A 139,393-nucleotide genomic window follows, 5' to 3' on the forward strand; every position below is an offset into this window, starting at 1 on the left:
ATGTCTCGAGCCTTTTCCAAAAGTCACTACCGTGCTTCAAAAACTTAAATTAAATATGATGCCATCATGAGCATGTCCCATAATGTAACCCAACTTGGGTGTTTCAGTTTTTTCTGTTTGATAGTGTAATAACCTTATGAGGAAAATTCAACAGGAATCCTTGAACAAATCTCTATTTTTTTCCTAAGGATACATTCTTGGAAGTGGAATTATTGGATCGAAATGTTTTTTTTTTTTTTCTTTTTTACGCTGTTGATCTCTATTGCTAAATTTCTTCCGGAAAGGTAGCAGAAGGAGGATTTGTATGCCCACCTGCAGGTGTGGGAGCATGCCTCTACCTGGCCTCCCGTCCCATGAGTTTCTACAGGAGGTAGTGTTTGCATCACTTATAATTTACTACTTTGTAGTGCTGGGTTTCTTTACAATAGCACTGAATGGCTCCTGTAACATGTAGTAGAAAAAGCTTTATTAGTTGGAAAATGCTTATCTGTTAACCATTTTGTAGCTTTTTATCACTGTCTTCCTTTTATTACAGTTATTTGTGCACATTTCCCTCCCCTTATAGGTTTTTTTTTTTTTTTTTTTTTTTTTTTTTTTTTGAGCTGGAGTCTCACTCTGTCACCCAGGCTGGAGTGCAGTGGCGCAATGTCAGCTCACTGGAACCTCTGCCTTCCAGATTCAAGTGAGCCTCCTGCTTCAGCCTTCCAAGTAGCTGGGATTACAGACGTGCACCACCATGCCTGGCTAATTTTTTTGTATTTTTAGTAGAGACGGGGTTTCACCATGTTGGCCAGGCTGGTTTCGAACTCCTGACCTCAGCGATCTTCCCGCCTTGGCCTCCCAAAGTGCTGGGATTATAGGCGTAAGCCATTGCGCCAGCCCCCTTGAAGGTTTTAAGTAGTAAATCAGTATTCCACCTCAAGAACCATCTAAGCAAATGAACGAAGGAGTCCATCTGCAGCAGACATGATGACTGCTGAATTAATGAATTTATTTCTGTAGGCCTGTGATCAGTGCTGGGAGAGGGGATGAAGACCTTTGCATCACCCACCCAGTCCATAGAGGTTACTCACCTAAAAAGAAGCTGAAGCTGATAATTTTTTTGGTGGTTTGTCTCATGCCAAATTTCTTTAACCCCAAGCTTTCATGACTATCATGGGAGGACAGAACTAGCAGAACAAACCAGCGCATTTCTTCCCCAGCACTGGGTAGAGAGAGCAGAAGGCATTAGAGGTACACTTGTAACGAATTCCTTGCCTCAGTCTGTAAGACCCAGCATGGTCCTGCCTCTGCGTCTCCAATCTTTTCTGGAACCACTGTCCTGCTTGCTCTGGGCTCTGCTCCACCACTTTCCTCTTTCCTGTTAGTTATTTGAAAACATTGTGTTTCCTCCCATTTCAAGAGCCTTTGACCATGTTGTTCCCTCTGCCTGGAGGGCTTAACCTCTCATCCTTCAGGGATGTCAGCTTCAGGCCTCCTCAGGGAGGCCTTCTAAACTGGGTTCTACTCCTCTCTCCTTACCACCTATATATATATATATAATTTTTTTTTTTTTTTTTTTTTTTTTTTTGAGACCAGGTCTTAGTCTGGAGTGCAGTGACACAATCACAGCTCAGTAGCCTCAACTTCCTGGGCTCAAGCCATCTTCCTACCTCAGCCTCCCAAGTAGCTGGGACTAAAGGCATGCACTCCCATGTCCAGCTAATTTTCATATTTTTGGTAGAGGCAAGGTTTCATCATGTTGCCCAGGCTGGTCTTGAACTCCTGAGCTCAAGTGATCTGCCTGCCTTATTGCAGGGATTACAGGCATAAGCCGCCATGCCCAGCTGGTGAACATATATTTATTTGCATATTGATTTAAAAGCTGCTGTTAGCCAGGCACAGAGGTGGGTCACAAGGTCAGGAGTTCGACACCAGCCTGGCCAACATGGTGAAACCCCGTCTCTACTAAAAATACAAAAATTAGCTGGGTGTGGTGGTGCATGCCTGTAATACCAGCTACTCAAGAGGCTGAGGCAGGAGAATCACTTGAACCTGGGAGGTGGAGGTTGCAGTGAGCCGAGATCATGCCACTACACTCCAGCCTGGGCAAAAAAAAAAAAAAAAGCTGCCTTCCCCAGGTGACAGCTCCATGAGGGCAGGGACCTTGTATCCCCAGCACCTAGAGCCATGCCTGGCTCACGTAAGTGAATGAATGATTTGTTGAATGAGCTATAGCTGAGGGCACTCTGCTGATCCAATGTAACCTGGAGGTTGGGCTCAGAATTCCCTGGGACAGAAGCACTTAGCTAGGGAACTGGACAAGACTACAGGGCCCATCTTCCCTCATATGGTCCTAGACAAGAAGAAACCATGATACAGAAAGAAGGCAAGAGGGGAGATAATAACGTGATTCTGAACTCCCTGTTTCTTATTTGTCTTAGTATTCCCTCCAGTTCCTAACACACTTCTTGTGTTCAATAAATGTTGGTTGGTTGAATGAACAGGCAAAAGTGAGTGAGGCTTTTCTAAGATGCTCTTACCTAATTATCTCCTTGGATCCTCATAACAACCCGAGAGGAAATTGCATCCCTGCTTCATAGAGGTGAGCCCTGAGAAAGAAGGCAAATTCGGTTCTGAGAAGAGTTAGTAAACACCTTTCGCATCTTGCCAGAGGCTACAGAATGTTTTCACTTCTTATCATGGCCCTCTGACATTCTAACTAATCACAGTTCATAGCTCTTGAAATAGCCATTATCTGTAAGTCTTGTGAGGCTCTGCTCTGAATAGAATGTCACTTCAGCCAGGAAACTGCAGAGATGGGAGTAGCGTGGCCCAGTCGGCCTGGCCTTCTTTGGCCAGTGGCTCTCGTCTTTGCCTTTACCTAGAAACCAGAACCTCTTTGACTGAGTGTTCTATGCTGGGGTCTCTTCTCACACCTGGCTCAGTCCTAGGAAGAACACACAAGCCAGGGTCAGAAGCCCTAGATCTTAGCTCTGGCTCTGGCCCTCACAGGCTGTGTGATTTTAGACAAATCATTTCATCTCTGTGTCTATTTTTCTGCTTCTATAAAAACCTGTGCCATTTCACAGGGTTGATGTCAAGACTTAATTGGATTTGGTTTTTAAAAGAATGAAAATAAAAAACCAAAAATAACTGCCAAAGAATGATTACAGACTAAAACCATTTCTTGGATCATTTGCCCTCCCATCATACCTTGAGTCAGTGATTGTTTCGTTTACTACCACCCAGAGCCATTTGGTCTCTCATGGAGAAAACCAAGAAGCATCCCTTGTTTACCCACAAACAACTAAAGTTTTAGTCATATAGCTGGAATACACACACATAAAGACAGCAGACATTGGCATATTTATACCCAAAATACCACGCTCTGGAACATATGCAGTGGGAGAGAGAGAGATCATAATTTGTCACATTCAACCACCAGGTTTGCAAATTATACAGTTTTTGAGCTGGAAGGGACCTCAGAGATTTAACTTGAGTCCAACACCTTCAATTTATAATTGAAGAAAGTGCAGCCCAGATAGACGGATTGACCTGCTTAAGGTTATCCAGGCCGGGCGCGGTGGCTCAAGCCTGTAATCCCAGCACTTTGGGAGGCCGAGACGGGCGGATCACGAGGTCAGGAGATCGAGACCATCCTGGCTAACACGGTGAAACCCCGTCTCTACTAAAAAATACAAAAAACTAGCCGGGCGAGGTGGCGGGCGCCTGTAGTCCCAGCTACTCGGGAGGCTGAGGCAGGAGAATGGTCTAAACCCGGGAGGCAGAGCTTGCAGTGAGCTGAGATCCGGCCACTGCACCCCAGCCTGGGCGACAGAGCAAGACTCTGTCTCAAAAAAAAAAAAAAAAAAAAAAAGGTTATCCAGTGAGATCTGACCTGAGTTTTCTGACTCCAAGTTCAGAATCTACACGGTGACTGTTCCTTCCTACTTTAAAATCCAAGTCTATAGACAGACCACAGCTGTGGGGGATATTCACATCCTCTCATGGGTGATGTCAGGTAATGTTCCTCTTTCCCCTCTCCCAGCAGAAGGCATGTATACTACATGTGACCAAAACCACCACCACCCGCCCAATCGTGTTTGCCTCTGCTTCCCAGGCCAAACACCTCAGGATGGGAGGTGGAAGGCTTTCAGCTAGAAAGGAGACTGCTTCATGTCCCTGTCCTCTCTGACCTGCAACCCCAAACTCTGCAGACCCAACACTAGGCTAACAGCACCTGTCTCACCTGTAAACTGGAGATAATAGTGTCTGTGTCTTTGGGTTGTTATGAGGATTAAATGTGAATAAAGCACAAGGCACATGCTTTATTATTATGACTATTATTATTATACTAGCTATTTCTATCCTATCTCCTGATTTTATAAGGTTGCATTTCATTTTGTCTCTGGCAAGAAAGGAAAAATCAGGGTCCCTCCCCTCCCCTAAGATTTGCAAATTGTTATCTGTGTCTTTCCATCCTTCTTCTGAGCCTCTTAGAACCCCATTTTCTTGTTCTCCTACCCAGTGCCACCTTGTTGCCCTCTGGCTATCCAAAACACTGCTCCCAGTCCTCCCAAGCAGCCAGAACTCCAAAATTACCACTCTCATTTCCTCTGTTTCAATACTTCTAATAAAAACTACTGCTTTCATAGAATGATCTCATCCCTCAGGGTAGATAGAAAGCAATCTTATTACAACACTGTAATTTAGATGATAGTGAAAAGACAGTTAATACCTCACCCTCTTAATTGTCATTAATGCAAAAGGAATAACAGATAGAATTTCAGGCAGAATGATTAAATGGAGTGAAAAACATCAGGTTATGTTTTGGGAAGAGACTTTGGACCTTAAATCACTTCTTTCTGTTTAACCCACCATGGGTGTAGACTGACTCTCTAAAGAAGAGAGGAGCACAAGCAGAAGCTTAAGGACCAAACTGCAGAGAAAATCCACAGTCAGAATTAGCCAGGCATGGTGGTACACACCTGTAATCCCAGTTACTCGGGAGGCTGAGCAGGAGAACCACTTGAACCAGGGAGACTGAGGTTGCAGTGAGCCGAGATTGTGCCACTGCACTCCAGCCTGGGCGACAGAGCGAGACTCCGTCTCAAAAAAAAAAAAAAAAAAAAAATTAAAAAAAGAAAAAGAAAAACCGCACTCTAAAATCTGAATTCATCATTTTCCCCCTGGACTGTTTTTTGTTTGTTTGTTTGTTTCTCCATTTCTGTTAATGTTATGACTATTTTTAAGACTGGAGACTCATTCTTTTCCCCAAATTTAGGTTAAAAAAGCTTGATAATTTTTTTTTTTTCAAAATCTCTGTTTCATTTGTCTCTTCTCAGCTCCCACAGCCTTGATGCACCCCAGTTAAAGGATTTCCATATCACACTGGCTGGTGTCCTAGCCTCCTAACTTTTCTCCCCATTGCTGGCTTCATCCTGGATACTGCTCCCAGATCACTGTTCCTTTTTTTTTTTTGAGACGGAGTCTAGCTCTGTCGCCCAGGCTGGAGTGCAGTGGCCAGATCTCAGCTCACTGCAAGCTCCGCCTCCCGGGTTTACGCCATTCTCCTGGCTCAGCCTCCCGAGTAGCTGGGACTACAGGCGCCTGCCACCTCGCCCGGCTAGTTTTTTGTATTTTTTAGTAGAGACAGGGTTTCACCGTGTTAACCAGGATGGTCTCGATCTGCTGACCTTGTGATCCGCCCGTCTCGGCCTCCCAAAGTGCTAGGATTACAGGCTTGAGCCACCGCGCCCGGCCTTTTTTTTTTTTTTTTTTTTTTTTGAGACAGAGTCTTGCTTTGTCGCCCAGGCTGGAGTGCAGTGGCGTGATCTGGGCTCACTGCAAGCTTCGCCTCCCGGGTTCACGCCATTCTCCTGCCTCAGCCTCCCGAGTAGCTGGGACTACAGGCGCCCGCCACCTCGCCCGGATAGTTTTTTGTATTCTTTTTAGTAGAGACGGGGTTTCACTGTGTTAGCCAGGATGGTCTTGATCTCCTGACCTCGTGATCCGCCTGTCTCGGCTTGAGCCACCGTGCCCGGCCTAGGATCACTGTTCTTTTTTTTTTTTTTTTTTTTGAGACGGAGTCTTGCTCTGTAGCCCGGGCTGGAGTGCAGTGGCCGGATCTCAGCTCACTGCAAGCTCCGCCTCCCGGGTTCACGCCATTCTCCTGCCTCAGCCTCCCGAGTAGCTGGGACTACAGGCGCCCGCCACCTCGCCCGGCTAGTTTTTTGTATTTTTAGTAGAGACGGGGTTTCACCGTGTTAGCCAGGATGGTCTCGATCTCCTGACCTCGTGATCCGCCCGTCTCTGCCTCCCAAAGTGCTGGGATTACAGGCTTGAGCCACCGCGCCCGGCCTGGATCACTGTTCTTAAAGCATGCTTCCATCTTACTACTTTGCTCACAGCATCACACAAGATGCAAAACCACTTTTGAAATCTGGCAGTGAACTCTGACCTTATGCCAATTTACCCCTTCAAACTCATTGTCTACTGTTGTCCTAAGGTGAACCTTTCACAGCAATCAAATGGGTCTCCTCACTAAATATTTCTGTTTTTCTTCACCTCTGTACCATTGCTCTCACACCATTTCTCCCCATAAACTATTCTTTTCCTTAATCAATTCACTTACTCAACAAATATCAACCAAGCACTGATATATGCCTAGTACCTTGGATACAACAATAAGTGGTCAAACTCTTTTTCTTCCCTCATAGATTAGAGCCTAATATGGGAGACAGAGTTCATTAAGACCTTCAACAAATATTTACTGGGTGCTATTATGTACCAGACCCTGTTCTGGGGATACAGCAGCATGCAAAACAGACAGAATTTCTGCCATCATGGGGCTTACATTCTGGCGAGAGGGGCAGACAATAAACAAAATGAGTTCTATCCTGGCTAATACGGTGAAACCCCGTCTCTACTAAAAAATACAAAAAAACTAGCCGGGCGAGGTGGCGGGCGCCTGTAGTCCCAGCTACTCGGGAGGCTGAGGCAGGAGAATGGCGTAAACCCGGGAGGCGGAGCTTGCAGTGAGATCCAGCCACTGCACTCCAGCCTGAGTGACAGAGCGAGACTCCGTCTCAAAAAAAAAAAAAAAAAAAAAACCCAAAATGAGTAAAATATGCAGTGTGTTAGATGGTAATGATGGCTATGGAGAAAAATAAAGCAAGGAATAGAAATAGAATGTTGGGGGAGAGGTTTCAGTGTTGTTGTTGTTGTTGTTGTTTTTCGAGATGGAGTCTTGTTCTGTTGCCCAGGCTGGAGTGCAGTGGCAAGATCTCGGCTCACTGCAACCTCCGCCTCCCAGGTTTGAGTGATTCTCCTGCCTCAGCCTCTAGAGTAGCTGGGATTACAGGCACGTGTCACCACGCCCGGCTTATTTTTGTATTTTTAGTACAGACAGGGTTTCCCCATATTGGCCAGGCTGGTCTCAAACTCCTGACCTCAGGTGATCCACCCACCTCGGCCTCCCAAAGTGCTGGGATTACAGGTGTGAGCCACTGCATCCAGCCAGGTTGCAGTTTTTAAAAGAACAAACAGAGAGGGCCTGGCCAGATCATATCTGAGTCAAGACCTGAAGCATGTGAGGAGGAGGTCATGAGTACATCTGGCAGAGTACGTTACAGCTGGTGAGATAAGCAAATGTGAAGGCCCTGGGGTGGGAGCATACCTGGTGTGTTGTAGGACTCACAAGAAGGCCAGGATGGCTGGGGAGTGAGGTGGGAGAAGTGTGAAATGAGATCACTGGAGCTAAATTCTGTAGGACCCCTTACAGGCCATTAGAAGGACTCTGGCTGGTACTCTGAGTATGATGGCGAGTGACAAATCTGACCTATGTTTACCTAGCTGCTTGGTTGAGAACAGACTAGAGGGCAGTAAGGATGGAAACGTGGAGACCATGGAGGAGGCTACTGCAGTATCAAGAAGACAGATGATGGTGGTTTGGAAAAGGCGGGATCAGGATTTGCTGACAGCTTGGATGTAGAGTGAAAATAGAGTTGTCGAGGATGACCCTAGGATGTCTGGCCTGAGCAGATGGGAGGATGGAGTTACCATATTCTGACATGGGAAGACTGCAGAAACAGAAGGTTCAGGATGAGGTGACAATCAGGGGCTCAGTTTTGGACTTATGGAGCTTGATAGGCCTGCCTACCAGACAAGAAGGAAGAGATGTCAAGCTGACATGTGGATATATGAGTTTGGAGTCCAAGTGAGAGATCTGAGAGTCACCACCGCACAGATGCCATTTATTATTTATTTACGAGATGGAGTTTCACTCTGTCATCCAGGCTGTAGTGCAGCGGCACGATCTCATCTCACTGCAACCTCCGCCTCCCGGATTCAAGTGATTCTTCTGCCTCAGCCTCCCAAGTAGCTGGGACTATAGTTGCATGCCACCACACCCAGCTAATTTTTGTATTTTTTAGTAGAGATGGGGTTTCACCATGTTGGCCAGGATAGTCTCGAACTTCTGACCTCAAGTGATCTGCCTGCCTCAGCCTCCCAAAATGCTGGAATTACAGGTGTGAGCCACCACGCCAGGCTATTTTTAATCATTTTTTTTTTTTTTTGAGACGGAGTCTGGCTCTGTTGCCCAGGCTGGAGTGCAGTGGCGTGATCTCGGCTCACTGCAAGCTCCGCCTCCCGGGTTCACGCCATTCTCCTGCCTCAGCCTCCCGAGTAGCTGGGACTACAGGCGCCCACAACCGCGCCCGGCTAATTTTTTGTATTTTTAGTAGAGACGGGGTTTCACCGTGGTCTCGATCTCCTGACCTTGTGATCCGCCCGCCTCGGCCTCCCAAAGTGCTGGGATCACAGGCGTGAGCCACCGCGCCCGGCCAATCATTTTTAATAGAAAAATTCAAACCCATACAAAAATAGAGAGAATGATACAGTGACTCTCTATGTACCCAACATCTAGCTTCAACAATCATTACTTTCTGCTGTTATTGGATAGTATTTAAAGACCGGAAACTGGATGATAACTCCATGGGAGTGAGTGTGGAAAGAAGAGAAGACAGTGACCAAGGCCTAGTCTAATTCAGCAAGAAAATATTGAGAAGGTGGGGAGGAACCAGCAAAGGGGACTGAAAATAAACAGCCAGTGAAGTAGGAGGAAAACCAGATTATGGTAGCCTGGAAGCCAAATGATGAAACAAATAATTCCCAGGTAACAATTTACTTACAGTATGATCAGTGCTGAAAGAAAAAAATAGTGTGTTGATGCAGCACAGTGGCTCACACCTGTAGTACCAGCACTTTGGGAGGCTGAGGCAGGAGGATCACTTGAGTCCAGGAGGTCGAGGCTGTGGTGCGCCTTGTTTGTACCACTGCACTCCAGCCTGAGCAACAGAGTGAGACCCTGTTTCCAAAAAGAAAAAAAAAAAAAAAAAAGACAGAAAAAGTATTGTGTGATGAGAGTGTATGACATGAGAATTAACCTAGTGTGGGGGCCAGGGAAGGCCTCCCCGAGGCAGTGACATTTAAGCTACCGCCCTCCCTCATTCTCCCTGTGACCAGCTAAAATCCTCCCTCCTCCATCCTGCTTCCACTCAGCTAGCTCCTCCTTTCTGGAATGGCTTAATTGAGGACTGTGTGCCAGCCATGAGTGGGGTTTTGGAACACAGATGAGAAAGACACAATTCCTGCCTTCAGGGAGCTTGCCCTGTAGCAGGCAGACAGACAAGCAAAGGACTTCATCACCATGAGGTGAGTGCTGGGATCAGATAAGCACAGTGTGAGCCTTGAGAGAAGCAGGGAGGGACACATACCCTGTCTGGGAAAAGAAAGGAAAGGCTTCCTGGAGGTGACATATGAGTGGAGAATGGAGTAGAAGTTGGACCTCCAGTTGCCTCCTCTGTCCATGCTCTTCAGCTTGGCTTGGACTTGTCAGGTGTTCACTCTTGTCCACATGCTTACATTTTAAATTTTGCCTGAAATCTCTAGCCCAGCTTAAATCCTGACCTCAGTGCAGAGAATCGCACTTGAGGCCTGGCATTCGCGAGGGCCCTTTGCAAAGATTTTCACAGGGCCATTTGATAGCTCTTTGAGGAACAGGTGCAAGCACCCTGTTTCGCTGCCAAGCTTTCCTTACATAAATTTTCAAGTGAAGGTTGGTATTCCCACCGCCGGCGCCCTCGGCTTCTGGAGGCGGCACGTTTGGCCACGCGCTGCGAGGCGCCCCTGCCTTCCTCGCCTGCTGGCTCCCGGTGGGGGCGGGCAGGGCACGTGAGGGCGTCTGCGCCCCCTCCCGGCACTCGAGGCTGCTGGCCGCGCCGGCTGCCCGGGAAGGGAAATCCCGGAGGAAGCCATTGTTGTTATGTCCCCTGTTGTCGTCATCGGCTGAGCCGTGCCAAGAATCCCGTTCCCCGCATAGGGCCCCACAGTTTTTCCCCATTCTCGAGCTCACCCGCCCAGGTATCTACGGGCCAGGCTGCCGCATCCGAGCCACGGAGTGCACGGTGGCCCCTGCGCATCCCAGCTCCAGGGTTCTCAGAATTGGGGAGAGCCCTAGGATGGGTGCGGCGCTTAGAAAACCGACGGCGCCGGGCCCGACGTACCCAGAGCCCTGGCATAGCTAGGCAGGGACTTGGGTTCCACCTTGACGCTGATAAGTAGCCCGACAAGGTGACCTTGTCCGGTGGTTTCCCCCTCTGGCCGCCTCAATTTGCCTCCCTGTGACCCGAGGAGAAATAGAGGCCCCTCAAGTTCCGCGCCTTAAGGGGAGGTTGGAGGGAGAAAGACCCCCTCTCTCCCTTGCCCCCTCACCCAGCGTGGGCTTTGGACTGGGGAGGCCGGGGGCGGGTGCCGAGGAAAGGCTGGCGCAGCCGGGGGCGGGGATGGCGCGGAGGGCGCGCAGCCCCTGTGGCTCTCCCGTGCGGCTCCGCAGCCGCCGCACAGGACAGTCCCTTCGCACGCGCCGCCCGCACACCTTGGCACGAGCCAAGCCACACTCTCCCCCGCCGGAACAGCCAGCCCGCCGCCCAGCTTGCCTAATCCATTTAAGCCTCACCTCCTCCGCGAAGCTCTCCCGGGTTAACCCCCTCACTTCCAACCACTGTATCTGGCACGTGCTCCCGTTTTTTTGTTTTGTTTTGTTTTGTTTTTTGAAAGTGCACTCGCGGTCTCGTTGGAATAACACTGTCGAGGGTAGGTGTCTGTCCCCAGAAGCCTAAGTTCAGGACGCCCAGTGTGTTCTGAAGGATGCGGCTGATGAGTTTCTTGCCTGGGCTTACTAACCATTCCCACCCTCCATGCTTCCCCATCCCTGCTCGCTCTCTCCCCTCCTCCTACGGACCCTCCTCTTCACAGACTGTCATAGCTTCCAGTGCACAATCCTCTTCCCACCCCCTCCCATTCTACAGTGGCGGCAGGTGCGAGGGGAGAGAACATTGAGCATTTGAAGCTTCGACTTGAGGCTCGGCCACCGACTTTGCTGTAAGTCGCTCCCGCCCCTGGGTTTTAGTTTCCCCCAAATGAGGCAGAATGCGGTAATGTCCGGAAGGGCGCTGCAGGTGTGGAGGATGGGAATCACTGGCTGACACGCTGCCCCTCAGCCCCCTCTCCATAAACAGTGGCCGTGACACCAAAAAGGCGGCTCGACTCCACTGGCCGCCCCCGCCGGTAAGAGGACTGTGCGCGCTCTCCAGTTGCCAGTGCGGCGTCCAGAGCCGGGGAGGGAAAGAGGTTGGGGGTCCAGGCCGGGCCCTTCATTCACAGCCTTCGTGACCTTGGACTCTTCTTCCTCTGGGTCTCAGTTTACTCAGTTGAAAAGCAGGGATAACAATGGGTTGAAGGAGAGCAGGAAGCTTGTCACCCAATGTTTCTGTATAAAAATAAATGATCATTCGCGGTACAGTGATTGGCAGCAGATTTGGCTAGTGAATTCCGACCCCAGATTCTCCGTAGAGGGGTTTCTGGAGTCCCTGGAATCTCCGTGTGTCACCGCTCATCTCACGTTCTTTCTGGTTCTCTGGAGATAGGTAATGGGTCCGCCCCTGTTTCTGCCTCCGCTTGGTGGGCGACACCCCCCGTGCAGGCATGCACAGAGTGATGGTCGTTGGGCGAAGGTTGGTCGTGAGGTCCCTGGGCTTGAGGAGCGAGGCTTGGAACCGGTGGGCGGGACTTTGTGCAGAGGAGGGGCTAGCTCGCCTGGGGGACGGGGCTGCGGAGATGAGGAGTTCTCCAGAACTCGGGTGGCGGGGCGCTCCCGCCGCCTTCACCGGGCTCTGGCGCGGGGAAATGGGGCTTTGGCAGTGGGGCGGGGCTTAAGGGTGGGGAGAGGCTGGGGAGCCTGGAGGCGGGGCTTGGGGAGCTCGCCCCACGCGGGGCGGGGCTCCAGCGGCAGCGGGATCTGCAGTTCGGACTCCGCGCGCCACAGTCGCTGCAGTTCGCTCCACTCTAGTGGCCCCGCCGCCCTGCGGGGATCCTGGGGGTCGGCGGGCTGCTTGGACTTGGCGCGGGGCCGGCCCGGCCTATCCCTCCCTCGGTGGGGCCTCGACGGTCGGGGCACCGGGAACATGGAGCCCTCTCCCGCCGCCGGGGGCTCGGAGACCACTCGCCTGGTGAGCCACCTGGACCGTGGTGGCGCCGGCGGCAGCCTGCGTTTGAAGAGGTAGGACAGACCTGAGCTGGCCCTCGGCCTGGGGGCGCCACCCTACTACCCTCCGTCCATTTCGTTGTCTCTCTCGGCGCGGGCCCCGGCGGCCGTCCCGGCGCCCCGCGGGTCCCTGGTCTCCGCTGCACCCCGCTTAGTCCCCTCTGGCCGCACGGAGCGCCCGGCCCTACACAGCCGACTACGCCTCCTCCCGGCTGCCTGATTTCCTTGGGTGAAGCGGCCTCCCACTCCCCTCCTGCCGGCGTCCCAAGTCGCCGGACCCATCCGCCGCCCCCGCCGCGCCTGCCTTCCCTGGGAGCGGCTGCCGCTCCGTCGGGCCGGAGCCCTTGCCAGGTGCCTCGAGGTCCTCATTGCCTCGGGCCCAGGGCGGGAGCCCCTAGCTGCCCAGACTTCAGAGCTCCCTCTGGAGGCCCAGGGGCTTTCCTCCGCGCGCCCCCTCCAGCCGCGGCCAGCTGTGGACGCCAGGGCCCGATGATGGGCCGGGCTCCATGCAGGTCCTGCGGGCCCCTGGGGGGCGGGAGGCCGCCGGGAAGCGAGGGGGCGGCGAGGAAGGAGCAGGTGCGGTCTGGGCAGCGGGGGTATTCCCGGCTCCGCACAGACGGGGCCGGGGGCGGCGAGGTGTGAAATGAGGCGCGCAGAGCGGCCAGGACAGCGGGCCGGGGGCGGTAGGAGAACCGCCAACGCGCCCCGCCGGCCCCCGCGCCCGCCGCCGCCATCCGCCTGCCCCTCTGAGCGGCCGCCGGGCCTTCCTGCTCACCCCCGCGGGCCATCTTGTCGGTCGGCTGACCGTCCGTTTGTCTCGGGAATTTGGCAGGGTCTCTGGCTTTTTCTCTACCCCATCTCTCTCAATCTTTCTGCTTCTCTCCTAGTCCCTCTCCCTTTGTCTCTGACGTGGTGCTTCTGTGTGCTTCTCGTTCTTTCCTTGGGTGGGGGCCTTCAAGCCGGGTTGGGGGCGGGGGCGAGCAGAAGGGAGCTGGACCCCTTCCTGCAGGGGCCTGCAGAGACGCAGTGAGGGCTCTGCCGTAGGCCTGGCATCTCTTCAGGTGTCCTTTTGACTTTGGTTCAGCCCCTGCTACGTCACCCCTCTTCCCCACTCAATATTGGTTGTTTGTTGGGGGTTTCGGAGGGCCAGGGAGAGGAAACAGCCTTTCCTCATCTCTAAACAGCATGTAGCCACCCCACATGCACACACCCCCACACACCAACAGCCAGGCTTCCTTAGTGCCCAATTTATGCAGAACAAAAGGGAGCTGCCTGTTGATGGGTGGCCACCTTGATGACTGGCTGTGCTGTGCTTTACAAGGCCAGGGAATGAATGTTGCCCACTGCCCCCAGAGCCACCCAGCCTCTGCTCTTCAGACTCGCATCTCCAGCTCCAGTCCATCTTCACTCTCATATGGCCATTAGTCACCCAATCCTGCAGCATTTTCTGAAAGGCGTTTCCTAACCTACCTGACCCTCCAGGGAAGCTCTGGCCTGGTCTATTCTAGACTCCTCCATCTCCTCTCCTCTCTTCTCTTCCTCCCATTAACAAGGTCATCTCAGTGCTTAGGACATATTTGTTCAAGCAGTCAGTGTATCTTCCTTTATATTCCTTTGAGCCCATCACTTTCCTCCTCAGCCCTCCCCTGACACTTCACACTTAGACTCCATGCCACAAACCTTGTCTTTGTCATTCTACATGTCTGGAATACCCTTCTCCACCTAGGTCTCATCTCCTTAAACATGCCTTTCTCTGTGAAGTTCTCCGAGCCCCCTGTGAGGGGGTGCTGCCTTCCCTGCACCCCAAACTGCTTTGTTTGTAACCCTCCTAACATCAGCCTGTCCTTGTGTAGTAAGCCATTTGTTACAATCTGTCTCTCCCACCAGACCAGGCTTCATTATGTGTGCTCTGCCTGGTGCACCTCATTGAACGAATGAGGAATGGTTTCACAGCCTCCTTCACTACCCCATCTCCTCTGGAAACACACCCAGAATCATACACGCCCAGATTCTAAGTCTTGGATGGGGCTTTGGAAATTCAAGAAATTAATCTACCAGTATTTCAGTTTTCTGTACAAGCACCAGATGTTCCCCCTACCTCCCTCAAAACTCAGTTCACCCACTTGGCAGAATTGTCTTCAGCCAGAAGGCCCCAGACATCCCGCTCCACTTTGCTGCTATGATCACGTTTCTATCTGGAGCCCTCGTTTTTACTCATGGGTATTCTTGTCACACCTCCATGAGTATTTCTAGTACTGTATTTTCTATTTAGGTCCTGAATTCTGTGGAAGATTCTGTCCTTGCTGGGTTCAGGTTGGGTAGTGGCAAGGGTGAGAATTGAACCAGAATGGACTTAGCACTCAGCCTGAGCTCACTCAGCCTCTGGCAGCCCTAGGTGAGGTCCCAAGCCCCATTCATTTGTCAAGGGAGGCTTATGGTACCATGCAGTTAAGGTAGGCGCTGCTGGGTGCTTATAGTCAGACTGAAGTCCAATTAACATGCTGCTCTCACTGCCATCCTCAGCCATAGCAGACTGCACCCCTTCTTCCCCATGACAACACCAGCTCTGGAATCTAGCCATCAGTTCTCTGTGCCAGGAATCAGACTTTTTGGCCCCAACGTCTCGCTCGTCTCTTTTTTTTTTTTTTTTTGAGACGGAGTCTCGCTCTGCCGCCCAGGCTGGAGTGCAGTGGCCGGATCTCAGCTCACTGCAAGCTCCGCCTCCCGGGTTCCCGCCATTCTCCTGCCTCAGCCTCCCGAGTAGCTGGGACTACAGGCGCCCGCCACCGCGCCCGGCTAGTTTTTTGTATTTTTTAGTAGAGACGGGGTTTCACCGGGTTAGCCAGGATGGTCTCGATCTCCTGACCTCGTGATCCGCCCGTCTCGGCCTCCCAAAGTGCTGGGATTACAGGCTTGAGCCACTGCGCCCGGCCTTCTTTTTTTTTTTTTTGAGACGGAGTCTCCCTCTGTTGCCCAGGCTGGAGTGCAGTGGTGCCATCTTGGCTCACTGTAAGCTCCGCCTCCCGGGTTCACGCCATTCTCCTGCCTCAGCCTCCGGAGTAGCTGGGACTACAGGCGCCCACCACCACGCCTGGCTAATTTTTTTTGTATTTTTAGTAGAGACAGGTTTCACCGTGTTAGCCAGGATGGTCTCAATCTCCTGACCTCGTGATCCGCCCATCTCGGCCTCCCAAAGTGCTGGGATTACAGGCTTGAGCCAGGGCGCCTGACTGTCCCCGCTCGTCTCTTAAAGGGCCACACTTCAGCTGCACGTCTAGAGAGGGCGGGGGCAGGATCCGGGAGTGGAGGCTCTGGGAGGTGGGCCTGGAAAGGAGGCACACAAAGGCCAGGAACACATGGTGAGTCCCATTCTATACTTCATTCCACCTTCCCTTCATACTGCCTTGGTGTACGTGGCATAGCATTCATCTGCCTTTATCAAAATCCTTTCCATTCTTCAAGGCCCTTCTCATGTTACCTCTTTCATCTGTTTCCCTGATTTCCTCATTATAATTAGTCTGGCCCTCCATCCTTAGAACCCTGATAGCACTCTAAGCGCCCTAATGACAGTGGCCACCTTCGCTCTATATCATTGTGTAGGTACATACTTGCTCTGTTCACCAAAAGCTCTCAGAGATCAGCAGGAATCCTGCTCATTTTGGGGTGCCTAGCATAAGAAATTGATTTGGTTGGGGTCTAGTCTCAGCTCTAGCAACTAGCTGGGTTGGCCTCCATGTGTCCCCCAACTCTGTGAGCCTCATGCTTCTTATTTAATAAAATGTAGGCCGGGCACGGTGGCTCAAGCCTGTAATCCCAGCACTTTGGGAGGCCGAGACGGGCGGATCACGAGGTCAGGAGATTGAGACCATCCTGGCTAACCCGGTGAAACCCCGTCTCTACTAAAAAATACAAAAAAACTAGCCAGGCGAGGTGGCGGGCGCCTGTAGTCCCAGCTACTCGGGAGGCTGAGGCAGGAGAATGGCGTAAACCCGGGAGGCGGAGCTTGCAGTGAGCTGAGATCTGGCCACTGCACTCCAGCCTGGGCGACAGAGCGAGACTCCGTCTCAATAAAAATAAATAAATAAATAAATAAATAAATAAATAAATAAAAATAAATAAAATGTTAGACTAGAGCTGGGTGCGGTGGCTCACGCCCATAATCCCAGAAACTCAGTAAACTGAGGTGGGAGGATCACTTGAGGCCAGGAGCTCAAGTGTGTGGTGAGTTCTGATCACACCACTGTACTCCAGCCTGGGCAACAGAGCAAGACCCCATCTCTCTCTCTCTCTCTCTTTTTTTTTTTTTTTTTTTGAGACAGAGTCTCACTCTGTCACCAGGCTGGAATGCAGTGATGCGATCTTGGCTCACCGCAACCTCCAGCTCCCAGGTTCAAGCGATTCTCCTGCCTCAGCCTCCCGAGTAGCTGGGATTACAGGCACGTGCCACCACTCCCAGCTAATTTTTGTATTTTTAGTAGAGGTGGTGTTTCACCATGTTGGCCAGGATGGTCTCAATCTCCTGACCTCGTGATCTGCCTGCCTTGGCCTCCCAAAGTGCTGGGATTACAGGTGTGAGCTACCACTCCTGGCCAACCCCATCTGTTAAAAAAGTTAGACTAGACCATCTGTAAGGTGCTTTCCAGCTGTGAAATTCTGTGACTCTGTGTATGGAAGGAAAAGGGAGGCTGGGGTCTGACCTGTTCATTTAGCCCCCATCTCTCATGTGGCCCTCTGCTGACACAGCTCCCGGATACGACCAGGCCTGGGGAAGGAGCGAGAGATGGTCTGATGAGGCCAGCATGGGGGACTGAGGACGTGGAGTGAGCAGGCCAGCCTGTGGGCCAGGCCCAGGTTGAACCATGTCGCTTGCCTCAGTCTCTTCACAGAGCCATCAGAGCCCCTTCCTGAGGAGCCCAAACCTGTGGAGATGCCCTTCCACCACTGCCACAGGGACCCCCTGCCGCCGCCGGGTCTCACCCCAGAGAGGCTGCATGCACGGAAGCAGCTGTATGCTGCCTGTGCCGTGTGCTTTGTCTTCATGGCTGGGGAGGTGGTCGGTAAGTTGGGGAGCAGCCCTTCAACCCCATCCTCCCAACACCTGCGCAAGCCACTCCACCCAGAGTCCCAGGGATGTTCCTGGGTGCAGATGCAAAGATGGGGATGGCTGGGATAGGGGAGCTGGGTGCCCGGGACTCAGGAAGTGGGAGAGGTGAGGGACAGAGCACCAAAGGGAATTCCAGTCGAGGTCTGGGGCCAATGGGTCAGGGCTGGCTTCTTTTAAAAACCTTATTTTCTTGTTATTAAAATAAAATATATCATTGTAGAAAAAGTTAGAAAATACAGATGAATGAAAAGAAGACCATAACAGTAGTTAATTATACCTGTAGTCCCATCACCTGAGAAAACCCCAATTCACATTTTTGGTGTATATCCCCCAATTTATTTTCCATGCCTATACACACTACATGATATTTTCTAAATGGAAGCAGACTCCATCATTTCACCCTGGCAGGCGGGTATCTGGCACACAGCCTGGCCATCATGACCGACGCAGCCCACTTGCTGGCAGATGTGGGCAGCATGATGGGCAGCCTCTTCTCCCTCTGGCTTTCCACCCGTCCAGCCACCCGCACCATGACCTTTGGCTGGCACCGTTCAGGTAAGGCCCTTGCATGGCCCAGTGACTCTCCAGTCTTGCCAGAGGGCACCTCTCAGGGTCCCAAGCAGGTCTCTGACAGCTTGTCTCCCCCCTACCCTGCAGAGACTCTGGGGGCTTTGGCCTCTGTGGTCTCCCTCTGGATGGTCACTGGCATCCTCCTGTACCTGGCCTTCGTCCGCCTGCTGCACAGCGACTACCACATCGAGGGGGGTGCCATGCTGCTGACCGCCAGCATCGCAGTCTGTGCCAACCTGTTGTACGTCCCAGTATGGAGCAGGCACCTTGTGGGGCCCAGGGCGAGGGGTCTTCCTCCAGGATGGGAGAGCTAGCTTTCTCTTCCCCACCAGAGACACAGACATGCGCACACAGCTTTCCATGGGCTGCCCTGGGTGTGCCTGAGAAGGGTCTGGGATAGAGACCTAAAATTCAGTCAGCAGATCTCTGTTAAGGGCCTGCCATGGGCCAGCCACTCTGATGAGGGCTTTCATCAACATGATTGCATTTGAACCTCGTGGCCACCCCATGAGGTAGGTAGTATTACCCCTAGTTTACCATTAATGCAGTCAGTCCTGACAGGTAACTTGCCCCAGTCATATATCTATTTAGGTAACAGAGCCAGCATCCGAATCCACGTGTGTGGCACCAAGTCTGGTATTCTTTCCCCCAGGCTGCATTGTTTGTCTCTCTTGCAAAACGCTGTTTTTTTCCAGGGGCTGGGAAAGGGCTCCTGGGGAGGTGAGAGAATGGGGCGTGGAGATGGGGCATAGGAGGCCAGGAGCAGGCCCCTGGGCTGAGCTGCTTTGCTTCCCCCTCAGAATGGCCTTTGTGCTGCACCAGGCTGGACCCCCCCACAGCCACGGGTCTAGGGGAGCAGAGTATGCACCGCTGGAGGAGGGGCCTGAAGAGCCCCTGCCCCTGGGGAACACCAGCGTCCGGGCAGCATTTGTGCACGTGTTGGGGGACCTCCTGCAGAGCTTTGGGGTACTGGCTGCCTCCATCCTCATCTACTTCAAGGTACCATTGTTGGAGACCTGCCCCAGCCTTCCTCCCCACAACTCCACATCCCAGCCCCCTCCTTCCCAGGTCCCAAAGCTTCCTTCCCCTCCCTCCAGCTCCTCCCTCCCACCTCCCAGGACTCTCCCAGACATGAGTCATGTTCCCTGTCCTCTCTGCAGGGTTTTGAGGGGCCTCTCAGGTCCTGTTTGTTCAAGACACCCCTAGATCTTCCCCTGGAAGCTTGCTGGTTGTTGGGCTTAGGGGTCTCTTTCTCTGCAGCCTCAGTACAAGGCAGCCGACCCCATCAGCACCTTCCTCTTCTCCATCTGTGCCCTTGGATCCACGGCTCCCACCCTCCGAGATGTTCTTCGAATCCTCATGGAAGGTGAGTCGGGCACCACTGCTCCCCACCCCTGCGGCTGTCTCTGACTTTACTCTCGCACTGGGCCACCACTTTTTGCTTTGAAGAGAGTACGGGAAGAAGGCTTGGCTCATGGGGTCTGCTGCTGGAACAAGGATTTGGGCATAGGGTGAATTGTAGGGGTAAAAGGAGAGTGGATACAGGATAGGGGAGGTGGAGTCCCGTGGTGGGGGTGCTGCTTCTGGGCAGGAGTGGCCCTGGCAGTAAGGCATGACTGGTGCTGGTTGCAGGTACCCCCCGCAATGTGGGGTTCGAACCTGTGCGGGATACGCTGTTGTCGGTGCCAGGAGTCCGGGCTACCCATGAGCTGCACCTGTGGGCCCTTACGCTCACTTACCACGTTGCCTCTGCACACCTGGCCATCGGTGAGTCTCACTGGCCCCAGCTAGTCACTACCTAGAACATACCCCACCCCAAACATGGGACAATAGCTTGAGTTACTAGGATTGTTTCAGTCTTTCTTGATCTGTCTGTGTTTGTCTGTGTCTCTCACATACACACACACACACGCACACGCGCTCGTGCATGTTGGACACAAGGAGTCTCCATCCACTGGATGCAGTGTTCTGGGGGAGGTTTCACCCTCTTTGAAGTAGCACAGGGAACCAACAACCCTTTAAAAGATCATTAGTGGCCAGGTGCGGTGGCTCATGCCTGTAATCCCAGCACTTTGGGAGGCCAAGGCAGGTGGATCACAAGGTCAGGAGATCGAGACCATCTGGGTTTTAGAGTGAAACCCCATCTCTACTGAAAAATACAAAAAATTAACCCAGCGTGGTGGCGGATGCGTGTAGTCCCAGCTACTCAGGAGGCTGAGGCAGGAGAATCGCTTGAACCTGGGAGGTGGAGCTTGCAGTGAGCCGAGATGGTGCGACTGCACTCCAGCCTGGGCGACAGAGCAAGACTCTGTCTCAAAAAAAAAAAGAGAGGCCGGGCGCGGTGGCTCAAGCCTGTAATCCCAGCACTTTGGGAGGCCGAGGCGGGCGGATCACAAGGTCAGGAGATCGAGACCACAGTGAAACCCCGTCTCTACTAAAAATACAAAAAATTAGCTGGGCTCGGTGGTGGGCGCCTGTAGTCCCAGCTACTCAGGAGGCTGAGGCAGGAGAATGGCGTGAACCCAGGAGGCGGAGCTTGCAGTGAGCCGAGATCACGCCACTGCACTCCAGCCTGGGCAGCAGCGTGAGACTCCGTCTCAAAAAAAAAAAAAAAGAGAGAGTCCTGATGCTCTTTATTAAAAAAATAAAAATAAAAAAAAAGATCATTAGTACCTACAGGTCTAGTGATGGGGCACAGTTAGGTAAATTACGGCACCTCCACCCTGAGGTATCATGTAACTGTTAAAAATGATGCATATGAAGACTGTACAGCAACTAGGAAAAATGTTTATGGTATAATGCTGAGAAAAAAAGCTGAATATAAAATTGCATCTACATTATGATTCAACTATTAAAAATATATATGGTGAGTCATGAGCTGACAAAGGATTTTTGAGTTTCTTCCAGATGCAAGAAGCAATCAGAGTCATGCAATTTGGATGCCAAAAATATTATAATTTGTAGGATATTTGATGGAAACTCTAGAGGGACAATGAGACAGATATTTAACATCTGGATTGTCCTGGGAAATCGGGTGATATGGCTGTTGAAACGTTGAGCTGTTTGTTGACACTCAGTGACAGGAGAGAATAGGAGACTGGGAAGAGTTTAGTGTGTTAGCACGGTTGATTAGGGTGAGTCTCTCCAACATTTGATTTGACACTTTTATGCTGTTCATACAACACAGAAAGAAAAGCAGGCTCCCATTCACGCCTGGCTTTAATGCTGTGCAGCCCCTTTCCCTGTCCTTATCTCAGTCCCTGCCTGTTCCTGACTCCCCTGGGATTGATGCCGCCTCTTATCACTCTCCCACAGACTCCACTGCTGACCCTGAAGCTGTCCTGGCTGAAGCCTCATCCCGGCTCTACTCCCGGTTTGGATTCTCCAGCTGCACCCTGCAGGTCGAGCAGTACCAGCCGGAGATGGCCCAGTGCCTGCGCTGCCAGGAGCCCCCACAAGCCTGAGCCATGGCCCTGCCCTCACCCCACTGCCAGGCCGAGGCTCAGCCCCGGACTCTCAGCATCTGCTGCCCTGATCACAGAGACGGGACCGAGCCAAGTCCATACCCCTTCCTCTCTCCCTCCTTCCACCTGCCAGTTTCCCCAGCCTCAGCCCCAGCCCCAGCCCCAGTGGGCAAGACCAAAGTGTGGCGGAGAGTGGGTTGGGAGTCAGGGGGATAGATGTGACTAGTTCAGGGGCAGGGACTCCCGGGCCTCAGTGTGGCAGGGTGTGTCGAAGGCCTGTGGTGCCCTTTCCACATGGTCTGGAGAGCCACGAACATCCTTTCCCTGCCGTCCATTTGTCTGTGTGGCAGGCCGGCCGGCTGGCTGGCTGGGGGCATCTGCCTGTCTATGTGCTGTTCGTGTGCCTATGCCTGGGGGAGGTCAGTAGGGGCCCCCTCCCCACATGGCCCTCGCTCTGTCTATGCAGGGGCCCCAAGCCCGCACTTTGTCCGTGTGTCTTAGCCCTGTGGTTTTGTCTGTGTGTGTGTGTGTGTGTGTGTGTGTGTGTGTGTCTGTTCTTGGTGCTGTGGCCTGTGTGTCTCTGTGCCTATGTGGCTGTGCTATGGTCTCTGTGAGTCTGCTCCATCCTTGTGTCTGTTTGGGGGTCTGTCTCTCCATCCCTCTGTTGGTGCTGTGCCCTTGGCTATCCCTGAAAGAGGGAGGACTCCGCTGCAGCTCCACCAATAAACTCGTGTCTCACTGCATCTTTCAGCCTGTGTGCTGACTCCTCAGGAGGGGGAAATCAAATAGGTCACTTGAGAACAACCAAATCCCTCCTGTCCCTTCCCAGCCTCTGGAGTGACCTCCCACAGACCTCCTGTACTTTCCCAGCCCCTCCACCCTCAGATGTAAGGTAAAAGCCACCAGCCTCTTTACTCCCCTTCCCCTGGCTCACAGCATGCCTGGGTCCTTGGCTCAGGGAGAATCCCATGTGTCCTAGGCTTGGTTGCAGGAGAAGGCTGGAAGGTAAGGAGCCAAGGAATCCCTGGGAGTCACTCGTTCTCAGAGGTCCCTGCATGCCAGTGGGCCTCAGGCTGGCTGGAGGGAGGCTGGGTCCCTTTGAGGGAGAATAGCATTGATGTGGGCTTGGTTCTCAGGCCGTCTAAGGAGTCCAGCAGTAGGGACCCCTCAACCCTGATAGCAGCCAACCCTGAGTCCAGGTTTAGGCTATGAACACCAAGGACCTCTTTTACACCTATTCTCCCTTTGTCTTAAGAACTGCATATTTTGACACATTAAGTCTTAAAATCAGGCTCATTAAGGGATTGTTGATTTTCTCTTTTAAAAAAAGCAAACTCAAGCTGGACATAGTGGCCTATGCCTGTAATCCCAGCCCTTTGGAGGCTGAGGTGGGAGGATTGTTTGAGCCCAGGAGTTCAAGACTGGGCAACCTAGGGAAACCCCTGTCTCTACAGATAATTTTAAAATTAGCTGGGTGTGGTGGTGCACACCTGTAGTCCCAGCTATTCAGGAGGCTGAGGCAGGATGATTGCCTGAGCCCAGGAGGTCAAGGCGGCAGTCAGCCATGATCATGCCACTGCACTTCAACCTGGGCAACAGAGCAAGACCTTGTTTCAAAAAAAATCAAACTCACTGGGTTCAGTGGCTCTCGTCTGTCATGCCAGCACTTTGAGAGGCTGAGGCAGGAGGATCACTTGAGGCCAGGAGTTCAAGACCAGCCTGGTCAACATAGTGAGACCCTGTCTCTACAAAAAAATTAAAAATATAAATAAATTAGCTATGTGTGGTGGTGCATGTATGTGGTCCCAGCTATTCAGGAGGCTGAGGTGGGAGGATCACTTGAGCCCAAGAGGTTGAGGCTGCAATGAACTATGATCATGCCACTGCACTCTAGCCTGAGCGACAGAGTGAGAATCTAAAAAAAAAAAAAAAAAAAATCAGCTAGGCAAGATGGCTCACGCCTGTAATCCCAGCACTTTGGGAGGCTAAGGCAGGCAGATCACTTGACCCCAGGAGTTCAAGATCAGCCTGGGCAACATGGTGAAACTCTGTCTGTACAAGAAATACAAAAATTAGCTGTGCATGGTAGTGTGTACCTGTAGTCCCAGTTACTTGGGAGGCTAACTGGGGAGAATCACTTGAGCTCAGGTCATTGAGGCTGCAGTGAGCCATGATTGTGCCACTGCACTCCAGTCTGGGCAACAGAGTGAGACTGTGTCTCAAACATGATGAAACCCTATCTCTACTAAAAAATACAAAAATTTGGTTGGGTGCAGTGGCTCAGTGCTGTAATCCCAGCACTTTGGGAGGCCGAGGTGGGTGGATCACCTGAGGTCAGGAGTTCAAGACCAGCATGACCGACATGGAGAAACCCTGTCTCTACTAAAAATAAATTAGCCAGGCGTGGTGGTGCGTGCCTATAATCCCAGCTACTCAGGAGGCTGAGGCAGGAGAATTGCTTGAACCCGGGGGAGGCAGAGGTTGCGGTGAGCTAAGATCATGTCATTGTAGTCCAGTTTGGGCAACAAGACTGAAATTCTGTCTCAAAAAAAAAAAAAAAAAAAAGCTGGGTGTGGTGGCGTGTGCCAGTAAACCCAGCTACTCAGGAGGTTGAGGCAGGAAGAATCACTTGAACCCGGGAGGCAGAGGTTGCAGTGAGCTGAGATCGTGCCACTGCACTCCAGCCTGGGCAACAGAGGGAGACTGTCTCAAAAAAAAAAAAAAAAATTAGACTCTGTGCTTTGATTTTAGATCTGGTGCTTTAGGCCTTCCCACCATGTTGATAAAATCCCAGCCCAAAGCAAGGACATTGAGCATTTTCAATAGCCCATGCATATTTCTGTGAGCCTTCCTCATAATGGAAATACATTTATTATCAGATTATTTTTATTATAAAAGCAATATATACTTGTTTTAAGGGTACAACAAAGGAAAAGTATATAAAGTAGAAAGTGAATGTTTCTCCTGTAATCTTACTTCCTGAAAAAACTGCTAATCCCAGTATGGGGTCAGTATTTCTACATAATAACAAAAAATGGCGTCATCTTATAGGTGAGATCATATAACCTGTGTTTATGACAACCATGCAGCCTGGACTCATCTTTCCATGTCAAGACCATAGATTTCATTCCTTTTTAAAGGTGAGGCTTTTGGACTCATCAGAGCTAGCCCCCTGCCTGATGTCCAGCCAGGGGCCTTAGCCCAGGCTGGGTGAGATGCCACTGCCCACGTCAGGGTGTGGGAGGCTGGCGAGGCAAAAGGCTGGCAGTCCATCACACCCGGCGGCAAGGCCGCCCCAGCTGCTCGCCATGCTTTGCTGGTTCCTGATACTTTCTCATTTTACGTCTCATTGATTATAGGCCCCAAGTGACAGGATGGGGGTGGGGAAGAGTGAGGAAATCGAGGAGAGGAAAGGAGGGTGGGGAAGAGGAGGACTCAATTTTCACCCTATGAAATGCTTTAAGCCACAGCCTGTCCTATCTGTGCCATGCCTTCACCAGGCATCCAGTCCATCTTCTGTCCATAGAAGAAGGAGACTCAGGGAGGGAAAAATACTTCCCCTGGGTCAGCCAGCACACGCCCAAGCTCTCACTCCCACTCTAGGCCCCTCTGAAGCTCTTGCCTAGTTGAGTTTCTCAGCAAACCTTTCCCCAGCTCCTCCAGCAGCCTGCTGCCACTGGCACTCCTGTCCTGGGGCTCTGGGGTCAGGCCGTCTGGTTCTGTTCTGCCTTCTACTATGATTCTAGTCACAGTTCACTTCTCTGCATCTCAGCTTTCTCAATTATAAAATAGGGATTACATGATATCATGGGCGTGAGCATGCCTGGTATATAGAAGGTGTGTACAAGAGTTAGCTTTTGGGTTGAACCCAGGATGTAGGGGAGAGATTTCAGGGTAACAGAGTGGCCCAGCACCCTAACAGCAGGGAAAGGAAGCAGCAGTCATTGAGCTTACTTCACCTGCGGCGCGAACAGTATCCTGTGCACCTGACAGATGGAGAAGCAGGCTCACCTGCCCTTGGTCGTGCCCCTGGTGACCGTCAGGGCTGAGATTCCCACGGTTCTGGGTTCTGGCCCCTGGAAGTCCCCAGCCCTTTCTCCATGCCACCCTGCCTTTCAACCCACCTTCAGGCATTGGGAGGATGAGGAGACAGGTCTCTGGAGCATTCTCCCACCTTCACACTGGGCCGCCATCCCTGGGAGCCCAGGAAATCCTTATCTACAGAGCTGCCTGCACTCCCCCATTATCCTCCAATCCCCCTCCTCCTCCACTTGCTTATCCAGAAGTCCCTTTCCCCTGGGTGCCCTTCCTTGATGATAGATGGAGGAGGGAACGTCGAGGGGAAGGGACTGGGCCTGGGAGGGGTGAGGGGAAGGCAGGGGAGAGCAACGCAGGTGGGGGAGGGGGGAGGGCCCATCCCTCAGCCAGCCCCAGCTCTTTACATGGCTGATTAACTCGGGGAGGGGAGGGCTTTCAGGTCAGAGAGGAAGGAACCAGAGAAGAGGGACAGCTAGGGAAGGGGTGAAATGGAGAGCGGAGGGAAAGAGGCAGGCTGGATTTCCCTGCTGCGAGCTGCAGGGCTGTTCAAAGGAGAGACTGGAGACCAAGGGGCCAGAATGCAGGTTGCGAACCTTAGAAGCCTCGTGCTGCAGTGACTGGGCGGGGTAGCATGGGCACATGGGCAGGTCCTGCCCTTCTCCCCAGGCTGCCCACCTGGAGTGGCCCAGGGTGAGTCCTGCACCACGTCTGAGAGGTGAAGGCCAAGGTCCAGGACCCAGGGGGCAGGGTCAAGAGGAAGCCCGGGTGATAAGCACCACCCTCTATCGGCCCTCCCGCCCGGTCAGGGCCCCAGTGCAGCCAGCTTGAAGGAGGCATTTGGCCCTCCCGCTGCCTAGAACCCCGCTGACTGGGGAGCAGCGCCCCCCACAGGGGCCTGCACCACGGTAGCGGCAGAGGCAGCCGGAAGTCTCTGCAGTGAGTCTCAGGACTGGGGTCAGGATGGGAAGACCCTTTTCCCCTCCGCCAGGCAGAGCCCCTCACTGTGGAGAACTGTATTCAGGGTGTTCCTTTTACAGTTGGAGTACTCTTCTCAACTCTCCAACCTCCCTTCCCCCAACTCTGGCAGTTCCCAGGGCCACCTCGTCAGTACCTGGTAAGTACCTTCCAAGGGGTGCTTGGAGGGGCAGTTCCCAGGCCCCAACAGGGCAAAGCCTGAGGCCCCAGATGCAGCTGTGTGTGGGCTTTTTCTTTTTTCTTTTTTGAGATGGGGTCTTGCTATGCTGCTCAGGCTAGCCTCAAACTCCTGGGTTCAAACAATCCTCCTGCCTCAGCTTCCTAAGCAGCTGGGACTCCACGTGTACACCACCACACCCCCAGATGCAGCTGTGATCACCAGCAACCCCATACACAAAGCAGGCCCTGTTTCCTTAACTGGCAAGAGAAAGAACGTGGGGAGGGTGGATAGGCAGGAAGGCCCAGGTTGCCAGAGCCGGTGCCTCCCTCCTTCAGCCCTGGCCCTAGCCTCTCTCTGCTCTTGCCATTCCCCATGCAGTACCCCAGACACCCTCACCTGCTCTCTGGCTACAGCATCCTGGGGACAGGAAGAAGTCCGGGCCTGGTGAAGCTCACTCAGAGGACATGACCCAAACAACCTTAACCTCCAATTCCATTCTCTTGTTTGCTTTGGCTCAACAATGATGGCTATAAATTTAATTTAAAGGACTGTAGCCAAAAACCTGGGGAGAAATAGAAGGGAACTGAACCCAGAATATTAAAAAGATAAGAAAGCTTACCAAAATAAGCAGGGTTCAGACCCTAAAACAACAGACTTGCTTTTTCCTGACCATGGAGTCTGCCCAAGCATGGCCACCCTGCTTCCCTCCATCCTGCTGGACCAGGACGTGGTCACACAGGACTGCTGGGAGGCACAGTAACACGGGGAGTGGCTACTGACTGCACACTCCTTAAAGGAAGGCATGCTCCCCCAGCATCTAACTCACAGCCAGACACCAAGTACATGCTCAGTGTGACTGCTGGTGATGGAAGGAATGGGTGGAAGGATGGTGAAGAGATAAACATCAGGCCAATGCAAAGTCCATAACATACCCTCTAATCCCCAGCTCCTACCAATGGGCCAACAAGCAGGTTTCATACATGCTGATTCCCGAGGTATAAATCTGTGTCTGATGGGAGCATGTGATGGTAGCAATCCAGGTGCTCTCAAGCAGGCAATCATTTCTATTTCTTGGGTTCTCCAGGGAGTACAAGCCCTTCCACACCCCTGCCCTGGACATGGCTTCCCCCAGCCCCACCACAAATTCAGTGTTTAGCTTTCCCTCAAGTCTTGCTTGTGACTCTATTAATCTCCTGCAGATTCATCACAGCTTCCCCGACCTTCTCTAGAGCCTTTGAGCGCCCAATCTCAATACCCATTTTTTTCCTTGCCACTTGGTAAATGACCTCAGCTTCTAAACCAGTGCCTCAGTAACCTCGTGAAACCTGCTTACCACCACAAAGCATCAGCCTAACAACTATTGTGACAACGTCCTTGCCTCAAATTTCCTTCTCTTTGGCCTGCTACAGGATTTGAATCTGCCAATACGTGTCCTGTCCCTCACACACTTGGAATTCTGGGCCTCTTGAGGGCTTTCTTCTTTTTTTTTTTTTTTTTCTTTTTTTTCTGAGACGGAGTCTCGCTCTGTCTCCCAGGCTGGAGTGCAGTGGCGCGATCTCGGCTCACTGCAAGCTCCGCCTCCCGGGTTCACGCCATTCTCCTGCCTCAGCCTCCGGAGTAGCTGGGACTACAGGCGCCCACCACTGCGCCCGGCTAATTTTTTGTATTTTTAGTAGAGACGGGGTTTCACCGTGTTGACCAGGATGGTCTCGATCTCCTGACCTCGTGATCCTCCCACCGCGGCCTCCCAAAGTGCTGGGATTACAGGCGTGAGCCACAGCGCCTGGCCCTCTTGAGGGCTTTCTTCTGAGTTCTCTTGCTGCCCTTGCTGAAATTGAGGCTTGCCCCCATTCTACAAATATGCGTATTTTAAAAGCTTCAATTACCTTTATGTTGATGCTTCAGTCAACACGTTTATTGAGCACCTACTATGTGCTCAACCTTGTTCTGGGTGTTTGGGATACATCAGTGAATAAAGTCCCTGCTCTCATGGCACTTGTGTTGTCACATATAAATGCCACCTGTCTCTGTTGTGCTTGCTCCAACTCCCCAGCTCCATTACCTCCATAACATCTCCATATAGATGGCCCATGGCAGCTAGGTATCACACCCAAAGGGAATCAACCCTCCCCTCCCCCAAACTGGCTATCTGGTCTACCTTCATCAGTCTTCATTCTTCCAGTCTTGAGGTCCCACACTGTGCGGTCATTCTTCACTCTCCTCTCTCCTCAGTCGTATAACATCTATTCCTGTCTCTGAATCCAGACCCTTGTCATCCATGCTGTGTTTACTGCAACAACTTCCTAATTGGCTTCCAGATGGTGGAATGGCTCCTTTCCCTCTTCTAGGCACTGCTGCCAGATGAGTCTTCCGTAAGCACTCATCCCATCCTGACCCTCATTTTCTGCTCCTCACCTCCACCGGTCAATGCCCCCTTATTGTCTCTGGGGATATTATTGCAGAACTACAGACACTTTGCAGTTTTACACTGGGAATTGCCAACTACCCTTTTAAAGCCTATAGGTGGGCTGGGCATGGTGGCTCATGGCTGTAATCCCAGCACTTTAGGAGGCTGATGCGGGAGGATCACTTGAGCCCAGGAATAGACCAGCCTGGGCAACATGGCGAATCCCCATCTCTACAAAACAAAACAAAGAACAAAAATTAGCCAGGCATGGTGGCATGTGCCTATAGTCCCAGCTTTTCTGGAGGCTAAGTGGGGAGGATTGCTTGAGTCCAGGAGTTTGAGACCAGCCTGGGCGACATGGCAAAACCCCATCCCTACCAAAAAAACCACAAAAAATTAGCCGGGCATGGTGGTATGGCCATTGTGGTCCCAGCTACTTGGGAGGCTTAAGTGGGAGGATCACTTGAGCCCACGAGGTCAAGGCTGCAGTGAGCTGAGATCGCGCCACTGCACTCTAGCCTAGGTGACAGAATGAGACCCTATCTCAAAAAAAAATTTTAAATATAAAAACTAAAAGCCTACAGGCATACTGACTTGCCCATGGTTTCAGGTAGGTAGTTGTAAGGTGAGGACTAGAGTGCAGCTGACAAAGCTCCAGGTGGACTACCTATGTTGAGGGGGTTGTCTCCTTCACTAGGGTGGACAGTGAAGAGGTGGGAGAAAATGGCTGTAATAGCAACCCAACGTTAGCCAGACTTCTTTCAAGGCGGGGGATAGAGTCAAAGGATTCATGCAAGTGTCAAAGGGATGTATCTGTAAAGCGCTTAGAACAGTGCTTGGCATATAAATGTTTCTTATAAAAGAAATAGATCAAACCTCTTAAGTACCTCAGGAAGGAAAGTAACTTTTTATGCTTTGTGACAATTACATGGCACATATGAAGTTGTTTCTCAGTGAATGTGGAACAGGCTCAGTCAAAGGTATTGTATTAAAGGGCTAATTTTGGCTGGGTGCGGTGGCTCACGCCTGTAATCCTAGCACTTTGGAAGACCGAGGCGGGTGGATCACTTGAGGTCAGGAGTTCAACACCAGCCTGGTCAACATGGCAAAACCTCTACTAAAAATATAAAAAGTTAGCTGGGTGTGGTAGCACGTGCCTGTAGTCCCACTTACTTGGGAAGCTGAGGCAGGAGAATCACTTGAACCTGGGAGGCGGAGGTTGTAGTGAGCCAAGATCGCACAACTGCACTCCAGCCTGGGCGACAAAGTGAGATGCCATCTCAAAAAGATAAAAAATTTTTTAAAAGGCACTAATTTTGGTTTTTGCTGGTTAAGTTTTTTCATTTTATTTCCCAATATAATAAGATCTACTTTCTGGTCATTTGGGAAAAAAGTTTATTCAACTCAGAGCTGTGTTATGATTCGGAGAGCCAAAGAAAGGCTCAGGACAGGAACACCTCCCACCACTTAGCAACTGAGTAAAATGCGTTCGCTACTTGGCAGCAAACACCGCTTCTACTTGAGGGTGAGGCTATCCAAGTTCTGTGGGAATCTGTGTGTGAGTCCCAAGTACCCATGAGTACAATTGGGAAACTAATCTCTGACTTGTTCTAAGAGTTTAAGCAAGGAAGTGGAGTCTCTAGAAAGAAGAGGAAGGGTTCTGGAAATGACACTATTTTCCAACCAACAAAGTCCTCCAGGTACCTGAGGGAGACCTCGTCAGGCAGGAATCTGGGTTTGCAAAGACTGGAAAGGGTTAACATTAGCAGGACCGGAGGCCTCCACACTCTAGGACTTGGCATTATACTTGGTATCCTCCTTCAAATAGTACCTATGGTTGTAAATTAACATTTCTATTGGAATTGACATCCAAACCCCCTGGTCTGGTCTGTCAGACTCTCAACCCTCACAATTCTGAGTAGGAATCTTCTGCTGCGTTCAGTGTCTCCTCACTGTACCACAGACAATTTCCATTCCTCTCGAACCGTACTGTAAAGGAGATTCTTCGTCCTTCCTCACGACACAGCTCACACCCCACGGCACAGGCTTTTCCGACTCCATTATCTGTGCTGACCTCTTCTGAAAATTAGTTCCCTCCAGGACACCTTAGGTTTGTTCTCTGGCTGCTTAGATTTGTGGCTTGTCTTTCCCACTGGTTTTTCGACGCCCTTAAAGCCAGAGATGACCTTTCCCTTTTTATTTATTTATTTATTTTTTTAAATTTTTATTTATTTATTATTATTATTTTTTTTTTGAGACGGAGTCTTGCTCTGTCACCCAGGCTGGAGTGCAGTGGCCGGATCTCAGCTCACTGCAAGCTCCGCCTCCCGGGTTCACGCCATTCTCCTGCCTCAGCCTCCCGAGTAGCTGGGACTACAGGCGCTCGCCACCGCGCCCCGCTAGTTTTTTGTATTTTTAGTAGAGACGGGGTTTCACCGTGTTAGCCAGGATGGTCTCGATCTCCTGACCTCGTGATCCGCCCGCCTCGGCCTCCCAAAGTGCTGGGATTACAGGCTTGAGCCACCGCGCCCGGCCAGACCTTTCCCTTTTTAACAGAAAGGTGAGTTGTTAAGTCAAGAAGTCCTTTGTATGTGTCTCAAGGTGAGTGGCCCAGCAAGCTACCACTTTTTTTTTTTTTTTTGAGATACAGTGTCACTCTTATTGCTCAGGCTGGAGTGTAATGGTACCATCTCGGCTCACTGCAACCTCTACCTCCTGGGTTCCAGCGATTCTCCTGCCTCAGCCTCCCAAGTAGCTGTGATTACAGGCGCACGCCACCAAACACAGCTAATTTTTGTATTTTTAGTAGACAGGGTTTCACCATGTTGGCCAGGCTGGTCTCAAACTCCTGACCTCAGGTGATCCACCTGCCTCAGCCTCCCAAAATGCTGGGATTACAGGCGTGAGCCACTGTGCCTGGCCCCCACTTCTCTGAGCCAGCGTCCACAGCTGTGAAATGGGTGGAAGGCTGGTGTGAGAAGTGAGAATACGCATCAAGTTCCTCTTCACACTAAGTTCTCAAAAAACGAGGTCCTTCTCCTTTTCTCATCTCTAGAATACGCTGATACTCTCTGGATGAAGTAGGTGCTTCTGAATGGTGTCAGAGCAGTTTGCATTATCATGTGCCAGTGTGCAGCAGTTTAATCTGTAGAAGCCACTGGAAGCCTCATGACCTGAGGCTGAAAACTGAGGGTTAGAATTGCCTTGTTCGTCCTCATACTCCCACTGCACATGGTGCTTTGTACCCACAGCGTGCTAAGTTTTGTTGGAACAAGAAACGAGATTTTTCCAATACTACTCAAGTTCACCGGATGGCACAGCCGCTCCTCAGAAGCCCTCAACCACAGACACATAAGCTACTCCCCTTAGGCCCCTGCCCTGGGGTCTCCAAGCCAAACTGTTCCTCAGCCCTCCATGGCATCTGCCCCTCTGTCCAATGTCAGGCAGAGGCTCCCAGGGTTGGGAAGTAGGAGGGGCTCCTAATAGTGACAGTGGCTGGGGAACTCTAGGGTGGTTTTGAGAATGCAATGGCAGCCTTAGCCACTGGAGGAGGACTAACCACTAAGAATGGGGAAGAGTCAAGGCCCGGCTTCAGACAGGCCGCAGTGCTCAGCCTTCCTTTCACCCTGATGAGTGTTCTCCCAGTGTCAGAAAGAGGGCAGAACTCTGTCAAGTCTTTGAGTCAACAGAATTGAGGAAGAAGGACTGGGACACCAGCCAGAGCCTCCAGGTAAGCTCTGGCATTAGCACGACACAGGACTCAGCACAGAGTAACATGCTCCCGCTGAGTCCCAAAGAGCCACGAGTGTGAAAATGCCGAGTGTGGGCACACAGCCCTAGCCAGAGCCCTGCCTGGTGAGGCTGCTCTTATCATTTGGGAATCTGCTCAATTTTTCTTTTTTTTTTTTTTTTTGAGACGGAGTCTCACTCTGTCACCCGGGTTGGAGTACAGTGGCCAGATCTCAGCTCACTGCAAGCTCCGCTTCCCGGGTTCACACCATTCTCCTGCCTCAGCCTCCCGAGTAGCTGGGACTACAGGTGCCCGCCACCTCGCCCAGCTAGTTTTTTGTATTTTTTTAGTAGAGACGGGGTTTCACTGTGTTAGCCAGGATGGTCTCGATCTCCTGACCTCGTGATCCGCCCATCTCGGCCTCCCAAAGTGCTGGGATTACAGGCTTGAGCCACTGCGCCCGGCCAATTTTTCTAAAAGAAAGCTCCGTTCTACTACACTCAGCATCAAGGGGCAGCTCAGCTGTTTATTAACTCAGTAGAAAAATGACTGTACAGGTTTAAGGTGCAGGAATGAAGATAGGGCAGACTGGGCCCCAGCATCTGAGGCTCCACCCCCATGCCAGAGAGCTCCAATCCAGAGCCTGAAGTGTGGTCAGCACATGTGAGCTATCTGGATGTCCAAGAATATCTAAGTGTGCTGCCCCCGTAGGGGGCACTGGAATTCCTTGCCCAGCAGCTGGGCCTAAAGAGAAGAGGCTGAGGAAGCCAGGCCCTAGAAACGGCCCAGCACGGTGGCTAACAGAGCCATGCGGATGTACATGCCATTCTCAGCCTGGCGGAAGTAGGCTGCGCGGGGGTCCGAGTCCACTTCCACGCTGCAAAAAAAAAAAAAGGAAGTTATCGTGCAGGCCATGGATGGCTTGTCCAGGACTAAGTCTCCTCCCCTCCACCAGACCCGAGGCAGTCTCCAACTCTGATGCTGCACCACCTTATCTCGTTGACACGGGGCATCGGGTGCATCACCACCATCTTCTTCTTGGCCCGGGTCATGATGTGGGGAGTGAGGATGAACTGGCCAAAGCACTGCAAGGCAGATGGGGTCCCCGTTAGTGCCTTGGGGTAGGAGTGGCTACAGAGGACACAAGTCTGGACTCCACTGTGGCCCTCTCCACACCCACATGCAGCTATGGCAACTAACGGACATGAGGTTTAATAGCTCTGACCCAGCCCTCAGCCCAGCCTTTCTGTCCTCATATCTGATGCCCTATGGCAGCAGCCCTGGCTTCTTCCTCAAGCCCAGCACTCACAGCTTCATACTCCTGGGTAGAGCCAAATCGTTCCTTCTGGATTCGAGTCATGTAAAGCACATCAGTGTCAGGCAGTGCCTCCTCAATGCTCTCGAATTCCTCCTGGAGGGTGAGGAGAGCCATGGTAGATGCAGCACTGGGCTCCGACTGCCCAACCCACGTCTCCATGGCCTCCAGGCTGGGCTGTGAGGGTCTCACCTGCTTGGTGCCACGGGAGGCCACAAAGGCCCGCACAGTGGGTGGCATGCGCAGGCTGGGAGGTGCCACGTAGCGCAGGCTGACACGATACTGGGTGAGCAGGCAGGCCAGGGAATGTACTGTGCGTCCGTGCTTCAGGTCACCCACCATTGTGATCTAGGGGAGGAACCCAGTCACCACAGGGATCCCAGACTGGGTTCCCCCCCGCCCCCCGCTACATCATTTCCAAGCTTTTAAAAGTCCCTGGAGCAGAATGAAGGCCTCCTTGATGCAGCTGTCCTGGACCAGGGTAACCACTTCCTGCCTCCCTCTCTAGATCGTCCCCTGGCAGGGCCCCAACCCCTGCCACCACCCTCACCGTCATGCCATTGACAGTTCCCAGCTCCTCACGGATGGTGAAGATGTCCAGCAGGGCCTGGGTGGGGTGCTCTCCGACCCCATCCCCAGCATTGATCACTGGCCTCCGGCAGTGCTTGGCGGCCAGCTGGAAAAAAGGGGAAAATCCTGTCTTTTGCAGCTCAGAGGCCCCCCAACTGTCAGTCCCACTCTTCCGGGGTCCCCTCACTCATCTGGCCCAACCTGAGACTTGCAGTCACAGAAAATGTGGGTAGAAGGGTTCTCAAGTCCCTGGGTCCAGCCTTCTTAACCCCATCTCAGTACCCAGGCTGGCCTCACCTCCACTGCTCCAGGCTGGGGGTGCCGGAGCACGACGACATCAGCATAGCAGCTCATGGTCTGCACGGAGTCAGCCAGGGATTCGCCCTTCTGGACAGACGATGTGGCTTCCGAGAAGCTGAGCACAGCACCTCCCAGCCGGGCCATGGCTGCTGCAAAGGAGCTGCTGGTCCGTGTGCTCACTTCATAGAACATGGAGGCCATGACCTTCCCCTGGGGAGAGAGCAAGGTGGAAGGTGCACATATGTGTGTCCACCCTGGGGGAACCACAGGTGGGCACCACCACCCCAAGTGATATTTGAGGGACGCTGTGAGGACCCTTCTGCACCTAAACCTTCCCTGTGACCTGTCAGAGCCTTGACGTTTCCAACACTGGTGTCACTCTGAGCTAAAGGCTCTGCCTCCAGAAAACCACATCATTAAGTGTTTGAATGAGCCGGGGAAGGAGGACATACCCTAGCTCTCTCCTGTGATTGCAGCAGCCCAGACCAGAAGACCCTACTAGTGGGGTGATGGTCTCATGCTCAGGGCCTCCCAAGCCAGCTAAATCCTGCTTTGGGGAGGGAAAACGTCGGGGGAAGATCTACAGCAGCAGAGGGATGGACTAACATAAGGGAACAGGATGGCAGGGATAAGACCCACTCTGACCACTGTGCAGCCCTGCCCTGATGCTGCCCAAGGGCAGGCAATGGCTTGGACCCTAGCCCCGGCCCTGATCCTGACCTTCAGGATGTCGAGGCTCCGCTCCTTCTGCACCATCATACGCAGTGTGTGTGCCACATTGAACAGGTGAGACATCTAAGAAAGAGCCCAAGTTAGCTAGAAAGGTCCTAGCCCCAGTTTTCCAAATCCTCAAAGCTCTGGGTGGTCCCATCCTCCCTGCCCCAGGCACCTGATCCTTGGTGAACTGCTGGACGGACAGGATATGTTGGCCCACTAATGAGTGCAGCAGGGGTGAGGTCTGGGGGTGCAGCAGGCCAGGGGTCCCCAGGTTCTGGGGAGATGCCTGTCTAGGTACTGGTGGTGGAGGGTAGCAGGTGCCATCAGGGGTTCCCATCAGCTCTGCAGTGAGGGATGGGGCAGAAGAGGCTGGTCAGAGGGTTCCTCCTACCAAGGCTGGATCAGAGGTCCCCGAGGTGAGTGTGTGTCAGGGTGGAGTCTCACCTGGCTCAGCCACCTTCCGAGAGGACTTCTCCTTCGGCTCCTCAGCTGCAAACAGGACAAGGGGACAGATATATATTTATATATATTTATGGCTGAGGTTTGGAAAGAAATCCCATATTCCCAGGAACTCTGAATCACAGTGTATGTGTTAAACCAATTCACAACACGGTAATATAGCAGGTTAGGGGAGGGCAGGGGACTGCAGCAGCTCTGGGGACAGACAGGTGGCTTCCATGGGGCTGTGTTGTATGGGAGCAGTGGTGCCCTCCCGGGGCTCTCCCAGTTGGCAAAGGCATCCTAGGCAAGAGGAACGGCCAGACTCACACCAACCAACAACCTGGATTTACCCCACGCTCTGCTGCCCCGTGGGATCCCAGCTCCTGGGCGGAGGAACACAGCTGCCCACAACAAAAAAGGGCATGTGAGAAGTTGTGAGATGCCTACTCACACTGGGAGACTTGTTTAGGCAAAGGACAGCACAGCAGATCAGACAAGGATAAAGGGATGGAGAGGAGGACGTGTAAGTAGAGAAAGGTGAGGCGCTGGGAAGAAGTGGATCCTGTCCCTACACAGCCTCTGAGTCACCGGAAGTCCACTCTTACCTGGCAAACCTGGGTCGGAGGCTCGATGGATTCGGGGCGGCAGATGGAAGCGGCCATCAGGAAGCCCTGGGATGCCACGGCGGGGCCTTTCAGGTGTCTGGAGGGATAACAATGGCCCAGAGTTTTTTTTTTCTTTTTCTTTTGAGATGGAGTCTCGCTCTGTCGCTCAGGCTGGAGTGCAGTGGCGTGACCTTCTGGGTTCAAACAATTCTCCTACCTCAGCCTCCCAAGTAGCTGGGATTACAGACGTGCACCACCACGCCTGGCTAAATTTTGTATTTTTAGTAGAGATGGGATTTCACCATGTTGGCTAGGCTGGTCTTAAACTCCTGACCTCAGGTGATCCGCTGCCTTGGCCTCCCAAAGTGCTGAGATTAGAGGCATGAGCCACTGCATCTGGCCAGGCCCAGCGTTTTTAAAAAGTAATTGGCCCAGCCGGGTTAAGAGATCGGACCATCCTGGCTAAAACGGTGAAACCCCATCTCTACTAAAAATACAAAAAATTAGCCGGGTGTGGTGGCACACACCTATAGTCCCAGCTACTCAGGAGGCTGAGGCAGGAGAATCACCTGAACCCAAGAGGCGGAGGTTGCAGCAAGCTGAGATCGTGCCACTGCACTCCAGCCTGGGAGACAGAGCAAGACTCTGTCTCAAAAAGAAAAAAAAAAAAAGTAATTGACCCAACCCCACTTCAAATTCAGTCCCTCAAGAAAACCCCAACTGTTCCTGAACCACCAACAAAAATGTTCAAGTTGTTTATCCTGCCCTGGGACTAACACCTCCCAGCCCCCTAGCCCAGAAGTGTGGATACCGTGGTCATCTCACTGGTGGTAGGGGCTGAGGGTGGGAGCTGAGGAACAGCCCCCTGTGGCCACTTCCGTACATCCTGTCCATAGCCCGGGGGCACCAGAACCTGCAGGCAGAAGGCAGGGCACTCAGGAGGGAGCAGAGAGAACTCAGGTCCTAAAGGGGTAGATGTCAGCAAGGACAAAAAGCGCCTTGAGGGAGCTGTGCCCCCAACCCCTGGTCCAGGGCAGTGGTGCACATAGTGGGACAGTGTAGATGTGCTGGGTAGGGAAGAGATGAATGTGCTGTGGAAGAGGGCACTACTGAGATCAGGCAGGGGCTACTTGCATACCTGCCCGTCGATATAGGCAACCTCCCCTCGTAGGACCACACGGCGGATGGTGCCCTTCACCTTCTGCCCTTCGAAAGGTGTCCAGTGGGCCTTGGAGAAGGGCATGTGGCTGGGGATTGTCCACTCATGCTCCAGATCCACCTGCCCAGAGGACATGGGTTATGCTAGGGAAAGGCTCCCCAGAGAACAGATCCTAGGGCTGGAGAGCTCCCCTCCTGCTCTGGGCCTCATCCCCACACCTCCACATAGGTGTCCTCCTGTGGCGGCAGGTGAAAGATGCGCCGAGGATTGTGGTGCAATCGCTGCAGTAGGTCGTCCAGGCTGAGCCGGCCCTCGCTTACAGCTGTCAGCAGTAGTGGCAGCATGGTCTCTAACCCTGGGAACCCAGGTGGGGGCCTGGACCCACACTTCTCCTCCAAGGTATGGGGAGCTGGGAGAAAGAAAGCCATTACCCTCAGGACCAATCACCTCCACGTCTGGGAAGTCACCCACACCCCAGGACTGCACTTCAACAACCTCCTTACACTCACTACCACTCCCGATGCTCATTTTTTCTGGGAACTGGAAATGAGGGCAATAGGACTGCTGCCATCTTCTGGAACCCCCACTTTTACCCATGTATTCTTTGCAGTTTTACTCACTGGCTCATTGATTATTTCAACAAGTATTTATCAGGCACCTATCACAGACCAGGCACCCTAGAGGCTAGGGTCTCATACAGATCAAGACCCTGTCCTTGTAGAGTCCTGAGGCCTGGCCTGGTTCCCATTTTCTTGCTAGGGCTGTTCCACAAGCCCCACTGGGCAGAGGAGGTACATGCTGGATTCTCTCACCATGGTCTGAGGCAAAGCAGTCAATGACAGCCATGTTCTCCCACAGGGCTTCCACATCCTGGCGGGAGCCAAGCTCAGGCCGGACCTCCCCCTTCCCAGGCCCCAGGCGCTCCAGGTCATCATGGCTTAGGAACAGGTGGTGGGGAGCCACCTCGCAGGTCACCGGCAAGCCCCGTGCCTTTGCAGCTTTAATTAGCAGGATCTGAGGAACAATGGGAAGATTCAGAAGAGGCACCATCCATATGCCCTGCCCTACACAAAGTCCCATTGGCCAACATCCCTGCTTAAAAAATGATGATGTAGACCTGCAAGGGCGCTGGCTCGAGACCCTCCTCCCACTGGCTCGAGACTCTCCTCCAGCTGTCTCCTGCCCCCAAGGACTACCCTGACCTTTGGTGTTACTAGGAAAGCAACAGAGACAGCAGGAACTCTGGTATACTCTTACCTCCTCCTTCCGTGCCACGTGACATATGTGCACTGAGCGCTGAGTGAGCTGAGCCACCATGAGGACAGCAGCCAGAGTTTGCTGCTCTGCGTGAGCCACAATGGGGAGGTGAGAGGGCCATGTCTCGAAATGCTGGGAGCAGAAAGAACTGATGAGGAAGTGTGCAGAACTTTTTACTGTGCTCATCAGAGCCCAGAACCTCCAGGAGATACCCTGAATCCTCACTGCTAGGGGCCCACAAGCCAGGAGACACTGGGTGGTGGCCTCCTGCCACATGCACACTCCCTACCTCCATCCACTGGACCACGCTGTCCAGCCGCAGCTCAGAGAAGGTCTCATTGAGGTAAAGCTTCAGCCCAGCGGCAGACCCGGCCACGGTGCCCAACATTCCTGCATTTTCAGACGAGGCCCCAAGGAATAAGGCAAAGTCGCAGCGGGCACTAGCCTCTGCCAGCTGGAGAGGATACACAGAGGTAAGGCTCACTGGCACCCATGCCCACACAGGCTAGTCTGGCACCAGTGGCCTGGGCCCATGGGGAGGGGCAGAATGAAAAGGGCTCAGGGAAGCAAGGGTGGCTGGTGGGGGCATGTGGGTCTCCAATACCAGGAAGAGAGGTGCAGTGGCTCACCTTCTGGGCCAGGGCCAGAGCAGGGGCGTCAATGATGGGGGGCCGGGTATTAGGCATAGCACACACCATGGTGATACCCCCAGCCAGGGCAGCAGCTGTGCCTGAGGCAAAGTCCTCCTTATGTGTCCCACCTGGTTCCCTCAGGTGCACATGGACATCAATCAATCCTAGGATAAAATGGAAGCAGCAAGATTACAGGAAGATTCAGAAATAGGAAGGATAAGCTGGACACGGTGGCTCACGCCTATAATCCTAGCACTTTGGGAAGCCGTGGCAGGTGGATCACCTGAGGTCAGGAGTTCGAGACCAACCTGACCAACATGGTGAAACCCCGTCTCTACCAAAAATACAAAAATTAGCCTGGCATGGTAGCACACGCCTGTAATCTACTTGGGAGGCTGAGGCAGGAGAATCGCTTGAACCTGGGGGGCAGAAGTTGCAGTGAGCTGATATCGCACACCACTCCCTCTCAAACAAACAAACAAACAAACAAACAAACAAAAAGGGATCCTCAGACAGGCCACTGTGGATCAAGGAATGAAAGACAGAAAGATTTTGGGGTCTTCACAGTCTGTGCAGTCCAGGACAGAGTGTGGACCCCCTAGCCATCCTTCACCACACTGAGGGCCTCTATGCCAGCGGCTGCCAGTGTCCAAAAGCCAAGTTCTCCCCAAAGACTTACCCGGCAGTCGCACAAGCTTTTGGGAGGTCATACAGTCAACATGCACCTTCAAAGGAGGGGCTGGCCCGATCTGGCCTAGGGCCTGCAAGTGGAAAGCAGTCAGCTTTGATTTAAGGGAAGGGTGATTCTGGGAGTTGTAGGGAGAGACGTAGGTTTTCCCATAAACCAGGCTCTGTACTCTCTATACCCACCGTCTCTCCCTCTGTAGCCACGAAGCTTTATTACTAGCATGACTGTTCCATACTCACTCCTCCGTCAACACCGGCAGTCTCTCCCTCCCAGCACGTGGGTCTAAGTTACCTCCACGAAGAGTTTGGTGCACTTGATATCGATGATTAGGGGCACAGAGAAGTCAGCGGCCAAGCGCCGGGTGCGGTAGCCCTTGGTGACAAAGGAAGACAGACGCCGGCCCCCAGCTCCACGCATGGACAGGTTAATCACCAGCTCAAAGTTTTTCTCAGCTAGCTGCTCCAGGATGCTCCGCTGTGGTGGGCACTCACCATCCACAGCCTCCTCAAAGTGCCAGTCCACAGCTGTTACCTGCCAACCAGGAGTCAAGGTCAAGGCCAAGCTGAGCCTGGCAGGGGTCAGGAAAGCTAACCTTCAGGGAGAGGAGCTGGCCGAGGAGCCCATGATGAGGAGACTGAGGATCCATAGGGTGGGGACCGAGGGCTGCCACTATTTGATATTGGCAAAGTATATTTCTTAACGGGAAAGATATCTACACTAAGTAAATAGGTTACCAAGGACTAGGTGCAATATGAGCTCACACATATGTACACAGAAAATTCTGGAAGGAAAAATATCAGAATAGTGGTAGAGAGACTATAAGAGACTTTTCTCTTTGCTTCCTGTGTATTCTGCTTTCTACATGGAATATAGCTTATTAGTATAATGGTAATAATAAAAGCAGGGGAATAGGAGATAATCCTTTTTTTTTTTTTTTTTTTTTTTTTGAGACAGCATCTCACTGTTTCCCAGGCTGGAGTGCAATGGTGCATTCACTGCACACTCACAGCTCACTGCAGCCTCTACCTCCTGGGCTCAAGAAAGTCTCCTGCCTTAACCTCCTGAGTATCTGGGACTACAGGCATATGCCACCATGCTCAGCCCAGATAATTCTTTGGTGCAGTATTTTCACCCCCTTGGGGAAGGGCAACAGTGGGGTACGTTGCCAGAGTTCCTGTACCTTGACTCCATGCTCAGTGTAGAAGTCAGCTGTGCCGAGACTGGCATAGAGGCTGTAGCCCAGGCTCTCCAGTAGTCGCACAGTTGGGAGTAGCTCACTTTTGTTCTGAAACCAAACAGAAGGATGAAATTGTTTTCTTCCTGTCTTCCATTTCAAAGTCAGCCCTGGCTCGGGGAGCCACGGCCCTCAGGAAGTCCACATGGATTCTGGTACCTTATAGCTGCCAATGGTCAGCAGGATATTCTTCTTGGGGATCTTAAAGCCAGTGCTTAGCATGGCCTTGAGGTATGCCTCGCAGCGGCTCTCCCCAAAGCCGGCTACCTCGCCAGTACTGGTCATTTCCACACCCAACACCACGTCAGCACCCGCCAAGCGGGAGAAGGAGAACTGAGGCACCTAAAGGAGCAGGAGGGAAGAGAGAGGGCCAAGGTGTGAGGGGACCTCCTCCCTCACCAGCAGAGACGGACACGGTCCCCTGTTCTTGAGCTCATCTGAATGGCAGGGTCAGCTTGCCCTCTCTGTGTGCCCTACTGCTTTCCAAACATACTTGGGGTTGTCCCTCAGGTTCTGCTTAGGATGTGCCCTTGCAAATAAAAAACCTTACAAGCTCTGCAAATAAAAAACCTTAACCATCCTTCAAAACTCAATTCAAATAGCACCCCTTCTCTCAAGTCTTCCCAGATCACCCGTTTTGGAAGCAGCACCTCCTGTCTCTGAACTCCTGCAGCATTCTGTTTATAGGTCGAATATGTAGTTTTATCACAGCCTGTTCTATACCAAAGTTTTTTTGGGGATGCAACTTCTCTTCCCTCCTATTACCATAAAGTAAGCTCCTAAGGGACAATGACCACCTCATTACCCCCATGATCCGGCAACGCCTTGCAGTCGGTGCCTGGTTTACATGCTGATTGACAGCTCTGTGTGGTGAGTGACCTCTCTCCCGCTATTCTTCTGCTAACCCCAAGGGTTTCAATATTCCTTACCTTTACTCCCACGACTCCAGAACCAGTCATTAGCCCCACAGGTTCCACTTCTTCCCCCATGATGACCCGCGTGGCCAACGCTACTAGGTCCACGCCCAGTGTCTTGGAAACGAAGGGGAATGAGCGAGAGACCCGTACGTTGCATTCAATAACTTTCAGCTGGTCATCCTGGGGCAGAGAAGACTGGTCAGGCCTTCTGCAGGATGGCCTTGCTGACACTATCTATAGGCCTAGACTCTTCCTCTCAGTCACCAGTCTCTGGGGGAATCAGACTGAGCAGGGTTCAGGGTGACTAACTGTCATAAGCCCCAACACCATTAGCTCCAGCTATAGCCCCTTCCCTCAAGCTTCCCTGCCTACTTAGATGAAGGTAGGAGACAGTACAGGGTTTCATGGCACTGTGGCCCTTTAATTCTTTCCTTTAGCCTTATTACCTTGGCAATGAGCTGCAGATTGAAGGGTCCTGTGACCTGTAGCTCCTGGCCCACAGCATGCACAATGGCTTTGATCCGCTCCAGGGTTTTGGCAGTGATATCTTGTGGGGGGGTCACCAGCGTGGCATCACCTGAATGCACACCTGCATTCTCCACATGCTCAGAGATGGCGATGGCTGCCACCACACCATCAGAGGCCACAGCATCCACGTCAATCTCCTGGTGGGGGGACACAGACAGTGTGATGTACGGCCACTTTCTTCTCCCACTTACTCTAGGATTGTCTCTTCCTTTACCAAGCCCCACAGAGCCCACTGTTCCCAGCCCTGGTGCCTATGATTCTGCTGGACCAGAGAAGGAAGTCTCCTCCAGGGCTGGCAGCATGCCCTGAGAGACTTCGCTGTCTGCAGCCTCCCACCTTAGCCTCCTGGATGAACTTGGAGATGACCACAGGATGCTCTTTGGAGACGGCTGCTGCGCTGCTCAGAAAGCGCTCCAGGTCCCCATCCGTGTAGGCCACATTCATAGCAGCACCACTCAGCACATAGGAGGGGCGCACCACACAGGGGTACCCCACGGTCTGGCAGAACTGGCGAGCAGACTACAGGAGGCAGGGAGCTTAGCTGGGTTGTTCACACTCACCCCCAAGAATCATCCAGCCTCCAGGTATCCCACCAGGTCCCAGCCCACCTCGAGGTCACTGAGCTCCCTCCACTGAGGCTGGCTGATACCAATGGTGTCAAGGAGCCGGGAAAACTTGAAACGGTTCTCAGCTGAGTCGATGGCTTCAGGGGAGGTACCCAGCACCCGGCACTGCTGCCGATGCAACGCCATGGCCATGTTGTTGGGCAGCTGTCCACCCATGGATAGGATCACACCTTCAGGGTTCTCGAGCTCATAGATGTCCATCACCACCTACAGTGCAGGGGAAGAAACAAGCGGTGGCAGCAAAAGAGGGCAGGAATCTGAGCCTTCCTGCTCACTGCTTCCCTCAGCCCCCACCAAGTTTAAAAGAATCTTAGGTCAGCCAGCTGTTCGACTCGACCCTGGCCACCCAAGCTACCAGGAAGCCCCCATTCCCCCTCACCTCAAAAGAGATCTCATCAAAGTAGAGTCGATCACACATGTCATAGTCGGTGCTGACTGTCTCTGGGTTATAGTTCACCATGATGGTCTTATACCCCATCTGCAAGAGGGAGGGGAAGGGTACTTAGCAGTCAGGAAAATCATGGAGAAACTAAGCCAAAGCCCCTACTTCAGAGAGTGCCAGCACAGCTTCCTCTGAAAGAGCTGTACAGGACCCCTGCCTTGGGAGGGAAGGAGGTACAAAGTGTTGGGGAAGAGATTCATGCACCATGTGGGGCATGAGAGATGGCCTAAAAGGACCCCCGCCCCAAAGCTCTATGACCAAAGTAAGTGATGGCAATTAATAGGAAATGCCAGGATCAGTGCCAAGCAATTGCTAGAGATAAACAAAACAGCAAAGAAACTGGAATGAAAATGAACTCTCTGACCTTTCGGAGCTGCTGGATGCAGCCTACAGCACACCAGTCAAATTCAACACTGGAGCCAATACGGTAGACGCCAGAGCCAAGGACTAAGACATGAGGTGTTCGAAAGGTGAGGTCGTGGGTGGTGCCCCAGTATGTTAGGTACAGGTAATTTGTCTGGGCTGGCCATTCAGCTGCAACTGTGTCAATCTGTTTCACTGCCGGACAGATCCCCAGTTCCTGACGCAGCTTGCGAACAGCCAGCTCTGTGCTAAAATAGAAGAAGGGTCTGAAACACAGGCCCAGGGAGTAGGGTACAGACTGATAGACGGTTGAGACCCCAGGGCAGGGATGAGAGAAAATGTCCTTGGAACCAAGGTCAGAAGCCTCTAAAGCTCCCCACACTCTCCTTCCTCCTTCCCAAGGGTCCCTCACTGATACAAAGGTTCTGCCCCACATTTCTCAGCCGGAAGCTCTCATTGCCACCTCTGACCTCAGAACTGCAAGGGCAATCTGCTTGTCTGAGAAGCCAAGACACTTGGCCTGTTGCAGCAGGTCTGGGGGCAAAGGCTGTCCACGGTGTTGTTCTAGCAGCTGGGCATGTGTGATGATACGCTTCATTCGGTGCAGGAACCAGCGGTCGATGCGTGTGAGCTCATACAGGCGGTCCACCGAATAACCAGACCACAGAGCAGCTGCCACCACAAAAATCCGCTTATCTGTTGGAGTCTCCAACTCCTGATAGAAACGGGGTAGACAGAGGGAAGCTACCGCCAGCCCATCTAAAAGCCTGAGCATGCGTAGCTGCCATTGTCTCAGGAAGGGGAAACTGTACACCAGAGCATAGGCTGTATAATTGCAAAAACCTGGATACCAATCCTGGGTCTACCTCTCACTGGCTATGTGGCTTTGAGTAATTTCTAGAACCTAAGTCTCAGTTTCCTCATCTGTAAAAACAAATCTAATAATACATCCTTGCGTGATAATGAGACATCTCAAAATTCTCAGCAAAGTGAAAACAAAGCAAATGTCCAATGATAACTGCTGCTAGTGTTACTGGTAACAAGCTCATGGTCTGGGGGCAATGAGAAGCAGGGTCTATTTTAGGGGTGTTACCAGGGGAGGGGAGCAACTTACCACATCGCTGACTGGTTTCACTGTGTGATCAAAGCCCACACAGTTCTCATCCACCATGCGCAGGGCCTTCTGGAAGGCCTCCTCAAATGAACGCCCAATGCCCATGACTTCACCTGGAAGAACAGAATGGAAGGACTGAAGGTGTGGAGGTGGAAAGGGTGGAAGGAGGGCACTGCCCATAATGCCTATGGTTTATAGTCAAGACTCTGGGAGATTCCCAAGGCAAATCACATGATGGTGGGATTCATGGTGTTTCACGATTAAGAAATCTTAATGGTCGGGCGCGGTGGCTCCCGCCTGTAATCCCAGCACTTTGGGAGGCCAAGGCAGGCGGATCACAAGGTCAGGAGGTTGAGACCATCCTGGCTAACATGGTGAAACCCCATATCTACTAAAAACACAAAGAAATTAGCCGGGCATGGTGGCGGGCACCTGTAGTCCCAGCTACTCGGGAGGCTGCGGCAAGAGAATGGTGTGAACCTAGGAGGCAGAGTTTGCAGTGAACAGAGATTGCACCACTGCACTCCAGCCTGGGGAACAAAGTGAGACTCCCTCTCAAACAAAACAAAACAAAACAAAATAAAACAAACAAAAAAAGAAATCTTAACTTATAGCTCTTTTCCCTGCCATTTTCATGGATAAGCTCAGGTTTTATGCTTATTAATGAATATAGAATCAATATGCCTAAAACGGGCATGGGGATACTGGAATATACCCCATATACTGGATACTGGAAGTTTATCACAGTGGCCCAAACCACTGATGGCTGTCCAGTTATTGGGCTTGATTTATTCACATAATGATAACACCATCTGGAATTCTTTAAAACTTTTTAAAAAAGTGTAGATAATAGGAAGATGAGTCCTACTACTCATCCACGCAAAGTAAATCACATTTACAACCATCATTTTAGAGTTTCTCTTTCTGGACTTTTCTTCGTAGGTTTTTTTTTTTTTTTTTGCAAGATGGAGTTTCACTCTTGTTGCACAGGCTGGAATGCAATGGCGCAGTCTCAACTCACTGCAACCTCTGCCTCCCGGGTTCAAGCGATTCTCCTGCCTCAGCCTCCTGAGTAGCTGGGATTACAGGTGCATGTCACCACGCCCGGCTAATTTTTGTATTTTTAGTAGAGACGGGATTTCACCATGTTGGACAAACTGGTCTCGAACTCCTGACCTCGTGACCCACCCGCTTCGGCCTCCCAAAATGCTGGGATTATAGGCGTGAGCCACCGTGCCGGGCCCTTCATAGGTATGTTTTACATATGATCACAGCATACATATAATTTCCATCCTGTGTTTTTTCATCATACATTTTCCCACATTGCCACATGGCCTTATAAACACCGACTTAATTCTTTTATGAGATGGAGTTTCGCTCTTGTCACCCAGGCTGGAGTGCAATGGTGATCTCAGCTCAGTGTAACGCCTCCTGGGTTCAAGTGATTCTCCTGCCTCAACCTCCCAAATAACTGGGATTACAGGCATCCACCACCATGCCCGGCTAATTTTTGTATTTTTAGTACAGACAGGGTTTCACCATGTTGGCCAGGCTGGTCTCGAACTCCCAACCTCAGGTGATCCACCCATCTTGGCCTCCCAAAGTGCTGGGATTATAGGTGTGCACCACTGTGCCCGGCCAACACCAACTTAATTCTTATATGATTTGCCATAATTTAACTGCTAACTGAAGGACATTTAGCATTTTTTTTTTTTCCTGAGACGTAGTCTCACTGTGTCACCCAGGCTGGAGTCTGTGGTGCAATCTCAGCTCACTGCAACCTCTGCCTCCCAGGTTCAAGCGATTCTCCTGCCTCAGCCTCCTGAGTAGCTGGGACTACAGGTGTGTGCCACCATGCCTGGCTAAGTTTTGTATATTTTTTAGAGATGGGGTTTCACCATATTGGCCAGGCTGGTCTCAAACTCCTGACTTCAGGATATGCCCACCTCAGCCTCCCAAAGTGCTGGGATTACAGGCGTGAGGCACTGCACTTGGCTCATTTAGCTTTTAAGTGTTTACAATTAGGCAGTCCTGGTGGCTCACACCTGTAATCCAACACTTTGGGAGGCTGAGGCAGAAGGATCACTTGAGGCAGATTGAGACCAGCTTGCACAATATAGTGAGACCTCCCTCTCTACAAAAAATAATTAAAAAAAAAAAAAAAAATTAGCAGGGTGTGGTGGTATACACCTGTAGTCTCACTCCTCATGAGGATGGGGTGGGAGATTACTTAAGCCTAGGAGATGCAAGCAGCAGTGAGCTACAATCACACCAGTGCACTCCACCCTGACAGAATAAAACTCTGTATTTAAAAAAAAAGTTTTCATAATTATAAGTTAGGCCGTGATGTATTCTTTATTTTTTAAACAGACAGGGTTGGCTGGGCATGGTGGCACATGCCTGTAATCCCAGCACTTTGAGAGGCCAAGGCAGGCAGATCACGAGATCAAGAGATCAAAACCATCAATGTGGTGAAACCCCATCTCTACTAAAAATACAAAAATTAGCTGGGCATGGTGGTGCGTTCCTGTAGTCCTAGCTACTCAGGAGGCTGAGGCAGGAGAATCATTTTAACCCAGGAGGCGGAGGTTGCAGTGAGCCGAGATCGCGCCATTGCACTCCTGCCTGGCGACAGAGGAAGACTCCGTCTAATAAAAGGAAAAAAAAAAAAAAGCCAGGCACAGTGGCTCACGCCTGTAATTCCAGCACTTTGGGAGGCCGAGGCGGGCGGATTATGAGGTCAGGAGATCGAGACCATCCTGGCTAACATGGTGAAATCCTGTCTCTACTAAAAATACAAAAAATTAGCCAGGCATGGTGATGGACGCCTGTAGTCCCAGCTACTCAGGACGCTGAGGCAGGAGAATGGCGTGAACCCAGGAGGCGGAGCTTGCAGTGAGCCGAGATCGTGCCACTGCACTCCAGCCTGGGTGACAGAGCAAGATTTCGTCTCAAAAAAAAAAAAAAAAAAGATAAAAGAGACAGGGTCTCGGCCAGGCACAGTGGCTCATGCCTATAATCCCAGCACTTTGGGAGGCCGAGGTAGGCAGATCAACCTGAGCATGGGCATTCAAGACCAGCCTGACCAACAGGGAGAAACCCTGTCTCTATTAAAAATACAAAATTAGCCATGCATAGTGGCACATGCTTGTAATCCCAGTGACTCGGGAGGCTGAGACAGGAGAATCGCTTGAACCCGGGAGGCAGAGGTTGTGGTGAGCTGAGATCACACCATTGCACTCCAGCCTGGGCAACAAGAGCGAAACTCCGTTTCAAACAAAAACAAAAACAAACAAAAAAGACCCTGTTGCCCAGGCTGGAGTGCAGTGGTACAGTTATGGCTCACTGCAACCTTGAACTCGTGGGCTCAAGTGATCCTCCCACCTGAGCTTTCCAAAGTGCTGGGATTAATTATAGCCACCGTGCCTGGACTGGGTATGATGTTTTCTGTTTTGGATAATCTCCGTAGGATACATTTCTAGAAATGTAGAGGCAATAGGTAACACAAATTTTACAGCCTTTGATAAGTACAAATAACTTTACAGAAGTCTGTGCTTTATCATACAAAGTTTAATCAACCTTCTAAGAAGTGGGCATAAACAGTATCTCATTTAACTAAATTTCTTTTTACTAATGACAGGAACTGTCTTTTCTCCAGGTTTGCTTATTGATTTCTTCTTCTGTAAAGTTTTGTTCATCTCCTCTGACCATTTACTCTAGGGGCTTAAGTATTTCTTACCAACTGTATTTTTCTATTTACAATTCTAACATTTACGTTTCTTTAAAAAAGTTTTAAGAACACTACGATGCTAACAGCAGTGTTAAGAAAGCAGATTGTGACTTATTTTGTTCGATTTCTTTGTAACTGTGGTTATAAGACCTTTTATTTTGAAATTTGTTAAAAAAGAGAAACCTAACACATGCATACACATATGCTTAGAAATGTATGCAGTCATAGACACATGGCCGAATTAATCAATCTCTGTAAGGCAAGATTACAGGTGACTATTGTTCTTTGGTTAAACTATCTTTTCTTGTTTTCCATGATTCATGTTTCTTACTTACTTGTATAATAAAAGTTACAAAAAGTTATCAAAGACCACATTCCAAGAATACTTGAATAGATACAAAACAATTAAATATCTCATCTAGGAACCAATCTTTCATTGGCCTATTTTCAATCCACTTCTTTTTGCCACAATTTAATTATGGCTTCATTCCCATGTTTATTCTAATTTTCATGTAACAGAGATTCATCTCCAGAAGGAACAAATTGGCAGTCTTGCAGAATTTCTAAAAATTCTGAAATAATATCTGAGCTTAGACTTGTTTAAAGGCCACTACTGCTCTAAATGGAAAGCTGGAGCACCACAAAATGCTCTTATCTATCAGGCTGGTGGCACTCTGTCTGGTACATGTATATATATATACATATATATATATATATATATATATTTTTTTTTTTAGACTGAGTCTGGCTCTGTCGCCCAGGCTGGAGTGCAGTGGCCAGATCTCAGCTCACTGCAAGCTCTGCCTCCCGGGTTTACGCCATTCTCCTGCCTCAGCCTCCCGAGTAGCTGGGACCACAGGCGCCCGCCACCTCGCCCGGCTAGTTTTTTGTATTTTTTAGTAGAGATGGGGTTTCACCGTGTTAGCCAGGATGGTCTCGATCTCCTGACCTCGTGATCCGCCCGTCTCAGCCTCCCAAAGTGCTGGGATTACAGGCTTGAGCCACCGCGCCCGGCCTATACATGTATATTTTTGTTTTGGTTGAAATGTGTTAGAGTATGGTCTTAGGCAACTAAAGGGATACCACAAAGAAACATACTAACTCAATTCCAACATGCTCTGCCACTGCTGGGTACTGTTACAGCCATTCATCATTCACTAATAAATTTCCTTGTTACCAAAAAGGTCTATAATGCCCTGCTCTGATGTAAACATCATAATAAAAAAAATGTCATTTAGTGGCCAAAGCAGAAAGTGCCAGAGGAGGAGATACTGTAAAAATGAAATGAGGTAGTCTGGTGGCTTGCACCTATCCCAGAGATTCTGTATTCCAACACAGATTTCCAGATGCCTCCCCAACTCCTGACGAGGGCTATAATCTTTGTTTGAAATGTCTCAAGCACCTGCTCCTATAGGGGCTAAAAGACCACGCCAGGGAACTCGGACATTTGAGATTACTGGTCATGGGGGGCCCCATGGGGGTGCCCGGGGAATGAGTCTCACCAACGCTCTTCATGCAGCTCCCGATCTTTGTGCTGACTCGCAGGAACTTGCTAAGGTCCCATCGAGGAATCTTCACCACACAATAATCCAGGCTGGGTTCAAAGGCTGCTGTGCCCCCTGTCACAGAGTTCCTGGGGTCCAGCAGGTGGGATGCCAGAAGGACAGTGAAGGAAGTGTAAAGGGTGAGCTTCCAGATAGCTCTCTCCATTCCCACAAATATAGGCCAATGTCCTTTTCATCTTTCCTGTGCCATCAATATTTTCTTCAGCCCCCGACCCACTTCCCCACTGTGATTTCTCCCTCATCCTCGTACCTGAGCTCAGGCAAAGGGATGCCCAATGCTAGCTTGGCTGCCACATAAGCCAGTGGATAACCTGTGGCCTTACTGGCCAGGGCAGAGCTGCGAGAGAGCCTGGCATTCACTTCAATGATGTAATACTGCAAAGAAGGAGAATAAAGAAAAAAAGTCACCGGCCTAGAAGCCCCTGTCTAGCAGAGGTCTCAGAAAGGAGAGAAAATAAGCCCTCTCCAGAGGGATGGCTAGCAAAAGCACCCTCCCTAAGGCCCAACCCCAGTAAAGGAGATTCCAGCTTCTACTCCAGGGACTGTAAGGCCAAAAGACCTCAACTTCAAGTGCCAAAAATTATGCAAGCAGAGGGGGTAACAACCACACTATCAGCTCCAGAGCCTAAAGCTTACCTGCTCAGACTCAGGGTTCAAGGCATACTGCACATTGCACTCCCCAACAATTCCCAGGTGCTGGGTCACCTTGATAGCCGTCTGCCTGAGGAGCTGGTACTCCCTGTCATTCAGTGTCTGGCTAGGGGCCACCACTATGGACTCACCGGTGTGGATGCCCAATGGGTCCAAGTTCTCCATGTTACACACCTGTGAAGGAGGGTGCCATGGAGGTCACTGCCAAGCAGAGTCAGGAGAGGCAGAAGGCTGCACTCCAGGGTCCTGTTACCTCTGGGGCTGCACCTAACCTGGGTCTGAGGGACATAGAACTCTCAAAGACCTTAGCCCAGGCCTCTGCTCTTCCAAAAGCTCATCCTGCCTGACATGACTCCCACCCTTCCCCCATTTACTCACCGTGACACAGTTTCCATAGGCATCTCTCACCACCTCGTACTCAATCTCCTTCCATCCCTTCAGAGACTTGTCTACTAGCACTTGGCTGGTATGGGCAAAAGCTGAGGCCACGAGACCAGAGAGCTCCTCCCTGTTAGAGGCAAAGCCAGAGCCCAGGCCACCCAGGGCAAAGGCTGAACGCACCAGCACAGGGTACCCCAGCCGTTCAGCAGCTGCCTGGGCCTGCAAGGAGTGGAAGAGATGAACAAACAGGTTATTCCCCGCTGCCCAAGGTGTGCCTGACCCACAGAAAAAACGATATGAAGAAAATAGGCCGGGCGCGGTGGCTCAAGCCTGTAATCCCAGCACTTTGGGAGGCCGAGACGGGCAGATCACGAGGTCAGGAGTTCGAGACCATCCTGGCTAACACGGTGAAACCCCGTCTCTATTAAAAAATACAAAAAACTAGCCGGGAGAGGTGGTGGGCGCCTGTAATCCCGGCTACTCGGGAGGCTGAGGCAGGAGAATGGCGTAAAAACCCGGGAGGCGGAGCTTGCAGTGAGCTGAGATCCGGCCACTGCACTCCACCCTGGGCGACATAGCGAGACTCCGTCTCAAAAAAAAAAAAAAAAAAGAAAATAACACAGCCAGGCACAGTGGCTCACGCCTATAATCCCAGCACTTTGGGAGGCCGAGGAGGGTGGATCACCTGAGGTCCGGAGTTCGAGACCAGCCTGACCAACATGGAGAAACCCCATCTCTACTAAAAATACAAAATTAGCCAGGCACAGTGGCGCATGCCTGTAATCCCAGCTACTCAGGAGGCTGAGGCAGAAGAGTCGCTTGAATCTGGGAGGCAGAGGTTGCAGTGAGCCGAGATCGCACCACTGTACTCCAGCCTGGGCAACAAGAGTGAAACTCTGTCTCAAAAAAAAAGTAAATAACACTACCAAAGAAAACACCACCATTCTTCCTTTACCCAAACACCCCTCCAACCTGTTCAAGAGAATTTGCTGCCTCGCTGGGGGCCACATGCTCTCCGATCTCTGCCATTCTGGCAGCAAAGGCCCGTCGATCCTCAGTCAGCTCAATGGTCTCTACTGGTGTGCCCAGGACCCGGACCCCATACCGAGCCAGCACCCCGGCCTTGGTCAGCTCTACACCACAGTTCAGAGCAGTCTGGCCCCCAAAAGTCAGTAACACACCATCAGGGCGTTCATTACGTATCACCTGAGGACAGAGAGGGGAGTTACAGGCATCAGAACCTTGTGGGTAGAGAGGCAATCAAAGAAGTTTAATAATGCAGCGTGACCACTGGGCCCCCTGCCCAGTCCTCTTTTCATTCCAGCCTTGCCCCAGTCATACCTGGGTTACATAGTGAGGTGTTATAGGAAGAAAATAGACCTTGTCGGCCAGCCCCTGGGAGGTCTGCACTGTGGCAATATTGGGGTTGATCAGCAATGTCTGGATGTTTTCCTCCTTCAGGGCCTTAATTGCCTAAAAGGACAAGAATGGCATCTCAGCCTCTGCTGAAGAAGCAAGAATGCAAACAGCCTTAGGGCAGCATTCTCCTCTTCTTTCCCTCCCTGTACTCTTGGCCCCTAATAATTGACTTCTATTTCTTACCACATCTCTCTGTACATTCCCCAAATCTGATTCATTTCCTCCCTACAACCTCAGCCCTTCTCCTTAAGACTGTTTCCATTCTTGAGGCTCACACACCCAGAAGGGTGGGGAGGGGGATGCCTCACCTGAGAGCCCGAGTAGTCAAACTCTCCAGCTTGGCCAATGGAGAGGCCCCCTGAGCCCAGGATGAGAACCTTTCGTGGTGGTGGAAGCCCAGAGCTGGGAGTGGGAATCCCAGGGGGGCAGAGGCGCTCAGTCAGTCGCTCTCTAACTGTGGAAGCAAAGAAGGTCATAGAGCTGAGCTGGACCCAAGAGGTCAACTGGATTAGCTCCCTCACGTTCAGAAGAGTCCAGAGCAAATTACGCATCTAATGAGTAGCAGAGGGAGGACCAGAATCCAGGACCCTGGAGTTCCTTTCAACAGAAGCTTAAACGGTATCTTGGGTTGGCTGCCACCCACCCCCAATCCCCTTAACCTCCCAGACATCTAGGAGTTGCCCAGGGTATGTCCACCTTATGCCCATCCTGGAGCCAACCCTGTTCTTAGGTCCACAACCCAGTTCTACTCAGGATCTTACCTGTCTGGCCCCCAGGATTCCCAGCTGTGGCCTCTTTCACAGTTTCCAGAAAGATATCGAAAAGCAGTTCCATATCTGAAGGGCCAGCTTGGTGCTCTGGGTGAAACTGGACACTGTTAAAGAGATTGCATCATGAAAGCCATCATGGTCCCTGGCATGACACTGGCAACCTCGGAGGTGGGTAGTGGGAAGGAGGACTGCCGTGCTTTACTTTTCCATCATCAAGCGCCACAGGGCTTCAAAGTTGCAAAGAACTAGTCAACTAGGCTCACCTGAAGAAGGGCAAGCTGTTGTGTACAATGCCTTCATTGGAACCATCATTGGCGTTGGTGAAGAGAGGAGCCCAGTCTGCTGGCAGTGAGTCTGTCTCCACAGCAAACCCATGGTTCTGGGATGTCAGAAAGCAGCGCCCAGAGCCCACCAACAAGCAGGGCTGGTTATGGCCTCGGTTCCCATATCTGGAGGTAGAAGCATGCTGAGTCACAGGCCTCACTCACCCTCTCTTCACTACTGAACCTATCCCAGCTCTCACTGATCTCCTGTTCTCAGTAGCCCCGCTCCTGTTTCTGTTTTTTTTTTTGTTTTTTTGAGACGGAGTCTCCCTCTGTTGCCCAGGCCGGAGGGCAATGGCACAATCTCGGCACACCGCAACCTCCACCTCCCAGGTTCAAGCAATTCTCCTGCCTCAGCCTCCAGAGTAGCTGGAATTACAGGTGCATGCCACCATGCCCGGCCAATTTTTGTATTTTCAGTAGAGACAGGGTTTCACCATGTTGGCTAGGCTGGTCTTGAACTCCTGACCTCAGGTGATCCGCCCACCTTGGCCTCCCAAAGTGCTGGGATTACAGGCATGAGCCACCTCACCTGCAACCTCCCGCTCCTATTTCAACAAGAATAAATGCCAACTCTCTTCTCATTCCTGAGACACCCCACCCCTCATACCACAAGTATGGGCCCCTTCTGCTCCCCACAAGTCCCACCTCATCTTGTAAGTCTTGGCCCCAATGGCTAAGGCCAATAGTTGGTGTCCCAGGCAGATCCCAAAGACAGGTCGAGGATTAGGCTCAGATAAAACACAGCTCAGCGTGGATACGACACTGGGATAGGAGGCAGGGTCACCAGGCCCATTACTTAAGAAGAGACCCTCATACTCTGGAGTGGGCAGAAAAGATGACATCAAAATCAGTATTTCAGTTACAGGAGGCACACCTGTGGCCCCTCAACCCATGAGAGTGTAAGTCCCAATGTCTACCTTCTTCACTGCAACTCATACTCATTGGACCAAGGGATAGATCTTCCACCCAAGCTGTTTGTCTGAGGCCCTGAACAGGCCCCAGCTACTCACCTTGGCTGTCTAGTGCATGGTCCCAGGGTACCACAGTGACCTCAGCCCCACGCCGGCAGAGGCATCGGATCTGATTATACTTGAGGCCACAGTCCAAAGCAAGGATCCGAGGGGCACCCCCTGTATTGAATACCCGTGGAGTCTGAGAAATAAAGGAATAAAGGGCAACAGTTAGCAGCTGTGCTCAGTGGGTGTAAGATATGCCTGCACCAACTCTTACCTTCAAAGCCTCCTTTGATTCTCTCCTGTGTTTACCCCCCAGTTGTGGGCAGAATATAACTACTGTGCTAGAGCTTGCAACACTCTCCCACTCTACCTCTGTACCTTAATGGAGACCTCTGGTACCAGGGGGCGGGCATTGGGGTCCAAGAATGGCAGGGATGAAGGTTCTGTTCCATTCTGGACCAGCTTCCCCAGCAGAGACCCTTGTTCCCGCAACTTCTTGGTCAGCTCCCGAGTGTCTACTCCTGTCAAAATAGCACAGTCTTAGGGATCACACTCCCCCAACTCAGTCATCTGTGAGGTCAGACTTCCAGAAGCACTTCCATTCCAGAGCCCTAGTCACACACAGCTGTTCTATGTGCATCAAAATCCTGGGCTATTGTGACAGAAGTATACTACCATGAAGCATTCCTGCCGAAAATATCACATCGGAATTGGACAACTCTAAATATATCCATTTATAGAAAATAAAATCAAGGGAAAAAAAGAATACGCCAAGTAACACTACAGGAATGTAACCAAGTGCAGACTATGGGATACTAGATACAGGAAAAAGACTTGTTTTCAAATAGCTTACAAGGTCCACAGATTAAGAGACTTATCAACCAAATGCAACGCACGAATCCTGTTTACAGCAAGATTCAAATAAACAGAAAAAAAAAAATTAGCGGAAATTTTAAACATTGTCTGGACACTTGTATTGGGGAATTATTAATTTTTTTAGTGTATGATGTTATTATAGTCATTTTTTTTAAAGATTCCTTTTGCATAGATGTTGAACTATTTGTAGATGAAATGATATGATGTCTGAGATTTGCTTCAAAATAATCCAGTGGTGGTGATGAAATAAGATTAGCCCTGACCTGATGATTATGGAAGCTGGGAGTTCCTTTCTGTGTTGGAAATTTTCCTTCTGAGTGACAGTTCAATTCTTTCCCCCAGCCCAACTCCAATCTAAATCTTCCAACTATCATAGTCTTAGTCAGGTCCCAGCAGACTACAGAAACTTGATTCTTTCCATCCAGGCATGCTGTGCTCTGTCCAGATATGCCCATGCTTGCCACCATACCTTGCAAACCAGGGATGCCATGCTGCTGCAGCCACTCATGCAGGGTGCACGTGGCACTCCAGTGGCTGGGAGTAGGACAGCACTCTCCCACCACCAGTCCTGCTACGTGGATGCCCGAGGATTCAAACCACTGTAGATGGAAAGATTGTGAGAAGCCTCAGGCCAAGTTATTTTTTTACAGCATTTTCCCCATTGTGTGGCCACAGACCCTATATTCAGCCACACTGAATGGCCTTCAATATACCAAGCTTTTGGTGCTTTTGCATAGATATTTCCATTTACCAAAAATGCTCTCTTCTATATGAAACACAACCCACAGGCCCAGGGTACCCAGTTGGTCACTGAAAATGACACTTTCCTTTCTATTTATTTATTTATTTTTTTTGAGATGGAGTCTCACTTGTCGCCCAGGCTGGAGTGCAGTGGTGAGATCTCAGTTCACTGCAACCTCTGCCGCCCAGATTCAAGCAATTCTCCTGTTTCAGCCTCCCGAGTAGGTGGGACAACAGGCGCCCGCCACCATGCCCGGCTAATTTTTTGTATTTTTAATAGAGACGAGGGTTTCACCATGTCAGCCAGGACGGTCTCAGATCTCCTGATCTTGTGATCTGCCCGCCTCCGCCTCCCAAAGTGCTGGGATTACAGGAGTGAGCCACCACACCTAGCCATTCCTTTTTTCCTCTTTGAGACAGGGTCTTGCTGTTACCCAGGCTGGAGTGCAGAGTGCAGTGGTGCAAACACACAGTTCACTGCAGCCTCAATCTCCTGGGCTCAAGTGATTCTCCCACCTCAGACTCCCGAGTAGCTGGGAAAACAGGTGTGGATCATCGCACCTGGCCAATTTTTTGAATTTTTTTGTAGTGACAGGATCTCACCATGGTGCCAGGTTGCTCTCAAATTCCTGGGCTCAAGTGATCCTCCCACCTCAGCCTCCCAAAGTGCTGGGATTACAAGTCATGAGCTACACGCCCCACCTCTTTCTTCCTTTATCTAAAACTGAAATCACAAATCCCTTCTCTGTGAAGCCCCTCCCACTCACCCAATACAGCTTATGCCTCCATCTTAGAGCTCTCTTAATATTTTATTTCCTCTCTTGCTATTTACATGGTATTATGAATATGTATATGTCTTTGTCACGAAACAGAACTCAAGAGCAAGGCACATGGTGTCAGTCAGACATTTATTGAGGTGCAGGCATTGCAGAAGATGCTGAGAAAAGAGCAATGAACAAAAAAAGATGAGGTTCCTGTCTTCATGTTTATTTCTGATGTAGGGAGCCAGAAAACAAGGTAACACCCATATAAATATTCATTATATAGTGTGATTAAAAACTGAATAAGATAGGGAGGTACAAAATACAATACCAAATGAAAAACAAAGGTTCAGGGCACAATACTAAGCATGCCCCCCAAACTTCATTTGGGATTACTTTTAAAAAAGGCGGGGCAGGCCGGGCGCGGTGGCTCAAGCCTGTAATCCCAGCACTTTGGGAGGCCGAGACGGGCAGATCACGAGGTCAGGAGATCGAGACCATCCTGGCTAACACAGTGAAACCCCGTCTCTACTAAAAATACAAAAACTTAGCCGGGTGAGGTGGCAGGCGCCTGTAGTCCCAGCTACTTGGGAGGCTGAGCCAGGAGAATGGCGTGAACCCGGGAGGCGGAGCTTGCAGTGAGCTGAGATCCGGCCACTGCACTCCAGCCTGGGTGACAGAGCGAGACTCCGTCTCAAAAAAAAAAAAAAAAAAGGCGGGCCATGGTGGCTCACGCCTGTAATCCCAGCACTTTGGGAGGCCAAGGTGGGCGGATCACCTGAGGTCGGGAGTTCAAGACCAGCCTGATCAACGTGGAGAAACCCTGTCTCTAATAAAAATACAAAATTAGCTGGGCGTGGTGTCCCACGCCTGTAATCCCAGCTACTCGGGAGGTTGAGGCAGGAGAATAGCTTGAACCCGGGAGGCGGAGGTTGCAGTGAGCCGAGATTGCGCCATTGCACTCCAATCTGGGCAATAAGAGCAAAACTCTATCTCAAAAAAAAATACAAATTTAAAAAATTAAATAAAAAAAGATAATATACCAGCCTGGGCAATGTGACAAAACCCTGTCTCTACAAAAAATACAAAAAAAGTAGGCAGGCATGGTGCCAGGTGCCTGTAGTCCCAGCTACTTGGGAGGTTGAGGTGGGAGGACTGCTTGAGCTCAGGCGACAGAGGCTGCAGTGAGCCATGATTATGCCGCTGCACTCCAGCCTGGGTGACAAAGTGAGACCTTGTCCGCCCCCCCACCCAAAAAAACAAAAACATGTTACTCAATAAACTCAATAGATAAGCGTTTAATAGCTACACAGAAACAGAAAGTTTAAGTGGGAGGGATCAGCATATTTAAACTGCATTCAGCTGGGTGATGAAGAGTTTAAGGAACCTGCATTCTGAGACTGTCCAGGGATCTGAAGGATAGTTTGGCAGAACCCTCCCTGGCCAGGTGGAGTAATCCATTTATATCTGTGAGTGGCTCCAAGAGGCCTTTCCCATCCTGGTACTAATAGGGCCTCAATTTTGTAGTTTTATAAACTCAAATTTTGTCAGTGTGCCTAGAGTTGACAAAGGTGATGACTGACATAGGTTAACCAAATTCACAAGACACTGCACTATCAACTAGAATGCATTGTATTTATAGGTTTGTGATGAACCTATACATTCCTTTCCAGGAATAATAATATGTATGTCCTCTATCCGGAGCTCTCTTTCCCCAGTGTCAGGGTGGCTGGGAAGGCAAATTAAGAATTAAAGGCTTAGACACCTGCAACGAGGCCAAACAAATTTTGAGAACTACTACTCTAGGCCAGATTGACTTCCTCTATTACCTTAATTACTATATGTTGGGTTTTTTTAATGCTTGAACTGTCAGAGGGCAACTTAGTTTCCAAATTTCAGAGGTGAAGGAATAGGGGAAATCTCAATGTAGGAAGAAACTCAGTTTTCTCACCTAGAGGTAAGAACACAACTGAAAAGCAGAAAATCAGGCAAGGCCATGTCAGTAGGTCTAGAAAATGATAATATCACTGGTTTTGTAGGTAAACTGGCACTTAATGTCACTGCGAAGAATGTGACCCTAATTTCCAGTCTCTTTCCACTGATTTATGTAGTCCTAAAAAGCACTGCTCCCGTCTGACTCTGCTGCTAAAAAAAACCTTCAATGGATCCTTTACCAAATTAAGCTGACTCTGCTTTGGCTTCAAGTCCCTCCATGCCTACTGTATCTAACTTATCTGCAGGCTTTTTTCTCATGACTTCTGCATTCCTAACAAATTGGACAAGGCTGTTTCCCTTACACCTCTTTTACATTCCTTGATCCACGCCTTCACTACATACAGAATGCTTTCAACTATGCCTAGAGCCTTGATGCCCTTAACAAAGACGATAGCTTTTCCCTCTGAGGCCTCCAACACTCTGTGCCTCCCAAGGTACTTAACAACCCCTGCCTAACTACAATTAGTAGTAGTCTCAGTCCTTGACTTATTACTTCAGTGGGTATGTTTTCTGCACGATGCCCAGCGGGGTGTCAACATCTCCTACTTCACTAATAGTTAACAATTACTGATTTGAAAGGAATGTAGAGAAAGCACTGGGTGTGGCTACCTTGCAGAGACCGAACTCATCCATTTCATCTGGGGGGATGCCATAGTTGCCGATCAGAGGATACGTGAGCACTAAGATCTGTGCCTTGTAGGAGGGGTCAGTGAGGGCCTCAGGGTAGCCGACCATGCCGGTTTGAAACACTGCAAGAAAGAGGCAGGGCTGGGCTCCGGCAGGGCACCCTTCGGAACACTCCCCGCGCGACGAGCACACCCCAGTGGAGGCTGCCTTGGTCGCGAGGGGTTTACGGCGCTGGGGCCCATGGGCACCGAATCGGGGGAGGGGGTGTGCTGGCGGGAAAATGGCGGGGTCTGGACGGGGAAGGTTGGGAGGAGAGGCGCATCAGAGCGTGGGATAAGGTCTGCAGCCTAACCGGGCTTGCTTACCCACTTCCCCGGCAGTCGACACGGCGGCCCCAAAGGGCTGGCCCCGCAGGACCGACCCGTCTTCCAACACTAGGGCCGCCATGGGAAGGGAGCTCAGAGGCGGGGGCGAGTACGGAGAAGCGGGAAGGACTGCAAACTCCACTGGAACCACGTGAGGACGGCGCGCCGGAGTCGGTCCACGTGGCTAACGGCGCGCGGCGCTGGGGAGAAGCCGGGCGCGGCAGCCCAGGAGCCTCCGGCGCGCTTGGCGGCGGCAGAGACTGCGGCGGCGCGGACACAAGCGGCGTGAGGGGCGGTGCCGGGCACGTAAGGGGCGGGGTCGGCGAAGCCACTGGGAGTGAGCCCTCGTGGTCTCCGCACTGCAAAACCAGGGGGAACCTGAAAAAACCGGCTGCCATAAAGCAGTCCCTCCCACCCCAAGCAAGAAACACGTAAAGGCAGGGCGCCTTTCCTTAAAAAGAAAGAGAGAGGGAAAAAAAAGTGTTTATTATAGGCAACAACACAAATGGGAACTGGTATTTGTCTACACCGGGTGAGTGCAATTTTTCCTCTTCCAATGGCGGCCTCAACCTTGAGGTGAATCCACTGGCCAAAGATGCCTTTCTAGGAAGCAGAGCTCCCTGGCTGGGCTAAGATAGATCAGATCGATCTTAGGTCAATGGTAAGACCTATGTGGTTCATGAAGTCTTGGCTTTTCGGCGTTGGGTCCCCCAAAGCAGAATGGAGATGGATAGAGTGGTGGATCCCAGAATCCCAAAGAACATGAGCAGTGAGAACGAGCCCTGTGAACAACAGACCAAAAAACATCCCCATACAACGTTACACGGAGGGCCACATCCTAACACCTAATTCTTTCCTAATATACCTATCACCTCGTCTAGGGCAATTCTATAGTTTTCCCCCTATAGGTAATTTGTATTAGCTCCTGGTCTTGTGGATCTCCTTTCTGAGAAGACTTGCTCTATGCATTCCTTGTATCCCTAGATAGAAGGCCTAATTCCTCACCTGGCGCATACACTTGTATCCGTGGAAACCATCAGCACAAACACACTGCAAAAGACCTGGACCATCAGGTACACAAGATCCATTCTCAGGACACATTTCTGTGGGCCAGAGAGAAAGAGAGAACATCACTGCATACATCTCATTAGGCATATTTCTCAAATATCTATTTCAACTTAGAGTCTCTCAATCATTGCTAGGATAAAGGAAGAGGAAAGAAGATTACAGATAAAAACAGTAACAATAATGTCAGGCCTCTGAGCCCAAGCTAAGCCATCATATCCCCTGTGACCTGCACGTAAACATCCAGATGGCCTGAAGCAACTGAAGATCCACAAAGGTGAAAATAGCCTTAACTGATGACATTCCACCATTGATTTGTTTCTGCCCCACCCTAACTGATCAATGTACTTTGTAATCTCCCCCACCCTTAAGAAGGTTCTTTATAATTCTCCCTACCCTGAAGAAGGTTCTTTGTAATCTCCCCGACCCTTAAGAAGCTTCTTTGTAATTCTCCCCACCCTTGAGAATGTACTTTGGGAGATCCACCTCCTGCCTGCAAAACATTGCTCCTAACTCCACCGCCTATCCCAAAACCTGTAAGAACTAATGATAATCCCACCACCCTTTGCTGACTCTCTTTTCAGACTCAGCCCTGTGAGTCTGCGCCCAGGTGAAATAAAGCCTTGTTGCTCACACGAGCCTGTTTGGTGGTCTCTTTACACGGACACGTGTGAGACAAATAATATATCTTAAGATATCTTTTCTTTCAAAGGGGTTAGACCCCCAGAACTCTGAATGAAAGGCACTTAAGTAACTTTGTCTTTCTGATCTAAAGTGGAAAACACAAGGGAGAAAAGACAATTCCCAGAAGTTTGGAGGTAAGACAGCATACCTGGGTCCCCAGTGTTATTGCAAAGGTTCTTTTGCCCTTGACAGATTTGGTTGTCTATATAAGAGGTGATAGTATTCCAGGCATTAATTCCTCCAGGACAGTTGACATCTTGTGGCAGTATCCTAAAGAGAAATGTGGTCATAACATGCAAAGTTGCTAAACTCACAGCATCACCCTTCTTTGATTCTCTTCCCCATACCCTTACTCACAGAGTCTGGAGCTGAGTAAAGCCATGGAAAGTGTTGGCCAAGTCACCTTTGAGGGGGTTTGCTTGCAGGTCTCTGCAAAGCACACAATATTAGCACCTTCCCATCAACCTACACTATGTTAGCCTTTTGGGTGGGAGGCACCTAACTACTTACATGATGACAGTGGTATATGCCTGATGAAAGTTTGGACCAGGGTCCTCCAGAGAACAGTTCTGGAGATCCAGCCTGAGGAAATAAAGTAATCAATATAACTGTGTGTTCCTCTTTTTCTTCAACCACAGCACGGTTTGTATTTGACTACACAACCCCCTTTTCAGCTAATAATAATTGAACACAGCTGTGTTCAGAGTCACACACTAGGAGCTGTGGTAGACATTTTAATTCTGCATTATCCAATAGAATCACCATTTGCCACATGTAACTACTTAAATTTAAGTTAATATACCTTAGGCTGGGTGTAGTGGCTCACTCCTGTAATCCCAGCACTTAGGGAGGCCAAGCGGGGAGGATCATTTGAACCTAGGAATTTGAGACCAGCCTGGGCAATATGAGTGAGACCCTCACTCTATAGAGAAAAATTAATTTAACCAAAAAATTCAGTGTCTCATTTGCACTAGCCATATTTCAAGTGCAAATGGAATAACCACGTTAGTAGCTACTGTACTGGTTAGTACAGATATGGAACATTTTCTTTTTTCTTTCTTCAGACACAGTCTTGCTCTGTTGCCCAAGCTAGAGTGCAGTGGCATGATCTCGGCTCCCTGCAACCTCTGATTCCCAGTTTCAAGCAATTCTCCTGCCTCGGCCTCCTGAGTAGCTGGGATTACAGGCACGTGCCACCACGCCTGGCTAATTTTTGTATTTTTAGTAGAGACGGGGTTTCACCATGTTGGTCACGTTGGTCTCGAACTCCTGACCTCATGATCCGCCTGCCTTGGCTCCCAAAGTGCTGGGATTACAGGCGTGAGCCACCACGCCTGGCCCAGAACATTTTCATAATCACAGAAAGTTCTATTGGCCAGCACTGTTCTAATCGGTTATGCATCTATTGGGAGAAATCTGTGTTTCTTGTCTACATTAGTGAATCTCATATTACGATTTTCAGATCCACAGAAAGCCTTTAAATTAAAAAAAAAAAATGCAAGTCACATAAATGAAAGTTTTTTCCACATGCATTTTCTACCACAGATTGGTTGTAAACTGCTGGATCATGCCATATTATTTTTTTTCTTCAATATCAACTGCTATCCATTCCTTTATTCTGCAAATATTTACTGAGTCCCTACAAACTGCAAACACTGGGAGAATGTTAAAAAATATATAACACAGTATCTTAGCCTTTGAGTGGCTTACAATGTAGTTAGAGGAACAAGACCGCTGCCCAAAATAAAAGCACTGTAAACATTACAATATAAAAGAAACCACAGGATAGTGTATAAATATATTTGAGTGGACACTAAAGATTACAGAAAGTTTTTTAAGAAGGTATTACTGAATCGCTTGAACCCAGGAGGCAGAGGGTGCAGCACAGCGAGCCAAGATCACGCCATTGCACTCCAGTCTGGGCAACAAAAGCGAAACTCCATCTCAAAAAAATGAATAAATAATAATTAAAAAAAGGTATTACTCTGGAACTTAATAGTAGTAGGAAACAGTCACAAAAGATGTTGGAAATGAAGGATGGATATGTCCTAATTTGGTGGAGGAAGGCAATTTCAGGTATGGAGAGAGGCCTGAACAAAGATGGAATGCCATTGAGGGTAGGCAAATCTGGCTGGTGCGGACCATTATGGAGGTTTCAGTGGACAAGTAATTGGAAATAATGTTGGAAAAGGGGGTTGGGACTAGTGTATGGTAGTTAATGGTTTGAATTTTGTCCTGAGAGCAACAGTTACTAACTGTGGTATTAAAGCAAGAGAGTGATAATGAAAAATGTCGGTTTTCTGAAAGCTTAATATAGAGAGGTATTTAGGTAGATGAAGGAAAGAAGAGAATGGAAGCAAAACATTTTGAGTTTGAAGTAAGGGTGCACTCAGTAGGAAATGCTTAATAGGAAGCTACAGGTACTCACATGTACCTGGAGTGTGGAAAGGTAAAAAGACACTAAAGAGATCTAGTTTTGGTAGACATCTGCGTGATGGTTACAGCTGAAACCATAATAGGTGGATTCTTAAAATAATATAAGGGTAGAAAAGCAGCCAGACTAAGGAATGGCCTGTATCCAGTATCTAGGGATGTCTTCCCCTCACCCCAAGATGGTGCCCTTCTGATTCAGGCAGCAACGGGCATGCAGCATTAGTTCTCGTGTCGTTTTACAATAAAGGGCCACTTTTGACAAATTTTGCACACTCCCTGGACATTGAGTGCATATCTGCAGAAGAGAAAGAAACATTAGAACTCCAGAAAGAAAAGCCAAGAAAAGAACAAACGGCTATCAAGAATTAACTGCCAGTACACGTTTCCAGAATTCCTCTAACATGGGGCCGATAAATGGATAAATGGCTCGTGTCCTACCCTTGTAACAGGCTAGGCTAGGAGATGCCATGTCTTCCCCTAGAGTCCGGCGCCGAATCAGCTCTCCAGACTTTCAGTACCAGACATCAGCCAGGGAAGGTCCTCATCTCTGAAGATCACTATTCAAACATATTTATTATGCTCTCTGCAAAGACTTCTCAAGTCCCAGTTTGGCCTGGTTTAAAAGGACCGGAGGTAGATAAATAACTCATCAAGCATTACAAAACAAAGTACAGCCCTACCACTGCACGATATATGGTGTTCGGGCGTAGAGAGCTTTCACAAGAGCCAGAGGACCCGTCTGTAGAAATAACTTAAAGTTACTCAAAAATTAAGGGACGAGATCAAGTTTCACAGATCTTTGGAAGTTGGCAGGACTGGGGCGCCGAAAGCCTGCACGACGTAAGCACTCGGGAACAGGACCCGGCTGGGCAGGGTCGGAAAGGGTCAGGGACGAAATCAGAGCCGCAGGCCGGCCGAGGGGAAGGGGGAGCCGCGGGCGAGCGAGACGCACGGCTGGCGAGCGACCCTGCTTCAGCCCGACCTCAAACTTGCTTCTGTACCTCGGGTAGCGCCAGAGCCCTTTCCACGCCCAGAGCGAGGAGCAGGGCGGCAGCCCAGCGCACCAGAGTCGTAAGACTACCCGGGCCGTGAGGCGCCATTTTCCGCTCCCTTAGTTCTCCGGTGCTCACGCGACCCGGCCCCGCGGCCCCGCCCCGCAGCGCGTCAGGCCCTCTTCCCCGGGCGTGGCCTAAGCGACCCGGTCCATTCGCCCTGGGGCTGGCTGGGGGTTTCTCCTGCTCGCGGAGCTCTGCGCTGGTCTTCATGCGCCCCAGCCCTCTTTCGGGGACACTGGCTACCCCTTATTCCTTTTCCCCTTTAATGAAGGCGACCCCTGTCGCCGCGCGGCTTCCCAGAGCCGACTGCAGGCTCCCTCAGCCGGGTGTTCCCCGCGTCCGGAAGCCAAGGTCGCGCCTTCGAAGAGACTCGGGTTCCTCCATCCGCCCTCAGTAAACATGGCGGCGCAGCGAGCGGGGCGGGCAGGGGGCGGGCAGGGGGCGGGGCCCCCGCGGGTTCCCGGCCAGGGCGCAGCGGCCCGGCTCTGGCTACCCACGTGTGGAGACCGGGCAGGTGCGCCTGCAGAGCGTGAGACGGTGCAGAGAGGCCCCAGGGAGCGGCGTCTGAGCTGGGGCGGGGGCAAAGGGGCAAGGGGGCGGGGAGGGGCGGGGAGGGGCGGGGAGGGGCGGAGCGAGCCGGCCTCCGGCGTGGGACTGAGAAGATACGAAGTGTGCGCGGTAAGGTGGTGGTCTCCGCCGCGTAGAGGGAAGCGGGAAACCAGGAAAGAACGAGGGTGAGGGTGATGGAGGAGGGAAGGGCAAATCGCAGACTCCGGCGGAAGGGCAGGAGCCTGGATCGCCCCGGGCACGTAGTCCCCTTCACCTCAATCCTGATAGCGCGTAGCGTCCCGGAGCCTGGCGAGGAGGTAGGAGCGGGATAGACGCTTCCCTAATTCATTTTCTTTGCCTTCCCAGGAAAAGGGTGCGATGTTGATCTCAGGAAGCACAAAGGGATCTTCCTAGCCCGGACTAAACCACGGAGGTAAGGGAGTGCGTCGCTGCCCCAGGGTGGGCCAGCGCCCTGACTGAAGGACGCCAGGGGATCCCTGCTCCCGGAGTGACAGTGTTGGTTAGGGCCAGCCAAAAAGCTCCTTAATGCCAACCCAAGCGATCATCTCGAGTAGCCGACCCATGCTTCCCTTCCACATTCCCCCCATGGTGTCTGCCTGGAAGTTCCTGAAAGGTTTACGTTTAGCTCACTGGCAAGTTTTCTAAGGTGTTAGTAGCTAGTAGCGTTTTGAGGGCCCCTAAAGCCTTTCACACCTTGAGGAATTATAAGCTCCAGGATAGATTTTGAGGGAATCTTTTTGGAACAGTTAGTCTTGCAGTGGTCTCATTGCGTTTTGTAGGAGTCAGTATGATCCACTGCAGTGTGTGACCAAAGTGAGTTCAGGTTTTTTTTTTTTTTTTTTTTTTGGAGAAGGAGTCTCACTCTGTCGCCCAGGCTGGAGTGCAGGGGCACGATCTTGGCTCACTGCAAGCTCCGCGTCCCGGGTTCATGCCATTCTCCTGCCTCAACCTCCCGAGTAGCTGGGATTACAGGTGCCCGCCACCGCGCCCGGCTAAATTGTATTTTTAGTAGAGATGGGGTTTCACCGTGTTAGCCAGGATGGTCTTGATCTCCTGACCTCGTGATCCGCCCGCCTTGCCTCCCAAAGTGCTAGGATTACAAGTGTGAGCCACGGCGCCTGGCCGAGTTCGGGTTTTTAAAAGGGGTCCCACATCACGCATGTAATCCCAGCACTTCGGGAGGCCGAGGCAGGCGGATCATGAGGTCAGGAGTTTGAGATCAGCCTGGCCAATATGGTGAAGTCCCGTCTCTACTAAAAATACAAAAAAAAAAAAAAAAAAAAAAAATTAGCTGGGTGCGGTAGCACATGCCTGTAGTCCTAGCTACTCAGGAGACTGAGGCAGAAGAATCACTTGAACTCAGTATGAAGAGTAACATACTGAAGAACTCAGTATGAAGAGTATGCAGTGAGCCGAGATCGTGTCACTGCACTCCAGCCTGGGTGACAGAGTGAGACTCCGTCTCCAAAAAAAAAGGGGCATTCCCACAATCTGCTGTTTGTGCCTTAGTGTGTTATAGTTGTAGTGAAACAACAGCTAGCTCTTCCTCTTGGCCCCCCTCTTTCTGGAGAAATGTAAGTCCATAGGTTTGGATCAATGTAGAGTTTTTAGAAAACCATAGATCTGTTCTCAGAATCTGGTCTGTTGCTAGGTCAGGTTTTTCCTGTCTTCCCTGGGGCTCTCTCAGGCCATCCATGAGAATTCTCCATACATCATGCAAATAGAATTTTATCAGGAAGTCCCATCAGCAGAGTGTCTTTATTTCTGTACCTCCGTTTCCCACACTGGGACTTTCCTTCCTGTCTCTGGCCACCTACCTATCTATACCACTAACCCTATAGTGTTCTGTGTTCTTTGCACACAGCAGACATGTTTTCTCTTACTCCCCAGTGGTTCCCATCATCTCTATCATAGCAGCAAAAACTTGCCAAGGACAATGAGAAAACTCAGGGTGTTGCAATGTGCAAAGGCCCAAGGCATGTTTAGGTTAAACCAGAGTTTAAGCCTGTTGGGAATCTTGTAGACATGTGATCCAAGAGTTGCCAGCTCTTATTTTCCCTCTTTATTGGCCCCAAGAGGTTCAGAGTTCAGGTTTAGTCTGCATGAGGCCATATCTTGCCAGCCAGACAGTGTCTGCCCAAGAACACACTGTGGGAGAGCCGAAAGAGAGCCTAATCTTTCTCCTAGTGGGCAAAAGCAGAAGACACACTTTATGTTAGTCTGTCTCTTGATTAGTTGAAATCTAAACTATGTCCTGTGAATGACTGACTACAACACTGTGCTCCTGCCCTGGTTCTGGGAATAGTGAGGACAGGGCCGTTGGTGAACACCTGTCATAGCTGCAGACGGCACTGTTTCTTTCTCTCTTGTTTTGTACCGTGCTGCATAACCTTGAGCAAGTTATTTAATCTCTCAGTTTTCTTGTGATAACTGTAGAGTATTCATGTCTTAACCTGAAACATGCTGTTTTGAAAGCGTTAGCTTCATTATGTGTTACTACTAATGTTTATAAAGCACCTCACACACTGCTGGGTTACATAGCAGGTGTTCAACAAATGTTAACTGTTGTCATGTTAGGCTGTCTAACTACATGGCATTCTCTGGTGTTTTTCCCCCATACCAGTAAGTACCCCGGAGGATTGCCTCTGAAGATAATGCGATACACATGGAGAACAGACAGGGTGGATGGTGAATCCCTAGACCTGGGTTCTAATTTACACTCTAACAATAGTAGGCTCTGTGCTTTTGTTTGGAAAGGTCACTCGAACCATCTGAGCCTTAGTGTGTTTATCTGTGAAATGGTCAGTGGTGGGGAGTTGGTTGTAATAGTGGTATCCAAAGATTTAAGATTTTAAATACTATGATCCCTTCCCTCTTTCTCTGAGGATTATGGTGTATTCTTGGAGGATTAACATTTCTTGTGTAGGAGTTAGAAAATCAACTTTCAACTTTCCCATCTTTTCAGTTCCTTCATTCCAACTCCCTTCCGCACAGAGTGCCAAGAGTACTTTAGGCTGAAAGCCTAATCCATCTAGGAATGCTGTTGAATGTGAGCTCCCTCTTCCCTGTTCTGGAGCCTCTAGGGCTGAGTTGGAGTTTGGGGCCATAGGGTGATAGGGCCATTTGGAACATAGCGATTGGTTCCCTGAAGGGGCCAGAACAAATGACTGCTGAGCTTCACCCCACCCCCAGTTCCTGATCTCTCACCTCAGCTACTCATAGAGCCAGATCCTCAGCCTCTGCAGCTCCAGGCAACTCTGCCTCAGAACAGGGATTGCTTCTCCAGGTAGGTGTCTGTCCCCAGCAGGATGCAACCACTCTCTTTGGCTGGTCCCTTTGCCTCTCAGCTCCCTGGCTGGGTTGCTTCTCTCCAAAACGGAGAATCGTAACTCTGAAACCCTGACTCCAGCATGATGTCCTCTCACCTTTCCCGTCTCACTTTTGAATCCAGCCGCTCTTGCTGCATCTGCTGTTGACTGTGGTGTTGCAGGTAGAGGGGCTGAGAGGTGGGTGGCAGCGAGTGCTTATCTAGTGGTGTTGGGGAGAACCTTAAGAAAGGGGTTTGGAGTGGTTGGCCTAGGGATGCCTGAAATGGAGTCTGTGGCTGCCACAGAGGCAGTCTCACTGATGATCAGTTAGAAGGGTGACACTGGGGATCTCAGGAAGCGAGGGCTGAGGCCAGGGTCAGTAGGGGAAGCCCTGCTGCCATTAGTCTCCATGTTGTGTTTCCTGCTGGGCTGTGGCGCCAGGCTGGGCTCTGCTGGCTTAGTGTATTGTAGTGACTGGGTCTGTGCCTTCAAGTGGGGTCAGGAAATTTTGCAAAGAAACTTAGGCTAGAGTTTATTTTTCTTTTGGTACTCGGGTGGAGACCTAAGAAGGTTCTTGAATTTCACAGCTCTGCATACTCCAAGGTCCTGGCCAAGTTATATTGTCTCCTGGCTGTCTCACTCTGATGCTTCTCCCTCACTTCTGTCCCCTACCAAACCCATACCAGGGCCTCCAGACCTTGAAGGGCTACCCCTATGCTGACTGGTCCACTTCTGATGGCATGTGATGTACAAGGCCCAAGGGTGAATGGCTACCAAGGCAAGATAGGCCTCACTAAGAGCTAATTCCTTTGCAGCTCACCCTGGACAGTATCGTTCCGTGGAGGAAGACTGTGAGACTGTGGCTGGGAGCCAGATTGTAGCCACCCATCCGCCCCTGCCCTGCCCCAGAGCCCTGAAGCAGCAGCTGGCTGCAGATCACAGACACAGTGAGGATATGAGTGTAGGGGTGAGCACCTCAGCCCCCGTTTCCCCAACCTCGGGCACAAGCGTGAGCATGCCCGCCTTCTCCCTCGTGGACTACGTGGTGTTCGTCCTGCTGCTGGTTCTCTCTCTTGCCATTGGGCTCTACCATGCTTGTCGTGGCTGGGGCCGGCATACTGTTGGTGAGCTGCTGATGGCGAACCGCAAAATGGGCTGCCTTCCGGTGGCACTGTCCCTGCTGGCCACCTTCCAGTCAGCCGTGGCCATCCTGGGTGTGCCGTCAGAGATCTACCGATTTGGGACCCAGTATTGGTTCCTGGGCTGCTGCTACTTTCTGGGGCTGCTCATACCTGCACACATCTTCATCCCCGTTTTCTACCGCCTGCATCTCACCAGTGCCTATGAGGTGAGCAGGGACGGAAGGGAGAAGCACGTGGGACACTGGGGTTGGAGTGGAGAGGAGGAACAGGGACATAGGAAGGACCTGGGACCCTAGACCTCCTCCACCTAATGAGAGGGACAGAAAACTCGGTTGTGTGTTTGTAATTCTTTCTCAGTGATGTCAGGAGTAGGGGCAGGATTGGAGAGGAGGGTGCTGTGCCGAGTGGGACTCAGAGTGGGTATGGGTTGGATATTCCCTCATGTTCCTGAGCGTCTTGAGGGAAGTTGTGTGTGAGTTGTCGGGGTGAAGTCAGGAGGAAAATCTTTTTTCTGTATACCCAGTACCTGGAGCTTCGATTCAATAAAACTGTTCGAGTGTGTGGAACTGTGACTTTCATCTTTCAGATGGTAAGCAGAATGAGGCTAGAAACCGAGCCTGGGGCATGTTGGGGGACCTGAACCCAAGTGTGCTGCGGGAATTGGAGTCTCCCCTGCTCTCAGACTGGCAGGATTGAAATTCTTGCTAGAGGGTCAGCATCTATGAGGCCCCCAGAGGCATCCTGCTGCCCATGCCTTCTAATTCCAGCACAGATACTATGGTGGCAGCAAGCCAGAATTTGAGAGAAGGAAGAGGGAAGTGAGCCTAGGTGAGGGGAAGCCATGGGCATATTGGCACTGAGGCCCATCTTTCTTCCTCTCTCTTCCCACCCTCCTCCTGCCCCCTCACATTTTTTCCACATGCAACAGGTGATCTACATGGGAGTTGTGCTCTATGCTCCGTCATTGGCTCTCAATGCAGGTGAGGAGTCACAGCGCCCCTGGCTTTCAGCCATGGCAGGCTAGGAAAGCACCTTTGGGAGAGGCAGATGGAGGAGCGTGTACGGAAAAGAACCTGACCTTGGATGGGGAATTAATTCACTGCTTGGGCCCTTGGGTGGGTCTCTACCAGGGGAAGGCTTGGTCCACCTCTATTGAAAGCTAGTAACGTGTTACCATGCCTATCCAAACTGGTTAATCAGCACCTTTTGATGGAGCTCTGCAAACAATTTTTTCCATTGTGGTGAATGATTTATTTCATTGTTAATGACCAAATGCTTTATCTCTGTGGCATGACACGATTGCCCTACCAGGGCTTCTCCCCTGGGGAACCCTTTTCCAGGGATAAAAATGTGGCTTCTATGCTTACAGTGACTGGCTTTGATCTGTGGCTGTCCGTGCTGGCCCTAGGCATTGTCTGTACCATCTATACAGCTCTGGTAAGTGCAGTAAGCCCTGGTGAGGGGAGGGGAAGGGATGAAGTAAGGAGGGGAGATGGGAAGAGAAGGAAAAGAAGAGATAAGCTGAGAATATAGGTGAGAATATAGGTGAAATTCTAGGGTGGTAAGAAATAGGATTTAGCAGTGGGGGTGGTATGTGAAGGTAGAGGATGGGATGGGAATGATGTCAACAGGGTCACAGCAATTACGTGCCTAACGGCAGGAGAGTCCCCTCACTGGTAGCATGTCCTTAGAGCGGATGGTTTCAGGAGTGTCCAAGGGAGAGAATATAGTCATGGGTTCTTAGCTTCTGTTTCTGGTTGGGTCAGTAAAGCCCCTTCCTCATCTCTCTTTTATACTTAACACCAGAGATAGAAACTAAAAACTGGCTTCCGGCTGCAAAAAGCCTAAAACAAAACAAAATGGAACAACAATAAGGCGGGTTGGACGAGCTGGGTTTAGAAGGCCTCTGTGGCAGGTTTGCTGTGCTTTCCTTGCAGGGTGGGCTGAAGGCCGTCATCTGGACAGATGTGTTCCAGACAGTGGTCATGTTCCTTGGGCAGCTGGCAGTTATCACCGTGGGGTCAGCCAAGGTGGGCGGCTTGGGGCATGTGTGGGCTGTGGCTTCCCAGCACGGCCGCATCTCTGGGTTTGAGTAAGTATACCCCTACTCCTGGCTGGGGTCTGCAGTGCCTGGGCGCTGAGCCCATCCTAGAGGGCTCAGGGCTATAGTAAGCAGAGTGCAAACTGGGAAGCCTAAGGTGTAACAGCAGACAGCGGGAAACTGGTCCTGCAGAGAGGGAGGGTGATTACAGGTGCTCGGCTAGTGTTTATGGAGAGTCAGGACATTACCTGGGATGAGTACCTGGAACGAGGCTGGGGTGGAAGAATGGAGCCTCCCTCTAACTGGCTGTGCTGTCTCTTGAGTGCACCCAGCTTCTTGCCTTCAGTCATCCCCTTGGCCCTAGCAGTGGTGTCTCCTGTCCTGTCACTGACTCCTGTTGCCAAGAGGGCAGGAAGGCTATATCTCTGGGGCTTTGCACAATGACTGGGTGGTGTCTGTTACAGGTTGAATCCGGACCCCTTTGTGCGGCACACCTTCTGGACCTTGGCCATCGGGGGTGTCTTCATGATGCTCTCCTTATACGGGGTGAACCAGGCTCAGGTGCAGCGGTACCTCAGTTCCCGCACGGAGAAGGCTGCTATGCTGTGAGTGCAGCGACAGGAAGGGAGCAGAGCAAGGTCTAGGGGAAGGGGTTCCCCAGAGATAATTGGGGTGGGGCAGGATGCCAGAGTACATACATATCCACTGTGTTCAGGATGTGGGTCTCCTTTCTGGAGGTCAGGGGCACATGCCTGAGGGCGTCTGTTAATGCCGGCTCTCCTCCTGGCACCGACATCTTTTGCAGCTCCTGTTATGCAGTGTTCCCCTTCCAGCAGGTGTCCCTCTGCGTGGGCAGCCTCATTGGCCTGGTCATGTTCACGTATTACCAGGAGTATCCCATGAGCATTCAGCAGGCTCAGGCAGCCCCAGACCAGGTGAGAAGGCCCTGTCCTGTTCCCTTGAGGGCAGGCCTGGCCCCACAACGGGAGTGTCTAGGTAGGAAAGGACTGACTATAGAAAGGACTCCCACCCTGGGTGGGAAATGATTGTAAAATCCTTTCCCACTCTAAGATGCTAGGAATCTAGCATGTGAGGATCCTGGTCCCTAGCGTCTAACCACAGTGCTCATCCTACTGGGGTGAGGACCTACCCTTACTGACTCCCCACTGGGCTCCATGTGCTCTGCTGGGAGCTGTCACATACCTGGTCTCACCTAACCTCTAACAGCCTCATTTCACAGAGGAGAAAACAGACTCAATGAGGTAGTCAGTAAGCAGAAGTTACACTGGTAGCCAGAAACAGAGCTGCGGGCGAATTGTGTCATTCCCTCTGTAGAGCCCATTTTCTCTCCACTTAATGTGTAGACACTTGGGTCAGCAGAGATGCCCCAGGCCCTGGCTTCCCTTCTAACGTACCCAGTCTCAATAGACTCGCTGGTGCACATGCAAAGGGAGCTTCTCTGCAGAGCCGGCCCTGGGAAGGCCCCTCTCTGATGACTGCTCTGCACCTCCGCTCTGCTTGCAGTTCGTCCTGTACTTTGTGATGGATATCCTGAAAGGCCTGCCGGGCCTGCCAGGGCTCTTCATTGCCTGCCTCTTCAGCGGCTCCCTCAGGTACCCCCTTTGACCATTTCCCTCAGACCTGGTGCACCTGACCCCTGTTGGGTACAAGGTGATGGGTGGAGTGGGGTGGTGGCGGGCGGGGAGTCCCAGTCACAGTGAGTCTCTCACTGTGTCTGTCCCATCTGTGTGGATGACAAGGGATAGCTCATCTTTGTAGGCCAGAGCACATTTTCTCTTAAGAGATACCCCTGTTTTGGTTAAGAGTTCTTTTGTGGTACCAGAAATTGATCTGCTCAAATGAAACCCATATCCACATTCAAAAAAGGACTGTGTCCTTGCCTTCCAGGCCCGCTCTGAGGTGGTGTCAAGTCCAACTATGAGGAGGTTTCTTGGTGGTACCTGTCATCTCCCCTTTAGGATACCATTTCCTCCACAGAGTCCCACAGAGCTGACAATTTTGCCTCGCTCAACTTCTCATCCTCTTCTTTTTCAGCACTATATCCTCTGCTTTTAATTCATTGGCAACTGTTACGATGGAAGACCTGATTCGACCTTGGTTCCCTGAGTTCTCTGAAGCCCGGGCCATCATGCTTTCCAGAGGCCTCGGTGGGGTTATGCTTCCTCATCTCTTCAGTCTGGGTCTTTCTAAGCTACACCCTGACCACTGTCATCAGTCTGCTGTAAAACACCCGCTTTATTCGGGGCTCAGCACTTGCCTAACGAGGCACACAACCTTCCCTGCATGCATGGTTGTTTACATCTCAAGGCATGTCCTAGGGAGGTTTCTGAGTCACATAGGAGTGAGGACTTGGTGGGAGGAAGCTGCAGCATGATGTAATATGCCTTTTGTGTCAAAGGAGACAGAGATGGTAGTTTGGCTGCGTAGGGAGCCTTGCTTTATTCCATTGCTTGTGTTAACTCACACCTTCTTGTTTCCTCTCCTCTCCTTTACCCCCAGCCTTTGGCTATGGGCTACTTTGTCTAGGAATGGCCTATATTTCCTCCCAGATGGGACCTGTGCTGCAGGTAATAACTGTAGAGGGTAGGAAGCGATTTTAAGGGAGAGAAGGGATTGATTGAAACAGGAAGTTGAGAAGGGCAGCTATATTGAGGGGAATGACCGGGGGCCAGGTGTAAGAGATTCCCCTTTGATGGACCATCTTTACTGTGAACAGACTTCCAAGCAGCCAGAGGACCCAGGGTCATTCCTGGGATATTGTAGGCCAAGAGAGAGCCTCAGAGGAGAACCCAAAACACATCCCTCTCCATCAGCCCCCCATCAGCCTTTCCTGCCCTCTAGAGTCTTTTTTTTTTTTTTTTGAGATGGAGTCTCATTCTGTTGCTCAGGCTGGAGTGCAGTGGTGCGATCTCGGCTGACTGCAACCTCCGCCTCCTGGGTTCAAGCGATTCTCCTGTCTCAGCCTCCCAAGTAGCTGAGGGACTATAGACATGTGCCAGCATGTCTGTATAATTTTTGTATTTTTAGTAGAGATGGGGTTTTACCATGTTGGCCAGGCTAGTCTCGAACTCCTGACCTTAGGTGATCCTCCCGTCTCGGCCTCCCAAACTGCTGGAATGATAGGCGTGAGCCACTGCCCAGCAACCTCTGGAGTTCTGATTGTTCCCATAGAAGAGATAGATCTGATGAGTGGGGCTCCAAGGCCATGGCGGGTGGCTGTGCTCTATGGTAAGTATGGGCATTTCTGAGTCTGTATTCTTTTTTATTTTCTTCTTGCCCGGTCCTCCTAGGCAGCAATCAGCATCTTTGGCATGGTTGGGGGACCGCTGCTGGGACTCTTTTGCCTTGGAATGTTCTTTCCGTGTGCCAACCCTCCTGTGAGTGATGCATCTGGACCCACAGTCATGTGTAGTGGGATGGGCCTGTGGGTTGGCAGGGCTCTCACCAGGAGACCTGAGGACTGCTGCGAGGGCTGGCAGGGCTGGCCTTGTGACAGGCGTGCACCGTGTCTCTTCAGGGTGCTATTGTGGGCCTGTTGTCTGGACTTGTCATGGCCTTCTGGATTGGCATCGGGAGCATCGTGACCAGCATGGGCTCCAGCATGCCACCCTCTTCCACTAATGGGTCCAACTTCTCCCTGCCCACCAATCTAACCGTTGCCACTGCGACCACACTGATGCCCTTGACTACCGTCTCCAAGTAAGGCAGGGCTTGCTGTCTTTCCCCTTGTTTTCTCAAAGCCCTCCTTTGAGTTTGAGGGCTTTCACAGGGGTCTGCTAAGGGATGGGCCACCAGAGGCTCCAGGGAAATGTTGGGTATTGGGTCCCAAGACCCTGGGACCATGCGGGCAAGGAGAAACTGGTGCCCAAGGAATGCCCTGCCAATGAATTGCTAATTGTCTTCCCCTCTGCTCTTCCCAGGCCTACAGGGCTGCGGCGGTTCTATTCCTTGTCCTACTTATGGTACAGCGCTCACAACTCCACCACAGTCATTGTGGTGGGCCTGATTGTCAGTCTACTCACTGGTGAGGGTGTGGGATTGCGGTGCAGACGAGCACCGAGGGGTTAACAGAGGGCCCTAAGGGACTCTACCATCTACGGAGAAATGTTCCTGCCCTCTGAGCTTTTGGGTGTCAGTAGCTGTCAGGCTTTTCCACTGGGATGTAGGATGTGGGTGGGGGCTGGGGTATCTGGGGGCCAAGGGAGGACATGGGGCCCGCTGCTGTGGATGGTTCCACGCAGAGACTCAGAAGCACGTTTCCCTTCAGGGAGAATGCGAGGCCGGTCCCTGAACCCTGCGACCATTTACCCAGTGTTGCCGAAGCTCCTGGCCCTCTTGCCCTTGTCCTGGCAGAAGCGGCTCCACTGCAGGAGCTATGGCCAGGTAGCACCTAATGTCCAAGTGACCCCTCCCATCCCTCTGCAGATGCCACTGACTCTTCTACCCCTTCTACCCCTTCTCTCTGCTCCTGCCCCCGGTGCCCCTCTCAGGATCAGCTAAGCCTAGGCTGTCCCCACACAGCTGTCTCAGGTTCTACCCACAGGGCTGCCCTCCCTTGGTGGGGCAGAAGGATCTCAGGGCTCAGGGGAGCTCAGCCCCGGCCTGGGCTGGTCAGCTCCCCTCCCCAGCCCACTCTGTGCTCCCCACTGTGCTGTGCTCTCCCTTTTTTCCCCCCATTCTCCCTCCCACACCCAGCCTTGCTGGGCTGCCTTCTAGCGGGGACGTTTTCTGTGTGAATCCTGTCACCACCTGTCATCCATCTTCACCAGTTCCACCCCTTTGGCTTTGTGTTTGTAGGACCACCTCGTGGACACCGGCGTGTTTCCCGAGAAGCCGAGGAATGGTGTGCTGGGGGACAGCAGAGACAAGGAGCCCATGGCCCTGGATGACACAGCTTATCAGGGGAGCAGCTCCACCTGCATCCTCCAGGAGACCTCCCTGTGATGTTGACTCAGGACCCTGCCTCTGTCCTCACTGTGCCAGGCCATAGCCAGAGGCCACCCTGTAGTACAGCGATGAGTCTTGATGTGTTCTGCAGGGACAGGTCTGGATGATCTAGCTCGTACCAAAGGACCTTGTTCTTCCCTGCAGGAGAAGCTGTCACATCTCGAGCTGTGAGGCACCGTTTCTCTCTCGCTTGCCAATCTTTTTGTAAAGGATGAGGCTCGTAGGGAGCAGGATCATGCCAGAAATAGAGATAGAAGTGCATCCTCTGGGAAAAAGATAATGACTTCTGATTCAACATAGCCAGAGTCCTTTGAAGTAAATGGCTAGAAACAGCACTCTGGTTATAACTGCCCCAGGGCCCGATTCAGGACTGACTCTCCACCATAAAACTGAAAGCTGCTTCCCTTGTAGTCAGTCTGCATCTCAGTACCAGTTCTGCCAGCCACAGTGAGCCCGTTACTACTTTCACATTGTCTGTGACACTCAAGCCCCTCTCATTTTTATCTGTCTACCTCCATTCTGAAGAGGGAGGTTTTGGTGTCCCTGGGCCTCTGGGAATAGAAGGTCCATTTGTCTCCTTTGTGTAGAGCAAGCAAGTTTTCTGCCTCACTTTCTCCGTCCTCCACCTCTGAGATGGACACTTAGAGACAGGGCAAATGTGGGTCCAAGAAACCAGGGCCATGACCGGGTCCACTGTGGAGCAGCCATCTATCTCCCCGACTCCTGAGCCAGGCTGCCGTGGTGTCATTTCTGTCATCTGTGCTCCGTTTCCTTTTGGAGTTTCTTCCCCACATATCTATTCCTGGGGAATAAAAACTACCATTGGACCTAGAATTTGGGCTCCTGTACTGTCTCCACCTGCTCTTGTCCACCCCACTGCATCCCCTGGTGAGGATAAGGAGTCCCATCCTATGTACAGGTCACCTTCCTGTGCTCAGGAGGGGGGCTGCGGCTTCAAGTCTCTGCTGTCCCCGTGTCTGCAGGGGACAGCGTTGTGCTCACCAGGGTGGAAGATACACACCCTCTCCTAAGGCTTCTCATCCCCTGGGGCTTACTTAGTCACTCCCTTCTCCGGCCCCACTTTCCCTTTGCCAGAACCTTTTGCTCTCAGATTTTTACTTTTGGAACTGGAGGAAGAATGTTCCCATCTGATTTTAGAAACGGAACATTCTAGCTGGACTTTTATGGTCTTGTGAAGAACACTGTGCTCACACCCTCCCACACCTGGCCTCTGCCCCTGCCTGGCCCTGTGCAGCTGCCCACATCAGCTCTGCACAAGCTCTCCGGGGTCTCTTCACAGAGACCGGGTCCCAGGCATATCTGAGTTCAGCCTCAACTGAGGCCTCCCGGGGCTTCTAGAGCACATTCCAGCTGTTCTCTCACATTCCATGCAGCTCGGGCCTGGGATGTTCTGTGTCCCTTTTTCTACCTCTACCCCAGCTCACTCGGTCACGCCCCAGCCCCTTTCACTTCTGCCCTGGCCAGCCCTGTGGAAGAACAGGGCCCGGTTGTGCCAGAGCTCAGACCCTAGCCACTCCTAACCTGCCTAGGCCTCATTTATATTCATGATAACAATAATGGCTCCTTAATGGGTCTTAAACCTGCTGCCCTGGATTTTTTTTTTTTTCTTTCCATTCCACAAGGCTCTGGTCTTGAACATAAACATTCCTTCCAGTATGAACTTTAGGTATCTGGTCATGATCTATTTTCTGTCTGGGAAAGTACTTTGACAGGCCAAAGGTGTGTCCACTGAATCTACCATATTTCAGACGTGCCTGAGTGGTATTCCAGGGAGAGCTGGGGAGAATGATCCCCAGGGTTTCATTAGCTGAATTAGGTAGGGTGGAAGTGAGTCTATGTAAGAAGATATGGAGACATTTTACTAGGGGCCCTTGGACTCAGGCCTATTTTGTTTTGTCTTGTGAATTAAAACTTCAATGATGGAAAGATAAGAAGCCTATAATTATTATTTAGAAAAGATTCCTTTGGGAGACTGAGGCAAGGGGGTTGCTTGAGGCTAGGAGTTCCAGACCAGCCTGGGCAACATAATCAGAGCCTGTCTCTACAAAAACAAACAAACTAGCCAGCATGGTGTCATGTGCCTGTAGTTCCAGCCACTTGGGAGGCTGAGGTGGGAGGATTGCTTGAGCCCAGGAGCTTGAGATTGCAGTGAGCCAAGATTGTACCACTGCACTCCAGCCTGGGCAACAGAGCAAGACCTTGTCTCTAAAACAAAACAAAACAAAATCCCTTTTCCTTCATAGATTGTTTTTGGGGAATGTAATTGAATCTATCATGCCAGACTCCCAAATTCAAGCCTTATTTGTTTCCCGGTTCAGGTGCCCTGGTAGAGCTGCTTCTAGGACAAGGTCTTACCAACGGAGGCAACAGAAACTAAGAATGTCTGTAAAAACTAGAAGTGGGCAATTTATAGCTCAAGCCCTACAAGAAGGAGAGACTGGTGATTGTACGGCACCAAGAACTGTTGAGGGAATGGGATCATCTCTGGATTCTTAGGGCCTGACCTCTGAACCCGTTTTCTGGCCAAGCCAGTGTCTATAGGAGAGTTGAGAGCAGGATGCCCCTCATTGCTGCCCTTGGTCCAGGGCTTTACATTAAAAAAAAAACCACATTGGTCATATCTGTAAACATGAGGATTGTAAAGTGAGTAATGCCCAGAACTGCACTCTCTCTTTTTTTTTTTTTTTTTTTTTTTTGAGACGGAGTCTTGCTCTGTCGCCCAGGCTGGGGTGCAGGGGCCGGATCTCAGCTCACTGCAAGCTCCGCCTCCCGGGTTTACGCCATTCTCCTGCCTCAGCCTCCCGAGTAGCTGGGACTACAGGCGCCCGCCACCTCGCTCGGCTAGTTTTTTTGCATTTTTTAGTAGAGACGGGGTTTCACTGTGTTAGCCAGGATGGTCTCGATCTCCTGACCTTGTGATCCGCCCGTCTTGGCCTCCCAAAGTGCTGGGATTACAGGCTTGAGCCACCGCGCCCGGCCCCAGAACTGCACTCTCTCTAAGTCCTCCAAGAATTGTCCATCCTTCCAGTAGAAGTGAGGACAGTCCCCGAACATGCCAGGTTGACTCTGCCCCGAGGTCTGCCCTATTCTCCGTAGTCCCTCCCCCTGGGACCCAAGGGCACTGTTCCTTATTAACTACCTTATCCTACCAATCTGCCAAAGGGGGCCCTCTTTGTTCAGTATATGTATCAATCACCTGCTACATGCAAGGGCCTCAGCTTTTTTTTTGTGTTTTTGAGACAGAGTTTGAAGGGGTGGCCTGCCCCTCCACACCTGTGGGTGTTTCTCGTTAGGTGGAACGAGAGACTTGAGAAAAGAAGACACAGAGACAAAGTATAGAGAAAGAAAAGCGGGGGCCCAGGGGACCGGCGCTCAACTTACAGAGGACCCACGGCAGCACCAGTCTCTGAGTTCCCTTAGTATTTATAGATAATTATCTTTACCATCTTAAAGATAAGGGAGTGGCAGGGCAATAGGATCGTTTTTAGGGAGGAAATCAGCAGTAAGACATAAGAACAAGGATCTCTGTGACATGAATAAGTTTAAAGGAAAATCCTGTGCCTTGAGATAAACCTTTTAGCGGCATTGTTTCATCCTATCACATGGGGATAAACCTTGGACAATACCTAGCTTTTCTAGGAACAAAGACACACCCTGCACGCCCAAAATCCATTAAACCTTGAGTTACCACAGCACATGTCTCTTGCAAGGACAAGGTTGGGGGTAGGGTCACAGATTAACAGCATCTCAAATACAGAACAAAATGGAGTCTCTTATGTCTACTTCTTTCTATATAGACACAGTAACAGGCTGATCTCTTTCTTTTCCCCACAAGAGTTACTCTGTTGCTTAGGCCGGAGTGCAGTGGTGCAATCTCAGCTCACTGTAACCTCCGCCTCCTGGGTTCAAGTAATTCTCTGCCTCAGCCTCCCGAGTAGCTGGGATTACAGGCGCCCACCACCATGCCTGACTAATTTTTTGTATTTTTGGTAGGGACAGGGTTTCACCATCTTGGCCAGGCTGGTCTTGAACTCGACCTCGTGGTCCACCTGCCTTGGCCTCCCAAAGTGCTGGGGTTACAGGTGTGAGCCACTGCGCCTAGCCAGGCCTCACCTTTTATACAGCTAAAGAAACTGCTGTGCCACCCCAGGACTCTACGAGGTGTCAATCTGAAATTCTTATTTTAACTATATTTGCATAGAAGAGGAACTAAGAATGCCACAGGATTAAAAATTTTCAGGAGTTACGATAATTTAAGTGTGGCAAAAAGGTCCAATTCTCTGTATAACTTTCAAACCTTGTAACAGAGAGCAAAGATGCTCTTTCATTTCTAACATAGTAAACCTTTTTCTGCGTGCAGTGCAGCATTTAAAAAGTACTGTTTGATAGTTATGAGGGTGTAGTCTAAGGCTTGGGTTCAAATACTGGTACATCCATTTAACCTTAAGCTTCAGTTTCTTCGTCTGTTAAATGTGAAATTCACAGGGTTAAGGACTCAAAACTATGTTGCATGCATATATGTACATATATATGCATTCCTTAAATATCAGTTATTGTAATAATTATTCTTTGTAGTTTTTAAAGCACTTTTCATATACTACCTAATATTCCTTGGGAAAGAAATACTTCCCATATCATCTGCATTTTTAATATATAAAGTAACTGGATTGCTTGACTGGTAAGTGCTTGAGGCAGAGCTAAAATGAGGGTCTATGACTCCCAGTAGCCTACCAAGTTGTATTTGTGTTATCATGAAAACAATGTCCTTTTGGATAGGATATTGTTATCTGTGTTCACAGAGTGTTTTCTGGGACATCAGTCCCTAGTACAGTGAGGCATTAAGTTGGTGGCAATGGTACTATATCATTCTAGAATCTTTCTGGAGCAGTGGCTTGAAAACTTTTTTGACTGAGACCCACAGTAAGAAATACATTTTACATAATGATCCAACGCACACATGAACTGCATATGCTTTTTTCTCTTTTTTGAGACAGGGCCTTGCTCTGTCGCCTAGGCTGTAGTGCAGTGGTACCATCTTGGCTCACCACAACTTCTGTCTCCCAGGCTCAACTCAAGCAATCCTCTCACCTCAGCCAGGACTACATGGGGAGGTAGTTAGCCAGGGAACAACCCATAACATGATGTGAAGAACTCACATCAGTTACAAACAAGGTACAGTTTGGAGCCACTGACTTGATTCATGCTAAGACGGCTGCAGTTTTACCCAGATTGCTTTTCTAATATCAGTGCAAATATCCATAGAATGAAAATGGCAAATTACATTTTAGTATTATTGTATAAGAAAACTGTGTTAACTTTAGCGACCCCCTGATAAGATCTCAAGGACCCCGCCGGGCGCGGTGGCTCAAGCCTGTAATCCCAGCACTTTGGGAGGCCGAGACAGGCGGATCACGAGGTCAGGAGATCGAGACCATCCTGGCTAACCCGGTGAAACCCCGTCTCTACTAAAAAATACAAAAAACTAGCCGGGCGAGGTGGCGGGTGCCTGTAGTCCCAGCTACTCGGGAGGCTGAGGCAGGAGAATGGCGTGAACCCGGGAGGCGGAGCTTGCAGTGAGCTGAGATCCGGCCACTGCACTCCAGCCTGGGCGACAGAGCGAGACTCTGTCTCAAAAAAAAAAAAAAAAAGATCTCAAGGACCCCTAGGGTTTCGTGGACCACACTTTGGGAACTGTCACCCTAAACCAGGAGACATACAAGAACTGTCATAATAACATGTTAACCTCAGGCCAGGCACCATAACTCACGTCTGTAATCCTAGCACTTTGAGAGGCTGAGGTGGGCAGATCACTTGAGCTCAGGAGTTCCAGACCAGCCTGGCCAACATGAAGAAACCCCATTTCTACTACAACAACAACAAAAATTAACCACACGTGGTGGTGGTGCACGTCTGTGATCCCAGCGTGAGCTGAGATCGCGCCACTACACTCCAGGCTGAGCAACAGAGCAAGACTCTGCCAAAAAAAAAAAAAAAAAAGGAAAAAAGAAACAAAACAAAAACAACCCCAAGTTGGAGACAACCCAAAAGTCCATACAATGTAGTATTACGTGCTTATAGGGGTGCTATGTAGCAATGGCAAACAAATTAACCACAACCACACACATTGACAGAACAATGTTGATCAAAAGAGAGCAAGTCACAGAAGGAAACACTGATTCTCTTCGTTAAAGTTCAACATGGAAAAAATTAAGTTCTATTATTCTTGGCCCCATAGGAAGGTGGTAAAACCATGAAAAAAGGCAAGGCAATGATTAACCCCAAGGTCAGGATAGTGGCTCCTTGAGGGAAGAGGGTTGATGATGTGGTCAGGGATTTGCTTTAAAAGTACCAGCACTATTGTAGTGGACATCATAGCGGTTCACTTTATTTATTTATTTATTTTCTCTTTGAGACAGAGTTTCGCTCTTGTCACCCAGGCTGGAGTGCAGTGGCGCGACCTCTGTTTACTGCAACCTCTGCCTCCCGGGTTCAAGCAATTCTTCGGCCTCAGCCTCCCGAGTAGCTGGGATTACAGGCACCTGCCACCATGCCAGGCTAATTTTTGTGTTTTTCGTACAGACGGAGTTTCACCACGTTGTCCAGGCTGGTCTCGAACTCCTGACCTCAGGTGATCCACCTACCTCGGCCTCCCAAAGTGCTGGGATTATAGGCATGAGTCACTGCGCCCAGCCTAGAGGTTCACTTTAAACATTACAAATGTGTATGTATTAAATGCGTGTATCTCATGGTAAATATTTTTAATCTATTGATATCATATGATGATCATTGGCATTGCTGTCTATTTTCAATATATTATTAAGGAGAAAAAGCAAGACGCAGAATAACATGTAATATACCACCATTTCTAGTAAAAATGATGAGCAAAAGAATATGTCAGTACTTGTTTGCATATGCATAAACTATCTCTAGAGTACTATGGAAGAAACTAACAATGATGGCTGGCTGAGAGAGGAGCCAACAGGAAGGGAGACAGGAGTAAGAGGGGCCTGATCTCTTATCTCTCTATGCTTTTTTTTTTTTAAAAAAAAAATCTTTTTGATTTAGACATGGCTATCACAGAATTTCTATGCCTTTTTATACAATTTATAAAGGATAATATTTTAGTATTAATAATACAGGAACAATTCCTGTATTACTAATACTAAAATCCTTCCCTCCCTCCCTCCCTTCCTTCCTTCCTTCTTTCCTTCCTTCCATCTTTCCTTTTTTCTTGAGACGGGGTCTCACTGTGTCGCCCAGACTGGAGTGCAATGGTGCAATCATCACTTGGGCCGGGCGCGGTGGCTCAAGCCTGTAATCCCAGCACTATGGGAGGCCGAGACGGGCGGATCACGAGGTCAGGAGATCGAGACCATCCTGGCTAACTCGGTGAAACCCCGTCTCTACTAAAAAAAAAAATACCTCGCCGGCGAGGTGGCGGGCGCCTGTAGTCCCAGCTACTCCGGAGGCTGAGGCAGGAGAATGGCATAAACCCGGGAGGCAGAGCTTGCAGTGAGCTGAGATCTGGCCATTGCACTCCAGCCTGGGCGACAGAGCGAGACTCCGTCTCAAAAAAAAAAAAAAAAAAAAAAAATCATCACTCACTGCAGCCTCAACCTCCTGGGCTCTAGTGATCCTCATACCTCAGCCTCCTGAGTACCTGCGACTACAGGTGCACACCACCACTCTTGGCCAATTCTTTTGAATTTTCTTTGCAGAGATGCGGGTCTTATCTTACCATGTTGCCCAGGCTGGTCTCAGACTCCTAGGCTCAAACAATCTGCCCGCCTTGGCCTCCCAACGTGCCGGGATTACAGGTGTGAGCCATTGCACCCGGCCAAAGTATTTCTTAAAGCCCTATACATCTGGAAGTTTAAAAATACTCCTAAATAACATCTGCATTAAAGAGAAAATCACACTGGAAATTATAAATCCTTTAAAAATGTACTGCAGCAGCCTGTAATCCCAGCACTTTGGGAGGCTGAGGTAGGTGGATCACCTAAGGTAGGGAGTTCAAGACCAGCCTGACCAACATGGAGAAACCCCGTCTCTACTAAAAATACAAAATTAGCCAGGCGCGGTGGCACGTGCCTGTAATCCCAGCTACTCAGGAGGCTGAGGCAGGAGAATCGCTTGAACCCGGGAGGCGGAGGTTGCGGTGAGCCGAGATTGTACCATTGCACTCCAGCCTGGGTAAAAAGAGAGAAACTCCGTCTCAAAAAAAAAAAAAAAAAAAAAATGTACTACAGCTAGAGCATCACATAGCAAAAACTGTAGCTTTAGATGGACTATCTTAAATGTTGAATAATCTGATGGGCAAAAAAGAAAATCTCATTTAATTTGCTTTGTTTGATTAGTATTGAGTTTGAGCACCTTTCACTCTTTTTCTCCTTCTTTTCTCCTCTTCCTTTTGCTTCTTTTTTGATTTAGATTTTTCTGTGAACTTCCTGATCACATCCTTCATCAATTTAAAACATTGTCAGAACTCTGTGTATGTTCTGAATAGTAATTTTGTGCAACAGTTTTTTCCCCTCACTCCCTTTTCCTTTAAATTTGATTATTTTAGTGTTTCTTTTAATGTAACTTTTAAATTTTATGAACGCAAATCTCTCAGTCTTTTATAGCTCCTGTTGTTTGTTTGTTTTTGAGATGGAGACTTGCCCTGTTGCTCAGGCTGTAGTGCAGTGGAGCGATCTCGGGTCACTGCAACCTCTGCCTTCCGGGTCCAAGTGATTCTCCTGCCTCAGCGTCTGGAGTAGCTGGGATTACAGGCACACACCACCATGCCTGGCTAATTTTTGTATTTTTAGTAGAGACAAGATTTCACCATGTTGGTCAGGCTGGTCTCCATCTCCTGACCTCGTGATCCACCCACCTCGGCCTCCCAAAGTGCTGGGATTACAGGCGTAAGCCACTGTGCCTGGCCCAGCCACCGTGCCCAACCCAGCTCCTGGGTTTTGTATTTTGTTGAGGAAGGCGTTTGCCACCCCAATATTACTAAAATACAGTTTAAATATTTAATATTTAAACTTTTGTCTTTAAATGTTTAATCATTTTACCACCTGTGTTTGATGTGATGGGGTATAAGATTCAATCTAATGTTTTTTTCCCTTCCGTGGATAGCCAATTATCTCACACAATTTATTGAAAAAGCCAGTTTTCCTTCAAGGCCTTAAATGCCACCACTATCATAAGCTACATTTATATTGCAAAATCGAGTTATATTTATAAACTTTCTGTATATTTAGATCTACATTTTCATATATGGCAGGGAAAATTCCCACTCATAATCTTTTTAAAGATTTTTTTTTTTTTTTTGGCTGTTATTGAACATTTCTCTTCCAAAAGAGAATCAGAATTCTCCAATTCTAATTTTAAAACCCTATTAAGATTTTTTTAGGATTGTATTAAACTTACAGACTAATCTGATTGTCTTGCATGACAAAAGCAGAGAAACTGCTTTTCCTGGACGACGTGAGTGCCACATCTGTGTGGCTTTCCATTCAGTTTTTTATGTGTGAATTTTTGTTGCTTGGTTTTGACAGGCAATCTCAGAGAGCCCTCGCTCTGTCTGAATTGTCCACAAGGGGTCCCCAATATCCAAAGTATGGATGGTGCTTATAGTGAGCTCCCCTCTGTCTTTGCATAGGCACTGTTATTTCAAAGTGGCAAGCAGGCTTGGATTATTAAGGCTCAATTAACTTGCATTATTTGCACGTAGAAATGCAGTAGTGATCCTAACCAACCTGGTTTAATCACCTTGACAGATTGAAAGAAGCTTTCCATTTACTCTGCAAAACATACTGACTAGTGGGCAAAGCCCACTGAAATCCCACAGCTAGTGGCTACTCTGAAGCAATCGCACACACATGACTCTCCTACCGTGTTGCCAAGAATCAGTTGTGTTTTTTTCTCAAATCTGGGTTTGCTGATTGTACAGGTATTCTAATCACCTTGTTATGAGGTGGGAGCAGAAGGCCAGGTTCCCCACAGAGCCCCCGTTAACACCCTGGGAAGAGCACCTCATTACGTTTGGGCAGGGGTGTTAAGTTCAGGCTCCCCACTAGTCTCTGCTGACACACCCTGGCTGGGGAAGAGTGCTTCCTACGTGGCCTCCAGTGACACTGTGGTGTGGGACTGTACTTTCTGATGCTAGGGATTTCTATTCTGAACATTTTATGTAAATGGAATCATAAAATATGTGGCCTTTTGTGCCTGACTTCTTCACTTACCATAATGTTTTCAAGGTTTATCCATGTTGTAGCATACATCAGGACTTCATTCCTTTACAATGTAGATGTACTACATTTTGGGCCGGGTGTGGTGGCTCACGCCTGTAATCCCAGCACTTTGGGAGGCCGAGGTGGATGGATCACCTGAAGTCAGGAGTTCAAGACCAGCCTGACCAACATGGTGAAACCCTGTCTCTACTAAAAATGCAAAAAATTAGCCAGAGGTGGTGGTGGATGCCTGTAATCCCAGCTACTTGGGAGGCTGGGGCAGGGGAATCACTTGAACCTGAGAGGTGGAGGTTGCAGTGAGCCGAGAGCATGCCACCACACTCCAGCCTGGGCAACAAGAGCAAGACTCCATCTCAAAAAAAAAAAAAAAAAAAAAAAAAAAAAAAAAAAAAAAAGTGTACTACATTTTGATAATTTTCTTTTTTCTGTTTTCTTTTTTTTTGAGATGGATTCTCACTCTGTCACCCAGGCTGGAGTGCAATGGCGTGATCTCGGCTCACTGCAACCTCTGCTTCTCGAGTTCAAGTGATTCTCCTGTCTCAGGCTCCTGAGTAGCTGGGATTACAGGCATGTGCCACCACGCCCGGCTAATTTTTGTATTTTTAGTAGGGACAGGGTTTCACCATGTTGGCCAGGATGATCTCAATCTCTTGACCTCATGATCCACCTGCCTTGGCCTCCCAAAGTGCTGGAATTACAGGCGTGAGCCACTGCGCCTGACTGATAATTTTCCGTTCATGGATGTACTACATTTTGTTTATCTGTTCATCAGTTCATGGACATTTGGATTGTTTCCATTTTTGGCTGTTATGAATAATGCCACAATGAACATTCATGTACCAGTTTTTGTGTGGACATGTTTTCATTTCTTTTAGTTATATACCTAGGAGTGGAATTGCTGGGATATATGGTAATTACATTTAGCCTTTTAAGGAATTAGCAGACTGTTTTCCAGAGTGGTTGCAAACTTTATATTCCCAGCAGCAAACTTACAAGTGTTCCTATTTCCTTTGGGAGGCCTAGGTGGGTGGAACACGAGGTCAGGAGATCGAGACCATCCTGGCTAACATGGTGAAACTCTGTCTCTACTAAAAATACAAAAAATTAGCTGGGTGTGGTGGCGGGTGCTTGTAGTCCCAGCAACTCGGGAGTCTGAGGCAAGAGAATGGTGTGAACCCGGGAGGCGGAGATTGCAGTGAGCGGAGATCCCGCCACTGCACTCCAGCCTGGGTGAATAAACGAGACTCTGTCTCAAAAAAAAAAGTTTCTATTTCTCCAAATTCTTGTCAACTCTTGTTAGTGTCCATCTTTTTTTTTTTTTTTTTAATCTTAGTAGGTATGAAGTTGTTCTCATTGCAGAGGTTTTCTTTCTTGTATTTTATTTTTAATTTTAGAGCAGTTTTAGTTTTTTGGTTTTTTTTTTTAATTGATAGGAGAGTACAGGGAGTTCCCATATACCTTCTCTCCCTGGGCACACAATTTCCCTTACTGTTTTTTTTTTTTTCGTTTGTTTTTTTGAGGTGGAGTCTCACTCTGTCACTCAGGCTGGAGTGCACTGGCGTGATCTCAGCTCACTGCAACCTCCACCTCACGGGTTTAAGCAATTCTCCTGCCTCAGCTCCTGAGTAGCTGGGACTACAGGCATGTGCCACCACACCCAGCTAATTTTTGTATTTTCAGTAGAGACGGGGTTTCACCATGTTGGTCAGGCTGGTCTCAATCTCCTGAACTTGTGATCCTCCTGCCTCGGCCTCACGAAGTTCTAGGATTACGGGCGTGAGCCACCGGGCCTGACCTTTTTTTTTTTTTTTTTTTTGAGACAGAGTTTCACTCTGTTGCTCAGGCTGGGGTGCAGTGATGTGATCATGGCTCACTGCAGCCTCAACCTCCTGGGCTCAGGTGATCTTCCCACCTTAGCTTCCTGAGTAGCTGGGACCACAAGTGCATGCCACCATGCCTGGCTAATTTTTAAATTTTTTGGAGATAGTTCACCATGTTGCCTACGCTGGTCTTGAACTTCTGGATTCAAGCCATCCACTTGCCTGTGGTCTATTTTGAATTAATTTTTGTATATGATGTGAGGTAGTGACCTAACTTCATTTCTTGGCCAGCATGTATAAGGCAGTCCCAAAACCATTTGTTGAAGGGACCATTTTTCCCCATTCAATAGTCTTGGCACCCTCACTGAAAATCAGTAGACCATACACAAAAAGGTTGCTTTCTGAACTTTCAATTCTATTCTGTGGTAGAGAGGAAAAGGGGATGATAAGATTTATTTTTGAATATCAATGTAACATGTTTCCCTTTGGTTAGTTGTTTACCTGGTATGTTTTTCTAACTACTTCTTCTTCCTCCGCCTCCTCTTCTTCTTCTCCTTCTTTTTTTGAGACAGAGTTTTCTCTCTTGTTGCTCAGGCTGGAGTGCAATGGCACAATCTCAGCTCACCACAACCTCCACCTCCCGGGTTCAAGAGATTCTCCTGCCTCAGCCTCCCGAGTAACTGGGATTACAGGCATGCGCCACCGTGCCAGGCTAATTTTGTACTTTTAGTAGAGATGGAATTTCTCTATGTTGGTCAGGCTGGTCTTGAACTCTTGACCTTGTGATCTGCTTGCCTTGGGATCCCAAAGTGCTAGGATTACAGGCGTGAGCCACCACCACCGGCCCTGTTTTTTCTAACGTTTAATGCCACTTTGTCTTTATATTTAAATCTTGTGTCTTTTTTTTTTTTTTTTTTCAGACAGGGTTTTTCTCTGTTGCCCAGGCTGGAGTGCAGTGGCAAGAACATAGCTCACTGTAGCCTCAAACTCCTGGGCTCAAGAGATCCTCCTGCCCCAACCTCCCAAGTAGCGGGAACTACAGGTGCACACCACTACACCTGGCTAATTTGCTTATTTAATTTTTGTAGAGTCAAGGTCTTGCTATGTTGCCCAGGCTGGTCTCAAATTCCTGACTTCAGGTCATCTGCCTGCCTCCACCTCACAAAGTGCTGGGATTACAGGTGTGAGTCATCATCCTGGCCATTCCTTTCCTTCTTTCTTTCCTTCCTTCCTTCCTTTCTTTATTTTGAGACAGGATCTCACTTCGTCTCCTAAGCTGTAGTACAGTGGCATGATCATGACTTACTGCAGCTTTGACCTCCTAGGCTCAAGCGATCCTCCCACCTCAGCCTCCCCAGTAGCTGGGACCACAGGCAAGTGCCACCATGTCTGGCTAATTTTTTATTTTTAGTAGAAATGACTCCCCCTCTGTTGCCCAGGCTGCTTTCAAACTCCTGGGCTCAAGCCATCCAGTGGCCTCAGTCTCCCAAAGTGCTGGGATTATAGGTGTGAGCTACTGCACCCAGCCAGGAAGTCCTTTCTCAGCTTGAAGCTCAGAAGTCATAAAATAAGTGATTTCTAAATTTCACTATATAAAAATTAAACATCAGACTAATTATTTTAGTATATAAAGAATTCCAACAAATTAGCAAGTAAAAGGCCTATAGTTAATAAAATAATAAGCAAAAATGTAGACAGTTCACAGAAAAGAAAATACAAATGTCTTTTAGTATATAAAAACTTCATCCCCTAGTAAGACAAGTGAAAAGCATACTACTATGAGATATTCCTTTCACCTCTCAGAATGGCAAAGTTAAAAAAATTTTGATAATACACTGCTGACCAGGGTGTGGCAATGCATTTTTGGCAGGAGTGCAAATTGGTAAAATTGCATTGAGGTCAATTTGGCAGTAGCCATCAACATCTCAGTATTTTTTTTTTTGAGGCAGAGTCTTGCTCTGTCACCCAGGCTGGAGTACAGTGGCACAATCTCAAATCACTGCAACTTCTGCCTCCCAGGTTCAAGCAATTTTCCTGCTGCAACCTCCCAAGTAGCTGGGATTACAGGTGGGCACCACCACGCCTGGCAAATTTTTCTATTTTTAGTAGAGACAGGGTTTCACCATGTTGACCAGGGTGATCTTGAACTCCTGACCTCAGGTGATTTCCCCGTCTTGGCCTCCCAGAGTGCTGGGATTACAGGCATGAGCCACCGTGCCTGGCCCAATATCCCAGTACTTCAGATATGGCAATTCTGTTTTTAGCATTTTTATGCCACAGACTTACCCACACACAGGCACAAAGGTGTATATGGAAGGGTAATTATGACAAGGTTCTTTTTGTCCTAAAAAAATAACAAATTGGGAGGAAAATGACATGTCTGTCTCAGACTGTATTCTTGGTTGCAAGTGGCAGATGTGACTCTGGTTGGTGAGCTAAAAGTGACTTGCTATAAAGACAAGTGTTGAGAGGGATGAAGCATAGACTTGATGCTAAACCTCAAGAAATAAAGCCGCAAACCACACATAGAAATAGCCAGATGAAGAAAACACCCGGAATGTTGAGCTGCCACCAAGAACTCCAAGCCGCAATTTGGACTGCTGACAAGAACTTGACTGTAGCCACAACTGTAACTCATGCTGGGGCTACCAATATCCCTTCTGCAGCAGGAACTTGCTTTATAGCCCCTACTGCTCTCAAAGCTATAGCTTGTGGTGCATTCTTGCCAGCAAAATGGATGCCCTTCCCACAGCCCATTTCCTCCTAGGGACTACTTCTGATTTGGAGACTGGCAAGGGTGCAACTGGACAGATCTGGGGAGCTTCAAAGGAGACTGGAGAGTGAGTTTTTCTAAAAACATTAGAAGCATTCCAAAGGAGCTGGTGAGGCAAGAAACATGACGCATGTCCATCACACTGTCTCTCAATAGGATATTGGCTAATACCTTGTCGCACATCCATGCATCAGAACCCCAGGCAGCCCTTGAACAGAATGAGATAGTTTTAAAAGTGATGATGTGTGAGAATCTCCAAGGTTTGGCCAATGCGTATTATGTTCTACCATTGGTATTAAAAAGGGAGCTATACATATTTATATGGTTGTCCACGTATACAAAACCCTAGAAGGATATGCAAGAATCTGATAATAATGGTGGTTTCTAGAGAAGAAAAAGGGAGACTAGAAGGGAAGGGAGACTTATTGGTGTGAATTCTATATATGCTGTGTATATATATAATCTATGCAAAATTTTTTAAAATAAAATGTTTGTGGCCGGGCTTAGTGGCTCACACGTGTAATCCTAGCACTTTGGGAGGCCAAGGGGAGTGGATCACCTGAGGTCAAGAGTTGGAGACCAGCCTGGCCAACATGGTGAAACCTCATCTCTACTAAAAATACAAAAATTAGCTGGGCATGGTGACGGGTGCCTGTAATCCTAACTACTCGGGAGCCTGAGGCAGGAGAATCACTTGAACCCAGTAGGCAGAGATTGCAGGGAGCCAATATGGCGCCATTGCACTTCAGCCTGAGCGACAAAGCAAAAACTCCTCAAAAAAAAAAAAAAAAAAGTTTGCCATATGTCAGAATTGTGCTGTTAAACATTCGATAAATTGCATTCATTTTAGAGTGTTTAGAAATAAAACAAATGAACAGTGGGTACTATCCACACTGTGATCAAAAGTGACAGCACAGATGCCATAGATGCTAATGATATCTCAGGATCACCAACCCCAGCTTCTGGGCTAAAGGTTGCCCTTCTAATGTCTACAATTGTGAAACAGCAGCCATCTGTCCCACAGAATTGGCCTGCCTGGCTAGCACTTCCTCATGAAGCCAGTTCAGATCTCTGAAGCTGTTAATGACAGCGAGGACACAGAGAACTGTTAGCAAGAACAGCCAATTCATCCTGTCTCCTGCCCACTTCTCAAAGTCTGTGGGAGGGTTTCTGTGATTCCTAAACTGTGAGAAGTTGAGACAGACCCGTGCAACACTTTTGGACCAGTGGATCTTCTAATAATATAATTTTGTTTATTTGAGTGAGATAAGTTTCTTTAGCCGAGTTCTGGGTCTACTAACCACAGCAATTTAATACTTGTTGAGTGAGCTTCAAAAACTTTCAGCTAAATCATTGAGGGTGCTTTCAGCAGCACAAACAGAACACCCAACTAAAAGTGACTCAAACTGAGGACATTCATTATTTCCCATAAAAGGCCTGGAAAAGAGAATCCCCGAGCTGCCTAATTCAGAAGTTCCACAATGTCATAGTTCTGGCTCAGTCTCTCTGACTTTCTCGTGACTTTCCCTTCCCGGTGACAAGATGATCTCCGCTGTTCCCAGCACCATATCTTCACGTGATGATCACTGAAGGCAGGAAGCATAAGGAACACACACTCTCTCTGTTTTTAATTAGGGAGGAAAATCTTTCTCAGAAGCCCTTGGAAGATTTCTCCTCTACTCCAATTGGTCAGAACTGTGTTATGAGCCCACCCCCAAACCAATCACTAGCAACGAGGAGAGGATTAACACTCTGCTCAATCGAAGTTCATCCTCAGTGCCTGGGGTTGCCTATTCATTGTTTATCTGAAATTCAGTTTCAATTGGGCATCCTGTATTTTTTTGTTGTTGTTTTGTTTTGTTTTGTTTTTGTTTTTTGAGACAGAGTCTCGCTCTGTCACCCAGGCCAGAGTGCAGTGGCGCGATCCCGCATGCTCCGCCTCCCGGGTTCACACCATTCTCCGCTTCAGTCTCCTGAGTAGCTGGGACTACAGGCGCCTGCCACCGCACCCGGCTAATTTTTTGTATTTTTAGTAGAGACAGGATTTCACCGTGTTAGCCAGGATGGTCTCGATCTCCTGACCTCGTGATCTGCCCGCCTCGGCCTCCCAAAGTGCTGGGATTACAGGCATGAGCCGCCGCGCCCGGCCAACATCCTATATTTTTATTTCTAAATCTGGCCAACCCTACAGGGGGACAACACCTCCATCTTTTCAGTTCCAGTTTACATAGCCCAGCATTTTCACATAAGCATAAGGGTGGCTAGTATCGTGTGCGTGTGGGGGTGTGTGTGTGTGTGTGTGTGCTTTTTGGAGGCAGTGGTTGGGGGTGGGGTTGGAAGGGAGGCAGCAGGGGGAGATCAAAGATCACAGTTTTATAATATTACAGAGTAAAATAAAAATGCTCAGAGTCGGCTGACTAAGATGAACAGGGACAGTGTTTTTAAAACTAAGATGTGTATAGGGCATGTTACCAGTTTACATTTGTGCCATCCAAAATTTTAAAAACCACCACCTAGTGTTCTGTAGCTTTGCTGCAGCACCCAGAAGAGAGTGAAACACAGGCCAGCTGCTTCCTGAGACCCTGGAGTTATCTCTGTTTGGAAGACACTTAATTGAGTATGACTGCCTTTTCAAAGACCCCTTGGGACTGAAGATCAAGGTGCTGTAGAAATGATGAGGAGGAAAGGCAATGTTTCCTATGGGAGTCAATGCTATTTCAACACTATTTTTATGAGCTTCCATAAGGGGGTGATTACAATGTAGGTAATGAAAAGGCCTTTTTGGGTGCTGATTATATGTGTGAATACTGGGATGCTACTCATAGACATACAGAAACCCACAACCCTTTTGCCAGATCTCCAGCTTACCACTGTCAGTGGGCTGCCCCAGCTCTCACAGCCCCCACGTAAAACCACTTGTCTGTCAGACTGTGTGAACTCTGTTTCATCACAGCCCAAGTAGCACTGGCAATTCTGGCAGCCGGACTGGAAACCATGTGGCAGTCCTTTTAAGTGTGTCTCCCTTGGAACCAAAAAATCCAATGGCTTTCATGGAGACAATTATTGGGAACGTGACTGGTAAACACCTATATTTTCTGTCAGAGAACCTGGCCCCAGAGATAGACTTATATGCATTCATGAAAAAGTAGTATTCATTTCCTAAACTATATTTATGTTGTAGACTTGATTAAAGAAGAGCTTCTGTAAGTGAACACGAAAGACTGAATATGCATTTATCTGTTCCCTCCCAAATCCCCACTGTAATAACAGTAAAGAAATAAAAGGACCATAAACTCACAGGGTTAAAGAGAAGGGAAAAATTATGACAGGAGTCAAAATATGTCAACACAATTTCGGAAAATGAAAGCATATGGGCTGTCTTAGTCTGTTTTGAATTACTATAACAGAATACCAGTGACTGCATGATTTATCAAAAGAAGAAATTTATTTGGCTCATGGTTATGGAGGCTGGGAAGTCTAAGATTGAGGGGCCACCTCTGGTGAAGGCCTTCTCTTTTTTGGCTTTGTCATCCTGTGGTGGAAGGCAGAAGGGCAAGAGAGTTTGTGGTTGCATGTTTGTGTATGGTTGGGGAGGGAGGGAAGGAGCCAAGAGAGGGCTGAACTCGTTGAACTCTTTTTTTTTTTTTTTTTTTTTTGAGACAGAGTCTCACCCTGTCGCAGGCTGGCGTGCTGTGGTACGATATCGGCTCACTGCAACCTCTGCCTCCCAGGCTCAAGCAATTCTTGTGCCTCAGCCTCCTGAGTAGCTGGGATTACAGGTGTGCACCATCACGCCTGGTTAATTTTGTATTTTTAGTAGAGACGAGGTTTCTCCATGTTGGCCAGGGTGGTCTCAAACCCCTGATCTCAGGTGATCCTCGCTGACCTCAGCCTCCCAAAGTGCTGGGATTACAGGCATAAGCCACCGCACCCAGCCCTGAACTCACTTTTATAACAAACCCACTCTTGGGATAATGAACCCACTCCCATGATAGTGACATTAATCTATTCATGAGGGCAGACTGTCATGACCTAATCATCTCTTAAATGTCTACCTTTTCATTCATTTCAAGAATGTTCACCTTTTCTCCTTGGAGAATGATTTTAATAGCAGCTTTAAAGTCTTTGGTAATCCCAACATTGGGGCTGGCATCTGTTGATTGTCTTTCCCCTTGAGAACTGATAGAACTGATCAGATTTTCCTGGTTCTTTATATTCTGAATATTTTGTTCTGAGGCTCTGAGTTCTGTTATACCTTCTGGATAGTGTTGATTTTCCTTTTTCTTTTCTTTTCTTCTTCCTTGTTTTTTTTTTTTTTTTTTTTTGAGACGGAGTCTCGCTCTGCTGCCCGGGCTGGAGTGCAGTGGCCGGATCTCAGCATCTCAGCTCACTGCAAGCTCCACCTCCCGGGTTTACGCCATTCTCCTGCCTCAGCCTCCCGAGTAGCTGGGACTACAGGCGCCGCCACCTCGCCCGGCTAGTTTTTTGTATTTTTTAGTAGAGACGGGATTTCACTGTGTTAGCCAGGATGATCTCAATCTCCTGACCTCGGGATCCGCCCGTCTCGGCCTCCCAAAGTGCTGGGATTACAGGCTTGAGCCACCGCGCCCGGCCTCTTTTTTTTTTCTTACACAGGGTCTAGCTCTGTTGTCAGAGCTAGAGAGCAGTGGCGAGATCTTGGCTCATTGCAACCTCTGCCTCCTTGGCTACAAACAGTTCTCCCTCCTCAGCCTCCTGAGTAGCTGGGACCACAGGTGCAAGCCACCACTCCTGTCTAATTTTTTTAAATTTTTTATCTTTTGGTAGAGATGGGAGTCTCACTTTGTTGCCCAAGCTGGTCTCTAACTCCTGGGCCTAAGCCATCCACCCACCTCAGTGTCCCAAAATGTTGGGATTACAGGCGTGAGCCACAGCGCTGAGCTGGTTAATGTTGATTTTCGTTTGTTTCTTTGTTTTAACAGGCCACCCACACAGTGAGATTCAGACCACAAGTTCTATGGATTCCCACATCAGTCAGTTCAGTTTTGGAAGACTTTGCTCTGCTGTTTGGGTCTGTCCCTCCGTGCACCACTCAGGGGTTGGTCTGGGACTTGGATGTTGATTTATATTTACATTTTAGTTTCATTCTCAGAGCCTTTGCTATGCGTCTTTGGGCATGTTCTGCACATGCCTAGTTTAGGGGTGAACCTTGGAACTTAGATTAGTTTGTACACAGAATTTGAGATACTCTTCTCCAGCTGTCTCATGTCCGGGATTTCCACATCACAAATAAACAAATGAATAGAATAACATTTCAAATAATACCCAACAGGTTTTGGGGAGAGGGAGAGAGAACTGAACGAAGTGTTTTGAAGACTCACATGGAAGAATAAGTCTGAGAATAGATGGACACATTTTATAGAAGAATAATGAGGTGGTCTTTGCCTTACTCTATGGTAGAACAGACAGATGAGTAGCGCGCAGGGAAGTCCAGAAACAGATGTAAACATGGAGAGAGAATGAGTGTCTGACAAGGTAGCATTTAAATTCATGCCAAGGCTGGAAACAAAGCAAATAGATAAATGAAATAATGCTTAATGGAAAAATATATATATTTTTTGAGGGTCTTATTCTGTCACCCAGGCTGGAGTGCAATGGCGTGATCTCAGCTCACTGCAACCTCCGCCTCCCGAGTTCAAATGATTCTCCTGCTTCAGCCTCTGGAGTAGCTGGGATTACAGGTTCCCACCACCATGCCTGGTTAATTTTTGTATTTTTAGTAGAGACAGGGTTTCACCATGTTGGTCAGGCTGGTCTCGAAGTCCTGACCTCAGGTGATCTGCCCGCCTTGGCCTCCCAAAGTGTTGGGATTATAGGCATTAGCCACCATGCTCGGTCACTGTGCTGGTCTTGAAACATCTTTTAAAGACAGGGATCTTTGTGACAGGAGAAGTATATTATTCTTTAAAGGTCAGGGGCATGCATGAAGCTCCACACCTGTGGAGATGAGGTTGCCACAAGCTCTTTCTCCTAGCAAGGCTGGACTAGACAAGCAGCTGCAACAGTTCAAAGTTCCTAGGACACACAGGGACAAGTTTTCAGCACCATTAGAAGTCAGTGTCAGGCTGGGCATGGGGGCTCACGCCTGTAATCCCAGCACTTTGGGAGGCTGAGGTAGGCAGATCACCTGAGGTCAGGAGCCTGAGACCTGCCTGGCCAACCTGGTGAAATCTCACCTCTAATGGAAATATACAAATTAGTTGGGCATGGTGGAACGTGCCTGTAATCCCAGCTACTTGGGAGGCTGAGGCAAGAGAATTGCTTGAATCTGGGAGGTGGAGGTTGCAGTGCACTGAGATCACACCTCTGCACTCTAGACTGGGCGAAAGAGTGAGACTCTGTCTCAAAAAAAAAAAAAAAAGTCAGTTTCCCACGGGTTGACTTCCTGACGGAAGCCTGTTCTTGAGGCAGAGACAGTTGGCTCTTCCAAGTAGGAAAGATGGTTCTTGGGGAGTGTCTGTCAGATGTGGCCGAGTTCATGTCTGCCCACTAGCGTCTTTAGGTTCTTTCAGGCATCATGGAACAGTAGAAATGCATCTGCAGATTGGTCCAGGGGGCACAAAGGACAAATCAGAGTCAACTGTGGTGGGTCTAAAGGTCTTGTTTTGATTTTACAAACCACGTATTTGGGATTCCTTCATTGATCATGTGGTGTCACTTGCTTGGCCAGAACATGTTTTAAGTGATGGAAAGGACATTAAATTCTGATGCTGGAAATGTTTAGTGAGAGTATTTTTCTTTCACCTCCATCCCCTCTGTGCCTTGCAGGTCATCCACAACAACTATGCTCATATATTTTGCATGAGATAAACTCATTGTCTCTGTTGCCAGGAAGATTCCCATTAGCAGAATATTTGGGAAATGTGTGGTAACATTCTGAACGAGGGTTGCCAAACAGCCATTGCGCCAGATTATTTTTTCTGGCACTTTAGATACTTTTTTTTTTTTTTTTTGAGACAGAGTTTCACTCTGTCACCTAGGCTGGAGTGCAGTGGTGCAATCTCGGCTCACTGCAACCTCCATTTCCCGGGCTCAAGTGATTCTCCTGCCTCAGCCTCCCAACTAGCTGGGATTACAGGTACCTGCCACCATGCGTGGTTAAATTTTGTAATTTTAATAGAGACGGGGTTTCACCATGTTGGGCAGACTGGTCTCGAATGCCTGACCTCAGGTGATTCGCCTGCCTTGGCCTCCCAAAGTGCTGGGATTATAGGGGTGAGCCCCCAAGCCCAGCTAAATACTCTTTAATCACCTTTCCAATGTAAAAAAAAATTCTCTTCAAATTAGTTTTTCTCCAAAATTGATAGTCATGCCAGGATATGGACACACACAAAATATTGCTTCAGTTGAACATATAAGGACTCAGTAGCCATAAGGGTGCATTTCAAAACTTTTGGATACTTTTTAAAAACAGTACTCTGTTTTTTTAGCCACTTTGTCTCTTTTCATATGTAATGTTCCTTTGTACATAACTATCTTTGTTGGTTCAGCTTCTCAAACTGAGCAGTGGTTAATTGCAGGGTCTTTCAAGCTGTCCAAATTGACATTTGATGTCATATCCAACATTCAAATAAGAATCCTTGTACTGGCTGGGCAAGATGGCTCATGCCTGTAATCCCAGCACTTTGGGAGGCTGAGGTGGGAAGTTCGCTTGAGCCCAGGAGTTTGAGACCAGCCTGGGCAACATAGTGAGACCTCATCTCTACTAGAAATTCAGCAAAAAATGTATCCAGGCATGGTGGCATGTGCCTGTAGTCCCAGCCACTTGGGAGGCTAGGGCAGAACAGGTCAAGGCTGCAGTGAACCGTGATTATACCACTACACTCCAGCCTGGGTGACAGAGCGAGATTTCTGTCTCAAAAAAAAACCCAAAACAAAACAAAACAAAGAAAAAAGAAAAAGAAATTAAACCAAAAAAATAATTATTGTATATTGATCTTACCAGCTGTGATTTATTATTCTATGACTTAGGGCAACAGAAACAAATCTGAAGGTGTTCCCCTGCTGACATTTGTGAGTTCCCTGCCCCCTGCCCCAAACCAGACAAAGACATCACAAGAAAAGAAATCTACAGAACATCATCCCCTGTGAATACAGTGCAAAAATCTTCAAAAAATGTTAGTAAACAAAAATTAGCAGCTTGACTGAACACAGGTTCTAAAAACAAACAAAACAACAACAACAACAACAAAACACTAGCAGCACACAAAAAGGATTTTACACCATGACTGAGTGGGATTTATCCCAGGATTGCAACTGTGGTTCGGCCTATGAAAATCAATTTATGTGCTATGCCACATTAATGAAATGAAGGGGGAAAACCATATGATCATCTTAATAGATGCAGTAAAGCATTTTACAAAATCCAACACCCTTTCATGATAAAAACACTCAACAAACTAAGAATAGAAGGGACATTCCTCAACCTGATGAAAGGCACTTAGGAAAAACTCACAGTTAACACTATTATAATTAATGATGAAAGACTGAAGTTTTCTTCCTAAGATCAGGAATAAAACAAAGATGCCTGTTACTGTCACTTTTATTCAACCTTGTACTGGCAGTTCTAGCCAGAACAATTAGGCAAGAAAAATATATATAGAAGTCATCCAAATTGGAAAGGAAGAAGTAAAACCACCTGCATTTGCATACAACATGATTTTGTACATAGAAAATCCCAAAGAATACACCAAAAAGACTATTAAAACTAAGAAACAGGCCAGGCAGGTAGCTCACACCTGTAATCCCAACACTTTGAGAGGTGGAAATGGGTGGATAACTTGAGATCAGGAGTTTGAGACCAGCCTGGGCAACAAGCAAGACCCCATTTCTACAAAAAAAATTTTGAAAATTAGCTGGGCATAGTGGCGCACACCTGTAATCCCAGCTGCTCTGGAGGCTGAGATGGGAGGATTGCTTGAGCCTATAAGGTGGACGCTGCAGTGAGCTGAGATCACTCTATTGCATTCCAACCTGGGTGACAAAGGGGTACCCTGTCTCAAAAGACAAAAAAAGAAGAAATAAAAATTAGTAATACAATTACTCATATAGCATATTTTTGTCTTAAAATCACGTTAGGAAGTTTTTTTTTTTTTTTTTTTTTTTTTTTTGAGATGGAGTCTCGCTCTGTCGCCCAGGCTGGAGTGCAGTGGCTGGATCTCAGCTCACTGCAAGCTCCGCCTCCCGGGTTTACGCCATTCTCCTGCTTCAGCCTCCCGAGTAGCTGGGACTACAGGCGCCCGCCACCTCGCCCAGCTAGTTTTTTGTATTTTTTAGTAGAGACGGGGTTTCACCGGGTTAGCCAGGATGGTCTCGATCTCCTGACCTCGTGATGCGCCCGTCTCGGCCTCCCAAAGTGCTGGGATTACAGGCTTGAGCCACTGCGCCCGGCCTGAAGTTTTTATTTCTATTCCAATAAAAACAGATGCATGAGAAGAAGCACCCCCTTTTCTCCTGTTCTCCTTTGCTAGATCAAGTCATCCAACCTGCTGAGGATAGCAAGGCAGAAAGACAAACTCATCAGTGGACCTGGATCTGTGATTGCCTCATCAAGGCTCTGAGCCAATTGTGGACCACCTAGCCTCCAGACATCATCTTGTGTGAAACGATGGCTGTCCTTATTGTGTAAGCTATTTGGTTTGAGTATGTTCTGCCTAGCAGCTAGAAGCATCCAACTGATGCCAATGCTTCTGGTAAAAGTCGTGATTAAAGCAGATAATGGTGTTAGCTGACGTGCTGATAAAATTGGAATCAGTACATAGCCAAGTCATGGTTCTGGTGGAAAGTATTCAAATAGATCAATGCATACTTGGTGATGCTGGTGCCTGTCATCAAAAACATCCATCCAGGCCATCATGATCATCTCCGAATGGTACAGGACTGAAGTCCAACTCAGGATCTACACACCCTGCTTATAATAATGCCCTAACTTCCTTTGAAGATGAAACACATTTCTCTGTGTTCTTTCAACTACTGTACAGAAAAACTTCCCCAGGAAACTCTTTGAACTCATATTTGTTTGCTTCTCATTAAACAAACAAACAGAAAAACTGGCTGTGTGTGGTTGTTCATGCGTGTAATCCCAGCACTTTGGGCGGCTGAGGTGGGCGGATTGCTTGAGCCCAGGAGTTCAAGGCCAGCCGGGGCAACATGATGAAACACTGTTTCTACAAAAAATACAAAAATTAGCTGGGTGTGGTGGCATGTGCCTGTAGTACTAGGTACAGGAGGGAGGCTACAGGAGGCTGAGGTGAGAGGATCACTTGAGCCCAGGAGTCAGACGTTGCAGTGAGCTGAGATCGCACCACTGCACTCCAGCCTGTGCAACAGAGTGAGACTGTCTCATAAAGATAAAAAATTTAAAAACCGGCCAGGCATGGTGGCTCATGTCTGTAATCCTACCACTTTGGAAGGCTGATGTGGGCAGATCGCCTGAGGGCAGGAGTTTGAGACCAGCCTGGCCAACATGGTGAACCCCTGTCTTACTGAAAATACAAAAATTGGCCAGGCGTGGTGGCTCAAGCCTGTAATCCCAGCACTTTGGGAGCCCGAGATGGGCGGATCATGAGGTCAGGAGATCGAGACCATCCTGGCTAACCCGGTGAAACCCCATCTCTACTAAAAAATACAAAAAACTAGCCGGGCGAGGTGGCGGGCGCCTGTAGTCCCAGCTACTCGGGAGGCTGAAGCAGGAGAATGGCGTAAACCCGGGAGGCAGAACTTGCAGTGAGCTGAGATCCGGCCACTGCATTCCAGCCTGGGCGACAGGACGAGACTCTGTCTCAAAAAAAAAAAAAAAAAAAAAAAAAAATTTTTAATACATTTCATATAGTTTACAAGTCAAATAACCTAAAAAGGCATACACTTGAAAGATTCACTCTCTTGGTGGTGCATAGCGCCTATAGTCCCAGCTACTTGGGAGACTGAGACAGAAGGACTGCTTGAGCCCAGGAGTTCAAGGCTGCAGAGAGCTGTGATCATGCCACTGCACTCTAGCCTGGGCAACACAGTAAGACTCCATCTCAAAAAAATAAAAAACAAGACTCACTTTCACCTATCCCCCATCTGCTCCAGTTTCCACTAGAACAAGTAACTGCTTTTTATTGTTTGTTGTTTGTGTGTGTGTGTGTATCCTATGCAAATAAAACAGAAATGACGTATGGTCTGGTAGCATAAAATACACACAGCTTTGTACTTTTCTTCTTACCCATTTAAAATCTTTCGCATTACTCTCACAGCAAAATATGAGAAAGAATTGTTTCCCATAGAGCATGTTGTGAAACTTTGAGTTTTTATCCATATAATAGGGGAGATGGTTTTTTTTTTAGAAGGAGTCTCACTCTGTCGCCCAGGCTGGAGTGCAGTGGCACTATCACAGCTCACTGCAACCTCCACCTCCCAGGTTCAAGTGATTCTCCTGCCTCAGCCTCCCAAGTAGCTGGGGCTACAGGCATGCGTCACTGTGCCCAGCTAATTTTTGTATTTTTAGTAGAGACAGGGTTTTGTTGTGATCACCAGGCTGGTCTTGAACTCCTGACCTCAAGTCATACACCCGTCTCGGCCTCCCAACGTCCTGGGATTACAGGTGTAAGCCACTGCACCTGGCTATAAGATGGTATTTCAGTGTAGCTTTAATCTACACTTCCCTTTATTATTAATGAGCTGGCCTCTCTCCCTGTGTTGCTAACTGGCCATTTGTATTCCCTTTCTGAGATCTGTCTGTTTATATTCGTTCTCCATTTTTCTATGGGGTTATTGGTCTTTTTCTTAATGATTTCTAGGAGCTCTTTAAATATTAGCGAGATTATCCCTATGTTTATGACCTGAGCTCAAATACTCTTGTCCAGTCTGACACTTGCCTTTTGATTATGCGGATAGTGATTTTTGCCTTGCTGATTTTCCTCACACTATTTTTAGGTTTAGAAGTAGAACAGGGAGGGCTGGGCACAGTGGCTCATGCCTGTAATCACAACACTTTTGGAGGCCAAGGCAGGTGGATCACCTGAGGTTGGGAGTTTGAGACCAGCCTGACCAACATTGAGAAACCCCATCTCTACTAAAAATAGAAAATTAGTCGGGCATGGTAGCACATGCCTGTAATCCCAGCTACTCAGGAGGCTTAGGCAGGAGAATCGCTTGAATTCGGAAGGTGGACGTTTTGGCGAGCCAAGATCGCACCGTTGCACTCCAGCCTGGGTAAAGAGAGTGTAACTCCACCTCAAAACAAAAACAAAAAACAAAGAAGTAGAACAGGAAGAAGGAGCCAGGAAAAAGACTGAGAAAAAACAGTTGATTAGGAAACCTAGAGAAGAAGTGTTTCAAGAAGGATGGAGAATCGCTTGAATTCGGAAGGTGGACGTTTTGGCGAGCCAAGATCGCACCGTTGCACTCCAGCCTGGGTAAAGAGAGTGTAACTCCACCTCAAAACAAAAACAAAAAACAAAGAAGTAGAACAGGAAGAAGGAGCCAGGAAAAAGACTGAGAAAAAACAGTTGATTAGGAAACCTAGAGAAGAAGTGTTTCAAGAAGGATGGAGCTGGGAGTAATGCCAGAGGCCAAAGTGGAAGGATCGCTTGAGGCCAGGAGTGAGCTGCCAGGCTGGAGTGAGCTATGATCACACCACTGAGCTCCAGCCTGGGCAACAGAGTGAGGCCCCGCCTCTCAAAAAAAAAAGAAAGAAAGAAAGAAAGAAAGAAAGAAAGAAAGAAAGAAAGAAAGAAAGAAAGGAAAGAAAAGATGGAGTAGTCAAATCAAATGATGCTAAAAACACAAAAACAGTGACACAGGACCACAGAAATTGACATCAGCTTTGGCAAAAGGGAGACCACCAATAACCTTACCAGTGCTGTTTTAGGAGTGAGCTGGAGATGGGCTCTTGATTGGAGTGAGTGAGTGAGGAAAGACAATGGAGACAGCAACAATAGAGAGCACTTAAAATTTTCTTGCTATGCAGCAGGCCAGGGAAATGTGGTGGTAGTTAAGCTGGGGAAGGGGGGTCAGGAGTTTTGTTTAATGGGAGATACCATACTCGAGAGTGTTTGCATGCTAATATACATGGGAGAAATGATCCAGTGGAGGGAGAGAAGCTGAGGATACGGAAGGCAGAGGGAATAATTTTAGGAGTGAGACCCTTTGGAAGAGCAAGAGGGGGTGGAATTCTGGCCCTGGAAGAAAACAGGCCTCTGGTGGGAAGGGATGCATCACCCATGATGAGCCTGGACATGCCAGCTGGGAAATGGGCAGCTGTGGTAGCAGCCACACTGCACCTTGGTGAAATCATAGCTCACTGCAGCCTTGTGCGACCACAGCTCACTGCAGCTTGGTCTGAAAACGGGGGATTCCTGCCTGACTGCTCTTGTTTTCGTCATGAAGTACGTGGTGATGGCAAGCTGAGAGGTTCTGAGGAGAGAAAAGACGGCGAGAAATAAATGTGTTAGAATGTAAGAAAGAAAACATATCAGGGAAGATTGTCACAGAGTGTTGAGTGCCTATTTGAGATTTTTGGTTGAGAATTTTGAGTCAGGCCAGTGAACACAATCGTGTGTTCATTTCCAGCAGCGTTCAGTGGAAGCGTAGACTGGGAAGACCGTGCAGGATCCGGATGTTGCGATGCAAAAACAGTGGGAGAGGAGGGGTAAGGGATAAGGATATTTGCAAAGGAGCAATTACAACAATGAACATAGAATCTGGGATGAATAAAGAGGAAGTAAGGACACAGGGAAGATGGTAGAAAGACAGAAAGAAGTAAATGAATTAAAGGCCTCAAGAAGACTGAAGAAATACTGGACTGCAGGCATGAGCCTGAGATGGAAGGGTAAGAGATAGGGATCACAATATCAAATCAGAATGCTTAAAATAGGGATTCTGAAAATGGTGTATTATTGGTTTTGACAAGGTTAAGGGTATGACCATAGAAATGGGTGGCTGAAGAAAATAGAAAATTGCATTTGAGGAGGTCAGAATCTAAGATCCCAAGATATTGGATAAATCATCCATTTGGGTGTTGAAACTAAAAAATGATGACAAGAATAGGATAGAGAGAAAGACAGTCAGATGCTAAAATCTTCAGTGAAATGGCTGGGCGAGGTGGCTCAAGCCTGTAATTCCAGCACTTTGGGAGGCCGAGATGGGCGCATCACGAGGTCAGGAGATCGAGACCATCCTGGCTAACACGGTGAAACCCCGTCTCTACTAAAAAATACAAAAAAACTAGCCGGGCGAGGTGGTGGGCGCCTGTCGTCCCAGCTACTCGGGAGGCTGAAGCAGGAGAATGGCGTAAACCCGGGAGGCGGAGCTTGCAGTGAGCTGAGATCCGGCCACTGCACTCCAGCCTGGGCGATGGAGCGAGACTCTGTCTCAAAAAAAAAAAAAAAAAAAAAAAAAAATCTTCAGTGAAAGATAGGGAATGACTCAGAATTTAGTAGAAGTTGCCACCAACAAAGGATATTGGGGGACAAACCAGAGGGTACAAACTCTAAAGCCCCTGGTGTTTTTGAAATAGGAGGGAGAAGAAATCATTGAAAAGCAGCAACGAGGAGTCAGATGGACACTTACTCACTTCCATGCCCACAAAATCTTGGGTTTGACTCTCCTTGGCATAAATGGGATCATGTCTAAATCGAGATCTGGGGTGCGGTTCGTCCCTCTGAAACCACGCGGACTTAGCTGGGAGAGGACGTTGAGGTATTATTGCTAGAAGGGGAGGGAAGTCTTACAGTATGTTAATTTCTTGTACAGTTTTGTGTTGATGCTAAGAATCATTTCCATTACTTCTTTTGGTTCGGTCTCATTAAAAACCACTTGTTTGAGTTGTTCGGTTTAGTTTTCCTTCTGCAGATTATTGAGTCATTTAAAGGGATTGTAGTTTTCTCTAACTTACTAATGATGGGATATTCCCATTCAGAACAGGCAGCCAGGGTCTCTTGGACCAGGGTGAAACACCAGGAACTGGAAGATGAATGTTTCATCCTGGTGGGACACAGTTAAAAAGCTGCCCCGTCATGACCCTCCACTGTGTGGGGAGGGGGCAAGGAAGGGGTCTCCCTTAGTGCATGCATTGGGGGGCTCATGAATCAGTCAGAGCAGTCCCTCCTCATGTCTATGTGGCAGCATGGGGGACTCCCCCATGATACAGCCGGTGGTGGGGCAGACCTTTGGAGTTCCCTCTCCAAGGGGATCCACGGAGGCCTGCCAGGTGAGTTCCCTCAGGGAACCTGAGGCTTGCAGCCTTTGTCCCAGGCTTCTAGGAGAAGAAAACTTGTCTCCACTGTGATCCTTGTGTTCATGCTCAGGGGCATAAAAAGGAAAGTGGCATATGGATCTTGAGAGAAGGCGTGGCCTGAGGCACTGCTAGAATGTTCACTTTGGCTCTCCCATGGCTCCTGGGAGGATGTCGGGAAAGGTAGGGGATGAAGAGTACATGCAGGCCAGCATCTTCCCATCCCTGCACATCTGACTGGTTTTGTTTTTTGTTTTTTTTTTTGAGTCGGAGTTTCACTTTTTCACCCAGGCTGGAGTGCAGTGGCGTGATCTTGGCTCACTGCAACTTCTGCCTTCCAGTTTCAAGCGATTCTCCTGCCTCAGCCTCCCTAATAGCTGGGACTACAGGCACGTGCCACCACGCTTGGCTTATTTTGTATTTTTAGTAGAGACAACATTTCACCATGTTGGCCAGGCTGGTCTCGAACTCCTGACCTCGTGATCTGCCCACCTTGGCCTCCCAAAGTGCTAGGATTACAGGCGTGAGCCACCGTGCTCGGCCCTGGCTGGTCTTTAATGGAGCCTACAGACAAGCTGCACGTGGTGCCCAGCAGACCACACCTACCCCTCAGCCATACCCCAGCACCCACAGAAGACTCAATTCCCCTTTCGGATCTAACAGGTGTTGGAAAGAGGAAGCATTGTGCAGTGGCACTTCAGAAAAATCCATGTAGGTCCTTAAAAGAAGCAAGAAAGGGAGCTGATAACACTCGTTTTTCCTGAGGGAGATATGATAGCCAGGCTATACAAACAGGATCCCAGGAGATATCTGGTCCAGATCTGGAGGTGACATGATGTACCACTGTCACAGGTATAACATGAATGCCTGCTGAATACATTTGACAATGCAAAGATAAGACATCAAGCCAGGAGCTCTTCCGGTTAATAGAGCCTACTCTGCCCCAAGATAGGCACAGCCAAGCCCCAGCCCAGATAGTATTCCTGAGGGTCTTAATGGAACTGAATGGGTCCCACTTAAAAAGATAAATCAGGCCAGGAACAGTGGCTCACACCTGTAATCCCAGCACTTTGGGAGGCTGAGGCGGGCGGATCATGAGGTCAGGAGATCGAGACCATCCTGGCTAACACGGTGAAACCCCGTCTCTACTAAAACTACAAAAAATTAGCTGGGCGCGGTTGCAGGCACCTGTAGTCCCAGCTATTGGGGAGGCCGAGGCAGGAGAATGGCGTGAACCCAGGAGGCAGAGCTTGCAGTGAGCCGAGATAGCACCACTGCACTCCAGCCTGGGCAAGAAAGCGAGAGTCTGTCTCAAAAAAATCAATCAATCAACCAATCAATCAATCAATCAATCAGAAAACAAGCTCACAGAATACAACTGGGGTGATAAAACATGCATCTGAATGGAGATAGAGGAAATTTCTATCCATTTCTGCCCAATCTAGTGCCTCTGAGCAGAACAAAAAACCTGGCAAAATCTAGAATTTATACACTAGGAAAATCTTAAGAAAATATTCTGGCTCTAAGAATAAATAAAAATAGACTTTAAAATAAGCAGCTTGTATTCTTCTGCTTTATTTAGACATAGATTTAAATGGTAGGAATCATGTATTTAACCTGGTTAGGAAAATTTACATCATGAGGCGTTTTTTTGGGTTGGGGAGGATGGACTGGGTTTGTGATAATTCATAATGTTTGCTACCCACCTGTCAGGCGAAGGACACTGAAAGATCATGGCCCATCAAGGCCTTAGGTCATGCTGCTCTGCTTGCAAATTGCACAACTTTCCTGTTAATTTGCTGGGCAACTTCTCTACGCATGTTTACAATCTGGTTAAAGAATCAGCTCTTGGAATGGTGTCATTAAATGCACACATACACAATGGTGCCATAGTAACAACAAGGTGTCTCTGAGCCAGGTGCAGTGGCTCACGCCTGTAGTCCCAACACTTTGGGAGACCGAGGAAGGAGGATTCCTTGAGCCTAGGAGTTCGAGACCAGCCTAAGCAATATAGTGAGATTCCGTCTCTACAAAAAAATAAAAAAATAAAAAATCAGCTGGGCACGGTGGTGTCCCTGTAGTTCCAGCTACTCAGGAGGTTAACGTGGGAGGATCACTTGAGCCTGGGAGGTTGAGGGTGCAGTGAGCTGTGATTGTGCCTTAGGGACAACAGAGCAACACCCCGTCTCAAAAAAAAAAAAAAGTGCCTCTGGAGCTGGAAATTTTCAAGTTCAGTTGCCCCAGCAACTGGGGAGGGTCATGAAGACTCTAGGAAAGACACTACTGTTCCCATGCACATTCATAGGAGAGAAAAAAAGTCCAGCAGGTACCGTGTTCATAAAGATTGGCCTGACCCTAGCTGTCCCATGGCAAATAGTCACACCCAAGACTCTCAGCTCTCTTTGGCTCGGGTTTGTTTCTGTAACCATGCCAAGATGCCACGGACAATCAACCAAGCGAGGCTGTGAGGATCTGCAAACTATTGCAGCCCTCAGCTTCCCTACTTAAAAGGGAAATAACTGGGCATGGTGGCACGCGCCTGTAATACCAGCTACTTGGGAGGCTGAGGTGGGAGGATCCCTTGAGTCTAGCAGTTTGAGGCTGCAGTGAGCCGATTGTGCATCCAGTCCAGAAGCAGGTCAGATGCCAAAATAATCTTATCTGGGCTGTTGTATGAGTCAAGGTCCAATTATGAACATAAAAACCACACCAGTTATTATAACAAAGGGAATTTAATGATAAGGACTGCAAAGGCAAAAGAGAAATTCCAAGGAACGCAGAGGCGGCAACTGAAGGACGTAGTGACCTCCCCAGAGCGGTGGGAGTTAACGAAAGAAAAAGGAGGGAGTTACTGGAAGCTAGAAGCTTGGAGGAGCCCTGCAGAAGCGGACACAGGCTTCAGAGCACAGAATGCTGTATAGCTGGTGCCGGCATCTTTGAGGGGGCAGACTAAAGGCTTGTACTTTTTTTTTTTTTTTTTTTGAGACGGAATTTCGCTCTGTCACCCAGGTTGGAGTGCTTTGGTACGATCTTGGCTCACTGCGACCTCCACCTCCTAGGTTCAAGCGATTCTCCTGCCTCAGTTACCTGAGTAGCTGGGATTACAGACACGTGCTACCATGTCCTGCTAATTTTTGTATTTTTAGTAGAGACAGGGTTTCGTCGTGGTCGCCAGGCTGGTCTCCAACTCCTGACCTCAAGTGATCCACCCGACTCGGCCTCCCAAAGTGCTGGGATTACAGGCGTGAGCCACCGCTCCCAGCCAAGGCTGGTTCTGAGAATGGGGAAAAAGTCGAAAACTTAAACCAAGTGAGGCTGCCGGGTTAAAGAACTGTTGCCACTTCGACAGTGGCAGAAGAAGGAAAATGCAAGAAGCAAATCCCCGCTCCCCCCTCCCGTCTTGCGGGCTTCCTCTAGCACCCTCTATTGGTGGAGCCCAGCGAAGTGCCGGCTGGCAAAGCAGAAAGTGGTTAGCAGAACCTCAGCCCCAGCACCACAGGAAATAAAAGCAGGGTTCCAGCTTGGGGCTATCAGAAATAACGCTGTTATGAGTGCTGTCATGCATATCTTTTTCTTTCTTTTTTTTTTCCTTTTTTTTTTTTTTTTTTGTTTGAGACAGAGTCTCACTGTCGACCAGGTTGGAGTGCGGTGGTGGCGCAATCTCAGCTCACTGCAACCTGTGCCTCCGGGACTCAAGCGGTTCTCCTGCCTCAGTCTCCTGGGTAGCTGGGACTAAAGGTGTGCATCACCACGCTTGGCTTATTTTTTGTATTTTTTTTTTTTTTTTTTTTTTGAGACGGAGTCTCGCTCTGTCGCCCAGGCTGGAGTGCAGTGGCACGATCTCGGCTCACTGCAAGCTCCGCCTCCCGGGTTCACGCCATTCTCCTGCCTCAGCCTCCCGAGTAGCTGGGACTACAGGCGCCCACAACCGCGCCCGGCTAATTTTTTGTATTTTTAGTAGAGACGGGGTTTCACCGTGGTCTCGATCTCCTGACCTTGTGATCCGCCCGCCTTGGCCTCCCAAAGCGCTGGGATTACAGGCGTGAGCCACCGCGCCCGGCCTTATTTTTTGTATTTTTTAGTAGAGATGGGGTTTCTTCATGTTGGCCAGGCTGGTCTAGAACTCCTGACCTCAAGTGATCCCCCCGCCTAGGCCTCCCAAAATGCTGGGATTATAGGTGTGAACCACAGCGCCCGGCCCTAGGCGTGTTTATACCCTGGATTTAACAGATACAGATATTAACCATTTTGGTGGGTGTGTCGTAGTATCTCAAGGTTTCAGTTTGCATTTTTCTAATAACTAATGAAGTTGAGTATGTTCAGCCATTTGGATATCCTCTTTAGAAAGGTGCCTAAGGCTGGATGCGGTGGCTCCTGCCTGTAATCCCTGCACTTTGGGAGACTGAGGCAGGAGGATCCCTTGAGCCCAGGAGGTCGAGGTTGCAGTGAGCTATGATGGTGCTACTGCACTCCAACCTGGGTGACAAAGAGAGACTCTGTCTCTTCAAAAACAAACAAGCAAACAAAAAACTGTGTTTCTAGCCCATTTAGCTATTTACTATTGAATTACCAGTCTCTGCCTTATTGCTCTGTGGGGATTTTTAATACATTCTTGATAGAAGCCCTTTTAAATATGTGAATTATATGGCAAATAGTATCTTCTCTCAGTCTGTGAACTTGTCTTTTTCACTCTCTCAATGGTATCTTGTGATGAATAGGTGCTCCTTGGCCAGGCGCAGTGACTCATGCCTGTAATCCCAGCACTTTGGGAGGCCAAGGTGCGCGGATCACGAGGTCAGCATATGGAGACCATCTTGGCTAACACTGTGAAACCCCATCTCTACTAAAAATACAAAAAATTAGCCGGGCTTGGTGGCAGGCGCCTGTAGTCCCAGCTACTCAGGAGGCTGAGGCAGGAGAATGGCGTGAACCCAGGAGGCAGAACTTGCAGTGAGCTGAGATCACCACTGCACTCCAGCCTGGGTGACAGAGCAAGATTCCATCTCAAAAAAAAAAAAAAAAAAATAGGTGCTCCTAACTTTATGTAGTATAATTTATCACTCTTGTCCTTTAGAGTTAATGCTTTTTGTGTCTTCTCTAAAAAAAATTTCCGTATTCCAAGGACATGAAGGTCTTGCTTATAATCTATTCTTCTTGTTGTATTTTTCATCTCCTTCTCCCTATGAACTGAATTCTGGTTAATTTCTAAAGATTCGTCTTCTGATTTGCTAGATCTATTTCTTTTTTCTTTTTTTCTTTTCTGTCACCCAGGCTGGAGTGCAGTGGCATGATCTTGGCTAACTGCAACTTCTATTTCCTAGGCTCAAGTGATCCTCCTGCCTGAGCCTCCAGAATAGCTGGGACTACAGGCGTGTGCCACCATGCCCGGCTAATTTTTCTGTATTTTTGGTAGAGACAGGGTTTCACCATATTGCCCAGGCTGGGCTTGAACTCTTGACCTCAAGTGATCCGCCCTCTTCAGCCTCCCAAAGTGCTGGGATTACAGGCGTGAGCCACTGTGCACAGGCTGCTAGATCTATTTCTAGTAGTTTCTAATCATCCACCGAGTCTCTAATTAAAATATCATATTTTTAATTCCTAGAAATTCTATTTTTTCCCAATTCTGCTGGGTTATTTTTGACAGCCTCTTATTCCTGAATTGTATTTTCAAAATTCTCTTTCCTTAAACCTGTTAAACATCTTTACTGTATATTCTATGCCAAAACATTACATGATTTGCAGTCCTCTCAAGTGTGATTCTAGAGTTCAGTAGTACGGCTATGGCTCATTTAGAGTGGCGTGCCTCCTTCTGACTTATAATTGTTTGCTGTAAGCTCGAGTTTGTTGGAATTGTATCCATGGGAATCCTCCAAAGCATGGATGTATTTATTACTTATTTTTATTGTTTTGAGCCAAGGTCTCACTCTGTCACCCAGGCTGGAGTGCAGTGGCGTGATCATGGGTCACTGCAATCTTAACCCCCGCGGCTCAAGCAGTCATCCTGCCTCAGCCCCCTGGGTAGCTGGGACTACAGGCATGTGCCACCACGCCCGGCAAATTTTTGTATTTCTTGTAGAGGTAAGGTTTCACCATGTTGCCCAGGCTGGTCTTAGACTCCTGGGCTCAAGCCATCATCGGTCTGTTTCAGCCTCCCAAAGTGCTGGAATTAAGGCGTGAGTGGCCGTGCCTGGCCACTGCATGGGTTTAAAACGTGTTCCTCCAGAGAAGGTTTGCACCTGCTTGTGCCTGGAAACACTACTAAAGCGAGCCCACTTTAAATTTTTGGCCTCCCCAACAACAAAAAATGTAAGGGTTTGGAGACTTTTCTCCTCCCTACCCAGAGTCAAGACCTCTCTGAGCAATTATCCCCATCCGTCTTTGCCTCACTGAGAGTGTTGCCTTTTGAGAATCCCAACTTTGTGACCGTCTCTGATCCAACTTCCCATTTTGAATGGGCCCTAGGCGTTGTCTCCTGTCCCCATGTGTGGCCTGTTAAGACCCAGGCCTTGGGCACCAGGAATTTGCAGATATCGCAAAGGCAGCACTGACTTGAGTGCTGGCTTACCATTTTTGGCTATATGCGTCCTTTTTCTTTTCTTTTCTTTTCTTTTTTTTTTTTTGAGATGGAGTCTCGCTCTGTCACCCAGGCTGGAGTGCAGTGGCGCTATCTTGGCTCACTGCAAGCTCCGCCTCCCGAGTTCGTGACATTCTCCTCCCTCAGTCTCCCAATTAACTGGGACTACAGGTGCCAGCCACCACGCCCGGCTAATTTTTTTTTTTTTCTAGTAGAGATGGGGTTTCACCGTGTTAGCCAGGATGGTCTCGATCTCCTGACCTCATGATCTGCCCGCCTCGGCCTCCCAAAGTGCTGGGATTACAGGCGTGAGCCACCGCGCCTGACCTCCTTATTCTTTCTCTTATTCTTTTCCTTTACTTTTCTGCCAGCCCAGCAACACATTTAAAAATATGTTTTTACGATTTTAGCCATCACTTTGAGTGTTCTGTACCAGGAGGGTTTCTCTGAACATCTAGTCTGCCATAGTGTCAGAAATGGGTGTAGGCTTGGGCTTTGTTACAAGCAGTTTTTAAAGGCAAAAAAGGGGACAAGGAGTGGGCTGATACAACGTTGTTTGTCAGGAATTCTCATTGGTTTACAGAAATAACATTGATTAATGATTGGCTGTACAGTGTTGAGCTATAGCATGTGGGTTATAGAGGACCAGAAATGGCAGGAAATGGAAGAACAAATCTTAGAGGAGCCAATTTGGGGAGATTTTAAGCTTTCTAAAAAGCCAGTTAAGTTTTACATTTTCATCAGCAAAATCATGCCAACAAGAAAGCAAACAGGGATCGAACGTTTTTTTTTAAAGGGGTGTCAATCGACTGAAAAAAATTCCCAGAAACAGAATCCAAAACAGAAAAAGCAAAAAGCCCCCAGCCCCAAATATAGCCTGGGTATTGGCTTGTAAACAGAAAAACCAAATTCTGAAATATATTAAAGAGGTTGATTCTGAGCCGACATGAGTGACCATGGCCAGGGGAATAGTCTCAAGAGGTCCTGAGAAAGTGTGCCTAAGGAGTCAGGTTACACTTTGGCTTTATACATTTTTGAGGGACAGGAGTTACAGGCAAAGATATAAATCAATACATAAAAGGTGTACATTGATTTGGCCTGAAAAGTTGGGACATCTTGAAGTGGGAGCTTGCAAGTCATGGATGGGTTTTAGAAATTCTTTAGTTGATGGTTGAGAGAGTTAAGCTATTGCTTAAAGACTTGAAGTCAGTAGAAAAGAATACTTGAGTTAAGGGAAAAGGGTCAGACCAGCTTGGTGGCTCACACCTGTAATCCCAGCACTTTTGCAGGCTGAGGTGGGTGAATCACTTGAGGTCAGGAGTTCAAGACCAGCTTGGCCAACACGGTGAAGCACCCTCTCTACTAAAAATACAAAAATTAGCCAGGCCTGGTGGTGCACGCCTGTAATCCCAGCTACTTGGGAGGCTGATGCATGAGAATCCCTTGAACCTGAAAGGTGGAGGTTGCAGTGAGCTGAGATCATGCCGCTGCACTCTAACTTGGGCAACAGAGTGAGACTCTGTCTAAAAACAACAACAACAAATAAAAAAGGGAGTCATTGGTGCCAAGGCCCTTATTATGGAGATGAAGCCTCACAGGGAGCAGTCCTCAGAAAGAATAGATGGTAAATGTCTCTTTTCAGATTTTTAAAAGTGTCAGCCTCTCAGTTAATCTCTCCTAGATTTTGGAAAGGCCTAGAAAAGAAAGACCTAGTTGCAGTGATGGAGATTCTCTACAGATACAAATTTTCCCCACAAAAGACAGCTTTGCAGGGCCATTTCAAAATATGCCAAACAAATATATTTTGGAGTAAAATATTTTTATTTCCTTCAGGGCCTGTTATCTGCCATGTGGTGCTAAGCCACAGTCAGGTTGGAAAGTATGCCATAGTATACTGCATTAATTTAAAAAACTCAGTTAATGAGATTTTATGGTTTGCTGGGTATGATTTAACCCTTACCTTTCCTGGCCTCTAGCAGTTTCTAATCCTTCACTGAGTCTTTAATTAAAATATCATATTTTGGCCGGGCACGGTGGCTCAAGCCTGTAATCCCAGCACTTTGGGAGGCCGAGACGGGTGGATCACGAGGTCAGGAGATCGAGACCATCCTGGTGAACATAGTGAAACCCCGTCTCTACTAAAACTACAAAAAACTAGCCGGGCGAGGTGGCGGGCGCCTGTAGTCCCAGCTACTTGGGAGGCTGAGGCAGGAGAATGGCGTGAACCCGGGAGGCGGAGCTTGCAGTGAGCTGAGATCCGGCCACTGCACTCCAGCCTGGGCGACAGAGCGAGATTCCGTCTCAAAAAAAAAAAAAAAAAAAAAAAAATATATATATATCATATTTTTAATTTCTGGAAATTCTATTTTTCCCCTAGTTCTGCCTGGTTATTAGATTTGTTGGAAATAAAGCTCAAGTCACAAAGGAAATGAGCACTCAGAGAACTTCTCAGCAAGGCAAATTTTACTTCGTTTTTTTTTTTGTTTTTTTTTTTTTTTTGCAGATAGAGTCTCGTTCTATTGCCCAGGCTGGAGTGCAGTGGCGTGATCTCGGCTCACTGCAAACCCCACCTCCCAGGTTCACGCCATTCTCCTGCCTCAGCCTCCTGAGTAGCTGGGACTACAGGTGCCCGCCACCGCACCCAACTAATTTTTTGTATTTTTAGTAGAGACACAGTTTCACTGTGTTAGCCAGGATGGTCTCGATCTCCTGACCTTGTGATCCAGCTGCCTCGGCCTCCCAAAGTGCTGGGATTACAGGCATGAGCCACCGCACCCAGTCAAGGCAAAATTTTACTTCTATAGAAGGGTGCTACTGCATGCAAGGCAGAGGCAAGGGAGCACACTGAACAAAGGAAAGCAGGCGTTTTTATCCCTAACGCAGACCCTGTTCCTGTGTCCTCCCCGCATTGTCTGGGGTCAGACCACACAATCTAAGCTAATTCCAATTGGCTAGTATTGACCTCATCGAAGGAGGAAAGAGTGGCTACTTGACGGGAAGGACGGGTACATAGGTGACAGGACATGCTTGGATGTGTTTGGGTGCAACAGAGATAGGGAGGGCTGATGAATAGACGGGTAAGATTACTTTCAGAATAGAATAAAGAATCAGGAACCGAAACCTTTGAAGAGAAACTGTTTGTACCTAACAGATTCTTGTTCAAAATTTGGTATCTTAGGCCAGGCGTGGTGGCTCACACCTGTAATCCCAGCACTTTGGGAGGCTGAGGTGGGCGGATCACCAGGTCAGGAGATTGAGACCATCCTGGCTAACATGGTGAAACCCTGTCTCTACTAAAAATACAAAAAAAATTAGCCGGGCCTGGTGGCGGGTGCCTCTAGTCCCAGCTACTCAGGAGGCTGAGGCAGGAGAATGGCATGAACCTGGGAGGTGAGGCTTGCAGTGAGCTGAGATCGTGCCACTGCACTCCAGCCTGAGCAACAGAGCTAGACTCCGTCTCAAAAAAAAAAAATTGGTATCTTATTGCCACAAAAACTCTCTTTTGCCAGTCTTATAATCCCTATTTTAACCACAATGCTTGTCAGTTTTGTCTAAACACCAAAAGGGAGAGGGGTATAACAAGTCGCATCTGACCTCACGTCCCACTGTAAACCAAAAATAAAAGTCTAAACCCCCAGCCATCTGAATGGACTCCTCCTGCCTGTAAAGGGCATTCCAAAGTTAACCTGAAACACTAGTTCAGGCCATGATGGGAAGGGGGTTCAGACATGCCTCATGATACCCTCCTCCCTTTTGGATTTACTGATAGAACAGGATCTTTAAGTTTGATAAGAAACATTTATAATCTATTCTCTCCAAACCTGGAGGCTTCACCTGCATCATAAAACCTTGGTCTCTACAACCCCTTATCTTAACCTGGACATTTCTAAGCCTTTAGACAGTAACTTAACTCTTTCAACCAATTGCCAATCAGAAAATCTTTAAATCTACCTATGACCTAGAAGCCCTCCACCAGCTTCTAGTTGCCCTGCCTTTCTGGACTAAACCAGTGTACATCTTACATGTATTGAGTGATGTCTCATGTCTCCCTAAAATGTGTAAAGCCAAGTTGTGGCCCAACCACCATATTCTCAGGATCTCCTGAGGGCTGTGCCACAGGCACAGGTCACTCATATTTGGCTCAGAATAAATCTCTTCAAATATTTTACAGAGTTTGACTCTATTCCTCAACATCATTATGGCTGGGAATTCAGTTTTTCAGGTTTCTCTGGGGTCCCCTTGGCCAAGAGGGGATCTATTCAGTCAGTTGGGGGACTTAGGATTTTATTTTTCGTTTACAAACTTCTAGTTAGGCTGACTTCTGACCACGGAGCTCTTAAAACATTTTTTTTCAAATCTATTATTACTAGATTTCATCCAGGACAAAGAGAAAGTAGGTCTGTCATTTAATTTGCATGGTTTTAAAACCAGCTTTTCCCAATAGTGCATGCAAATGAATTATTTTAGGCGTTTCGAAGGACCCGCATTTTGACCACTGTTGCTTATGACTATCCTGGGTTATGGGTCCATTTTCCTAGATATTTACAAGAGGACACCCCATTAGGTGTTGTACATAAACCCAGTTGGTGTCTCCAAGAAAGGCTGCCTCCTTAGAGAGTCTTTGGAGTTGGATGATTTGTTACCCCACGTTAAAAGAAAAACTTCAGCTGAATTAAATTTTAAGGAGTTTAATTGAGCAAGGAACGGTTTGTGAATCAGGCAATCCCCAGAATCACAGCAGATTCAGAAAGACTCCAGGGATGCCTTGTGGTCAGAACAAATTTATAGACAAAAAAAGGGAAGTGACATACAGAAATCACAGTGAGGTACAGAAACAGCTGGATTGTTTGCAGGTTGGTGTTTACCTTATTTGAACACAGTTTGAACACTTAGCAGTCTATGAGTGGTTGAAGTATGGCTGCTGGGATTGGCCAAGACTCAGCTATTGTTACAGGCACATACTCCGAAGTTAGATTTTCAATCTTGTCTGCATTTTTTTTTTTTTTTTTTTTTTTTTTTGAGACAGTGTCTCACTCTGTTGCCTAGACTGGAGTGCAGTGACACGATCTCGGCTCACCACAACCTCCGCCTCCCAGACTCAAGCGATTCTTCTGCCTCAGCCTCCCGAGTAGCTGGGATTACAGGTGTGTGCCACCATGCCTAGCTAATTTTTGTACTTTTAGTAGAGATGGGGTCTCACCATATTGGCCAAGCTGGTCTCAAACTCCTGACCTCAAATGATTCACTGGCCTTGGCCTCCCAAAGTGCTGGGGTTACAGGCGTGAGCCACTGCAAACCAGCCTTGTCTGCCTATTAAGCTAGGTTACAGTTCGTCCACAAGGACTCAAATGTAGAAGTATGGAGTCCTTCTCAGGCCATATTTAGTTTGCTTTAACACCCATAATTTAGAGAGCTGAATCACTCAGGACTAAGCTCTGGGCAATGTTGTGGTTCAAAACATGCTGCTTGTGAGTGTAGCTCCTCAACATGTCACCAATGAGTTGGGTCCACTCTTTATGTGTCTTAGAAACTTGGAGTCCCTGGAAGGTCACAGAGGGCTCACTAGTGCTAGGTGACCAGGCTTCACGTGCATTTGCTGGCAGAGCAAGAGATTGCAGATGTTCCTCTGAGAGAGGAAACCCTGTAAGGCCACTAGATATCATGGACAAGAGTCCAACACCTCCACCAGGTCTCTAATTATTTAGAGCACTCTCACAGTTCAGAGGGAACAAGAACCTTTCATCTTTAGAGTGAAGAATCCATTCACTCTCGTTAATTAGGAAAAATAGCTTCAAAAGAAGTTGGCCATAGGTGAAACACGTCCAGTTTCCAAAATGAAAGGTCACAATGCAACAAGACCTCAGCTGAAAATGAAAGCAAACCACAGTTCTATGTGTTGGCAGAAAACAAAATCTTGATCCCCTGTCTTCAATCGGAAAGTCGGAGACAGAGACTTTCATTCTGAGAGAGTCAAAAGAGAAACAGCCCAAATTAAAATTTGGACTTAACCAAAGAAAGGGAGGTCCAGATTCAGAACTCACTTGCAATGCCAGATGGGACTTCTGAAGACTGAGACCACAGTGGATTTGTGCAGGTACTGAGCACCACTTCCAGAGAGAAACAGCAGGTGGTCAGGGCTGAGTCACTCCAGATCCTACTGTGTCAGATATGTTGATCCGAAGGAAAAAACTGAGGCAAAATTACATAAGTAGAGAGTTTTGTGGGACCAAGTTTGAGAAAGGCAACCCGGGAGTGTGTATTCAGGGCAATTTGAATCCAATGTCCCAGGTTGCAGTCCTCAAACTTGGCCCAAATAAACTCTCTACTTGTATTAATTTTGCCTCAATTTTTTCCTCAATATTTCCAAAAAATATGACATTTGTAGGCCAGGAGTGGTGGCTCACGCCTGTAATCTCAGCACTTTGGGAAGCTGAGGAGGGAGGATCACTTGAGTCTTAGAGTTTGAGACCAGCCTAGGTAACATAGTTAGACCCCGTTTTTACAAAAAATTTTTTAAAAAAATTAGCCAGGAGTGGTGGCACACACCTGTAGTCCCAGCTACTCAGGAGGCTGAGGAGGTAGGAGTATCACTTGAGCCTGGGAGGTCAAGGCTGCAGTGGGCTGAGATAATGCTACTCCACTCCAGCCTGGGCAACAAAGGGAGACCCTGTCTCAAAACACAAAAATAAAAAAATAAAAAATCATACAAAAACCAAATGTCATTTGTGCAAAAGTCATTTTTACTCCAGCAGTTGGTCAAGTATGCTTTACAAACCCTGAGTGTTCTCTTTCCTGCACTGTTTCTTCATGTCTGCTTAGACTGTCTCTGGGGAAACACCTATAGATTTCATGGTTGCCATAACTGAGCACAAATTGAATGAAAGCTCTGCAGAAAGAATGGCAGTTATTGCATTAGGTAATGCGACCATTGCCCAGGACCATGTCAGATTGGGAAAAATAAAGGCTTTGAGAGAACTGAGCAATCTTACCAATACTCTTCTATTAAGACTTTTTTTTTTCACAATTTTGCAATTTAGGAAGAGCTATGAGTTCTTTCAGACTAGATGATCTCCTTGGCTTGGGATGTAAATTTAAGCAGAAAAGGTTCTAGTAAAGAAGCCAAAGAGGATATTTCAACAAAGCCAAGCATGGTGGCACAGGCCTATAGTCTCAGCTACTCTGCTTTTGGAAGGCAGGGGAATTGCTGGAGCCTAGCAGTTTGAAGCTAGCCTGGGCAACATAGTGAGACTCCCATCTCAAAAACAAAACAAAACAAAACAAACAAACAAAAAAAAACAAAGGGCCGGATGTAGTGGCTCACGCCTGTAATCCCAGCACTTTGGGAGGCTGAGGCAGGTGGATCACCTGAAGTCAGCAGCTCGAAACCAGCCTGGACAACATGGTGAAACCCTGTCTCTACTAAAAATACAAAAAAATTAGCCAGGCGTGGTGTCACATCCCTGTAGTCCCAGCTACTCGAGAGGCTGAGGTAGGAGAATCGCTTGAACCTGTGAGGCAGAGGTTGTGGTGAGTCCAGATCATGCCTGGGCAACAAGAGCAAAACTCCACCTCAAAAAAAAAAAAAAAAAAAAAAAAAATTAGCCAGGCATGGTGCTGGGCACCTGTAATCCCAGCTACTCAGGAGGTTGAGGCAGGAGAATCGCTTGAACCTGGGAGGCAGAGGTTGCAGTGAGCCAAGATTGCACCATTGTAGTCCAGCCTGGGTGACAAGAGAGTAACTCCGTCTCAGAAAAAAAAAAAAAGACTGGGCATGGTGGCTCACACCTGTAATCCCAGCACTTTGGGAGGCTAAGGTGGGTGGATCACTTGAGGTCAGGAGTTCAAGACCAGCCTGACCGATATGGTGAAACTGTCTCTACTGAAAATACAAAAATTAGCCAGGCATACTGGCACATGCCTGTAATCCCAGCTACTTGGGAAGCTGAGGCAGGAGAATTGCATGAACCCAGGAGATGGAGGTTGCAGTGAGCCAGGGTCATGCCACTGCATTCCAGCCTGGGTGACAAAAGACTCCATCTCAAAAAAAAAAAAAAAAAAAAAAAGAATGTACCTGTTCCTTCTCAAGGACCCCAGAGCTCCAGGGGCCCAGTCAGCCATTATGCAGTTAGCTGATATGTGACACAGAATCTGTGACATGGTTTGGCTCTCTCCCCACCCAAATATCATCCTCAATTGTAGTTCTCATAATCCCCACGTGTCGTGGGAGGGACCCGGCAGGAGGTAATTTAATCATGGGAGTGTTTACCCTCAGGCTGTTCTTGTGATAGTGAGTGAGTTCTCATGAGATCTGATGGTTTTATAAGGGGCTTTCCCGCTTTTGCTCTGTACTTCTCCTTGCTGCCACCTTGTGCAGAAGGACGTGTTTGCTTCCCCTTCCAACATGATTGTAAGTTTCCCAAGGCCTCCCAGCCCTGTGGAACTGTGAGTCAATTAAACCTCTTTCCTTACTAAATTACCCAGTCTCGGGTATGTCTTTATTAGCAGCATAAGTACAGACTAATACAATCCATTTTCATCCAACTGGCCCTGGACCCAGAGCTGCTGAGGCACTAAAGCATGATACAACTGTCAAGTGATTTAGGCCGACTCGATATACTCAACTTGCTTTTCTGCTTTCACCATCATCAATGTGGAGGGTTGTTTCTGTTCTGATTACTGGATCGTACTTTTTGGTAACTTTTCCAAGTTTAAAGAAAAAGCAATTGTCTTTGGCCCTACGTAACTTCTGGCGTATTTAATGGCAGAGGTTCTTAGTTCCTTCTTCTCTCCCCATCGTCTCACCAGAGCTCAGCTCCTACCTCTTTTGAGTATCTCCTGGGGTTACTCAGAACCCTGGAGTGGGCCCTTGCCCTCTGTTCCGCTGCTCAGCAGCTGACCCTCTTGCTGTGTTGGGGATCAAACTTTCTCTCCCGTGGCAAAGTGTGGGAGGTAGAACCCGGGAGAGGGGAGGTGCCTACCACATTCCCAAGGCAGCCTGGAGCACAGAGTTGGGGGAAGTAGGGAAAGTAGGAAACCTAGAGTCTACCAAGAGGCCACAGATCCTCACCCTGGGGCTGCCCATCCACAAAGCTGGGAAGGTGGAGGTTTTTTGGAGGCCACTTGCCAGCCAGGGCCTGTGGAGCTGCAGCTGATAGGCAGCCTTGTGGGGGTCGGAGGACCTGGAATCAGCTCACCGATGAGGGTGTGGGTGAGGGTGTGGGATTGCAGTGCAGAGGACTACCAAGGGGCTGAAAGAGGGCTTTAAGGGACTCTGTCGCCTGGGGGGAAAGGCTCCTGCCCTCAGCTCTTGGGTGTCAGTAGCTGTCAGGCTTTTCTGCTGGGATTTAGGAGGGGGTCGGGGGCTGGGGCTTCTGGGGCCCAAGGGAGGACATGGGGCTCACTGCTGTGGATGGTTCCACGCAGAGACTCAGAAGCACCTCTGCCTTCAGGGGGAATGCGAGGCCGGTGTTGCCTCGCACTCCCAGTGTTGCCGAAGCTCCTGTTCCTCCTTCCCTTGTCGTGTCAGAAGAGGCTCCACGGCAGGAGCTACGGCCAGGTAGTACCTGCTGTCCAAGTGGCGCCTCCCTGCCTTTCTCCGCAGATGCCACCGACTCTTCAGGTTCCCTTCCACCCCTTTTCTCTCCCCCTGCCCCTAGTGCCTCTTTCTCTCTCTCAGGATCAGCTAAGCATGTGTCCCACACGGCTGTCTCAGGTTCTACCCACAGGGCTGCACTGGCTTGAGGGGCAGAAGGATCTCAGGGCTCAGAGGAGCTCAGCCCCGGCCTGGGCTGGTCAACTCCCCTCCCCAACCCACCCTGTGCTCCCCACTAGGCTGTGCTCTCCCTCCTGCACCCAGCCTTGCTGGGCTTCCTTCTAGCGGGGACCTTTTCTGCATGAATCCTATCACCACCTGTCGTTCACCTTCACCAGCTCTGTGTTTGCAGGACCACCTTGTGGACACCGGCCTGTTTCCTGAGAAGCTGAGGAATGGTGTGCTGGAGTACAGCAGAGACAAGGAGGCCATAACTCTGGCTGGCACAGCCCATCAGGGGAGCAGCCCACCCTGTGTCCTCCAGGAGACCTCCCTGTGATATTGACTCAGGACTCCGCCTCTGTCCTCACTGTGCCAGGCACTCCCCCTCAACCCAAGTCCTCTGTCTCTGGACCAAGTAGAGCTGTCTCAGTACAGGGGTGAGCCGGCGGGCAGGCCAGGGGCTTTCCTAGACCATCGACAAGCTATTCTAGAGTTGATGTTCTCATAATTTTTGTTCTCAGGACCCCTTTACATTCTTAAAAAAAGTAGGACCCTGAAGAGCTTTTGCTTATGTGGGTTATATCTATCCATAACCATCACATTATAAATTAAAATAGAGAATTTTAAAAATATTTATTTTAAAATAACACTAATTGATGAACCCATTTTATGTGAACATATATAAAATTTTTATGCAATATTATTGTTTTCCATATAAGAAGAAAATATTTAGTGAGAATGGCAGTGCTTTACAGTTTTTGAAAATATCTTTAATGTCTGTTGTAGTAGACAGCTGGAGTCTCTTATCTGCTTCCTCACTCCATTCGTTGCAATATCACATGTCATGTGGCTCCTGGAAAATTCCACTACACTCTTGAGAGAGTGCGAGTAAAAAATATAAGTAACTGGCCGGGCGCAGTGGCTCAAGCCTGTAATCCCAGCACTTTGGGAGGCCGAGACGGGTGGATCACGAGGTCAGGAGATCGAGACCATCCTGGCTAACACGGTGAAACCCCGTCTCTACTAAAAAATACAAAAAACTAGCCGGGCGAGGTGGCGGGCGCCTGTAGTCCCAGCTATTCCGGAGGCTGAGGCAGGAGAATGGCGTGAACCCGGGAGGCGGAGCTTGCAGTGAGCTGAGATCCGGCCACTGTACTCCAGCCTGGGCGACAGAGCGAGACTCCGTCTCAAAAAAAAAAAAAAAAAAAAAAAAAAAAAAATATATATATATATATATATATATATATATATATAAGTAACTTATTTTTTGTTTGTTTGTTTGAGAGAGGCTCTCACTCCTGTTGCCCAAGCTGGAGTGCTGTGGTGAGAAGTGGTAAGAACACCATTCACTGCAGCCTTGACCTCCCAGGCTCAGGTGATTCTCCATCTCAGCTTCTCGAGTAGCTGGGACTACATGTGTGCATCACCAAGCCCAGCTAATTTTTTGTTTCATTTTGTTTTTATTTTTTGAGATGGAGTCTTTCTCTTTCACCTAGGCTGGAGTGCAGTGGTACGATCTCGGCTCACCGCAACCTTTGCCTCCGGGATTCAAGCGATTCTCCTGCCTCAGCCTCCTGAGTAGCTGGAACTACAGATGCCCACCACCATGCCCGGCTAATTGTTCTGTATTTTTGGTAGAGACAGGGTTTCACCTATTGCCCAGGCTGGGCTCAAACTCCTGACCTCAAGCGATCTGCCCTCCTCAGCCTCCCAAAGTGTTGGGATTACAGGCGTGAGCCACCATGCCCACCTTGTTTTGTTTTTTTGAGATGGAGTCTCGCTCTGTCACCCAGGCCAGAGTGCAGTGGTGCGATCTTGGCTCACTGCAACCTCTGCCTCCTGGGTTCAAGCGATTCTCATGCCTCAGCCTCCCAGTAGCTGGGATTACAGCTACCACCACATCTGGCCAATTTTTCTATTTTTAGTAGAGACAGGGTTTTGCCACGTTGCCCAGGCTGGTTTTGAACTCCTGGGTTCAAGAGATCCACTCGCCTCCGCCTTCCAAAGTGCTGGATTACAGGTGCAAGCCACCGTGTGCGGCCTAAAAATATAAAACTATCAAAGTAGTTTTGGCCACTTAGACCACCTTAAGGGCCTCAGAGACTCCCAGGGTTCCTAGACCATACTTTGAATACCTCTGAGCGGGAGCAGGAGTTAGCAAACTTCTATTAAGGGCCAGAAAGTAAATATTTTAGGCTTTTCAGTCTCTAGTGCAGCTATTTGACTCTGCAATGCTATCAGAAAGGCAGCCATAAATAACATGTAAACACTTGGGTGTGGATGCGTTCCAATAAAACTTTATTTACAAAAATACACGGGGGGCTGGGTTTGGCCTACTGGCCATAGTTTGCCTACCTTGATCTAGAATACAATAAGCGTTTAGGGGCCCTAGGTTTAGAGCTCATGCCACCAAAGGGAGAGGACAGTGCCACCTGACTCACCCTAGCCAGGCTCCTCCCAGAGGAAGAGAAAAAGAGTCTCAGAGAAAGCTAGATCCTCTACTTCTCCAGTTCCCAATTTGGTAAAATCCAGTGTCCACTGTATTACTTAGAAATCACCGGGCCAGCTCTGCTTCTCCCACAGCCCCATCTTTTTTTTTTTTTTAGATGGAGTTTCACTCTTGTCACCCAGGCTGGAGTGCAATGGCATGATCTCAGCTCAATGCAACCTCCACCTCCTGGGATCAAGCGATTCTCCTGCCTCAGCCTCCCGAGCAGCTGGGATTATAGGTATGTGCCCCCATGCCCAGCTAATTTCATATTTTTAGTAGAGACATATTTCCATGCCCAGCTAATTTCATATTTTTAGTAGAGACAGGGTTTCACCACGTTGGTCAGGCTGGTCTTGAACTCCTGACCTCAGATGATCCGCCCCCTTGACCTCCCAAAGTGTGGGATTACAGGCATCAGCCACCACACTCAGCCCCACAGCCCCATCGAAGCCTCCACCCTGCCATCCTGTTCCTCAGAAAGCACATGCTCTGTGGAGGGAGCCAGCAGGGAAGTCTTGTTCCCCACCTCTACCTCCATCCCAGTCCCAAGTCCTGGGGATGGGGCAGGTGGTACAGGAAGACCAAGTGGGCCAGGCCAGTCCCCTGTGGAGCAGCTGAGCCTCCAACTCCTGAGCCAGGCCACCCTAGTGTCATTTGTCATCCATACTCAAATGTTTTCATCCATATTTTATTTTACTTCTTTTTTTTGTTTTCTTTTTTTTCCTAGATGGAGTCTTTCTCTTCGCCCAGGCTGGAGTGCAGTGGCGCGATCTTGGCTCACTGCAATCTGCCTCCCGGGTTCAAGCAATTCTCCTGCCTCAGCCTCCCAAGTAGCTAGGATTACGGGTGCCCACCATGACATCTGGCAAATTTTTGTATTTTTAGTAGAGAAGGGTTTTCATCATGTTGGCAAGGCTGGTCTCGAACTCCTGACCTCATGATCTGCCCGCCTCGGCCTCCCAAAGTGCTGGGATTACAGGCATGAGCCACCGAACTGGGCCGTGTTTTTCTTTCTCGCTGCAGAGACAAAGGGGCTACTCCTGGTTCTGGTTCATTGGCGAATCCAAGTCCTGACATGTCTCAAGGGCATTACTGTGCTTGTCAGGGAGGGAGGGCCCAGTCCATCCTCTGGTTATACCCATTCATCCCCTTGGCTCACCCTGCCCTCTTCCAGGCCTCTTTGCTTGCTGGCCTGATGGGGCTGGGTCTCCGTGGCTGGAGGAGATGGCCTCTGCCCTGCCCCCCACGACTGTCCTGGGCACAAATGAGAACAGCTTTGCCTGGAAAGGGCCCAAGACAGCCTGAGACACTTGTTGTGATGGGACCCGCCTCCTGCAGCCCTCCACCTGCATCATCCTTCCTGTGCCCTCCTTGTCTCCACCAGGGCCATGCAGTCGCTCCAGAGGGCTCTAATGTTACTAAGCAAAGGCCTGAGTCTGAGCAGGGCAGGGTGGGGCAAGCTCCAACCCAAAGTCTACTCTATCATCAGGGGAAGTTCTATGCTATCCGAAGAACCCCGACACACCCCCCAAGCCAATTTCCCTTCATCCCCAGGACAACAGTGTGCCACCAACTGAGGAGGAAATGTATCTGCTTCTCATCCTACCACCTCTGTGAACTCAACCAGGAAGATACTGCTGTTTGGCTTTAAAAATAGTACATTCTAGCTGGACTTTTATGGTCTTGTGAAGAACACTGTGCTCACGCCCTCCCACACCTGGCCTCTGCCCCTGCCTGGCCCTGTGCAGCTGCCCACATCAGCTCTGCACAAGTTTTCCAGGGTCCCTCTGTGGAGACTTGGTTCAAGGCAGATTTATGAGTTCAGCCTTGGCCGAGGCCTTCTCCCCATGGCTCCCGGCCACATTCCAGCTGTTCTCCCACATCCCAGGCAGCTCGGGGCTGGAATGTTCTGTGTCTCTTTTTCTACCTCTACCACAAGTGGCTCAGTTGCACCCCCAGCCCTATTTCAGCTCTGCCCTGGCCAGCCCTATGGAGGTACAGGGTCCTGTCATGCCAGAACCCAGACCCCAACCATTCCCAGCCTGCCTAGAGCTCACTTACATTCATGATGACAACAATGGTGTGTGTCTAAGGATAACCTTGTTGGGACTCTAGTTGGTCATGCCCATTCCCTCTCACTCTGAAGGGCTGAAATTTAACCGAAAGGTAATTTGTTCCCTGTCTGGACTTCAGGTGCAAGGTTTGAGGCTATATCTGATCTGGAAAATTATTTTCAGTGTGTGTAGATTCTATGATTAGTTCTCAAGTTATTTCTTTAGGGCCAGAGATGATGCCTGCAATCCCAGCACTTTAGGAGGCTGAGGTGGGAGGATCACTTGAGGCCAGGGGTTCAAGGCCAGCCTAGGCAACATATCAAGACCCCATCTCTGCATAAAAAGAAGAAGAAAAGAGTGGAAGAGTGCAGGAGCCAAGAGAGAGAGAAAATGTAGTGGTGAGGGGCAGCTTCTGGAGAGGCCCATACTACAGATACTACAGAGGCAAGAATCCTGAATTCCCCACTATCTCTCTAACATCAGGTAAGCATCTCATGATGCAGTTAGAAAGCACATTCCCTTCTTCAGTTTTCTTCTGGCTGTGTGACCCAGCCCAGATCTGTTTACACTTGCAGCTACCAAGAGCCTATCTGGTCACCTGGCTTTCCCATCAGCACCTGGGGCTGGTGCCATCCCAGGCCCCTCCCTCTGCACCTGTCTTCGCTATCTGCAGAGGGTTTGTAGAAACCTTAGGGGAAGAAAGTTAGGGTGGTTCCCTAGCTCAACTTTGAGCCCAATTATACCTCTTTCTCTCCCACTTCCCAGTAGCTGTCACAGAAGAGCCATAGGGAAGTCCCCTCTTGGGGACCAAGGAGGAGGCTCTCCATCCTATGCCCCTCTGGGTACTGTCCGTCACAGAAGTGTTACTGTTTCTCTTGGTCTGCATGCTGGAACTTGGGAGCTGAGTCTGAATCAAGTCTGATGGCTGAGAATCAGAGTGAAGACAGGTGGGGGCTGGCAGAAAATCCAGGTCCCTAAGCATGAATCACAGTCTAGGAGAAAAGGCAAGTGTGATAATTATTTGTCACCAAGAGCTGGTGAGAGTGGCATGGCAGAAAAGAGAGCATCTGCCTCTCCAGGGACTTGGGATCCCACCTCTACGTCTCTTGTTCTTTGGCTGGGGGTGCTTGCTGTGGTGGAGTCAAGATCAGAGTACCCCAGGCCTCCAGCATAGAGACGAGATCGCATCGGCCACTTCTGCAAGACAGAGATTGAGAAGTGAGAAATGCTGCTCTTGCAGCCCGTCGTAGTCCAGGATCCTTGACACCCAAAACCCAGCCTTCTCCAGCATCCCTCCCTGATAACCTTCCCCAGCCATCACTGCTCTGATCAGGGTCATCCTCATGTACAGCCCCACACGTTTTCCTGATCACCCAGAGCCTGGATGAGAGACACAGGAGGAGCCATCTGAGGGAGAGGGCCCCAAAAATAGCAGCCCTCTGTTGGGAGGGAGGTGAACAGAAGATCAGGTGGCCTGGGCAGAGCTGGCAACAGCCAGAGGCTGGGCAATGGGCAGAGCAGCAGAGCCAGGAAAAACTCCAAGCTGGGCCCTCCAAGGATTGCCCATCTTTCCAGCAGAAGCATGAGCAGTCCCAGAATGCACCAGGTTGACTGCCCTGAGGTCGCTCTCCTCTTCACAACCTCTCCACCTGGGGGCTGAGGGAGCTACTTCCTGGCCAACTGCTCCACCCTGTGGATGTGCTGGAGTGCTGGACCTAACCGGGCCCTCCTTGGTTCATCCTTCAGCCTAGCTGTTGATCACCTACTACAAGCAAGGGCCTTGCCTTGGTCACTATTTTACAGCTAAGGAAACTACTATACCACGCCAGGACCCTGCACCACCACTGACATTTCAGAGTTCCCCCACTTAGTCTCAAATTCGCACATTTTAGCTATATTTGCATTGAAGAAAAAAAATCAAGTTTCAAGACATTTCAGAACTATGACATTTAGGGGAAAGAGATGGTGAAAAGTATCATAAAAATAAAGTTGAGAGGTGAGAGGATCACTTGAGCTTAGAGTTTGAGACCAGCCTGTGGAACAAAGTGAGACACCGTCTCTACAAAAAAAAAAAAAAAAAAAAAAAAAAGAAGGCCAGGTGTGGTGGCATGCGCTTGTAGTCCCAGCTACTGGGGAAGCTGAGGTGGGAGGATTCCTTGAGCCCAGGAGTTTGAGGTTACAGTAAGCTATGATTGCACTACTGCACTCTAGCATGGGTGACAGTGAGACCCTGTCCCAAAAATAAGTAAGTAAATAAATAAATAGCTGGGTGTGGTGGCTCACACCTGTAATCCCAGCACTTTGGGAGGCCGAAGTGGGTGGGTCACCTGAGGTCGGGAGTTTGAGACCAACCTGGGAAACGTGGTGAAATGCTGTCTCTACTGAAAATACAAAAATTAGCTGGGTGTGGTGGTACATGCCTATAATCCCACCTACTCAGGAGGCTGAGGCAGGAGAATCACTTGAACCGGGAGGCTGAGGTTGCAGTAAGCCGAGATTGCACCACTGCACTCCAGCCTTAGCAACAGAGTGAAACTCTGTCTCAAAAAAATAATAGTAAATAAATAAATAAATAAATAAGTTGATACCACTGCAATGTTATCCTCAGAGGGCAAAGATGACCTTTCCTTTTTAACACAGTGCACTCTTCACCTCCTTATGGCGCTGTCCCTGTAGTCTGTTTAGTGGCTATGAGCATGGGGTCTGAAGTCAGACACCCCTGGGTTCAAACAGCGTTCAGCCTCATAACCTCCCTAAGCTCAGTTTCCTCATCTGTAAAGTAATCCTCATTTGGCTTTTGCATGGATTAAAAGACAAAAATACACTAACGTACTTAACCCAGCTCCTGGCCTATCTTTAGCACTCAACTGTTAGCTGTTATTGCAAAGATGATTAATGTTCATTAGACTTTCCATTTTGTACCTTGGAAGAGAAGTAAGGCTCATGTTAGCTTCTATTTTACGTGTAACAAAACTGAGGTTGAGAAAAGCTAGGTTGCAGTCTGGCAAGCGGTGCACACCTTCCCTGTACTGCTTCCTGCTAACTCCCCCAGCTTGGTTGCTTCTAGAATGATGGTCCCTCAGACCATTGTTCTCCTGGAGGGCAGATCTCTCCTGCAACAGAAGCCCAGAAAGCACCAAGGCAGGCACAATGGGGTGAAGCTGCATGGGGATCTAGGACTCTCCTTGGTACAATTTCCTTTCCTAGGACCCAGACTTGGAACCTGCTCTTTTTTTCCCCATGACTCTAAGAAACCCAGAGTCTTTCCCTCCTCTTCAAGGAGGTACATTCCCATGAAGTCATTTCCAGCCACCACCCCATGAGAAACCCAGGGTCAGCGCAGCCCCAAGGGCCAGCCTTGGCTCCCCTCTCTCTGAGACAGCAGAAGAAATTGGCCCCGATGTCAGTTCTGTGCAAGGCAGGGAGCCCAAGACCAAAGTCCCCCTCATTCCAATCCCTTTCTCCAAGGCCCTGGGCATTAAGATCTGCCTCTCAAGTCCCAGGGCTTGTGACCTACCTTGAGAGGGTGCAAGTAGCGGAGTCCACGCAGGAAGGGTGGCCAGGCGGGGCCAGGCAACTCGTGGCCGAGCGTGCGGGTGAGGTGGGCTATGTAGCTGGCGGCGAGCACCAGCACATCCAACTTGGAGAGCTTGGTGTCGGGCGGCACGGCAGGCAGAGCAGCCTGCAAGGCCAAGAAGGCCTGGCGCAGCGTCCTGACCCGGCTCCGCTCCCGCGCGGCGTTCTCAGGACAGGCCTCACTCTGCACAAAGGGCCCCAGTGAGTGTGTGTGACTTGGACTCCCAACTGCCCTGACTTCTGAGAGCATTTGAGTGAAAGGTCTCCTGCCAGAGTAGGAGGGTGTCTAACAGCAGGCGCCAGAGGGCCTCTGCCCTCCTTTGTCATCTTCAGCCCTGCCCTGTTTCACAGCTGAGGAAGTTGAGAGAAGGCCTGGGCAGGGGTCAGATGGCTGCAGGATGGCAGAGCTTGGCTCAGAACCCAGAGTCCTGTGTTCTCTCTACTACTCCACTCATGCCTCCTCAGAGCCTTTGTCCTAAGCCCAATCTGAATCCTGCTTATCAGAGTGCGCTGGGGCCAGGGGCAGTTCAGAGACACACCCTGTTTGGGAGGGCTGACCCTTGACCTAGCCAGGTCCTGAGACGACGAGGCTGCTGTGGGAAAGAGGAAAGACACAGAACCGGGGTCAAAGCACAAGGCTGAAGTCCCAGTCCTACCACTGGCTGCTGCTCAGTGACCTTGGGAAATTCACATCCCTCTTCCTGGCCTCAGTTTCCTCAAGAGAAGTGAGTGAGTGCAGCTCAGAGAGCTCTGATCTATCCCATCCACCCAAAGCATGACACCTTGGAGTCTAAGGGGCCAGTGTCCCCTCTCTTGGGCAGGAACGGTAATACTGAGTGAGGCTCTGCCATCGGAGGTGGCATCTCCCCACCCTCCAACCCCTTCCTCCCTTGGACCCCTCTGCAGGTCCAGGATTTCCTTACCCTGCCAAGAGCCAGGCCCCCAGCCCTGGTCCCTCGAGGGCCAGGGGTAGCTCTGCTCCATCTCTGATTGCTCCAGCTTCTTTCTTCCCACGGGTCCTGCCTTGTCCTGCTGAGGCGGCTCCTCTTCCTGTCAGCGCCTGGCAGCAACCGTGCTTTGGCCTGAGTCTGGCTGTGGCCCACCCCTGGCATGGCTGGCAGCCCTCTGGCCTTCCTCTGTGACATGCCACCCCACTGGGTTATGGGGCTGCAGCCCACAGAGCAGAAACACAGTGCCTGAGGAGGCCCTGGACTCAAGCTAGCTGGCTTAGGCTGGTCATCCAGCCAGTAATGTCTACATCCGAGGAAGCAGGCGCCAACTCAGTCCTGTGTGCTCCCTGCTCTGGGAAAACCGCCCACCAGGCACAGCCCCCGCGAAAAGCCTCCGCCTGCCTCCCAACCCGGCTGAGAGGTGGGGGTGCTGGATGCTGGGAGTGGCCAAGCCTTGGGAGGAGGCCCATGCTGAAGAAGGCAGGAGGATAGTGGGGAAGGGAGCTCCTTTCCGGCCATGCCTAACCTCAACAGTGGTCCTATGGTGGACCTGTGACTTCAGCTTTGGAGCTCTGGTCCATGGAGAAGACTTGAACCTCCTTCCTCTGTCAGAAGGCTGCCTGCATACATCCCTGAAAGGCCTTTCCTCCCCCGCCAATGAACGTGACATTCCAGCCACAGGGTGCGATTTGCCATGCCCTAAATATGCCTCCGATTTCTACTGTGCGTTTACATTTACCTTTCCATGCCCCAGAATACCTTCCTCCAGCTCCACCAGGAGGTACTGCCCATTCTTCAGGTCTCCGCCTTTCATTCATGAAGACCTCTTCAAACCCCGCAGGCCCAGAGTCCATGGGTTCCTTTGTGATTGGTAGGACCACAGCCTGGCTAGTTTCCCAACAGTTCAATGTTCATAGATTACTGTGTGCCAGGCACTGTGCTAAGCATCTTATTTATTTATCAGAGCAACCTTTTAATAAAAAAAGAGACTCAGTTTAGATGTGTGGGAACTGAGATATTGGGAAGTGAAATAACTTGCCCAATGTCAAATATCTGTTAAGTGGTGGGGTGGGATGAAAACCCAAGCCGTCAGTTGGACTTGGAAGGCTACCCCTCACCTGATGCTAGCCTGCCTCCCATAGGTTACTCACATGTCTGTCCCTGTGCTAGACATGAGGTCTCTGAAGGCAAGGACCATGGCATTCCTGAGTTGCATCACATCCTCCAAGAGCTAGTTAGGAGAAGGTGGGCTGAAGGAATCGCGAATCTGCCACAGCAGCCCCTTCTGTCTTTCAAGGACCTCTGCCTGTAGCAGAATCCAGTCTGCATGTCCCTTGTCCCCCATTTTTGAACCCCAGGGGAGATCAAATAAGTGAAGAGAAAGTAAAAAGGTGGATGAACAGTGAGAAAGATATGCAGCCCATCACAGAGAAAGGGAAAAAGAGGCCAGGTGTGGTGGCTCACGCCTATAATCCCAGCACTTTGGGAAGCGGAGGCAGGCAGATCATGAGGTCAAGAGATGGAGACCATCCTGGCCAACTTGATGAAACTCTGTCTTTACTAAAAATACAAAAAATTAGCTGGCTGTGGTGGCGCGTGCCTGTAGTCCCAGCTACTTGGGAGGCTGAGGCCAGAGAATTGCTTGAACCGGAGAGGCAGAGGTTGCAGTGAGCTGAGATCGCGCAACCACATTCCAGCCTGGGTGACAGAGCAAGACATCGAAAGAGAACAGAAGAGAAGAGAAGAGAAGAGAAGAGAAGAGAAGAGAAGAGAAGAGAAGAGAAAAAAGAAAGATCAGTAGAAACAACCTGCATGTCCATCAGTAGGGAAGTCATTAAATAAATTCTGGCATCTCCATACTATGAAATAATGTACAGGAATAAAAATAATGACAGACCTTTCTTAAATGACATGAAAAACTCTTCAAAACATAGAGTTGTGAAAAAAGCTAGTTGTAGATCAATATATACAGTAAGATCCCAGCCGCATAAAAAAAAAACACACCAAAAAATAAAAAATAGAAATGTAAAGTTTTTTGTGCTTATGTGAACATATGAAAAAGGAGATGGAAAAGATGTGCATCAGGCCGGGTGCGGTGGCTCACGCCCATAATTCCAGCACTTTGGGAGGCCGAGGCAGGTGGATCACCTGAGGTCAGGAGTTCAAAACTAGCCTGGCCAACATGGCGAACCCCTGTCTCTACTAAAAATACACAAATTAGCCAGGTGTGGTGGCAGGTGCCTATAATCCCAGTTACTCGGGATGCTGAGGCAGAAGAATTGCTTGAACCAGGGGGTGGAGATTGCAATGAACCGAGATCACGCCACTTCACTCCAGACTGGGCAGAAGAGCGAAACTCCATCTCAAAAAACAAACAAACAAACAACAACAACAACAACAACAAAACCCAAAAATTATCCGGGCATGGTGATGCATGCGTGTACTCCCAGATACTTGGGAGGTTGAGGCAGGAATCACTTGAACCCAGGAGGTAGAGGTTACAGTAGGCTGAGATCGTGCCACTGCACTTCAGCCTGGGTGACAAAGTGAGACTGTCTCAAAATAAAATAAAATAAAATAAAATAAAATAAAATAAAATAAAATAAAAGCAGTGCAGCTACCCCTTTGCTCCCTCTTGGATCGCTCACTCTGGGGGAAGCCAGCTGCTGTCGTGATAATATTCAAGCAGCCCTGTGGAGAGGCTCATATAGTGAGGAACTGAGGCCTCTCACTGACAGCCACCACAACTTGCCACCCATGGGAGTGAGCCACCTCGGAAATGGATCCTCCAGCTCCAGTTTGACCTCCAGATGACTGCAGCCCTGGCTGTCGGTTTGAGTACAACCCATGAGAGACCCTGAGCCAAGAACACCCAGCTAAATTGTTCTCGCCCGTAGAATTCCTGATTTATAGAAGCCATAGAAGATAATAAATGTTTATTGCTGTTTAAGTTTGGGGGTAATTTGGAAGCAGCTATAGATAACTAATGTAATATGTGTTACTGAAACCTGTGCATTGTTGTATGAATAAATTTTAAATTTACACAAATGATAATTGTATTAGCCAGGTGCAGGGGTGCATGCCTGTGATCCTAGCTTCTCAAGAGGTTGTTGGGGCAGAGGGGAAGATCACTTGAGCCCAGGAGTTCCAGGTTATAGTGAGCTATGATCGCGCCACTGCACTCCAGCCTGGGCAACAGAGATAGAATCTGACTCAAGCAATCCTCCCACCTATCTTAAAATTACAGGTTTCAAGCAATTAGGTAGAAAATCAATAAGGATACAGAAGACATGGGAAACCATCCTGGCTAACACGGTGAAACCCCGTCTCTACTAAAAAAATACAAAAATTAGCCGGGCGCGGTGGCGGGCGCCTGTAGTCCCAGCTACTCAGGAGGCTGAGGCAGGAGAATGGCGTGAACCCGGGAGGCGGAGCTTGCAGTGAGCCGAGATCCGGCCACTGCACTCCAGCCTGGGGGACAGAGCGAGACTCTGTCTCAAAAAAAAAAAAAAAAAAAAAGACATGGGAAACATTATAAACCTACTAAACCTAACAGACATCAAATAACACTCAACAACACAATACTACACATTCTTCTAAATTGCACATGGAAGATTCTCCAGAATGGATCACATGTTAGAGTCTCCAGAATGGATCATAAAACAATCCTCAACGGGCATGGTGGCTCATGCCTGTAATCCCAGCACTTTGGGAGGCCGAGGTGTGCAGATCACCTGAGGTTGGGAGTTCAAGACCAGCCTGACCAACACGGAGAAACCTCATCTCTACTAAAAATACAAAATTAACCGGGCGTGGTGGCACATGCCTTTAATCCTAGCTACTTGAGAGGCTGAGGCAGGAGAATCACTTGTACCCGGGAGGCGGAGGTTGCAGTGAGCCGAGATAGCTCCATTGCACTCCAGCCTGGGCAACAAGAGTGAAACTCCATCTCAAAATAAAATAAAATGAATAAAACAAGCCTCAGTAGATTTAAAAGGACTGAAGTCATACAAAGAATATTCTCCAACCACAATAGAATTAAATTAGAAACCAATAACAGAACTAACTTTTGGAAATTCACAAATATACAGAAATTAAACAACACATCCTTAAATAATCAGTAAGTTAAAGAAGATATTGCAAGGAAAATTAGAAAATACTTTGAGATGAATGTAAACAAAAACACAACATACCAAAATTATGAGATACAGCTAAAGCAGTGAAAAAGAAGGAAAATTTATAGCTGTAAATGCTTATATTAAAAAAAAAAAAGGCCGGGCGCGGTGGCTCAAGCCTGTAATCCCAGCACTTTGGGAGGCCGAGACGGGCGGATCACGAGGTCAGGAGATCGAGACCATCCTGGCTAATATGGTGAAACCCCGTCTCTACTAAAAATACAAAAAACTAGCCGGGCGAGGTGGTGGGCGCCTGTAGTCCCAGCTACTCGGGAGGCTGAGGCAGGAGAATGGCGTAAACCCGCGAGGCGGAGCTTGCAGTGAGCTGAGATCCGGCCACTGCACTCCAGCCTGGGTGACAAAGCGAGACTCCGTCTCAAAAAAAAAAAAAAAAAAAAAAAAAAAAAAAAAAAAAAAGGCCAGGCACAGTGGCTCACGCCTGTAATCCCAGGACTTTGGGAGGCCGAGGCGGGCAGATCACCTGAGGTCAGGAGTTTGAGACCAGCCTGCCCAACATGGCAAAACCCCATCTCTACTAAAAGTACAAAAAAATTAGCTGGGTGTGGTGTCAGGCACCTGTAATCTCAGCTACTCGGGAGGCTGAGGCAGAAGAATCACTTGCAATGAGCTGAGATTGCACCACTGCACTCCAGCCAAGATTGCGCCACTGACAAGAGCGAAACTCTGTCTCAAAAAAAAAAAAAAAAAGTTAGCCAGGTGTGGTGGTGCATGCCTGTAATCCCAGCTACTTTGGAGACTGAGACAGAATTGCTTGAATCCGGGATGCGGAGGTTGCAGTGAGCTGAGATAGTGCTGTTGCATTCCAGTCTGGGCAACAAGAGCAAAACTCTGTCTCAGAAAAAAAAAAAAAGAAAAAGAAAAACAATAGAGAAAATTAGCAAAACCACAAATTGGTTCTTTGGAAAGATCAACAGAATTGATAAAACTTTAGCTAGATTTACAAGGAATAAAGGAGAGGGGACTTAAATAATTTTTTTTTTTTTTTTTTTTTTTTTTTGGAGACAGAGCCTCATTCTGTCGCCCAGGCTGCAGTGCAGTGGCATGATCTTGGTTCACTGCAACCTCTGCCTCCCAGGTTCAGGCGATTCTCCTGCCTCAGCCTCCCGAGTAGCTGGGACTACAGGCGCACACTACCACGCCTGGCTAATTTTTGTATTTTTAGTAGAGATGGGGTTTCACCATATTGGCCAGGCCAGTCTTGACTCCTGACCTTGTGATCCGCCTGCCTCGGCCTCCCGAAGTGCTGGGATTACAGGCGTGAGCTACCCTGCCCGGCCTTAAATTATTAAAATAAAGAATTAAAGAGGGGAAAT

At 49.2% G+C, this 139,393-nt stretch overlaps 5 protein-coding genes across 22 annotated transcripts; 2 read left to right on the forward strand and 3 right to left on the reverse strand.

Moving 5' to 3' along the window:
* Window positions 1-11,380: 11,380 nt before the first annotated feature.
* On the forward strand, window positions 11,381-22,470 carry SLC30A3 (solute carrier family 30 member 3). Of its 9 annotated transcripts, none has more exons than XM_074012129.1 (8): window positions 12,369-12,604; window positions 17,465-17,646; window positions 18,079-18,248; window positions 18,351-18,504; window positions 19,064-19,262; window positions 19,524-19,629; window positions 19,896-20,030; window positions 21,579-22,470. In XM_074012129.1, exons 3-8 carry the CDS (start codon window positions 18,131-18,133, stop codon window positions 21,725-21,727), a joined length of 861 nt encoding a protein of 286 aa, XP_073868230.1. In that variant the 5' UTR covers window positions 12,369-12,604; window positions 17,465-17,646; window positions 18,079-18,130; the 3' UTR covers window positions 21,728-22,470. The 9 variants fall into 9 exon arrangements, with proteins under 9 accessions (XP_073868232.1, XP_073868233.1, XP_045225532.2 ...); XM_005576301.4 differs by having other exon boundaries at window positions 18,102-18,248; XM_045369594.3 differs by having other exon boundaries at window positions 18,159-18,248.
* An 11,073-nt stretch (window positions 22,471-33,543) lies between these two features.
* Window positions 33,544-61,370, reverse strand: CAD (carbamoyl-phosphate synthetase 2, aspartate transcarbamylase, and dihydroorotase). 2 transcript variants are annotated; one of them, XM_015433888.3, is made up of 45 exons: window positions 61,109-61,370; window positions 60,726-60,865; window positions 57,089-57,218; window positions 56,122-56,264; window positions 55,798-55,939; window positions 55,433-55,604; window positions 54,725-54,910; window positions 54,453-54,565; window positions 54,000-54,145; window positions 53,614-53,745; window positions 53,245-53,478; window positions 52,270-52,491; window positions 51,877-52,065; window positions 51,491-51,615; window positions 51,178-51,308; window positions 45,946-46,058; window positions 45,302-45,546; window positions 44,833-45,079; window positions 44,406-44,504; window positions 44,009-44,233; window positions 43,737-43,919; window positions 43,319-43,537; window positions 42,885-43,052; window positions 42,115-42,297; window positions 41,902-42,006; window positions 41,013-41,252; window positions 40,713-40,794; window positions 40,031-40,197; window positions 39,691-39,855; window positions 39,402-39,533; window positions 38,957-39,158; window positions 38,363-38,553; window positions 38,124-38,264; window positions 37,797-37,898; window positions 36,986-37,082; window positions 36,731-36,781; window positions 36,384-36,428; window positions 36,112-36,281; window positions 35,943-36,017; window positions 35,220-35,432; window positions 34,903-35,028; window positions 34,545-34,700; window positions 34,347-34,448; window positions 34,028-34,122; window positions 33,544-33,914 (listed from the first exon to the last, which is right to left on the reverse strand). In XM_015433888.3, the coding sequence occupies exons 1-45, from the start codon at window positions 61,188-61,190 to the stop codon at window positions 33,812-33,814; spliced, it is 6,729 nt and encodes a 2,242-aa protein (XP_015289374.1). In that variant the 5' UTR covers window positions 61,191-61,370; the 3' UTR covers window positions 33,544-33,811. The 2 variants fall into 2 exon arrangements, with proteins under 2 accessions (XP_015289374.1, XP_005576371.2); XM_005576314.3 differs by lacking the exon at window positions 36,731-36,781.
* A 205-nt stretch (window positions 61,371-61,575) lies between these two features.
* Window positions 61,576-66,411, reverse strand: ATRAID (all-trans retinoic acid induced differentiation factor). 2 transcript variants are annotated; one of them, XM_005576312.4, is made up of 7 exons: window positions 66,292-66,411; window positions 65,464-65,585; window positions 63,368-63,439; window positions 63,215-63,286; window positions 63,006-63,127; window positions 62,114-62,211; window positions 61,576-61,890 (listed from the first exon to the last, which is right to left on the reverse strand). In XM_005576312.4, the coding sequence occupies exons 1-7, from the start codon at window positions 66,388-66,390 to the stop codon at window positions 61,786-61,788; spliced, it is 690 nt and encodes a 229-aa protein (XP_005576369.3). In that variant the 5' UTR covers window positions 66,391-66,411; the 3' UTR covers window positions 61,576-61,785. The 2 variants fall into 2 exon arrangements, with proteins under 2 accessions (XP_005576369.3, XP_005576370.3); XM_005576313.5 differs by having other exon boundaries at window positions 65,729-66,411.
* A 79-nt stretch (window positions 66,412-66,490) lies between these two features.
* On the forward strand, window positions 66,491-79,208 carry SLC5A6 (solute carrier family 5 member 6). 7 transcript variants are annotated; one of them, XM_005576308.4, is made up of 17 exons: window positions 66,491-66,738; window positions 67,261-67,327; window positions 71,039-71,571; window positions 71,889-71,954; window positions 72,294-72,345; window positions 72,735-72,802; window positions 73,303-73,457; window positions 73,871-74,011; window positions 74,212-74,341; window positions 74,931-75,019; window positions 75,462-75,574; window positions 75,927-75,994; window positions 76,718-76,804; window positions 76,945-77,126; window positions 77,348-77,451; window positions 77,695-77,810; window positions 78,225-79,208. In XM_005576308.4, the coding sequence occupies exons 3-17, from the start codon at window positions 71,179-71,181 to the stop codon at window positions 78,369-78,371; spliced, it is 1,911 nt and encodes a 636-aa protein (XP_005576365.1). In that variant the 5' UTR covers window positions 66,491-66,738; window positions 67,261-67,327; window positions 71,039-71,178; the 3' UTR covers window positions 78,372-79,208. The 7 variants fall into 7 exon arrangements, with proteins under 7 accessions (XP_005576365.1, XP_005576363.1, XP_005576367.1 ...); XM_005576306.4 differs by lacking the exon at window positions 66,491-66,738 and adding an exon at window positions 66,789-67,023; XM_005576310.4 differs by lacking the exon at window positions 66,491-66,738 and adding an exon at window positions 66,789-66,859.
* Window positions 79,209-127,088: 47,880 nt separating this feature from the next.
* Window positions 127,089-134,216, reverse strand: TCF23 (transcription factor 23). Of its 2 annotated transcripts, XM_005576316.5 has the most exons (4): window positions 133,858-134,216; window positions 132,876-133,118; window positions 130,454-130,555; window positions 127,089-130,350 (listed from the first exon to the last, which is right to left on the reverse strand). In XM_005576316.5, exons 1-4 carry the CDS (start codon window positions 134,077-134,079, stop codon window positions 130,333-130,335), a joined length of 585 nt encoding a protein of 194 aa, XP_005576373.3. In that variant the 5' UTR covers window positions 134,080-134,216; the 3' UTR covers window positions 127,089-130,332. The 2 variants fall into 2 exon arrangements, with proteins under 2 accessions (XP_005576373.3, XP_005576372.3); XM_005576315.5 differs by having other exon boundaries at window positions 127,089-130,555.
* Between the last annotated feature and the right edge of the window lie 5,177 nt (window positions 134,217-139,393).

The sequence above is a fragment of the Macaca fascicularis genome, chromosome 13, assembly GCF_037993035.2.
Source record: "Macaca fascicularis isolate 582-1 chromosome 13, T2T-MFA8v1.1".
Taxonomy (NCBI): domain Eukaryota; kingdom Metazoa; phylum Chordata; class Mammalia; order Primates; family Cercopithecidae; genus Macaca; species Macaca fascicularis.

Bases quoted from the DNA above. Each gene is read 5' to 3' on its own strand.
- CAD (XM_015433888.3), bottom strand. From the start codon at position 61,190: ATGGCGGCCCTAGTGTTGGAAGACGGGTCGGTCCTGCGGGGCCAGCCC. The intron at 52,066-52,269 runs GTGAGTAAATGG...CCTCCTTCACAG, and splicing joins CCTATGGAAACTGTGTCACG to GTGTGTAACATGGAGAACTT. The intron at 36,782-36,985 runs GTAAGAGTGGAC...TGTTGTGGGCAG, and splicing joins CTCCGACCCAGGTTTGCCAG to CTGTGTTCCTCCGCCCAGGA.
- SLC5A6 (XM_005576308.4), top strand. From the start codon at position 71,179: ATGAGTGTAGGGGTGAGCACCTCAGCCCCCGTTTCCCCAACCTCGGGC. The intron at 77,127-77,347 runs GTAAGGCAGGGC...TGCTCTTCCCAG, and splicing joins CCCTTGACTACCGTCTCCAA to GCCTACAGGGCTGCGGCGGT. The intron at 77,452-77,694 runs GTGAGGGTGTGG...GTTTCCCTTCAG, and splicing joins GATTGTCAGTCTACTCACTG to GGAGAATGCGAGGCCGGTCC.
- SLC30A3 (XM_005576298.4), top strand. From the start codon at position 12,510: ATGGAGCCCTCTCCCGCCGCCGGGGGCTCGGAGACCACTCGCCTGGTG. The intron at 17,647-18,101 runs GTAAGTTGGGGA...TCACCCTGGCAG, and splicing joins CATGGCTGGGGAGGTGGTCG to GCGGGTATCTGGCACACAGC. The intron at 18,249-19,063 runs GTAAGGCCCTTG...CTTCCCCCTCAG, and splicing joins CTTTGGCTGGCACCGTTCAG to AATGGCCTTTGTGCTGCACC.
- ATRAID (XM_005576312.4), bottom strand. From the start codon at position 66,390: ATGGCGCCTCACGGCCCGGGTAGTCTTACGACTCTGGTGCGCTGGGCT. The intron at 63,287-63,367 runs GTAAGTAGTTAG...TGTGCTTTGCAG, and splicing joins GCATATACCACTGTCATCAT to AGACCTGCAAGCAAACCCCC. The intron at 63,128-63,214 runs GTGAGTAAGGGT...ATTTCTCTTTAG, and splicing joins TTTACTCAGCTCCAGACTCT to GATACTGCCACAAGATGTCA.
- TCF23 (XM_005576315.5), bottom strand. From the start codon at position 134,079: ATGTCACAGAGGAAGGCCAGAGGGCTGCCAGCCATGCCAGGGGTGGGC. The intron at 133,119-133,857 runs GTAAGGAAATCC...CCCTTTGTGCAG, and splicing joins GGGGCCTGGCTCTTGGCAGG to AGTGAGGCCTGTCCTGAGAA. The intron at 130,556-132,875 runs GTAGGTCACAAG...TCTGTCTTGCAG, and splicing joins GCTACTTGCACCCTCTCAAG to AAGTGGCCGATGCGATCTCG.